This window comes from Neomonachus schauinslandi, chromosome 1 (assembly GCF_002201575.2).
Source record: "Neomonachus schauinslandi chromosome 1, ASM220157v2, whole genome shotgun sequence".
Taxonomy (NCBI): domain Eukaryota; kingdom Metazoa; phylum Chordata; class Mammalia; order Carnivora; family Phocidae; genus Neomonachus; species Neomonachus schauinslandi.
The window spans coordinates 58,230,239-58,360,457 of record NC_058403.1 but is presented as its reverse complement, the minus strand read 5'-3'; the positions used below and the strand labels follow the sequence as shown (position 1 = coordinate 58,360,457).

The window sequence follows — 130,219 nt, the reverse complement described above, 5'->3', positions numbered from 1 at the left end:
AACAATGTACTTACCTTAATTTTTTATTGCTAAAAAGGCTAACCATCATCTGAGCTTTCAGGGAGTCATAATCTTTTTGCTGGTAGAAGGTCTTGCCGCGATGTTACTGACTGCTGACTGATTAGGATGGTGGTTGCTGAAGGTTGAGGTGGCTACAGCAGTTTCTTTAAAAAGACAACAATAAAGTTGACTGCACCAATTGACTCTTCCTTTCACAAACAATTTCTCTGTAGCATATGATACTGTTTGGTAGCATTTTACCCACAGTAGAACTTCTAAAATTGGGAGTCAATCCTCTCATCCCCTGTTGCTGCTTTATCAACTAAGTTTATGTAATATTCTAAATCCTTTGTTGTCATTTCAACAATCTTCACCAGGAGTAGATCCCATCTCAAGAAACCACTTTCTTTGCTCAGCCATAAGAAGCAACATTCGTCCATTAAAGTTGTATCACGAGATTGCAGCAGTTCAGTCCCATCTTCAGGCTCCACTTCTAATTCTAGTTCTCTTGCTGTTTCCCCTACATCTGCACTTACTTCCTCCATTCCAGTCTGGAACCCCTCAACCCATGAGGGCTGGAATTGACTTCTTCTACACTCCTGTGAATGTTGGTATTTTGACCTCTTCCCGTGAATCATGAATGTTCTTAATGACATCTAGAATGGTGAATCCTTTCCAGAAGGTTTTCAATTTACTTTGCCCAGATGCATCAGAAGAATCACTATATAGAGAGGTATAGCCCTAAGAAATGTATTTCTTAAATGATAAAGGCTTGAAAGTCAAAATGACTCCTTGATCCATGGGCTGCGGAATAGATGTTGTGCTAGCAGGCATGCAAACAGTCTCCTTGTCCATCTCCATCAGAGCTCCTAGGTGACCAAGTGCATAGTCAGCAGTCCTATTTTGCAAGGAATCTTTTTTTTTTTTCTGAGCAATAGGTCTCAACAGTGAGCTTAAGATAGTAAACCATGTTGTAAACAAATGTGCTGTCATCCAGGCTTTATTGTCCCATTTATAGAGCACAGGCAGAGTGGATTTAGCAGAATTCTTAAGGGCCCTGATTTTTGGAATGGTCAGGGAGCACTGGCTTCAACTTCAAGTCACCAGCTGCCTTCGCCCCTAACAAGAGAGTCAGACTGTCCTTTGAAGCTTTGAAGCCAGGCACTGACTTCTAAGAAAGTCTTAGATGGCATCATCTTCCACAATAAGACTGTTTCATCTACAGTGAAAACCTGTTGTTCAGTGCAGCCACCATCATGAATTATCTTGGCTGGATCTTCTGGAGAACCTGCTGCTTCCCCTTCACTTTTATGTTACGGAGATGGTTATTTCCTTAAACCTCATGAACCACCTCTGCTAGCTTCCAACTTTTCTGCAGCTGCTTCATCTCTCAGCCTTCCTAGAATTGAGAGTTAGGGCCTTGCTCTGGATTAGGCTTTGGCTGAAGAGAATGTCATTGCTGGTTTGATCTTTCCAGACTATTCAGACTTTCTCCATATCGGCAATAAGGCTGTTTTGCTTTCTTAGTATTTGTGTGTTCACTGGACTAGCACTTTTAATTTCCTTCAGGAACTTTTCCTTTGCATTCACAGTTTGGCCTTTTGGCAAAAGATGCCTAGCTTTTGGCCTGTCTTAGCTTTTGACATGCCTTCCTCACTAAGCTTAATCATTCCTAGCTTTTGATTTAAAGTGAGAGACATGTGACTCTTCCTTTCACTTGAACACACGGAAGCCAGTGCAGGGTTATTAACTCACCTCATTTCAGTATCATTGTGTCTCAGGGAATACAGAGGCCTGAGGAGAGGGAGAGAGATGGAATGGCTAGTCAAGCAGTCAGAACACACACATTTATCAGTTAAGTTTGCTGTCTCCTATGGGCGTGGTTCGTCACTGATCCCAGATCACCATAACAAATACCATGATAATGAGAATGTTTGAAATATTGTGAGAATTACCAAAATGCAACGTGGAAACACGAAGTAAGCAGACACTATTGGGAAAAGTGGTGCCGACAGACTCGCTCAGTGCAGGGTTGCTGCACACCTTCAGTTTATAAAACAGGCAGTATCTGCGAAGTGCACTACAATGAGGTCGGTCTGGACATCCAAGTACCTGGGCCTCAGTGCCTGTAACTGTGGTGCTCCATTTGCTTCTCCAACATCTTTGCCTTGAGGGCTTTGGTCCACTGGTCCTGTCTTGAGCACAAGACGCAGGCTGTGATCAGATCACCTGGGGATGTCTCATGGCCTGCGTGTTCAGAGGCCCCTGGGTGCTCTGCCCAAATGTCACCTCACGGAGGGTTTCCCTGATCGCCTGATGGAAAAGAAAAATGACCTATCAGTCCCTCCATCCTGTTTCGCCGCTGTTATTTTCTTCATTAGCATTTCTCACTGTCCCATTTCCAGTTTTGATCTCCGTATCTTTTAACACTGTATTCAAAGAATTCTTCTTCTACAGTTTTTAATGTACTTCAGATGGAAAGTCAGCTTTTCCATCGTGTTTAACTTTTCCTCCTTTTCTGTTTAAAGGAGGACTCTCTGGATCACATTTGAGACATGGAAGAAGTCTGTAAAATTTATGAAAGAGGAAAAAATAAAAGAAGAAAGGCGAGAGCAACTCCGCCGGAAGGTGGCTGAAATTCTCCCAGACTTCCAGCCATTCGCGCTGCGCTGAGCCCCGGGCCCGGGTGCGGCGGTGGCGGACACCGGCGCTGAGAGAGTGGGTGCCGTGTGCGGGCCGGGCATCCGCACGCTCACGCAGACACCTGCTCTGTGGCCCGCCGGGCACTTCTTGGATCAAAGGGCCTCTCTGGGGAATTTTTACTTCCTTCTTTGATTTCTGTTGGATTGCTAATTAGTTCACTAAAGCATTTATCACAGCAGGATCATTCAAAGAACAGTGTAAAGCTCAACTATTCAAATGCATCCTATATATTTTTAGCATCAGAAACTTTAAAGAGGCAAGTGTTTGCTTGCCTGAGTCTCTGAAAGAAAATGTGTCCCTATAGTTTAACATGAGTTGTTGACAAATGTAACGTAATAGAAATTAAAGGCAGTGAGTATGCAGAAAAGGAGTCACAGGTGGTCCGTGACCTAGTACCGTAGTGTTGGCAAGAGGCCCTCTGCCAGACGCCCTCCTTTGTGCCCACCCTGCTGGGAAGCCGCATCCCAAATGGGACCCAGTGCAGCTGCTGCAAAGGGCAGCGACTGTCTCACTGAGGGGCAACTATGGCACCAAAGATCCTTCTCTTCAGTGCATGCTGACAGGCATGAAGGGAATTCCAGAAGCTAATGACTCTCTCAGGGGCAGTCCAATTCGTTAAAACATCTGTGCATGCTTCCAAATGCAGCTTCTAAATAATACACTCCGTCTCTCTTCTAGTCCTCCGCTCGGTTTGATCCACATATCGAGATGAATTCAAAGAACGAGTTCATCTTCAAGGTGCAGATGACTATAGAGACTGACAAATGCTCCTCTGTGAATTGTCTGAATTACCTGCTAGAAAAAACATTTTCATTACAAAGTACATGTTCGTTATAACAAATCTAAGTAATAGACAAGTACATCGGTAGAACAAGAAAGCCCCTTGCAGCCGAGGTAACTGCTAGTAGTTGCTAGGTTGAAAATTCGAGTTGGTAAGATAAAGTTGAATATGTGTTCAATAAATTGTTGTTGTCCTTACTTCCTAGAAGGGATATCCAGCTCCATCACCTGCACAATGACTTACATCCTTTTTCTGTGGAACATGTGTGAGGATTTACTCAGAAATGACAAAACACCCTAAATTGAACTTTATTCCTTCTACAGTGTCCCTGTCCCGTCTTTTCCTTTAATATGATTATACAGTTGTCATCTAAAAACTTTTTAAGACTAATCCACTTAGTCTTAAATCCCATAAAGCTTAAGTTTCCTCTCTTAAGCTTTCCTTTATTTTTACTTCACCTCAAGCATCAATTAGCCATTGAGTTGTTGGCAGCCCATATTCTGACTGGGCCAGTGAGGACTTTTTACCTACTTATGGAACCTCCTAAAGACCCACAGGAAAATCCCTTAGTAAATGATCTGTAGTTCTTGCTGGGCTATCCTAAAGACATGATTAGAAATAGTACTGCTAACAAAATGCCCAAAGCAGCAGTATCCCTGGCCTATAAAACTAGACAAAGTAACCACCAGGAAACGGAGTGTTTAGGGCCAGGGATAACCTAGGTCCACAGGACAGGGACACCTGGGTAGCCAGTGGAGCGGCCCAGCTCTAACACACACAAGCTTCTCTTAAGGCAAAAGAGTTCAGGAGAAGACACACCAATAAACACCATTTCCCTTAAAGAAAGCACTTTATTTTCCATTTAAAGCAACTTGGTCACAGTACATTATTTTACATAAATGGCAGTTTTTTAAATCTCCATTTAAAAGGCCTTGTGTCTGAGTCTGAGGTGATAAAAGGGTATGAATACACGTATAAAAAACAGTGCAAAACGTCTGGCCCGCAGCCTCCAGAGTTGGCGTCAGGAATCCCCTTTAATGTTGCTGGGACAGTTGCATTAAATAGCGAACATTAAATATTCCTGGATTTCCTTTAGCCTAACATCAGACCCAGAAATGTAATCAGGTGAAAAGGTTCAAAAGTCCTAACAACGCAAATCATCGAATCCACCCAGACCACAGGATCAGAGCAGACTGAGCTTCCCAGTTCTAGAACATGGCATCGTGTCAGTGGTGCCATGGGAAGAAATACAGGGTGTGTGCTGCATCGGTAACTGGAATCGACTGGCTCTGGTTTTAAAGCTTTGCCTTTGAAGTATGAATTTTCTAGGAGAGAAGGTGCCACCAGGAAGGCTAGAGTAGCAGTAAGTCAAAGCCCAACTCAGAAAGAGCTGGAATTAGCTGCAGCCTCTGAGAGATCTGTCTCCATGAACCACTCAGTCTGTGGCTACTGCCGCCATTATAGAGAAGCACGGGGTGCCGACGCAAGTGGGCTAACAGCCCATTAGCAACAAGATTACACGTAGCTGATTCCGCAGAAAGTTTCCGTTAATCACAGCAAACACCCACAGGAACCCAGGGGACTTTATTAGAGTTAAGCATAGCTCTCCTCCTTCCCCTGCATCACACCTTGGTAGTGCTTAACATAAAACGCCATACTTGCCCCGCTGCTGCTGAGAAAACCAGATTCCACACAGGTGCCCCAACGAAAGGCTCTATCCTCCCTTACTTGTTTGAGGAAATTTTCTTTTTTCAAATGCAGGGTACCTACATATGGCTAAAATGAAGTCCTATAAACCCACTTAACCTCGTTTAAAGAGACCCTTAAATTTCACAAAACACTGTTAAACATCCTGGTTAAAACTGTGCTTCTAGAGGTCATATTTTTGCTTATGGAAGTTGAGTTTTGTAATAAAAAGCTAATGTCCTACCCAAAGGAAATACAGTCTACGAAGCAGATGGGTCAGTATTCTAGTGAACCTTACTGGTCTTGTGTTTTCTGGCAGTGGAAGATTCTAGTATAGAAAATTTTCTCTTACTAAAAATATTAGAAGTACCAAGGACTATTGCATAAGAAAGTCCGTAGCAGTCTTTCTGCTAGGCAGGTGGCACAGTGGATGACAACAATTACTTCATTCAGCAAAGGACAACACTACTTGAATGTATCCTAAGCAGACACAGAGGTGGCTGAGGTGAGATGATCAACAGTGTCCCTAAAACTCACTTAAGGCTTGTTCACGGTCAGTTCATTTCAGGTGGGCCCAGCTAGAACCACGAAGTACTCTTTGGGTATCATTAAAAAAGCATTTTAAATACTAAAGGACGTTTCTCCTTTCATGCAGTCCTGATCCTTAACTATTTTTCCCTTAAATCTTGCGAATGGGCCCATTTCCCTTCCCCAGGAATAGCACACGATGGCATGACCATAATGTAAGTGGTCAGAATATAGTAGATGGTTTGCTAAAGCTCCATATCAGTATGTTTATTAACAGGCTGAGGATGGAGGGGCAGGGGCGGGAGGGGGGTGGAGAAAAGGGAGTTGTGCTGGGGGAGGACTTGCCTCTCTGGCCAACAAACTGCTGGTTTATAGGGCTGCAGAGCAATTCTCCCATGGCCGCCGCCGCCACCACAGGTTTCTCTGGGACTCATTCGTTCCTAGAGGCCTTGTCCTTTAAAAGGACAAAATCCCTCAAATAGTTCCAGGTCATAAAAAGGTGTAAGAATCTAGGAGCGTAGACTTAAGACTTAGGGTGTCCCGGGGCCTACAGAAACCCTGCTCACAAAGAGCCCCTTGTTTGCTGCTCCTTGTGGTACAAATACTTCAGTAGGCTTTTATCCCCATAAAACCACAGAACTTTTTCAAAAGTTTGAGCTTTCGCCTGTAAAATGCCAATCATGATCTCAAGGAACTTAAAACAAGCAACTTCATCCCAACCAGCCGGAGTAATATTCAAGGAGTCCTTATGCAGGTGAGGGAACCTGAGAGGCCCCATGTAGAGAAACCATTAGGGCTGTGCTATTATAAAAATGGCAATCGTTCCTAATTCTCCCACGTGACTGCGGTCTCGGGTACTACTCATCTTTATCATGTCATATTTTGATGGTTGTTAAAGATTTGGCAAGAGGCTAAAATTACTGACTGTACTATTGTTTCTATGAATTCTATTATCAACTGTTAGACGATTAGAGTTGGCTATACATCTGGCATTCAAGAGACTACAACTAGAGAGCTCTGGCCGCATGTGCTGTCCTTGACCTTATTCCTCTCTCTTATCTCAAACCTAGCAGGAAGGAATTAGTTCTCTCAGATCCAATGTTAATTCCAAATGAATGCTTGACTCTGGGCCAGAGCCAGGGCATCACTGTAGAAACCACAGACTGCTAACACCCCAGACTTGCTCTTTGGCTCATCCCAGTGGAATACGGAGCCTCTCACTGGTTTAACAATCCATCTCTGGGGAGAGCAGCGACAAGCCTGTATAAAGAGGTGCTGACTGTCTTGAGGACAGCTTTGTTTCCTGGCAGGACTAGGGATGGTGCTAGCTGCAGAGGGCAGAGTCGCAGGAAGTACCAGTATTTCCTCTCAACATTTATGAACTTCTTACGACAACAGCATGCACAGACTGAAAAAACTGGCAATATTTCCCCGATATTAAGCTATAAACCAAAGCAAACTTAAGGACTCATGAATTTTCTTTGGGACTGCAAAATAAGCACATGTAAAAAACTAAATATTTCAAGAGGGTGTTTTCCCCCATCCGAAATTGCCTCATCCTAACTCCTTGGCAGAACAGACCCATTCTCTATATTTAATCTTTTATACATTTTCAGTTTCAAGATATGATAAAAAAGATAAGATTTTAGGAAGAGCTAGGGAAGAACCATAATCCATTAATTAGTGGAAACCATAAATACCCTGTTTTTTCTCTCCAAGTGAGATACTTTGTCTAGGGCAAGGTGAATGAGAAGTAATGTGCAAGTAGGAAGATGTCCATCAACTCCTCAGAGCTCATGCCAGAATATAAATGCCAGAAAACTGGTTTTTGCAACCGAGTACTGTAACTGACAGTGTTTGCATTACTTAAATGAAAAAAAAAAAATCGAGCCCTTGATATTGACCAGCCACCCTACCCAGGAAAGGGTGTAAACTGTTCCCCCACAGGAGTGTCTGTTCTCCTCTTCCAGCCTCATCAAAAGTGTGCTAGCACCTTCCCAGGTGAAACATGGAAAGAGGAAAAAAACAGTAATGCCTGTTAGAGTCTGGAGTTATTCAGAGTAAATCCAAACAATAAATACAGAAGAAATGAGATAAATAGGACTCACCACCTAAACTCACTGACCACTGTATCTTACACTACCGATAAATAGAACTATTATTGACTTCAGGATCAGATGACACTGTGAATCCATCCGATCATCTTCTGTTTGAGTAGCTAATGTCTAATACTTCAGAAAGAGAAATTACCATAACTGTACAATGTGGTACAATGTGGTATTTCAGGATCTTTCTTTCACTCTGAAATGCTGAAAATGGATTCCTCGGATAGTTTTGGCTTCCATATTCTGACCTGCAAACATTTTTCTCGGACTTCGAGTTTTCCTAATAATACTTCATCCCTCTTGGGTGCTTCCGTCATTTTCCAGTGCTTTCCACACGCCTGGTCCCTCGCACGACCCTCACGACCGTGAGGTAGCCAGGGCAGGCGGCGGCACCTCACTTTACGAATGAACCTGAGACTCGGGGAAGTGACTCAACGAAGGGTCACATGGCTATCAGGAATTGAAAGAGGGACTGGAAACGATCCTAATCCAAACTCTTTCTCCCCTGCTAATGGATGGGAATGGCTTCTATCAAGCTGTGCATTAGCAATCTGCATCCCCTCCCGCTCCTGGTGACTGAGTTAGTGAACAAGGTGACTGGAAAAGAATGACTCTACTTTTACTGCTTCGATATAAAAATCTCTTAAGGTGAAGTCAGAAAAAATCATTTCTTCCCAGTCCTGTGTCTAAACCTGAGCATGGCCCTAGACAGCCTTTAAGAAACGGGGGATAAAAGCGAACATCCTGCACGGACGCCGACGGGTACACTGGGAGGGCACAGAGGGGAGAGCCACCCCTCACAGAGCCACACAGAAGGCACTTCAGACAATGTCCTCGGCGGGGTGGTGGCAGGGGGCGGTGCCCAGGGTGGAGAACTGGTGCCAGTTCCGCAGGAAGCCCCGGTTGTACTGACCCGTGTCCACGATGAGCCCGCAAAGGAGCCGGCGCCCCGTCTTCTGACGCAGGGCCTGCTGGACTTCCCGCTCGGTGACGTTGTAACTGATGTTGATCAGCTGGATGAGGAAGATGTACGCCATGCCCGCCGTGATGATCACGGAGTACCACACGCAGGTGAAGGACAGGGCGGAGCTGGGAGGACAAAGGGCGGGTCAGGATGCCGACCGTTTCAGCCACAAAGCCGGCACCATCCTCACGTCTGACACACACAGCACCCATCACCAAGGACTCTGGTGCCTTCCCCAACTCTCCCAATTGGAAGATGCTTTTCTACCCTCAGAACACCAAAATGCTTAACCTGTGACTACTCATGTCCTGTTTTATGCTGTCATTCTTGCTGCCTCTTTTCCTAGGATGTTATATTAGAATAGCAAGGACATTTTTGCACTCGGTATCCCCCACACAACACAGCGCCTGACATAACAGCATTCAAAAGCTATCAGATGAATGAACAATTCCTAAATAATTCTTAACCGAGGGGAAAACGAAGGCACCATGACGTGCTATAAACGTCCCCCAGGAAGCTGGAACGGTGCTAAAGCTGTTCGTCTCCACTCTTTTCAGTACAACGTTGGTGAACACAAGGGAGACGCGAGTCCTTTACTTCTATGTAGGAGCACCGTCACATTTCCGGTCCAGCTTCTTCCAGCCAAACCGAATCACACAGGACAAGAAAGCTCCTTTCAGCTCCTGACGAAGACAGGAGGAGAGGCTGACTAATGTCCGCCAAATGATTATTTTCAAACATTTGCAAATGAGTTAGCTGGAAATGAACCCATCCTGAATCTTCATTTGTTAAGCTGAAAGGGACTCAGAGATGATTACCCCACCATAAAGATGAGGAACACCAGGGCTCAACAGGGTGACGTGAAGCACCTATACAGACGGTGGGTACCAATGGCGGACTGTGTTCCTCATTCCACATCAGTGGCCCACAGAAAGTCCACAAAATTCATGCTTAGTGACATACAGACGTGCTCTGCTGTTAGGACATTTATCATGCGCAGTGTGACTGCAGAATTTCACAACCTACTAACACTCTGAATATAGAAAAATAAAAGGAACTTACCCCGAGGAGGAGGAGGACCAGTGTGTTCTAATAATGCCCACAAATATCTAGATCTATAATGGCAATGGAAGATCTGTCCACAGACTAATAAGCAAATACCTTCACAGGGGCGCTGGGTGGGTAAAGCAGGGATTGTTCTGAGAACAGAGTGAGAAGAAAAAAAAGGACCCTGGGGGCAGCGCTGTCCTAGCTCAGACTGGGGGAGTGGGGGAGGGGTTGGCCAGAGATACCGAACAGCATCCGCATCAGAGGAAAAGGAGAGGAGGAGGGCACAAAGAAACCAGGCAGGGGGCCCGCAGCAATCTGGGGAGGGGCTCGCTGGGCCCAAAGCTGCAAAACCCCAGCTTCTGACAAGGCATGGAGATCTTCACAATATATAAATGTGCCCCAACCTAACAAAGGAAATTTTGACCTAGATACCACAGTAATCATGAGTGGTGATTTTTTTAAAAAGTAGAACAGGACAAACCAGTGGAAGTTAAAAAGTAAATGTTATAGAAATTGTGAGAGCTCCACAAAAGGGTCAGAAGCAATAAATCAAGATAGGGCTAAAGAGCACGAGAAAGCCGCAATCAAGTGACTTGCCATGATCATTTACGACAAAACAGACCCCACATATCCCCTGGGACTCTCAGTTTACAGCTCTTGGTTCACCACTGCTAACCGGGGGGCATGCCAGTGGTCATGCGAGTGACCCGGGCCTATTTGCAGGGTACTAGTTCCTCACTCTGTAAGGGTCAAGGATCCTTTTGCCATCACCCTAGAAAAACACACAATTTTGTTGGCCATTTCAAAGATACCCAGCATCCAATAACCTGTCCTATGTTTTGGTTGAAAACTCCTAACCTAGCAGCAAAGCATGGCCCCTTGCATTAATAGCAATGCCCACTCCCTCGTCTCTGGGCCTCGGTGCTCTGGTAGTCACATCTCACCTGTAATCTGCATAAACTCCAGGACAATAGAAGAGAGCTGTGAAGACACTTCTATCTCTACAAATGGTGTCCAAAGTCAATGTTATCCCGTACACCGAGGTGAGCAAGAAGATCGAAAGGGCAAGTATAAATGCTTGATGATTTGATTCTCCAACACAGCTATTTATCCTCAAAACAGCAGAGGGGGAAGAAAAAGCAAATATTTTTTAAAGTTCTTCATACAGACGGGAGCTAAATTTATCATGCTGATGATCAATGCATAATGAATATAAACGCTGAACGACTGTGCTGTGCACCTGAACCTAATATAACATTGTAGATCCACTATAGTTCAATGAAAAAGGAAAAAAACATTCTCCGTACAACTCACATAATAAACACAAAAGTTTCAAAACAGAGATCATGTGAATTTCAGTTATTAAAAAGTAAGTTCTCTTATTTTTCAACTTTAGGGAATTAAAAACTTGCCCATTGAGAGGTGTAGTCTTATATTTTCCACTCCTTCCAAAGTGAAATCGTATCATTAGGAAAAGCTAAGTAAAAAGCAGAACCCAGCTAACAAATCTTTCTCAATCGTAACGAGTCTATTACCCAACCATGAAGAGGGTTAATATTGTAACTACCACAATAAGGAAAGGCTGGTATCAGTTAGGAAAACTTAAAAAACCGAAAGTATTACACACTATGGGAAAATATATGTTAAATACATATATTAATACAAAGATCCCAAGAGGTTAGAAATGTGTTGTGGGGTGGAGAACAACTCGATAATACGCAGACTACTTGTCAGGGAGAAAGCTCTGTCTCGTGGCCATTTGTCAGGCGGAATGTACAGGCATCTCTCCAGCCCACCGCACACCAAGAGGCCCCAGTGGGCAGAGAGCTTTTTATTCAGAGCTATCAGGCCCTCTGCAAACCAACTCTTGTAAATGGGCCACCACATACACACACACATGCACACGCACACGCACGCACACAAGAATACATGATGCAGAGTCTCAGAAGTTAAAATCTAAAAGTGAAAATACCTGTTTATTCCTAAAGAAAGCTCCAGAAAAGAGGTATCCCTGTGCTTGAGGTCCACTCCAAGGCCCTCCTGGCCTCCTGCACCCTCTCTGTCCCCTACGTCCCCTCCCATGTGGGGAAGAAGGTATGCTACATGACCGGAATCCTAGCCATAAAAAGCATACTTCACTCACCACAAGTGCCTTGAGAGCGAAGAGCTAGAGAGTAGGAAACATGCTACTTACAGCATTCACATCTGAATAAACGCTACCCCCTTTTAGATTTACTCCGTGAAGCAGCAACATTATCTTTCAAAGTTGCGTTTCACATGGCAGGGGCCTTCTGTGTCCTCATTAGGCACTGGCCAGGTGGCAGGCACTAAAAAAGCCCATTTCTCTGCGAATAGCAAATAACAAAATAGGGAGTTACCTGGCAGGGCGTTACCTCAACAATGTAGGCTAGGAGAAATCAAAATGATGAAGGGTGTACGGCAAGGGGACAAAGTCACCTACAAGTATGGGAACACTTTCTTGAGCTCCGTGTTCAAAAGGCACCGCCCAGGGAAATATACCTAGATTGGTTCTGATCCAATTCTTTTTTAAAAAACGTCACTCACCTGCAAATACTTCTCTTTTACAAAGGAGAAAGTCACTGAGGGGCGGCTCGGAAGAGAACAGCAAAATAGCAACAACAACAACAACAACAACAACAACAAAGCCCTTCGGGAAATGACTGAAGGAACTACATCTGTGGAACTGGGAAAGCAGATGACTAAGTGGGAACATCATACCAGCCCACGAATATCTGCAAGGTGTAAAGCTGGGAAGGAGTGAAATTTTAGGATGGCACAAAGGAAGATCAAACAGGGCCAGGGTCTTAGGGGACTTCACACTTTGCAAGCCTCCAAATCTTTCCAGCATACCAGACACAGTGATGATCCATTCTCCGGACGCAGACGCCGCAGAGCCGGCAATGCCACGCCCGGGCCGGCCGCACCAGCTCACACTTGGCACACCAGTCCTCCTTCGCCTTGGCAGGGCTTCCGGCCAACACCCTGCAAGAGCCCTTAAGATCGTCCTTCGGGGTGCGGTTGCTTAGACTGCCCGACGATCCCGCGCCGGGGAGCCCTCTGGTCTTCTCCAGCCCGTCTCTGCTCAGGCCTTCAACTTGGCTACTGCTGACAGATTTGTCCTTGCTTGCTGGATTTCTGAGGTAGCCTGGATTCTTCTTGGCTCTGTACAGGGCTAAGAGTATCAGAAATAACCCGCAGGTAAGGAGAGCCAGCTGAGTGGGCCCCACGCGCCCTCTGGGGACCACTTCCTGCAGGAACACATAGTACATGTAGCCCAGAGAGAAGAGTCCGAGGCTCAGGAAAAACAGAGTGTGTCCTTTCCTCCTGTGGGTGAGGTAGTAGTACCAGAGCAGCAGCCCGGGAAGGGAGCTCAAAACCAGCCCCCCCAGGAGGAAGTGCCAGGAAGCCACGCGGAGGAAGACGGGCAGGAGGATGAGCGGGGGGACGATGCTAATGTTAACTTTTTTGGCTCCCCTAAGCCAAGGAATTCGGAGGCGATCAGAAATAGTATCCATGATTCTTTCGCAAGTCTCTGGCTGCATGGATTTACATGTCATCCATCTAGTCAGAAGAGCACAAAGAGAAGGCACTTCACACGGGTTTGCTAAATTCAAAACCATGGACCACTGTAGGCTAAACAGCAGGAGAAATGATAAAAGAGGCTAAATGCCAAGTACTCTACTTCTGTACCACTAAACACGAGCTCTTTGGATCACACAGCATTTACTTGATACGAAAGAGAAGACAATGTTTAGAAATCTAACAGTTAACACTATTTCTCCACGAAGCAAACACAGGAATACACACACATACTCTGTACAAGTACTGTTTAGACTTGGGTGAGTATAGAGACTTAAGATCCTCAAAAAAAATTTCATAATCTAGTTATGAAGACAACATGGGAATTCGGGAAGGATCAGAGAAGAGACAAAGCAGCAAAATCGCCCGGTGAACTATTGTGGCCAAACTCCGTAAGGTGTGCTCAAAGGGGAGTGGACACTGCCGGGTGGAGTCGTGAGAGGGATCGCTGTGAAAAAGGTGGCATCTGCGCCCCACCTCGACGGCAGGCCAGCATGTGGGGGGTGGGGGGAGGCAGGGAGGCGTTCCAGTGGAGCGGCACGTGCACAGCACAAACCCGTCCTGTGCCCGGGGAGTCACCAGTCTAGCAGGGCCAGGCAGTTTGCTCTCCACTCTTCCTCATGCAGGAAGAGTGGAGAGCAAACTAGTCAGAGCGAAATGACTGAGCTTCGTGGACGCACAGTATTTGTTGACATGTTTGCACACTTAGGCTAGCACGACAAGGAACAGTAACTCTTGATTGTAGACAAACAATTTAGAAAAGGCAACAACTTGGACATGAGAGGAGGTAAGTACATGGGAGTCACACAGAGCAGCAGGATAGAGGGGAGACTGGGAGCCTATCTCCAGGGAAGGGTATGGCAGGAGCAGGCGAGAGAGCTCAGGGACGGCCCAGGTCTCAAGGGCTAGCAGACAGAAAGAGTTAGAAGGTTAATGGAAGAGCTGTGGTCTCGAGTGATGGAGGTTATGGAAACAGCATCATTTTTCCATTCATTAAAGCAGAGTGCTCCATTTTCTCCGTATGGATTTTAGACTAAGTCCATTTAAAAATACCTGTAAAAAAGACTAAAGACACTATCAAGGAAGAATTACAAAAGGTCTATAGGGCCTTCAGGGCTCTGGTAGTAAACTACAGTGGTCCCAAGACACTCTTCACATCTAGATGAATGCACCAAGCTCTAAGTCAGCAACGTGCCACTACAGTGACTTTTTTTAACCGGAAGTAATCATTAATGGGATAAGCAAGTTTCCAACATTCTTATTCTCCTCCCACATTGTGCTTTCCATAGGGCAACAATTTTAAGTATATAATTATTTAGAAAATGGATTAAAACCTCGTTATTACTGTTTGGTACAAAATTTTTTCTCTGATGTTAAAAATCATCTTTTTGGATAGTAGTTTCCAAGACTTGGGATAACGGTGAAAATAAAAGCCAAATACGATGATTATCAGTCAAGACAGTGTTGCTGCCCATGCTGAAAACAGCCAGTCCAGCGCAGGGACATGCCCCCTGGCTGGATTTCCTCCCCAGGGACAAGGGGTGAGACTAATGCCAACAGCAAGAACATGACCTTTCAACCCTTTGTGGCCAGGTGCAGTCCAGCCTCAAGTAGTCGATCTCTAGATACTGAGAACACTGAGAATGTAGGAATGTCCTGGTACCAATGTGTTCACTTTAAAAGTACAGATTCTGCTGGTCTGCACTTTATTTTTTATACATTTAACTTGCCACTATCCCTTTATTTGCCTGTTCTCTCCATCATCTTCTCCCTTGAAGTGAAAAATAATAATGCCCTACTAAACTGAGAGGAATAGATAGCTGCGCAGTTGTGCACTGAGTAATTACCTTCATAAAATCCTCACACCTGACACAGAAGACAACTCATAATTTTAGATCCTTGGGAATAGCATCAAGAGCAAATTCTAGTGTTCTGGATGGCTAAGCTTAAAGTAAGCATGGTAGTTCTCAAGAGAGCCAGTGGGGTCAACTTCAAGAAAGGCTCTGCCCTTACCTATCACACCCTTCATCGAGATCCTGGCAATCACACAAACAAGCGGCCACGTGGTTCTTTTCCCCATTTCGATCGATGTACTCGCAGCAGCACAGGGGCTCCAATTCAGGTTCTTCCGCTTTGTTCTTCTTCACTGGCTTCATACTGCCCTTCTGTGTCACGATTTCCACCTGTCACCACGAGGTGTAGGAAGCACTCAGTAGGTAAAGGTGAAAACACGACTCACATCTTGTAAACACATCCACGCCTCTGATTATCCGCCAACGCCTGAGAAATCAAACAGGAGAGGAAAGAGGGGGAGGGGGAGTCTCATTTTCATCAGGCTTTTCTTGCTCGGCTCGGCCAGACACGGAGCTCTAGGGGCTCCCAGCCGCCTTCACAGCCCCTTCCCACCAGGGCTGGCGCCGTCTGGGTACCAGCGGTTCCCATGGTGACAGCCGACCACACGGGCCTAGACAGCCGGGGCGCGGGCGGCTGCGCTCACCTGCCGGTGCAGGATGGGGAGGGCCGAGCGGTCCCTGCCCAAAGCCCGTGTGCAGGTGGAAACTCACCCTCTGGGCTGCGGGCGGAGAAAAGCGTGTGCCGCCGGGGCCGGCGCCCGCACCCGGTTCTGGTGAGACCACCAGACGCCGGTGCAGCGCTCGGGGTCGCCGTCCAGCCCCGCGTCTCCAGCTCCGCGCAGGGCGCACCTCTCCCGCCCCCGCCGACCGTGAGGACGTGGGCGGGCCGCGAGCGCCGCCCCGCCCAAAGAATGACCTTGGAAGGGAAGTTACCTGCGCTCCGGGGCCGAGGTGCGGCTGCAGGCAAAGAGGCCCAGGTGGAGGGGAGAAGGGTAGATTCGGCCCGAGGCGCGGACGCGTCTTCCGAGCTCTGCTCCGCTGGGCTCTCTGTATGACGGCTGGAGTCCCGGAGACCCCGGCTCCGCTCTGCCGCGCCTCCGCCGCCGCCCACCTGTGAGCATAGGCGGCCGCAGCCCGGGCAGCGCGCCCGCCTCCCCGCCGCTCTCCTGCCCGCCGGCTCGGCGTGGCAAGTCCGCGCGCGCTTCCGGGTGCCCCGCCCCCGGCGCCGGGAATCCCAGCCCGCCCGCACGTGCACCGCCCGGCGCCCGGTGGAGCCCGCCGGTCAGGCCCCACCCCCGGCCCGAGGCCCTGGCGCCGGGAGAAAGCGAGGACCTGAGGACCGGCACCTGGGAGTGGGTGCCGGCGGCGGGGCCTAGGGCTGGGCCGGCACCTCCGCCCCGCCCGGCCCCGGTGCGGCCCCGCCGGTGGCTGCGGGCGGTACGTGGGCGGGGCAACCCCAGAGCCCTGGGCCGGAGGGAGGTGCCGATGGAAAGACGGGAAACCCGGCAACTCGGAGTATTTCCTAAGCACCGGAGACCCGTGGGTCGGCCAGTCTTCATTCGGACGCCGGCCACAAGCTTAGGTGGAGATCTCCACCGCAAATTGTTACCGAGGTACCGCCCCCAAATTCTCCAGCCTTCCCTTAAAGGCCCATCGCTGTCCCTGATCTGTTCATTTATAAAGCTTGTTCATTTTCATGATTTCTGGCGAGCAGATTCTACATTCGACCGGCAGGCCGACTAGTACTTTTGTTCCAACAGTCTGCATATTCGAAATGAAATGAGTCCTCTTTGAGTTTTATTTTTGCACAAAATTTTTTAAAGAGTGTAGGCCCATATACACGTTTTCACTATAGCAGGTTTCTAGTTATTTGCGTTTTTTTGGGTTTTTTTAACAGAAAAAAAAAAACTACAACTCAAGACATTTTGGGTTTTATTGATACTCAATTTACGTAACGGGCTCAAATGCAATTAATTAAGTTCTGCATACATACATGTTTAGTCTTAATCTATAAAGCAACTTTGGTAATTTTCTTTGAGGTATATTTATGAAGTACAAGTTTTACAGAAACACCACAAAAATATTGTTTGCGACTGATCTTTTTTGTGAATTTAACAGAGAACAAAGTCTTCAAGTTTATAATCCAGTGACTCACTCACAGCCACACTTCATAAATCAAAAAACCCCCAGGTAAGTACACTGGTACCCCCAAGGTAGGTTTGTTGGGAATCACCCAGAGAAATCCATTTTCCCTGTACTTATTCTCAAAAATGACTTTAGCTATCTCCTGTGGCTCTGGGGAAAGAAAGAAACATTTAACTAAAGGCAAGCATTGTCCAAACAGTAAGAATATATACCAATTATTAAGCACTGTCTTTCTCTTGTTCCAAAGACATCACTTGTATTGAGACATATATGCCTAAAAACTTTTCATGAAAGAGCCAAAGCTTCTGTCTGATTTCAAACTTCAGTCAGTGCCCTAGTATTGGGACATAGTGCCCCCAAAAGTTTTTATTGAAGAGCGAAAGTTTGTGTCTGGTTATAACTTACCAGCTGAAACAAGCCGCACACATGAATGAATAAATGAAGACATATGTAGCTACTGAAAAGTAATCCACAAATTATTTTCAACCAGGTGTTTCACTTCCACCATAAAAGAGTGCTAAGCTGAAGCCAAGCTTAGTTCAAGTATTCATCTGATCTGTCACTAAATGTCCAGATTTTAACATAACCCTCTGGTTCTTAAAATCAGAGCATGGTTCTTCATTTTGAGTGTTGGTATCCTATGTTTCCTTTTCCAGAACTGACTCTTCTGTCATTTGATACATGAAGGGGCAAGATAATCTCACCTCTGATAGCTACCTGAAGAAGAAACAACCATTTCTTCAGAAAAATACAACATGGCTCAAGAACGTTTCAGATAATAATTACCAACTTGCAGACTCAAAAGGTTGGACTATTGAATTTGCATGCTAAATAAGTGAAGAAATTGTAATATTTACAGTACACAAACTTAGAAATGTTATATGCCTGAAAATTGGTCCTTCAAAAGTAGTAATGATAAAGAGGTTTATTCTTCTATTGTCTTCTTTAGCCTCTTGAATGTATCTCAACTGGGAAAGCAGCCTATGGGACACCTACTGATTCTGTGCTAACAGATAAAGCATCAAACTTCAAACCTCACTGTAAAAATCAGTTCAGAGTGTCTCATTTTCTTTTTGTATCAGAAATTCAAATCCACAACATATTTCATGCTTCACTAGAGAAATTCACTGCTTAGAATTATGTATAAGAAGTGAAAGAATGGATTGTAAGGCCATCAGAAACTAGTTATCAAATTAATGTTATTAAAAAGAATGTTCATATTAGAAGTACCAATAATGAGAAAATGTGGAAATGTTCCTGTGACAATTAAAATCCTTCATCCTCTGGTTTTCTTTAAGATGTTTTCTTTTAGTTCCAAGTGTCTCTACATTTTCAGACCTTGAGATCACTAGCTTTCGACAGTCATGCCAGTCTTGTTCTTATTTAGTAGATCAAAAGTTCTCTGAAGCATAATGAGTGAGCTCTTTAACTGCAAACAAAATTAATTTTCAAAATCAGTTTGTTTACATTTTTTCTTATTTTTATGCCAAAAGTTTATATTCAATATAGTTTTGTTTATACTGATGCCCAAATAAGACTGAATTTATATAACACATGGCTGCTCAGGGTTCGTGTCGGTATGACTGCTAAGGAGCTCTTCCTGTCCACTGTGGTGCTGCTCTTCTCCCCACTCTCCTGCTGTGCATTCTGCCTCCCAGCAGGTGGTTTTCTTAAATGGTTTCTCAAGTTGCACTGGCCTCTCCACTATCCCCTAAACAACTCAAGTTCTCCCTCCAGGCCTCTGCTTGCTATTATGCTCACGCCTGTCTTCAGCCATTTAAAACTTACTCATCCCCACCCTCTCCGTGTCACCTTCCCTAATCATCCTGCCTTTAAACTCCCAAAGTATTACTACTTACTTGACACTTTATACTTTTTTATAGTTTTTAACAATACACATGGACATCTGATTTCTCTAATAAAATTATAGGCAACTTGAGAGCAAGAATTATGTTTTATGCTTTTTTATATTCATTCATTTGTTCATTCATTCAGTAAATGTTAATTGTTTATCTATTACATGCTGGGTCTGTACTAAGCTAAGCACTGGGTATACACAATGGTAAACCAAACAGGCACTATCCCTGCCTTCATGGAGCTTACAGATTAGTGAGGGATACAGAACTAAAACAAGTCATCACATATATAAATATATACTTCCACAAGGCATTAAGTTATTGACTGGAGGATGACAGTGTCATTTTCTGAAATACGTCAGCTAGAGGAGAATCAGTCTGGCTCAGGATGAAAACTGAATTCTGTCTTGGACATGATCAATTAGTAGTGGCCTCTTAGCATCCAGGTGAATATGCCAAGTCAGCAGGTGACTGCGTGGGCCTGGAGCTCAGGGAAGAGGTCCGGTAAGAGAGATGGGTTTGGGAATCAATGACATGTGTAGCACAAGTAAGGGGAGTGGATGAGACCACCTAAAGGGAAGTAGAGGAGAAAGCCTGGAGTTCTAGCCAGGGAGAGGAGATGGTTTTAACCAGCAAAAAGCAGTTTTACTTTATGCTAGGTACAAGTCACAAAGACCATATAGTATATAATTCCATTTATATGAAATGTCCAGAATGGGCAAACCTATAGAAATAAAAAGTAGATTAGTGATTGTAGGAGCTGAGAGACTGCTAATGGGAACAGGGTTTCAATTGGGGGTGATAAAAATGCTCTAGATTTAGGCAGTGGTGATGGTTGTACAACTTTGTGAATATGCTAGGAATTCTTTCAAAGGTGAATTTTATAGTATGTCATTTATATCACAATAAGGCTGGGTTTTTTATGGTTTTAAAGAAGGAAAGATTAGATACGCTTCAAGAAAGGAGTGGTCAGCTCTTGTCAAATGCTCACACTGTAAGATGTAAACTAAAAAAAGGTATATTAATTTTAAAGCCAGAGGTCACTGGGGACCTTAGCTTGAGCAATATCATTGGAAGATATGAGGGAAGAAAACAAGGCAGGAGTGAGGTGAAGAGCAAATAAGTGGCTTAAATATAGGCATCTAATTTTGCTCCCTCCTGAAACCCCACTAAAAGCACAATAAAGGGATTTTTTAAGGCATAAATCCAGGAGGACAGGGAGAACAGAAACAGCAAAAGCAGCAACACAACATCGGAAACTAGAAAGCAGATGGATGACTTAGCAGACCAAAAAAAGTGGAATCCTAAACTAACTGTGGAGAAAGCTGAGAACCAACCACATTTACCCTGAAGAATCCTCAAAAGCCTCAGGAATTGACAGGAATCTCTGGAAGTCGGAATAAAGAGAAAGGGACTAAAAATGAGGATTATACAAAAAAGTGTTGAGACCATCCCTCTATGCCCTGCCCTCCTCCATCCCTCTACTTTCACTCTGCTTCTAAAATGCTGGCAGGCAGCCCTTAATCCTTCAGCTGCTCCTCTATGGGAACTGACCAATCTAAGAGGAAAGACCTAAAGATAGTGATATCAGGATTTCTCAACCAATAGCCCTGCCAGATCTACAGAGAAGTTCAGGGTACACCAACCCAACCCACATTAAGAGCTTAGGAGCTTCTGATCCACACAAGCTGACAACCAAGGACTACAGACATCTAATGAAATCCTCTTACTCTAAGGATAAAAATCAAAACAGGGAAAGGATCTTGATGGAAAGTGAGTAGGCAAGAAGGGGAAAAATTTTAACCATCAGTAATATGATCAGAGAGATGAAGATACATAGTCATTTTAAAAGATCACAGTGCCATTAAAAAAAAAATTCAAAAAAGTAATAGGTCTTTGAAATTAAAAACTTGTTAGCAAAAATTGAAAGACATAAGAATGTGAAGATTAAGTTGAGGAACTCTGAGGAAGCAGAACAAAAAGGCAAAGACATGGAAGCTGGAAAGAAAAAATAAGATTAGACAGCCTGTCCAAAAGAAGGCGGACATCTGAATTACAGGAGCCGTAGAAAGTCAGAAGAGAGAGAGTGGAGGGGAGGAGATCATCAACTGTGTAACTCAGTATTTCCCAGAACTAAAAGGCATGAGTTTCCAGACTGAAGAATGAAGGATGCTAACAGCCTCAGAATTCTTAATAGCAACACTGGAAGCTGAAAAACAATGGAGAAATGCTCTGAAGGAATATTGTTTCCAAGCTAGAATTCTACCCCCAGCCAAACTATTAATCAAGGGGAAGGACAGAATAAAAACTTTTCACACTAGTGAAGTCTTAAAATATTACATCCACGTTCTCTTTCTTAGGAAGCTACTAAAGGATATGTTTCATTCAAAGAAAGGAGTAAACCATTCTGGATATAGGAAACAGAGGAGGTATTCAACAGGAATCCCCGGGACCAGAGCTGTGCACCTGCAGAGAGGGCCCCTGGGCCTGACTGGAGCCAGTCAGAAGGCTCCACTCATAGTAGACCTGAGGTGAACAAAGGTTAGGAGAGGAGACGCCTACAACAGAGCTTTAGGAGATGAGATACTTATAAATAATACAATAAACTAATTAACTGTCATAAGACAATTTCAGGGATAAGAAAAAGCACAGAAAAGAAAAAGTAATCATGGTTTATTCCATGGCTCAGCTCAGAATAGCAAACTTAGTCAAAACAAAGCAAACACTGGATACTGAACTAACCAAAACTGTAACTTCCTTGGGAGGATGGGGGAATCAGAAAAGAGGACAAGAAAGAAAAGAAAACCTTTGTCTTCCATAATAGGAGGTCGAAAGATCTGTCTAAAACTGAAAAATCAAGAGGTATCAATACATGCTTGTTGTTTATAAATATGAGGTAAACACAAAAAGAAACTAAAAGAGTTAAAGATTGTTGTGTTTGGCAAAGTATATAGTGGGACTGCTGTTTTTCTGAACAAACCTTGTAGAAAAGTTAACCATGTGAAGGAGTCACTTTGGTGAAAATAAAACCTTTAAAAAGTGAATGGCTTATGAAGGACAAAGTAGTGACAGCCACAGCAGACAACTCTGAAAGAGCCAGACCGTGAAAGGAAGCAAGAGAGATGGGCAGACAGAGAAGGATGTGGATGGTGTGGGTGTTTTAATGTAGGAGAGACTAGAGCAGGGCTATGTGCAGATGGGAAAGATCCAGCTGACTGAGGGAGACTGAAAGCAGATGCTGGAGGGTGACGGATGGAATCTCCCACTAACACCTGCTGGGACTCTCCTGACAGGCAGAGCAATGCTCTGACAGGCATGGACAAGAGGACGGGGTGCAGCGATTGGAGATCTGTAGATTTGGTTATAGAAGGAGAGGAAAACTCTCTTTTCTCCTTGAGAGAAATAGGAGGCTGAGGAGGAAAAGTGCAAATATGACCCACTCTTGCGGGGGGGGGGGGGGGGGGGTGGAGAATGTCACCAGGAGCTGTAGATACTGTGCAACTGAAAAATGCCTAGTTGAAGGTAGGTAGTTTAATGCCCCACATGATATCCTGAGAAATGCTCAATAAATGGATCTTCTAAAAAACAAACCAATGCATAGCAGAAAAGGATGGGAGGAAACAAAATATTAACAGTGACTGCCTGAATGCTAGAACTATAGGTTTTCTTCTCTTCTACCACTCGCTAGTTTTCAATCTCGAAAATTATGCATATACTGTATCATAATGGAAATAGTAATCTTTATTTTTCAAAGGGAATTCTAAGTTTTGGTTCATGGAACTGAGCAGCACATGTTGATGATACTGTGTTCAAGAGATAAATGTTTATAGCAAAACATCAAAATAACCTAAATGTTCATTCTTCAGTGGAGAACTGGTAAAATAATTATACCACATTTATACAGCTGAATTCTATGCAGTCGTTAAAAGAAAAGGAAGTCCTTTATATACTAATATGGAAGCATCTCCAAGATATTGGTTAATAGATAAAATAACCAACAGTGTATACAGTATCTACCATTTCTATAAAAAGAGTTAATATTAAGCATAAATTTTTATATAGGAGTATCAATAAAAAGAATGAGGTAGATGTATACAGTTGACCTTTGAACAACATGGCTTTGAACGGCATGGGACCCCTTGTACACAGATTTTTTACAGGACAGCACTGTACATGTGTTTTCTCTTATGATTTTCTTAACACTTCCTCTTCTCTAGCTTAACTTTACTGTAAAAATATAGTATATAATACATATAACATACAAAATATGTGTTACTTGACTGTGTTATCAGTAAGGCTTCTGCTCAACAGTCAGCTATTTGTAGTTAAGTTCCTGGGGAGTCAAAAGTTATATACAATTTTCGACTGTGCAGGGGTCAGCAGCCCTAACCCCACCATTATTCAAGAGTCAAATGTACATGCTGATAACGAAACATCTTCAAAATATATTACTACTTATAAAATGAGGATATGGAACAGTGTATGCTTTCATTCTGAAAAAAAGTACAAGTGACTATACACATAAAAAGCATGATACAAAAACTGGCAAGGGTAGTTGCCTCTAGGAGGGGAGTTTCTTCAAATAATGGTATCGTGAATATTCTCACACAACCAGAAGAGCAACTGGTTCATACTGCTATGAAAGTACTGAGTCCTATGGTACAGAGTTGCCTACCTGTTCAAGCATCACGATGGAGTCTTGGAGCACTCCTTTTAGACTATGGGCCTGATCCTTTTTCTTTTGAATATTTTCCACTCTTGACACCATATCAGAGGCTAAACTGAAAGAAAAAAAAAATCTTAAAAATCAGGGGAATAGCTTCTAATCTTTCATTTCTAAAAATCATTCATGTCCTATAAATTTGCAAACGAAACAAAAAATTAAACAAAAAAAGTTTATGACTACAGAACAGTTAGCAGATCCAAATCTCTAAACTAGAATAAGTTTTCTACAACTAAAGAATTATTGAAATAATAACAGGTTAGGGGAGAGACTTACTGTAAAGATTTCTCTTCTTGGAGGTGGAGACGGTAAAAGGACTGAGCAGCATATTCTATCTTTGACAGCTTCAGAAACAGCATCACATTCAACAGAACTAGCAACAGCAAACTAGGTAGAGCAAATCATACCTGTTAATCCACTCTTATCCAGGCCCAAAGCACAGCTCATGTAGAACATACACGCAAAAACTCTAAAAATGTATGTTGTCTAGACTAGTTTCCAACTGTTATTATTTAAATCAGTTACTCCTATTTTATTGTATGAAATAATTACATTTAGGTATTAAATAGACAGGAAAAAGTTGAAAGGTAACTAGAGTGACAGTAATGTCCTCAAAGCCGGTTGGGATTGTCCCTGATATCTTTACTCTCTGGGAGGAATCCCAGCCAGTGCTGATGTGTGACCACCAGCTTAGAAATCTACCAGGTAAGCTTTCAAGATCTATTTTTGGGTGCCTTCAGCTTAAGCAATTATACACCCCATAATGCTGCACTTCAAAAAGGAAATGAAGATCAATATGGACTTGATCTTACATAGATGAACAGGCACCTTACTCCCATGGAAAGCCAAAACAAATTTTTTAAATTACTATTCAGAAAAATTTCTTCTAGTTCAATGTAGACAAAGGAAGTATAAAATCCCAAATATACATGAATGGTATCATATATAAAATGTTACATGCTAAATGGACTTACTCTATTGGTTCTCATAGCAGCCTTTCAATTGAATGGATATACTTCTTATTACACATATATGCAAATATATAGGTGGCATCATATCTCTCTTATTTTTTCTGTTAAAATATTGGCTTGCCCTTAAAAATATGCAGTATTCATCTTTACCTGCCCAGAAGAGGATTTTTTTAAAAAAATGAAAACTAAGGTAGGAGCAAGAAAATCAAATCTATGATATAATTGTGGCACTAAAATGGTATTTAGATCAACATTTCAACATCTGACTATAAATTTTTTGCATAGTACATAGTACTATAAAAGATCACTGATAATATTTAATATTCAAAATTGTCGTAGCAAACCAACTTAAGCAGAATATGAAAATCTTTTGTAAAACTCAAAGGTATATCAAACATTTTCTACATTCTGAAATCCATAATTAGAAAAAGTAGCTGATATGAGAACTTCCTTCCAAAAAATATTCACCAAGAGTGTATCACCCAGTCAGAACCAATTCAATTAAATCTAATTGACTACCTCAATACTCAAATACAGCCACATAGATAATAGTCGTCTAAATATGTCTGCCTGAGTAGATTCCTATAGAATACTCTGAGGTTCTTGATCCCTGCTCAAGACCTACTGACTCAATCTCTGGGTCTGGGGCCTAGAAATCTGCATTTTAGAAAGTGATCCTAAAGGGTAAAGATCACTGGTCTAATCAGATAGAGCAAAATAACACTATTGGGAATTTCATCAGCCTACATAGATAAATATTCTCTTTTTTTTTTTTTTTAAGATTATTTATTTATTTATTTGACACAGAGAGACACAGTGAGAGAAGGAACACAAGCAGGGGGAGTGGGAGAGGGAGAAGCAGCCTTCCCGCCGAGCAGGGAGCCCGACACGGGGCCCGATCCCAGGATCCTGGGATCATGACCTGAGCCAAAAGCAGACGCCCAGCGACTGAGCCACCCAGGCGCCCCTAGATAAATATTCTCTTTAAATTTAGGGAACTTCCAATAAAAACCTGTAATGGTAGAAATAAGTCAGATTAATTTAACAAATAAAACATTTAGGGGCGCCTAGGTGGCTCAGCAGTTAAGCGTCTGATGCTTGATCTCAGCTCAGGTCTTGATCTCAGCGTCATTAGTTCAAATCTTGTGTTGGGCTCCATGTGTGAAGCCTACTTAATTAATTAATGAAAAAACATTTATTGGGCGCCTGGGTGGCTCAGTTGGTTAAGCGACTGCCTTCGGCTCAGGTCATGATCCTGGAGTCCCGGGATCGAGTCCCACATCGGGCTCCCTGCTCGGCAGGGCGTCTGCTTCTCCCTCTGACCCTCCCCCCTCTCATGTGCTTTCTCTCATTCGCTCTCTCTCAAATAAATAAATAAAATCTTTAAAAAAAAAAAAGAAAAAACATTTATTGAATGTGTACTTGGCATTCCCTCAAATTTAATAATTCTCCTGAAAACCAAAAACTATCATACGGAAGCATATAAAATTGTTTTTGTAGACCAAAATTAGTCAAATAGTGGCAATTTCTACACAACATACAAATGCATCCAAATCCTTTTGGAACTTATTAAAAGATAAGTGAAGACACAAGCAAAATAAGCATTCAAAACAAATACTTACAAAATACTCATCACCACAATAAGGGCAATGTTATAGCTTTCCATTTCCTTTTTCTTTCCTGCAGATCACACACACACAAATATATTAGAACAGGACTGTGATTAACAAACACTGGTTAAAATTTAATTCCACTTGAACTGGAGAAGAAAATTTTTACATGTTGTAAAGACAACTTGATGTAGGGTAAATTCCCTGCACCCATTTTGGTTTCTAATATCTGGACTAATTAGAAACAAATCTACAAAAAGAAAACCTGTACCAGTCCTGCAAATTCGGCCTACATTGCAATTTAATTTACTCTAAAATAAGCAATTCAATGCATCATGTATGATCTCTAGCTAAGTTCCATCTCTGCAAATAATATTTGAGCTGGGTTTATGTACAGCGATTCTCTCCTTAAAAAAATTTTTTTAGGGGCGCCTGGGTGGCTCAGTCATTAAGCATCTGCCTTCGGCTCAGGTCATGATGCCAGGGTCCTGGGATGGAGCCCTACATCGGGCTCCCTGCTCTGCGGGAAGCCTGCTTCTCCCTCTCCCACTCCCCCTGCTGTGTTCCCTCTCTCACTGTGTCTCTCTCTGTCAAATAAATAAAAAATCTTAAAAAAAAAATTTTTTTTTCATTATCCTCACCTGTTCTCTGCTGCCCAAACTTTTAAATTCCAAAACTAAAGCATTATTAAGCTTACATCACAGATAAACATTCACACTAAGATATAAGCCTTAGAAGAGGATTTGATAATGTAGAGGGATGAGAAGGAAGACAGTTTTATAGTTCTGAGAGGGAAGGAGTAACAGTAGAGGCAAGGTGTCTTCAAAATTGAGAGTGTGGATAGTAAAAGTCAAATTCTTCTTTGCAAGTTGTTGGGCTGGACCTGAGAGTACATAAGGATTAAAAGCATATAATCAGTTTAGTACTTTCAAGGATAGAAACCAAATGTCTATAAATGCGAGGTCAGAAATTCATGAGTGAAGCATCCAGCAGCCGGGGACAGTGGTAGGGACTGGTGACTTGGGGAGCACATGTTCTGTCTATTGGAGTAGCTACTACTAAGCTCTGACTGATTGTTGCTGTGAAGGGATTTGAGTCCAAAGCTGTCAGATCGGAGTTTTTATATAAAAATGTCCAATTTTTAAAATATTACGTGGGCCCAATAAAATACATCAACTGGCCATACGCCTGCCATTTTGTGACTGCTTCTTTACACTTATACATTAGTTATTTTTAAGGAACTCAGAGTTTGATAAACATTATCAGAAAAGGAGAGGAAAAAGGGAGACCTCCTAACTGATGTGTCCATAAATAAGACACATATTCTGCTTCATGTAAGTAAACTAAAATCTTCCATCTCTGTTTACCAGATAACAGCTACCTGAAATATCCCCTTTGGCATCTAAGCCCCCATCTCCAGAAGAACGCTGAGAGGAAAGTTTAGGAACTGTTTCTGCTGTTCGGTTGAATGTTCGCCTTCTCCTTCGCAAGCTGCTAAGTTTTCCTGTGTCCTCAATGGACTGATTTAACATAGATTCTTCCATTAACAAGTCTGATTCTAAGAAGGAAAAAAAAATCTTTAGATAGTGGAGAAACTTCAATTATAAGATATAGGGGCAGGAGGGGTTTTGTTTTTAGGTTGTTTTTGTTTTTGTTTAAGCCTTGGTAACTTTCTTTAACTATTACTTAGGTTCTTATGGCCTAGATTCAAACCTTACTCTTAAAAAGTTTTGGACGGCAAAGTGATCATATAATGAGGCTTCACTATTCTAGGAAGAATTATCTGTATTAATAAATGATGGGATCATCAGAGCAAATTCACCATGTGCTATATTAAATATTAACATAAAGATTTCAGTTATGAAAACAACAGGCTAGCCACTTATATTGATCATTAGAAAGATTTCCAAGATAGATTGTGGTAGTTGACTGTCAATATCAAAGGAAGTAGCAGCATATAATAGTTCTACTTTTCAATAAGGGTTTGCAAAAAAGTAAGTATTGGTAAGGAAAATCTGCAAACAACCTAAAAACCTCATTTTTGTCATTTGTTTCAACCTTTCCTTCACCAGATTTTTTATTAGAAGCTCATTATCCAGTGGCCAAACTAATTTTTGAATTTCATTTTCTTTGCTCCTGATTAGGAGTTTAATAAAGAATAGCCAAGAGAGAAGAGCAAGGAAAATAGTCAACAAATTAGATGAAGACTTAATTTACCCTGAGCTTTTAACCAGAATTAATTATATTCATGTATATATATATTTTTTCTCATGTTTTATTTTAAGGAATATTCAAACAGAACAACTACATCACTTCCCCAGTCTAGTACCCACTGTCACCAAATCCATACACGTACATGATATCTACCATTGCTAAGTGGGCCTGCATAAACCCAGGGAAGCTGCATTCATAAGGATTGCAGGAGAAGGGGGGTGCACCAAGGAGCACAAGTGTGTATTTGTGATCAAGTTAAGCAGTCTCTCACTGCAGTCAGATTCCTTGGCTCTTTGAAGAGGCTGTGATAGCTCCTAACTGTGTGATTTGGACAAGTCACTTAACTTCTCTCTCTCTTTCAATATTTATTCTTTAGTAAAATGGAAAAAAAAATAATACCTACTCCACAGGGTTGTTAGGGGCTAATATTTATAAAGCACACAGGACACATCTGGCATATAATAAACATAAGTGTTTGTTAGACCAATGAAAATTAAGTTTTCTGGGGTGCCTGGGTGGCTCAGTTGTTAAGCGTCTGCCTTCAGCTCAGGTCATGATCCCAGGGTCCTGGGATCGAGCCCTGCATCGGGCTCCCTGCTCAGTGGGAAGCCTGCTTCTTCCTCTCCCACTCCCCCTGCTTGTGTTCCCTCTCTCGCTGTCTCTCTCTCTCTGTCTTTAAAAAAAAAATTAGACGTTTTCAAATTCCTAGGGGGGTATAGTTAGAACCATTCAGTGGGAGTCAATCCAATATCATCTACTAGTTCCAGCTATGAATCCAAATAAAGAATCAATCTGTTTTGTTAATAAATACTATCTTTACAAAAATAGATAAATCAAGAAATTTACAAACCAAGCTGTTTGAAATAGTCCTCCAAGGAACTCCAGGAATTCTTTTCAATTAGAGATTTGATAATGGCCCATGGTTGTTTTCTGTATTTCAAATCTGTGGAAACTCTAATAAAATAAGGAGGAAAGAAGAATATTTATTTAAAGGAAAGAATTTAGCTCTATTAACATTGCAATTAAGTGTAAGATTATATTCAGTGGAAAGCCAAAAAGACTCAAAGTCATTAGATTATAAAAGAAAATTTGTTCACTAATGATGATTTCTTAAAAAATTGCTGTATGCTGCTAATAACTTCATGAAATTTTCCTTCTAAGTACTTGGCATTTTATTCTTTTCTTTCTCTAGCCCTGAATTTTCTTTACTTAAATAGCAATAAAGGCTCAAAATAAATTCTAAATTTTCTAAATGCCTTTTATTAAAAAATCCCTAGTGGTCAAAAATTAGGTGAAAGTAACTATATTCGCTAAGACCAGGCAAAGCACGTGGTGGCCCATCACTATCTTTGATGCACCACCATTTCTTATTTCCCATTGCAGCAATGTGTTCACCATGTGCTCCTCAAGAACTCACAGCCGCCTTGACATTAAATAGAGTCCTGTGACTAGTTCTGGTCACTGGACTGTGAACACAGTTCTATAACTCTCCCTTCTTCCTGTAGCAACTGAAATGACACATATTCTGGATTGGGTTGCTCCAGGATATCAAAGCACCCATCAGCAATGGGCCTTGCGTGAGGAACCCCATCCCTCTGCTGATCATTGGTGGATGTGTAAACTGAGCAAGGAATAAGGCTTGGTTGTGTAAGGCTACTAAGATTTTAGGATTGCTGTGTTCCAGAATATAATCTCACCTAGGCTGACTAAAACACTCATTTATCATAGCTCACCTCAGCCGGCATTTCTGTTTTGAGCATCGGATGATATGGTATCTGTTCAGGGTATAGAAGTACTCATGGTAGGGAACATCATGTGTCAGTACTTCTGAATCTACCAAATAAAATTGTGCTTCCCGACTTTCTTTATAGAGTGTCTGCCAAAATAAGATTAAAAATTTTTTTGCAGGTACAAGTTTAATATATCAAATTCATTGCCAATTTAGAATATATATAACTAGAATTCCTTCTCAAAAATTATAAAAGACATGAGAAGCCTACATACAAACCAGAAGAGCCTCCACGTTGGCTGTGCCATCTATGAATTGAGAAGATGGGACCTACAGAAATAGTATTTGCTGCCTCTCTGTCATTTCATTGTACAATTATTTTTTTCTTTCTTTTAGGTTTGAGGAGGAGAGAGAAACCATATAGTCTCTTGTGTATGTGATTAGTTTATAAAGAATTTTAAATGTTGCTGATAGGGGAACAATTCAATATCCAATTGAACGAAGCAAGGATCCACCCCAAAATTCTTAAAAATTTAACAATCACCCTTCACCAAAAAAGTGAAGGAAAAGGACAACCAAAGAAAACACTGCTTTCCCTAAACAGGATTTGGAGTGGTTGCTGGCCAATCCTTCCTCATTTTAACCGTATCTTTTCAAGGTTATCAAAGACCCCAATATCAAAATACCAAACTTTTCTTAAATGTTTGAAAATCTTTTGAAGGGGTGTCTGGGTGGCTCAGTTGTTAAGCGTCTGCCTTTGGCTCAGGTCATGATCCTGGGGTCCTGGGATCAAGCCCCGCGTCGGGCTCCCTGCTCAGCGGGAAGCCTGCTTCTCTCTCTCCCACTCCCCCTGCTTGTGTTCCCTCTCTCGCAGTCTCTCTCTATCAAATAAATAAATAAAATCTTAAAAAAAAAAGAAAAAATCTTTTGAAAAAAATTTAAGTCCTTTTAATACTGGACAAAAGCCACAATCACATAACTAGTTCAGACATTAAGATATTTTCTTTTTTCTTTTTTTAAAGATTTTATTTATTTATTTGAGAGAGAGCACAAGCAGGGGGAGGGGCAGAAGGAGAGGGAGAAGCAGGCTCCCGAATGAGCAGGGAGCCCAACGTGGGGCTCAATCCCAGGACCCTGAGATCATGACCTCAGCTGAAGACAGACGCTTAACCAACTGAGCCACCAGAACAGATACACTCTACTTCAATACAATTTGGTCAAACACAAACTCCACTATAAAGACAGTGCCATGCTGGCCACTGAGTAGAGCACTATCTTATAATCTCTTCCCATACATCACTGCAGCCCTCTAGTTATTTGGCCCTAACTCTTGACATGATCCTGTATATAGATTCTAGTAGTGTTCTATTTTAACCATTTATTATGAAAAAATTCAAACACACACAAGAGTAGAAATGAAGTCTAGCGAACCCTCATAAACTCATCAACTGGCTTCAACAACATTAACTCTTGCTCAGTCCTGCTTCATCTGTACCCCATCCCCACATTCCCTCCCTCCACCACCATGCTCTGCCTGGCTAGATTAACTTTAAAGGATAACCCAGACATCAGTATGATTTTATTCATAAATATGCCAGTGTATCTCTTTGTAATTTCTTTATTGTATCTCTTTAAAAGATACTCATTTCTTTAAAATATAGCTACAATACCATTATTACATGTAAAAGTTAGTAATTCCTTAAATCTCATAAATACATTTTTAGTTGGTTTGAATTAGGATTGTGTTGATTTGGTTGATATGCCTCTTAAATCTCTTTTTAATCTGACAGTTTCTCCTCCCTTTGTTTTTCTTGCCGCTTGTTTCTTAAAATTGTCTTGTAAACTGGTGACTATGACAAGCATCCTCTCTTTTCCCACACATATGATTATTTTGGAATACTGGCAGGGTAGACATACCTGCTTTTCCGTGGCAGCAGTGCACTTTCCAGTAAGTGGATTATTAAGGACTATAGTGTAGGTCATGGTTCTCAGTTGATCACCTCCAGGTTCCACTTTCCAAGGGGTGGACACTACATCTACTCACAGCAAACATAAAAAGAGAGTTGGTTCTAAAAATCTGAAGAGTACAACTTAAAATGGAACCAGAGGTATTTTTTTTTAAGTATAATTAACATACAGTGTTATATTAGTTTCAGGTGTACAATATAATGATTCAACAATTCTATACTTTACCTATGATAAATGTACCTCTTTATACATTTGTATATGTATATGTATACATGTAAATGTATTTTGCCCATCCCCCCACCCACCTTCCCTCTGGCAACCACCAGCTTGTTCTCTGTATTTAGGTCTGGTTTTTGTCTCTTTTGTTCTTTTTCTTTTGTTTTCTTAAATTCCGCATATGAGTGAAATCATATGGTATTTGTTTTTCTCTGTCTTATTTTACTTTGCATTATACCCCTCCTTGTCCATCCATGTTGTTGGAAATGGCAAAATCTCATTCCTTTTTTATGGCTGGGTAATATTCCATTATATATATCTGTACACACACACACATACCATTCTTTATCCATTCATCAATTGATGGACACCTGGGTTGCTTCCAAATCTTTGCTATTGTAAATGATGCTGCAACATGGGGGTGCATATATCTTTTTGAATTAGTGTTTTCATTTTCTTTGGGTAAATATCCAGTAATGGAAATACTGGATCATATGGTAATTCTATTTTTAATTTTTTTCAGGAAACTCCATACTGTTATCCACAGTGACTGCACTGATTTGCATTCCCACCAACAGTGTACAAAGGTTCCTTTTTCTCCACACCCTTGCCAACACTTGTTATTTCCTGTGTTTCTGATTCTAGCCATTCTGACAGGGGTGGGGTGATATCTCATTGTGGTTTTGATTTGCATTTTCCTGATGATTAATGGAAAGAAGTAGTTTTTAATTATTTAAATTTTCTTTTTGGCCAGTCCTAACTTCATTATGACTGTGTTAACACTAAAGGAAAATAAAATTAAACGTAAGGCACTATTCTTGTATGTGACATATTCCCCATCTTTGATCCATTTACTTCTAATTGTGGACTAGAAATACACTTTTTTTCTTTAGAAAAGAAAATTAAAAGTTGTTTCATCTCTAGTCTTCATTTTGAAGTTCCCAATACCTGGGAAGAGAAGTAATGGCACCTGCCTTATCAAACACAAACAAAACAACACTTTAACATTCCCATTATTGAGGACAAAACCTTGAAAGACATTTGCCATTATGCAAAAATAAGCCCTTGATCCTAACTTGTGGAAAAATCACATTAATAAGAAATCATGTAATGAGAAATCATGTGTTAATGGCTTATCTGAAAAAATCTTTAATCAAGGAGGGGGCTATGGAATATAAATAACTATATAACATTTCTATAATTAAGAAAGCTATAAGAAAATCTCTTTGTATTTATGGCAAGATCTTGGTTAAAATCCTCTTATTTGCTTAATAATAACACAGTGAGGGGTGCCTGAGTGGCTCAGTTGGTTAAGCATTTGCCTTTGGCTCAGGTCATGATCTCAGGGGCCTGGGATCAGCTCATGCTCAGCAGGGAGTCTGCTTCTTCTCCCTCTCCCTCTGCCCCCCCCCCACTTGTGCTCACTCTCTCTAATAAATAAAATCTTTATTTAAAAAAACAATAATAACACAGGGAGTAAAAACATACTTTGAACATATATATATTTTTAGGACACAGCACCATACAGCGAAGATCATTTAGCAAGCCAAAGACTAGGAATATATAGGTAACAGCATCGTGAACTCTTTTTAAAGATCTGACTAAATCACCTAATGCTGTTAGCACTCATGGACTTAGGCAATTAGTATGTCTGACTGCTATTTGTCAGCATCCTAAAATATAGAAGTCTTTATCTAACCCATTACCCATCATCAAAAAAAATGAAGCAAGCTTTATGATATAGCCAATTTTACTCAACTTCTTTCATACAGCTAGGTCTCCAGATTTTTTGTGGGACCCCAAAGCTGCCTTTTGAATATCTAGAAAAATCTTTAAACTAAAAAGGCAGCATCACACACTATAGAATCTACCATGCAAAATTTTGTAATATATATATTATTTTACTTATTTATTTATTTATTTATTTATTTATGACCTCTACACCCAACATGGGGCTTGAACTCATGACCCCAAGATCAAGAGTTGCATGCTCTTCTGACTGAGCAGCCAGGTACCCCTACCATACAGAATTTGCTGTAAAAAATCATTTTTTTAGTTGTATATGAAAGAAGATACAAAACTTACTTTAAAATAATTTTCAAAAAATTGTTTGATCATATGTCAGTCTGTTTCAAAAAATTATAAATTATACAAATAATCCATTATTAATTAGCAACAGAATTTTAAGATATCATTGAATTCTATTGTTAAAACTGCGTACTGTTTAACAAAGCAACTATTAACAAGGATAAAAGTATGTCTTCCACTTGTATTGTCACCAATGTTGCCAACAATCCTACTGAATACCATAACATCATATAATTAACAATATTTTAGAATAATCAAGCCCCCTAATACCTAAGTAAAGCTCATCATGATAGAAAAAATTGGGGATGAAAATATAAGAAAAAATGGCAACAATATACAAAGGACACATGTGCCATTTTGATACACTGAGTTAAGGTAATAAAAAGGCAGGAATTGCAGAATATTCTGCGAATCCTTTAATGTAATAAAGTTTTTAAATTAGTGAGTCTTCACACCCATTAAGATGGCTGTTATTACAAAGACTGAAAATCACAAGTGCTGGCGAGGATGTGGAGTAATTATACATTGCTGGGCAGAATGTAAAATGATGCAGCCACTATGGGAAACAGTATGGCCGTTCCTCAAAAAGCTAACCATGGAATTACCTATGATCCAGTAATTCCACTTCTAGGTATATACCCAAAGGAATTGAAAGCAGAGACACAAACAGAGATTTGTATATCAGTGTTCACAGCAGCATTATTCACAATAACTAAAAAGTAGAAACAACTGAAAACTCCAACAATGTATGAATGGATAAGCAAAATGTGCAATATACATGCAATTGAATAGTATTCAGCCTTAAAAAGGAATGAAATTCTGATACATGCTACAACATAGATAAACCTTAAAGACATGCTAAGTGAAATAAGCCAGACACGGACGCCTGGGTGGCCCAGTTGGTTAAGCGGCTGCCTTTGGCTCAGGTCATGATCCCAGAATTCTGGGATCAAGCCCCGCTTTGGGCTCCCTGCTCAGTAGGGAGTCTGCTTCTCCCTCCCCCTCTGCCCCTGTTTGTGCTCTCTCTCTCACTTTCTCTCAAATAAATAAATAAAATCTTAAAAAAAAAAAAAATAGAAAGAAGCCAGACACAAAGGGACAAATATTGTGTGGTTCCACTTATATGAGGTATCTAAAGCACTCAAATTCATAAAGACACAAAGTAGAATGGTGATCATCAGCAGTTGGGAGTAGGGGGAATGGAGAATTATGATTTAATAGGTAGAGCTGCAGTTTGGGAAGATGAAACAGTTCTGGAGATGGATGGTGGTGATGGCTGCACAACAGGAATGTTCTTAATGCCACTGAATTGAACACTTAAAAATGGTTCAAATGGTATATTTTATGTTATGTACATTTTGCCACAAAAAATATTGGTGAATCTTGGGAATGTCATATGGGTTTTATTATACTACTCATGCAACTTTTCTGAAGGTTTACAATTTTCAAAATTAAAAAGTTGAATAGGAAGACTTAACACTTAGTTTTGAATTATAAAAGTAGAATCATACATCTGGAAACAAAAATTTAAATGAATACCTATTTAAAAGCTCTGTAATTAAAAAAAAAATCCAATAGTACCATCTTCGTGCTGAAATTAGATTAAATCCACAAACAATTGACTATACACAAATCTTTCTGTTAAAAAGAAATATTTCTTAATATTATTAAAAAGAAGACTTTGTGGGGTACCTATGTGGCTCATTTGGTTAACTGTCTGCCTTTGGCTCAGGTCAATCCCAGGGTCCTAGGATTGAGCCCCATATTGGACTCCCTGTTCACCAGGGAACCTGCTTCTCCCTCTCCCTCTGCTGCTGCCCCTGCTTGTGCTCTCTCTCTCCCTTGCTCAAATAAATAAATAATCTTTTAAAAAAATAAAAATAATAAAAAGAAGCCTTGGAAACCCATTCTCAAGAAACTGAACTTTGATTACCAGGTAGCAAGTTCAGAAGATAGCAGAATGGTGTGTAATCATAAACAGATTATCTCTTTGGGAGCAAACCTTCTGACTAATTCTAGGTCTAAATAGCAACATTCCTATTACTGCTTATACTTGTAATTAGCCAGAAGCCTTTGCTTCCAAAAGCCACTTATAACATCAGATAGCAAATATAGTCACCCATATTGAAGCTAGATATGATATCAGACGCCTAATACAGTTGTGAGTCAAAGAATAAACTTCAGGGGCGCCTGAGTGGCTCCTACTCTTAATTTCAGCTCAGGTCATGATCTCAGGGTCCTGGGATCAAGCACCAAGTTGGGCTCTGTGCTCAGTGTGGAGTCTGCTTAAGATTCTCTCTCTCCCTTCCCCTTTGCCCCTCCCCTTGCTCTCCCTCTCTCTCAAATAAATAAATAAAATCTATTTAAAAAAAAAAAAAACTTAATTTCGTACCAGCATGGAATACCATGCTAGTCCCTCACAGGCCTTTTCAGCCATAACAATGGCAGTGTAATATCAACAGGCATCATCTTAGAAAATTAAGAAAAATAACATATTCAACTCTTCTGAAATATCAAGTTCTCCAGATAGACACGAATAGCAAGAAAATAAAAAATAGATTCAGAAGAGATATAGTTAAACATAAGCTACTGAGGGAAGAGGAAAATTTATATCCCTCAGATATTCCACATTCTTAAAACTAGAAGAACAGAAAAAATGATTTTTTTAAACATAAAGTTCTTAACATAATCACAGGACTCAATAGCTATCAATGAGAAATCACTTTGCTATACTCTCTGAATACTAAGAAAAAAATATTTTTTGTACCTAGAATCTGTATCAATGATATATTCTATGAATATGTAGTTATGTTTACATAGAAGTTTCACATAAAGCAATAATATTTAATGGTTAATAAAGTGGCTCAATTATGAACTATATTTAAATTGACTGTAGATGGCGCCTGGGTGGCTCAGTCGATACGTGTCTGCCTTCGGCTCGGGTCATGATCCCAGGGTCCTGGGATCGAGTCCCACATCGGGCGCCCGGCTCAGCAGGAAGCCTGCTTCTCCCACTCCCCCTGCTTGCATTCCCTCTCTCACTGTCTCTCTGTCTCTGTCGAAAAATAAAAATAAAATCTTAAAAAAAAATTAAAAATAAAAATAATAAATTGACTGTAGAATAACCTTCTCTTTGACTGTATCAAATGACTCAACTTACATGAATCTCTGCTGCTACTGTTTGCTATATAAAATTATAGCAAGCTAAACCATGTGCTCCCAAAGTTTATAAAATATATTGGAATATTTAGGATAAATTCAGTTTCAAACGAACTATAAGCTTATTTGAGATGTTTACCAAAATAGAACTTTCAGCACAGAATCAATGAAATCCTTTTTATGAGTATAACTAATTTCCTAACTGGAATCTTTTTTTTTTTTTTTGTATTTTCATTGAGATATACCATAGATACTGCAATCTGAAGTGTATAGCTCCATGAGTTTACACAAAGAAAACACACATGTGTACCACTACCGAGATCAAGATAGACTTTACCAACATCCCAGAAGTTCCCTCCCACTCTTTACCCACCCAACTCTCCACACAGTAAATACTATGCTGATTCTGTGTCCATAAATTAGTTTTGCCTGTTTTGAACTTTATATCAAGAAATCATAGTATGTACTCTTTTGTGTCTGCCTTCTTTTGCTTAACATTAAATCTGTGAGATTTACTGATATTGTTATAAGTAACAGCAATTTGCTTTTTTTCATTGCTATATAGTATTCTTTTGTGTGAACATACACAATTTGTTTATCCATTCTAGTAACTGGTGGATATTTGGGCTGTTTTGTTTGGGGACCATTATAAATATGCTGCCATGAACACTATAATACATGTCATTAGAGTACACATGTATCCATTTCTGAAGGATACATACCTACTAGTAGAATTGCTGAATCAGAGAGAATTTTTATGTTCAGCTTACTGCGAAACCATTTTGCAAAGTGACTGTATCAATTTATACCCTACTAGAATCCAATTGTTCCACAATGGAATCCTTTTAAATAAGGTTCAACCCAACTGAACTGCTACATTAATAAATAAATGGAGTTTTAGTTTCAAAGAGTTTGAACTTAATTGTAGGTAGGATCTGACTAACTGAACAATTAGTCAATGTTTACATGTAAATTTAACCAAAATGCTTAGATACCAGTTTACATATCACCAAAATAAAATCAAAGATTAATTTTCCCCCTGACAACATAAATCAATTTATACAGGCTCAGCTCTTAAAAATAAAATTCTCCCATATTTATCATTAGATAAACACAAGACCAACCGATTATATTTCTAGAATTGGCAAATCTCTGCATAAAGCGTGAACTGGTGAAGAGCAATTCAAACATTCTCTCAGCACTGATATGAAAAACACGGTTGATATAAAGTCTTCCATGAAGATCTTTCTCAGGAATATTTTCTGGGGAAACAAACAAACAAACCACAGGACTGAAAGGGAAGAAACCAAGGAATGGTAATTTCAAGATTTTGTTTTGTTTGTTTTGGCACAAAATGGTTTTTAAATGTGATTACAATTATCAGCACATTCCAAAACACTATTAAAACTCTAAATTGGCATTATATACATAGGTACTGTATGTAAGTATACATAATATATATCTAATTAAACTATATATGATCAATATTTCAGTCATCAAAACCCAAAAGATACAAAAATATCTAACTTAAATGATATTAAACTTCCACAATATATCTCTCAAGAGTATTTCATAAGTGACAAGGTTAATACTGGGACACATAGGAGTGTATCTACCACAGCAATTACCAGGTCCTATTTCTGAATGCTCATACATTCAGTAAATATTAAATAATGAACGGCTCTAACATCTGCTGCACTAACTCAGTCGGCTGAATAATGCTTCCAGCCTGATTTAAAGCTGACTGCCCCAAGATAAGTATCATCGTATTCACAACCTATTCTCAATACTACACAAAAGAACTAAGAAATCCTTCTGAAAAGTATTCTTCAAAGCTAAATAATGGAATATCACATTTTTCTGGGAACCTGATAATGATAATGATGTTGAAAACTACTGGTAGCAAATAAAGAAACAATATCTGCTCACCTCTCCTCATGTTCCCTGGAAACATTATATAAAATAGCCCATGCTTATAGGGTACTTACTGTAAGTCAGGCATTATACTAAGCATCTTACAAGTATCCATTCATCTTATCCTCACAGCAATCCGGGGAGATGGGTGGTATCATCATCATCTCATCGTATAGATGAGGAAAACTGAGGAACAGAATTGCCAAAGCTCCATAACTAGTGAGTGACTGAAATGGAACTTGAATTCACTGCAGCTATAGGGCACACAAACTTAACCTCTATTTTATACTGCCAGGAGTTTAATTTAGAAGAATGGAATGGAATGGGAATGGAAGGGAAAGGGAAAGAGAAAGGGAAAGGGAAAGGGAAAGGGAAAGGGAAGGAAAGGAAATGAAAGGAAAAGGTTAAAAAAGAGAAGAGAAGGAAAAAGACAGCCAGGAATAAGAGCCTGGTAAAGGAAATAGAGTAAAGCAATCCAATATGAAATTTTAATGATTTCAGGACTGGGATTATTTATTATCTCCAAGATTATGCTCCATCAATACAGAATAAAAACTGTGACAAAAGCTCCCCATATTACAGATGTTATGCTCTAAGAATTATCTGTGTAGAGCATCTTGTCAATATTAAGCCATTGGGAAGCAGTCTGGTCAAGTAAAGGCAGTAGTCTAAGAATCAGAAAAATTCTTCTAGCTCTGCCTTCATCCCAACTACTGATTTTTCTCCCTCATTAAATGATTTGTGTCTATTTTGCTACAGGTGCAAAAAACTTAGGGCTATCAGGCAGATATTGATTTACCTTTTCCCTGCAACAATACTATATGTAGGCAAAAGCTAGGCATGGCAATTTCAAATAATGGCTCCTTTGGTATAGAAATAAATCACTGAAACTAGGTAATGTGCTAAGGTTTTGTGAGATAACTTCCCAATTAGGCTTGAGAAATAGCTTTTTCTGAAATAGAATATATGTTCATTGTAAAAATAATTCATATATTCACAAAGAAAGCAGACAAGTATAGGTGATTCTATTGATCCTGCTCATTTCCCTCACAGATCTTATCTCTATTTGTAATTATATCTTTATTGGCTTATTGACTTGTTTATTGCCTCTCTCCTGCATAAGAGTCCAAGTTCCATGTGAGTAGAGACCATGTTAATTTTTTTTTTATTTTTTATTTTTTAAAGATTTTATTTATTTGACAGAGAGGCACAGCAAGAGAGAGGGAACACAAGCAGGGGGAGTGGGAGAGGGAGAAGCAGGCTTCCCGCGGAGCAGGGAGCCCGACGCGGGGCTCGATCCCAGGACCCTGGGATCATGACCTGAGCCAAAGGCAGTCGCTTAACGACTGAGCCACCCAGGCGCCCCGAGACCATGTCAATTTTAAACACCTGTATACATTATGTACTTGGCATGCAAGTGTTAAATAACTATTTTTGAATAACTACTGAAGATGCTAAAAGAAGTATATTAGGATCAATTTTTATTTATAGGACTTTCATTGTACAACCATATTTTTTAGCTTTTTATTTTGGAATAATTTTTAATTTATAATTAATGAAGCTGGGTGTTATTCCCACTCTTTCCCAGTAATGTGCTTTTTCTGTACAAGGATCCAATCCAAAATGCCACATTGCATTTAGTTGTTTATCTCCCTCGTCTCCTCCAATTATAACAGTCCCTCATTCTTTCCTTGTTTTTTAATGGCCTTACACACTTGAAGAACACTGGTCAGGTATTTTGTAAAATGTCCCTCAATTTGGGTTTGTCTGTTTTTTTCACCATTAGACTGGGGTTGTGGATTTGGGGAAGAATGCCTGCAAAGGTGAAGTGCCCTTCTCATCAGACTCAGGGGATCTGGGCTATCAACGTGATTTATGATAATGGTAACCATGATCACTTGGTTAAGGTGGCGTCTGGCAGGTTCTTCCACTGTAAACATTACCATGTTCATCTTTCCATGTTCTGTTTGTTAGAAATGAGTCACTAAGTTCAGCCCACACTCAAGGGAAGGAGAATTAAGCTCCACCTCCTGGAAGGGGGAGTATCTATGTATATTATTTGAAACTTGTGCTTTCTCCCCCATTTACGTATTTATTTGATCATTTATATCAGTATGGACTCATGAATAGTTATTTTATACTTTAGGTTATAATCCAGTGCTATCATTATTTATTTTGTTGATCAAATTTTTTTACTTTGGCCATTAGGAGCTCTTTCAGGTTGACTCCTATGCCCTTTTGATATTCCTTTTTTTTTTTTTTTTAAGCATTTCTTTATTTCTGGCCCTACAAAATACTCCAGCTTCATTTTGTGTATTCCCCACCTCAGCCCTAGAAGCAGTCATTTCTCTAAGGAGTTCTCGAACTGTAATTCTTCAAAAGTAAGTTTCTTGTTCACATTTATGAAGGAAAGAAAATTACACTCATATAAACATTTTAATATATTTTCACATTTCACTTAAACTCCATTATTAAATTTTTCTGTATTATGACTGATAGAATAGAATTCATGGCACTACCATTGGAAATTATTAGTACCTTTTGTATGTAAATTAATTCAAAGAAGTAAGGACATGAAATAAACTATTTCTACCTGGGATTATTTATTTATGACATTCACAGTACTCTAAAGCCTCCTGTACAGGTAACATCACCAATAATATTGCTGTAACATATGAAGCTAGCAAGTGGTATTTCAAGTGGGGAAAGGAACACCACTCAACCTGGTAGCAGGTTACTATTTCCAATAAAGAAGAAATATTTCTTGAATTGAAAATATTCAAATCTATTAGTTTTTGGCCAGTGGAAATGATGGGAAAAGTGAGACAGATAAATAAATATGAGAAAGACATGGGCATGAAGGAATAAAACATATGTTGACAGTGTTTTGAGGGTTCACGAAAAATGTACTAGGTAGGTATGCAAGAACAGCAGATGATTGGAGTTTGACTAACTAAGGACACACAATTTGTTATATCTTCTATCTTCCAAAAACTGGTGACCTGCTATCTTCTTGAATCAGACTGAGGGTTTTCTTTGCATCTGAAAAACCAAGTTCAAATGAGAGTGTTGTTCAAAAACCTGACTCAGGTAACTATGTCAGGGTTACCTGGTTTAGTCTCATGACTGCTTCCCTGATGTGCTAGACATGGCTTTTGCTAAGCTTTCTCAAGAGGTCTACTTGTCCTCACCTTTAGTAATTAATAAGCATCACCTGATATTTGATTCTTGTTTTTCTTTGCTTGGCTTTCCCATTCATCTTGTTCTGTCAGCTATAGGTCACGGATTTCAATTTTGCTAATCTTATGTGCCCCTCCTCCAGCCTAATCTTTGCCTGACTTAGCTTCCATTCTCAACATAAGTGACTTTGGTTAGGGAATCCTGCCACACGTTCTAATCCCAGCTATATAAAATTAAATTTAACTCTGTCATGACACAGCCCAGGTGTGTCATGCCATCAGACAGTTTGTCAGTTTCCACTCAAGGCTCTACCTCCTGGGGAAGAGGTTTCACAGACTATCCATGACATGATAGAGCAGGGCAGGTGAAAGAAGTAAATCCTAACGGCAAGAGAAATATTATTGTGGCCGAAAACATGGCCATAATTTCCTTATACTTGTAGATGTGAATACACTGTGTCAACTCATCTTCATCTGCCAGGAAACGCCTAGCACCTTCTCATATGCTCTGAACTCCTCCCCAAAACTGGGCATGTAGTTAATAAGCTGAAGAAAGCTTGTCAGCAACAACACTGTAGATAAACAAGGTTCTACAGCTTATTCTGTGAAGTATTACATATCAAATTTTTAAGTTCGTACATGGTTTAACAGATTAAAACACAATGCTCAGCATTTTGTTCAGGAGCTGGCGGCCCAGAACCCATTTCTGGAAGTACAGAAATATCCCCAAAGAGGCACCCTTCAATCTTGATGGGTTCTAAACTGCCTACCAAAGAATAAGAACATTAAAAAAAGAAGCCAGTCAAAGCAGATTCTAGGCTAACTTTCCCTACACAGGCTTCAGTTAAACTCCGCATCAAAGGGACTGAACTAGCTGCTTCCGGTCCCTCTGTGAGATATTTCATGATACGCTGCTTTGCTGATTCCTCTCAGGGATACACGAGTCTAGAGGGAGTCTCTACTTCAAAATGGTCCAGTGCCCCCCCTCCCAAAGATTACAATCTATAGGTGGCAGAAAAGAGGAAAAAAGAAAATCCTCTCATTTTCTCACTGAGTGCTCACAATGGTAGATCAAAATACTATCATTTTAAATAAAATGATGTTGGGTTTAAAATAATCTGCCACCTACCTAACACCCTCTAAATCCACACACAAATTTCCTGGGATGGTTTGCTTCTTTTGACCTTTCTTATTTTCCCCAGTTCACTGACTTCAATGTCTTCACAACCTCACAACTTCCAAAAACTAAAAAATAGATTCATTAATTCAATGCACATAATAGGTCTGATAAGCCTGAGATTTTGAAATCTGCTTAGCGAAAGCAATGGAAGTACTTGATTTGTTATGTAATGATAATCTAATAAGAAAAAAGTCATCCCGTGCACCTTAAAGGAAACCTCCACAAAAGAAGGCTGGATACTGTATGTAAGGTCTTAATGCCGTAAAGCCAGTCTTTAAGGGACACCAGCAAGGGAGGAAATAGGATCAGGGCTCCCATGCAATACAGCAACTACACTACTGCTATTCTTTATTTCTAGATATGAATGCAGCTCACATGAGATTTAATATTACCCTTTATGAAGCTTATCATTAATGTTAATTTGATAGGATCAATAAGGAAACTTCTTAAGAACCATTCTTATAAAAAAGAGCAGGTAAGAAAGAGGAGGAAAAGAAATCCTTGTTTTGGCGTCACTTACCTGTGTGGCCACTGGGTGCCAGAGCAGACCTTCCTAAAGTCAGAGGTTCAGCCAGGCAAGATTACTAATTCATACTGCTGCATACCAAAGCATGAATGGTAAGGACACTAAGAAAGTCTAGTCATTCATGGAGCTCAATCCTTTTAAAAGAACTTACTCTCAACTATCTTTTCAAAAGAATTCAACAACTGTCTTCTTAGTGCATTCTGTGATTTTTAGGAACTACTGAATTTTTATTTATGTATTCAAGAGCAATGGATTTAGTTTTCATTAAAGATACTTGCTACAGTGTTCCCAAACCAAAGTTGATTTAGATTTGGTTTTCATAGATTTGGTCTTGGTTTGCTTTTAGATTTGTTTTTTTTTGTTTTGTTTTGTTTTGTTTTTAATTTATTTATTCATGAGAGACAGAGAGAGAGAGAGAGGCAGAGGGAGAAGCAGGCTCCCAAGGAGCAGAGAGCCCGATGCGGGACTCGATCCCAGGACCCTGGGATCAAGTCCCACATCGGGCTCCCAGCTCAGCAGGGAGTCTGCTTCTCCCTCTGACCCTCTCCCCTCTCATGCTGTTTCTCTCTCTCTCTCGCTCTCTAATAAATAAATAAATAAAATCTTTAAAAAAAAAAAAAAGCCTTCGGGGCTCCCACACCAGGTCTAATCTGAACAGTAACTGGACTAGCGAATACAATCATATCCCACAGACCCAAATCACTATAATGTCCCCATTGCTAATATCATGAGCATTGCTGGACAGAAAGCACAAAGAGCAAAATCCACTGGCATTGCTCCCTTTCCTGAAATTGGAAAGTAGTCACTCTTCCGTATCTTTCCTACACAGGTTTCAGTTAAATTAGTGTCCCCAGACATGTCTCCCCACTTCACTGTTTCAGATGTCAACAATCTTACAGTTAAAAAAAAAAAAAGATTCCTTAAAATGCCCATTTAATAAGTATGACAAGCCCCAGGTATTAACTTAGAGAAGGTAGAGAGAACATGATTTCTTATAAAGTTTCCTTTAAGCAATTTCCTACTTTCGTATCTCTCTCTCTCTCTCTTTTTTCCTTCCTTTTTTCTTTCTTTCTTTTTCTTTTTTTTGGTAGTTAAAAGAAAGTAAATTATGGGGTCTATAACACTATTAAGATTTTTATTCAGATTTGCCTTTCCATTCATGGAGATCTTCAAATTCCAAGCTTCTGAAAAGTGGAGATGGGTTAGACCTAGCAGCTTCTTTCTGCTATTTTTTATTAACTTCCACCTTTCTTTTCGTTCTTTATAGAGTGAGAATGTGTCTAATGCAACTAAATTCTCAATCTGCATTCACCCAATACAAAGATAAACATTAAAAAACACAACTGAAATCTTATTAAAATTTATAAGAAATTCTTTACCTTCATCAACAGAATCTGAGGTGCTGCTTTTGTCCAGAGAAAGATACTCATTTTTATTCAAGTCCAGTGATTTTGATGGCATTCTACTTAACCTCTTTTCTGAAGTTAGTAAAGGACTCTTTTTCATCTGTTTTTCACTTTGGGGTTCCTCTTTCCCTGACCCCTAAAAGGCAAACAATCCAGTTAAAAAAACATATTATTGGCTTAGATTTTAAGGAGGGATCTTTAATAATAAAGATGGTTTGAGGGGCGCCTGGGTGGCTCAGTCGTTAAGCGTCTGCCTTCGGCTCAGGTCATGATCCCAGAGTCCTGGGATCGAGCCCCGCATCAGGCTCCCTGCTCGGCGGGAAGCCTGCTTCTCCCTCTCCCACTCCCCCTGCTTGTGTTCCCTCTCTCGCTGTGTCTCTCTCTGTCAAATAAATAAATAAAATCTTTAAAAAAAAAAAAAAAGATGGTTTGAAATACAGCTCTTTGAAAAATATGTTTGTTACGTTTACATCACATTTCTAATACAGTCCATAAAATATTGATAGATAATAATATATTATCTTACAATAAATTCTAAAGTCATCTTCTTACACAGTAATGAACAATAAATTTATGAAGAACATCATATAAAAAGACCTCACAGTTAGCATCATGTGAATCGCTTTAGCAGAAGGGAAAGGGGAGCAGAGGACAAAAATAATGGAACAGCAGGTTCTTTGGGGTGGGAAAGGGAGAGGAATCAAACCCGGTTAGTGTCCCCAGACAATACCTGCCCCATCATCTCAAGGAAGAGAACTCCCCCATTCTCAAGACCAGTAACTACAGGGGAAAGGGAAAGAAAATAGATAAGAGTCACATAAGAGTACAGTAGAAGAGACTGGATTAACAGGAAACATTAATTTCTTTTTTTTTTTTTAAAGATTTTATTTATTTATTTGAGAGAGAATGAGAGACAGAGAGCACGAGAGTGAAGAGGGCAGAGGGAGAAGCAGACCCCCTGCTGAGCAGGGAGCCCGATGTGGGACTCGATCCCAGGACTCCAGGAACATGACCTGAGCCGAAGGCAGTCACTTAACCAACTGAGCCACCCAGGCGCCCGCAGGAAACATTAATTTCATAGCAAACTTATAAGAACACAGTTGGCCTTGCTGTTAAGGGACTAAGAAATTGGGCATTAAAAGATATTCAATATATCATTCTATCCATACTTTTGGGGGATGATTTAATCAAGATACGTCATTTCTATAATAAGTTTAATGTTAGGCATTAAAGTATGAATGCTATTGCTATGTTAGTATTCAAGTAGAACTGTATTATAATTAGGTTTCATAGAACAGTGTAAAAATATAAACAATACAGCAAAGTACCTTCTTGCATTATCTGTCTGTAAGCAGATGAAAGAGCATATTTCTAATTCTTATTTTCCTACCCTGTGAGATCTTTGAGCAGCACTGAAGGGCAGAAGCTCCAAGGAGGAGACAGGTTTCTATTGGCCACTCAGAAAGCAGAATAACAACTGGGACCCAAGACACAATTTATGAAAGGATTATACTACCCTAGTCAGAGGACTGATTCTTCAAGCAAAGATTACTGCTAAAATTGAGATTTGATTTATTTTGGAGTTTCACACTACAAAGCAACATGATTACTTAGCTGACTCAGAACCTCTTTAGCAAATGCTAAGTAGAGTAAGTTTCCACACATATTTCTCCTATTGTTTATAATTAAGATATGGTTCCTATTATAAAGAATAGGGACAGATACTTTTAGGAAAAGTAACAGTCACTATCTTTGAGTGGTTGGCATCTGGACAACTTTTATTTCTTTGCATTCTTTTCTATATTTCCTGAATTTTTCCAAAGAATATTAATTTTATAACTAAGAAAGTTATAATTCCATTTTAAAATGTTTTTAAAAATGTTATTTTTCACTTTTTGTTATTTCCAACTTTCTTGGAAGTAAAAATGAAACAAAGTAAGTGACATATGATATTTGTTGACATCTGAGAACCTCACTATACTGTTCTTGAATGCAAAAAAAAAAGGAGTGAACTTCTATATTACTTGTATTCCATAACCCGAAAACCTCTATACTAAACATCAATGAACGTATGATCACTCTTAAAACATTAAAGTCTTCCTCTATATTCCATTTCCTTTCCCTAAAGGAAATATGACATCCTTTAGGGATAAAACTAGAAGCAAGAACCAATGGATTAACTATTGTAAGAGCAGGTACAGAAGATGATGTCGGGGCGGTAGTAAGAAAGACTCAAGATTAGTAGTTTTGAGAATCCAGTCCTCAAAGTCAGGCTTTTGTAAAAGGATCAGGAAATTGCAAGAGATCTCCTGTCCTGGTACCTCCCTAAAATTGAGTGGTTTGGTTTTCTCCATGAGAACATATACAGAGATTGGCATCCAGAATCACCTCCCTTGTACCAATAGTAAGTTCCTAAGGGTCTCTAGATGAATAGTTTCGTAAGAAATCCACAATACAAAATCAGACTGGGATAGATGTATGACAGTTGCCTGAAACAAGTTGATAACTTGGTGGCCTTTACATATTCTGTTTCAGTGTTTTCCCAACACTTATCACAGATGCTGGGAGCTCCATGGGAGAAGGTAGAAAAGGTCCCTTGCTAGCTATATGCAGATTCACCTTCAATTGTAATAGCTTATGGTTATTGAATACTTAATGTGTGTTAGGGATCGTTCAAAGCACTTTCACATATATTAATTCATTTAATCCTTATTTAAAACCCCTATGGGGTATTACTGTCTTCATCTTATAGCTGAGAAAACGAAAGCATAGAAATGTTAAGTAATTAGGTTAACTTCTTTAAGGGCATTCAGGCAGCAAGTGGCAGAGGTAGGATCTGAAAGCAATGCTCTGCTTTAAACCAAGAAATTCAGCTGTGACCCAGACTTGCATCCCCAATCAGCAGAATGAAAGCTCTATAGTAGGTGCCCTCTCAGGACTCAGAATGCGGTCTCCAAATGCCATTCTTCACTAAGAACTATGGCCCATTAGGAAAATGGCTGATACTAAGTCTGGGACAGTTAAGTGTACAAAGTGTGCCTGGGACACATAGTTGTGCTAGAAAGAAAGGAAGCCATCAAAGATTATTGATCATTTCTAAAAAACAAAGAAGCCAACCTGAAGTGGCTCCTGTTGACAGAGGAGACAAACCGAGTATTTAAAAAAATAAATATAGGGGTGCCTGGGTGGCTCAGTTGGTTAAGGGACTGCCTTCGGCTCAGGTCATGATCCTGGAGTCCCGGGATCGAGTCCCGCATCGGGCTCCCTACTCGGCAGGAAGTCTGCTTCTCCCTCTGACCCTCTTCCCTCTCATGCTCTCTGTCTCTCATTCTCTCTCTCTCAAATAAATAAATAAAATCTTTTAAAATAAATAAATAAATAAATAAATAAATAAATATAATGACTCAGATGATAAAAACTCATTGAAATTAAAAAAAAAAAAGCAATGGGCTTATAATGATACTTGAAAAAATAAAGGAAGAAACTAAGTAACTATGAATTAACCGGATGTGCCCGCTTTCATAGTCAACTTAAGAAGCACCCGTTGTTACTCAAGCATGCAGCGCAGGGTTCTCATCTCCCCGTTCAAAACAGATTCTTTCTACCACACATACCACTTAATCTGAGAAAAATTCTGCTAACTATGAATTCCTCTATATTATTATATCTTTAATGACGTCCAACCCCCTTATAGACTAATGCTCAGGAAACTGTCTGGTAGTTCTGCTCCATATCCAGGTCTGAACAAAACCACATATTATTCCCATATAACCTCTGCTACTTACAGACTTAAAATCTTTCTCCTAAGATAAAGGGGCAGCCTGACATCTTAAATTTTTAAACATTTTGTACAGTGTATTTTTATTTGATCTTGCATTATGATTAACACATAGCAGCATCAGATATATTTTAAAAGGGATACCATGCACTAACCCCTTTTGGTGGATTTCCATCAATTGACTCTGCTTCTGAAACCCGATTAACTGATTCTCGGGTAAAACTGATGGACTTGGAAAATTTTTCATCTCTCTCCCCACAGTCATCCAAGCTACTTCTTCCTGGACTTCTGTAAGAAACACATCATTATAAAAATATAATCAAGGTCAATTCCATACCAATGAGTGATTTAGTCTCCCCACTGAGGTCCTTTGCTATTATAAAGCATTTTGACAACAAACGGGTTTTTGTAATGTAACAAATAAGCCCTACTTATAACAAGGCCATCTTCTTAAATCACATGCAAGTTGACTTCATTTCAGAAAACAAAATATGCTCACATGAGATTTTATAAATTTTAGAAACCATTAAAAAATTAACCATGTACAAGTGGCTGTAACAACTAATACAATGAATATTATAGTTTGTTTAAATTTCAGTTATAGACCACCACACAGCTTTGAAAGGTGCAGGGTAGATGTTTGTTGGATGCCAGTCAGTACCAGAAGGCAGTTTCAGATCTCCTTCCTTCTGATTCAGTTCCGGCTGAGGTGGTGAGTCCCTCCCAGGAGAGGGAGCTCCTGATATCTGAGCACAGACCCCATCAATCAGTCCATGCCCGCCTTTTTGCTCTTCTCCTTCCTAAGAACAAAGTTTAAGGAACAGCTTTCATATGGTCATAGGAACATGACTACAACAAATGTCCTGAGACCTACTTTTCCTCTCTCAGGGAGGAACATAAAGAAAGGAAAATCTATGAAAAATAAAAGGAGTACAACTGATCTAATGTCCAGGTCTCAAACTTACTAAGCAATTATTCCTATGTAATCTTTGCTACATAGAGACTTAAAGCTTTTTAAAAATAATGTAGCAGGCTATCATCTTTAGCCATGTTATCCTAAGGAAGGAACACCCCTATTCTACCCCACCCAAATAATACTTAGGTCTGCCACCAAGTCACTCTTGGCCAGGCAGAATGGCAGGGCTAAGGGGACCCAACAAGAAAAATGGCCTTGAGACTAGCTCAGCAGCTGAGTGTCTGCATGTGAGGATTTTAAGGATGGGGGTGAGCTGTGGAGAAATACGGAAAGGAAAAAGGAGGAGGGAGAGAGTGATGGAGAGATGAAAATGAAGACAAAGAAGATGGGAAGAGCTGAGGAATTAAAGGTTTGAGACATACGCTTCTTTCGGTAATGGGGAAAAAAGAGGAAAGGAAGAGAGGGAATGAGGATCTGGCCACATATTCTCTGAGAAAGCACTCAATCACCAGAAGAAAACAGCAGCTTCTCTGGTGACTTCAAAAAGCTGGACCTTAGAGTATACAAAGCAACTCGTCAAAAATATTCATTCCCTTCTTCTTCAAAGACTAGAAACGCCTCGAGGTGGGCGTTTCTCCAAGGGACCTTGGAGCTCATCTCATTTCAGAGATGAGAAAAGTGAGGATCAGAAAGGCTAAGAGATTTGCTTGAGGTTGTGCAGTTACTTGGTGGCCAAGTCCAGACTAGTATCCAGATCTTCTCCACCGTAATCCAAGGCTCTCTGCATTATGTCAATTGCTTTTCTACCCAGCTCCAATACCTAAGAGAGACTAGGAAACTTTACAAGAAGAGCAGTACAATGGAAATTTTTAACTTCACAGAAAACTAATAAAATATGTATGTGTAACCACATAAAAAAGACTAAAATGTTGATGCTGAGTATAAAGAGGATCAGCATAACTAGAAGGCTACCTAAATAAAGGAAAAATTATGTACACAGTGAGACTTCTGAAAGATTTCTATTTTAAGATTTATTTGCTATAGAATTTTTAAGTAAGAGTTTTATTAAGATATAATTCACATACCATAAAATTCACCCCAATACAGTGTACAATACAGTGGTTATAGAGTTGCACAGTCATGATCACCACTACATAGTTTTAGAACACGTTCATCCCCAAAAAGAAATCCTGTACCCATTAGCAATCATTCCCCATTCTCCCTTCCTCCCAGCCTCTGGCCACTACTAATCTACCTTCTGTCTCTATGGATACACTCATTCTGGATTCCATTTCATATAAATGGAATCATACAATATGTGGTCTTCAGGGACTTGCTCCTTTCACTTGCTTCTTTCACTTGTAATGTCTACTATAGAATTTGATGTATTATCCCTAATTGTTCTTATTGCTATGACCTCAATTACCGTTGGACAAAATGCACTTTTACTTGTACAGGTTAATAAAAATGTCCATTCTTCCCAATGAATCACAATCAGTCAAAAACGATCTCTCACCTCTGAATCTCTTTATTACATTATCTATTGCTCCTTTTGGCCTTTATCATTTTCAACCTTATATTATAATTATTTGCATTCCCCATAGTACTATCAGTTCCTTTCATTAATGCATTCGATATTCGAGTGCCAACTACATGTCAAGCACTACTTTAGGGTTTCCTCGAGGAAACATCATATTATCTTTGTATTCTTCAAAATAACTACCAGCTAATTTATTTTATTGTTATCCATACGATCAGAGATGTCACTAGGTACTTCTCCAGATCCTTAAAAAAAGCTTTACTAAAACCACACTTTAAGCAAATCCTAGATAGCACAGTTACAAAACTAACATTTCCTTATATGTCCTGTATTTGTTTACCAATTTAGCAAACTACTCACTGTCCTCACCTTTCACTGCATTCCACTACAGCGAACAAAGAGGCAAATTCCACCCAAGGATGAATTAATAGAAATTCTAAATTAGTAAAGTCTAAAATAATTCTGCTTGAATTAATGATTAAATCGTGAAATTTCAAAACATTTTGCTCTACCTTGGCTGCACATTATCCTCGATGGACAGAGACAAGTTTTCCATCTCTTCAGCATTTAAGCCTAGCTCACTGCCATAGTTCTGCTGGAGCAGCTGCCAGAATTCCTGTCTGGTCAAGCTCTAAAATGACAGAAAAATTACACCAAGTATTGGAAAATATAGGATAGGATAACAAAGTGATTCAAAACATGAATTCTGAAGTCAAAATGACCTGTTGTGCAGATTCTAAATGTGTAACTTTGGTCGTTGTTTGACCTTTCTAGATGTCAGTTTTCTGTATCTGTAAAAAACGGGTCCACAAAACTTATCTGACCGGGTTGATAGGGGGAGTAGATAAAATGCTGATTTTAATAATAACTACTGTAAATGGGAAGTAAGATGTTTAAAATGGTCTTTGCGTACAATAGTTTGTTCACGGTATCTGGCAATCACCAATCTGCAATTTAAATTCTACAATCCAACCAGTCTATTATGACCACTGGATCAACATTCAGAGTTCTAATCATCAATTCAGAACCATCCTCTTAATTCATGATTTATCTGACTATTTCAACCATTTTAAAAACCTTATATATCAGGGGCACCTGGGTGGCTCAGTCGTTAAGCGTCTGCCTTCGGCTCGGGTCATGATCCCAGGGTCCTGGGATCGAGCCCCGCATCAGGCTCCCTGCTCAGCGGGAGGCCTGCTTCTCCCTCTCCCACTCCCCCTGCTTGTGTTCCCTCTCTCGCTGTCTCTCTGTCAAATAAATAAATAAATCTTAAAAAAAAAAAAATCAAAAATATCCAAACAGTTACCTACAATAAAGTTATTCAAACTAAGTAAAATGTCAGGGCTCTTTGGGTCTGAATTACATTAGCCTAGAATAGTTATCTAAGGCTGATAAGAAACTCTCATTGTAAATAATGTGTGTCTAATGAACAATAATGTTCTAACATTTTATTTTTTAGTATACACCACTTGTTTGGTGGGCAAAGTCTTGAGGATTAGTGTTCATAAAAGAAAAATAAAAAGGATCACTAGTGGCAGAGAAAGTTAAGGAGCCACTGTCCTTGATCCTAAAGGTACCCCCACACATTTCTTTTCTGACTCCCACACCAAAAAAGACATTTGTGAATAGCAATTAGCTCATACTAATAACTCAATCTTTCAAAGACACTAGCTTTGAAATACTTTTAGTGTCATAAATGGACTGTTAACTTTATAAAGAGAAACAAGAAATATTTCAATATACTTGTGGAAGATTAACCTTTTATAAAAACTTCTCTGGAATAATAAATATCAAAGTATTCCAAAAACAGACTAAAGGAAGTGGATAAACCAATGATAAATATTCAGACAGCTTCCTAAGAGTGAAAGATATGAAACTTAGACATAAAATATTAACAACAAAAACACAATTTTATTTGACTACATAAATAAATGTTTAAAATATATTATCAAATACTATCAGGAAGTTAACAGTAAATAGAGTAATATACTTTTTTATCTATTAGTTTATACATATATGAACTCATATATAAAGTATATATTTATATATACAAATATAAAAATATAAAAGTATATATAGTATTTTATATAAAAGGTATAAAGTATGTACATATATATAAATTAATGGAAAACAAAATAGAACTCATTTAGTTCACTATCTTTTTTTTTACCATCTTTTTTTAAATTCACCATCTTACAGATCTACTAATTTGTTAAAAATAACTTTACAAAGTTGGTCAGAAGTCACAAAAAATGTGGTTATTTGTAGTCATACTGAATATTTAAACATTAAAACATATACCCAGACTGATATTCATGATTCTCTGAATAATAATTCTCTGTGGTTTTTTTTGTTTTTTTTTTTTTCAAAGATTTTATTTATTTATTTGACAGAGAGAGACACAGCGAGAGAGGGAACACAAGCAGGGGGAGTGGGAGAGGGAGAAGCAGGCTCCCCACAGAGCAGGGAGCCCGATGTGGGACTCGATCCCAGGACCCTGGGATCATGACCTGAGCCGAAGGCAGTCGCTCAACCGACTGAGCCACCCAGGCACCCATAATAATTCTCTGAATTAGGTTGTTTTAGAAAACAACCTCAATTTTCAACAAAGGCTGACCACCTACCTGCAAACAATGGAGGGTCTCCCAGGTTCAGCCTGTAGAGAGTACTTTTACAAAATAAAGATGAACCAAGTAGCAATCAGATAAGACTCAAAAGTCAGAAGATCAATTTCTGGCCCAGAAAGCTTTGTATCCTAAGTATTCTGCAGTCTTTATCTGCATCAGAGTTCCAAATACTTAATGACAACTATGTGAAATCACTGCTTTAATCTTCTCATTTCGTTATGAGAGGCTTTTCCTTATGAAAGACATGTTCTACTGAGTTTAAAGCACATTATTTGTCACTTCCTGGTCTGTAGAATCAGCACTCTTTCCAAGGTTGCAGGTCAGAATGCAGAAGTGGTAGTTACACCTCACTCTACAGGTTCCTAAGCCACTCCTACTAAAAGAAGATAGGTAAACAGGATTTTATTAAAGGGACAGTTCTCAATTTCTTCTTTTCCACACAAGATTAGGAACAATAAAATGTCAATGAAAATATCTGCTTGTGCTCAATTATGTAAGATGCCTATCGCAATATTATTCCAATCTCATTTTAGAGATTAAATATATTAAGGGTTAAATTTTTTCTCCATGCTAACACTTTCTATTCAACTCTGACGATGTCATTATTACTTCTTCATATGCCACTTCTTCAGTATGGATGTAGCAGACCCATCAGACTTGTGTATTAACCCTTTACAACTATCAAAGATTGTTATCTCTTGAGTATTATAAATGGAACGCCAGGAAATAACAGGAAGAGCAAGCTATTCAGTTTGAGCAATTCCAATAAGCACTCAGCACATCATTCATCACTGAAAAGTTTGTGTCTTCATTACTCAATAGTTCTTTCCTTTAAAAATATTTCTTACTTTCTTCAGAATAATTTCCTGGCAGGGACCTGGACTGTAATAAACACTACAGAGAGTCTCATCTACCAATTCCAATTTATTTCCCTGAAGAAAAATTTTCTTCTAAATGAAAAATCACAGCTTGCCCCAATTTCTACCTAGTTATTCCATTTAATTTAGTAAGATGTGTGGACAACATCAAATGCTACTCAATGAACTGCGACGATATCCTTTGGTGGGGGTTGTTAAAACCTAATTATTGTATGCAATAGCAGAATGAAGGACCAGAGCGACAATGGAGAATACTACTCCCTCAAACTGTAGAGAGCACACATGGGGGCTAGAGTCCACTGTCTAAAAATTAGTGCTTTTGACATATTATGGTAGTTCTCACAGGCTGAAACTGTAGATAGATATCCTTACTCTACTATGGTAACCAAATTGCTATGAGAAAAATATACATTAGCTATACTGGAAGTGATTTTATATACCTTTGCTAAATACAAAAATCCCTATAGCAAACCATGAGTATATAGTAAATTTAGTAGGCTTAAGGGGGAAAAGAGAACCTAAGACTTAGCCCCAAAAAAGCCTGGTACACAAAGGCTGAGTAGAAGAGGAATGGCCAACAAAAAAAAAAAAAAAAGAGGAAAATACCAGGGAGGTAAGAGGGAAGTCCAGAAGGAACGCTGTCATGGAAATCAAGGGAAGAAGGTGCTCAAAATGGAGGGAGTATATAGTGGTTGCTGACAGATCAAGTACAAGGACCACATACATTGCAAGTACAAATGTGCCAAGGAGTGAAACAGCCTGGCAAACCAGTTCACCATGACTAGCATTGGTGGTGGGGAAAGAAGGGGAAGGGAGAAGGAAAAGAGTCAGTGGGAAGGGGGAAGCAGCCAGAGCATGAGGAGCCTTGTATGCCATGCTGAAGAATATGGGGTCTACACTGTTAAAATATAAAAAGTCACCTACTAGTTTCACATAGAAAAGTAAAAAGTTCAAAAGTGTGTTTTTGAAAGATACTCTTTTAAAACTATTATCGCTTTGGTAACAATCTAAAGGACAGATTACAGTGTTAAAAAGAGATCATTAGGAGACTTTTGTAATGGTTCAAGCTAGACACGATGAGGGCCTTCATGAAAAACACGACATGGTTGGAAAAGAAGAGGTAAGGAACAAGGATACATCCAGGTTTCTGGCTTAGGGGACCAGGTAGAAGGAGGCACACTTCACTGACCAAGGGAAAAGAGGTGGAGGAGTTCTACTAATCAAAAAGGTAAAAAAGAGGGAACAGTATAAGAATACAAATACTTCTCCATTACCAGGCTATTATATAGAAAATGTGACTAAAATAGTTAGCAATTTTACATTTATTTTTTCCCAGGTAGGTTTGAATGTTGCCCTTACTAGATTTATAGCACTACTAGAAAACTTCTAGATTTCCAAGTAATTCCAAAAGAAGTGATCATTGGGGAGAGGCCCAAGAAAGAATAAGGGGATTTGATAAGGCTGAGGAGTCTGCAGAAGACGGGATGCCACTGTTCCAAAAGGTTTCAGAATTTGACATTAACTTCATAAACTGACCACTTTTTGGAGAATGGCCTCAGCATTGTCAGCGCCCTGGAGATGCACTCAGAGTGGCTGACTTTAACAAGCCACACTCCCAGACCTCATATACTCACTCAGTGGTAAATATGCTAATGCACAATAGGGGAACAGGCCTTTCTAATCATCCAAAATCTTTCCTTCTGCCACACAGGGTGCCTCAACACGTTGGCAGTCAGGTATTAGTAATCAGAAATTTGCATGATAAGCATGGAATCAGAGCAAAGGTGGACAGTTTTCAAGGACCAACTGTGATGTTGGTGTGGCCTGATGACTCATCTCTGTACATTGTCTAATGATAACAGTCTGCCTCTGTGACTCTACCTTTCTGTCCTAAGTCCTAAGTTCTTGGCCTAAATTCAGCCAAACCCCCTTCAGACTGACATATTCCTTCTTTATATATACTAACACATTCAATCAACTGTTTTTAAACCGTTTTTCCCCCAATGCACCTGAGGAACAGGACCCCTTTTTGTCATTCTCCTATTAGCTATTCCCAAAATAGAAGCTGGAATGACAGATATCATAATTTGGAGAGGGAGGCGTCTGTACACATCTGAAGAGTGCCTCTCATCACCTCATCCCTAATTCTGACACATGCATCTCCTTCTGCCCTTAGGGACTAAGTCTGAAAGCCATTCTGTCTCTTTAACCCTCACAATTTAAAATGTGTGCAGATTTCTGCTCTCAGAGGCCCTGGATTTAAATAGTCACTCTCTCGGGGCACCTGGGTGGCTTAGTTAAGGTCCAACTCTTGATTTTGATTCAGGTCTTGATCTCAGAGATTGAGTCCCACTTCGGACTCCATTCTGGCAGAGTCCCACTTCGGACTCCATTCTGAACACGGAGCCTGCTTGGGATTCTCTCTCTCCCTCTCCCTCTGGCCCTCTCCCTACTCGCTCTCCCTCTCCCTCTCTCTCAAGAAAAAAATAATAATAATCACTCTCAAATGTACTCTTCAATTTGCATGAAGAGCTAGCTTCATAGCAGCCCCTATGTACTGGCAAGAGAGACCACTATTATCTAACTGAGAAAAACAGTGCAAAAAGAACATTTTGATTCATCCTGCCTGTATTGTATCAAAAATCCTAAATCCAATTATATGATAATATCACGAGGAACATGAAAGGATTAATATTAAGATTTGAGCTTTAAACAAAAGTCTTTTAAGTTTTCAGCCGGTTAAAAGTAATAACCTTATATATACACATCTTGTTTTCTTTTTTCTCTTTAAGATTTTATTTATTCATCAGAGAGAGAGAGAGAGAGAGAACACAAGCAGGGGGAGGGGCAGGCAGAGGGAGAAGCAGGCTCCCTGCTGAGCAAGGAGCCCAATGGGGCACTGGATCCCAGGACCCTAGGACCCCAGGATTATGACCTGAGCCGAAGGCAGACGCTTAACAAACTGAGCCACCCAGGCGTCCCTACATCTTGTTTTCTTAATAACTCAAGTATACAGAAAATAACATTCTTTTGGCAGTTGAGGATTCTTTAGTGTTTCAAGATAATCATTTGTTCTCATGGCACAAAGAGGTTTAAGAAATTGAGTTAAATGAACATTCAACTTAGGGCATACCTTGAATGTTGTTTCTGTAACTAAATGCCTGTGTTTTCTCCCCATCATTTGCCTTTTCCTTGAGCAGAGAAGTGAAAAAGTGTTGTTACTTAAATGTAATGATTATCTTGAGTCTAAATCATTGAGGCTTTACTAAATTGAGTCAAAAGGTATTTACTGAGCATCAGCTATTTATAATACAACCCTATAAATTACTGTCCACTTTTGAGAATAAAGGGCACTATTGACAGAGTGCTAGATGATAGTGGGTAAATCAAGATGTATGCCAAACCAGCTATATAGTAAACACTGCACTTGTCACTGGACATAAAACAATGAACAAGACAGACATCGTCCTTATCTTCAAGATGTTTATAGTCAAGCGAGGAGAACAGAAATAAAACAAGAATTACAAGTGTAATGAATGTTACAAAGGAAAAGTGCAAGATGTTACAGAAAGGTGAAGGAATGGATCTGACTTAGTTTTATTAATGAGTATCACTTCAAACTAAGGGGTGGGAAAGAAGCAGGCACAAAGACCATGTCTGAAGATCTAGTGCAGGGGGGAAAAAAATGCAGAACATTTAAGAACAGGGAAGATGTACTGAGATGAAGCTGGAGTGGTGGGCTGCCACCAGATCATGCAGTCCTTATAAAAAATTTTAGATTTTTATTCCAAGGGAAATGGGTATGAAGCAGGAAGCTAATATTAGTAGGTACACATTTTTTAAAAAGATAAATTTGGCTGTAGTATTGTTCAGAGGTCAAAAACTTTCTGTGGAAGGCCATACAGCAAATACTTTAGGCTTTGCGGACAAATCGGTCTCTGTTGGGACTACTCAACTCTGCTGCTGCAGTGTGAAAGCAGCCCTATAATAAACAAACAAGCATGGCTATGTGTCGGTCAAATTATATTAATGAACAGTGAAATCTGAATTTGTCATGAAATACTATTCTGTCAGGAAATATTCCTTTTATTTTTTGAAAAACCATTTAAAAATGTAAAGCCAGTGGCCCTGGGTGGCTCAGCCCATTAAGTGTCTAACTCTTGAGTTCAGCTCAGGCCATAATCTCAGGGTCGTGAGAGCAAGCCCCACATTGGGCTCTGCGCTGGGAACGGGGCCTGCTTAAGATTTTCTCTCCCTCTACCTCTGCTCCTCACTCCCCTAAAAAAATAATAATAATAAATAAAAATAAAATAAAAAATAAAACCATTCCTACTTTGTGGACCTTACAAAAACAGTTGGCAGGAATGCTTGGCTCTGATATAGAGCGTGGAAGGGGTAAGAGCTTTAAACTAAACAAAATAGCTGAGGGTGGGGAAGGGCCTCTATAGAGTCTTTACAATTATTTACAAAAGACAGAAACCATCAATTATTTGTATCAAAGAATGCGGTGGCCACCATCGCACAAATCCCAGATACTCAATGAGCTATCTAGAAAAAGGGTGCTAAGCTCAAAGGTTGTGAACTAAGCTGAAATGATATAAATTACTGCACGAATAAGCATACTGACAGTTTAAACACATGTCTAAACATTGAGGATTTATGTTAAACTAAGCCAAACATCTGAAATAAACTGTTCTTCCTGAAGCCATGCATCAGAGGAACCTTATGAATGAAAAAGATGTACTTTTATTTTTTGAAAAAGATTTTATTTATTCATTTGAGAGAGAGAGAGAGAGAGAGAACATGACAGGGTGGTGGCAGAGGGAGAGTGAGAAGCAGACTCCCTGCTGAGCAGGGAACCCCACTCAGGCTTGATTCCAGGACCCCAGGACAATGACCCAAGCCAAAGGCAGACACTTAACTGAATGAGCCACCCAGACACCCTGAAAAAAAATGTACTTTTAAAAGCATTCCTGGGGAGCCTGGGTGTCTCAGTCGGTTAAGCGTCTGCCTTCGGCTCAGGTCATGATCTCAGGGTCCTGGGGTCAAGCCCCACTTCAGGCTCCCTGCTTTGTGGGGAACCTGCTTCTCCCTCTCCCTCTGCCACTCCCCTGCTTGTGAGTTCTCCCTCTCTCTCTGTCAAATAAATAATCTTAAGAAAAAATAAAAATAAAAGCATTCTTTCTTGGGGCACCCTGGGTGGCTCAGTTGGGTTAAATGTCTGCCTCGGCTCAGGTCATGATCCCAGGGTCCTGGGATGGAGTCCCGCATTGGGCTCCTTGCTCAGCATGGAGTCTGCTTCTCCCTCTCTCTGCTCATGCTCTCTCTCTTTCTCAAATAAATAAATAAAATCTTTAAAAAAAAATTGTTCTTTTTCAAAGGCACCATATTTGTCTCCGTTTTTTTTTCCCTTTTTGTGGATTTTTTTGTATTGGAGAAATCAATAAAACACACATACACATACACACAATTTTAAAATCACTTTGTTATATATACCTTAATCTTTTTTCTAGATTAATGTGCTTTGTTTTTAAGGCCTTCTCATGTAAGAAGTAAGCTAAGTAAGACATATTTACTCTTACTCTCAGATTCCCAATTACAAGTGAACATGAATATTAACTTAAATTCTCTTAAAATATTTTTAATATATATAAGATATATTTTTCAAATGACTTGTGTTGTTTTATAGAACTCTGTAGTTACGTTGTGTATTTTATAGATTTTGCCTTTTTTTTAATAGTATTACAACAAATCAGGAAATCTAACCAATGTGGCTTTATCACTTTAAAAAATTAGAAGGTTGGGGCACCTGGGTGGCTCAGTCGGTTAAGCACCTGTCTTCAGTTCTGGTCATGGTCCTGGGGTCCTGGCATCAAGCCCCACATCCAGCCCCACATCAGGCTCCCTGCTCAGCAGGAAGCCTGCTTCTCCCTCTCCCTCTGCCCCTCCCCCCTGTTCATGCAAGTGCTCTCTCTCTCTCTCTAATAAATAAATAAATAAAACCTTTAAAAAAACCAAAGAGCTTTTTAAATATTTTCGTTAAAGTTCAGATCTCAGTTTCTTCCTTGGCTCATCGGTAAACCTGAACTTTGTCACTTCCCTGGAGTTACTTGTTTTCATAAGGATGTATACCAACTTTCTCACCTGTGATAAGCGCAAATGGGATTTGGGGAGGACACTCAGATCAGGTGCATAACCAAACGCAGTAGCCCAATAGCCGTCTTTGGCTCCTTGTTAGAATGAGGGAATGCACCTGGGGGATTTCCAGAGCACTCAAAAAACTTGGCTTTGAAGGGTAGCATTAACTAGGTCCCTAGGGCAACACTGGAGTTTCCAGCCCATGCCAGTAAGAGCAGCCCACTGCAACTGTAACAATGCATCTGAACATGGGGCTCTGAGGAGCCAGGGTGCCCAAATACCAAGAAAGGCTCATGAGAGTAGAACAAGCTTGGACATGGTGCTTCACTGCCAGCCTTGTCTATTCCCTTATGGAGGGAGGAGGGGCTAGGCTTAGCAAACTCCCCCACCCCCACCTCTCTCCTCCATCTGGGGACTTCCAGGCCACTTCTTGTCCCCAGCACTCGGGGAAGTGAAAGCATCCCAGTGGGGCACTGTTTGGAAGTCCCTGACCACAGCAGCTGCCCTAAGGTTGGAAAACCATTCAACCCTAAGAGCCACAGAGGCCACAATTTGTCCACTCCAGTGAGGGTCTTAGCTGGAGAGTGGGGAGGAGAGGAGGTAAAGTTCTGGCCTGCCATGTTTGCGCTCCAGCAGCAAAGGAGCCTTTATTATCAGCCGGAAATCTGTACTCCACCCCCCCCAACCATTTGTTTTTTAAATAACAGATTTAATAGGTTTATTGAGCTATAATTCACATACTACAAAATTCACTTTAAGTGTACAATTCAGAAGTTTTTCGCATATCCTAAGGTGTACAACTATCACAAGTTTTAGAACATTTCATCCGCCCAAAAGATACCCAAATCCATTAGCTGTCAACTTTTCATTCCTCCCTCCTCCTGGAAACAAATTTGCTTTCTACTTCTATGAATTTGCCTATTCTGGACATTTCATAAAAGCAGAATCATATAATATATGTTCTTTGGGGATGGGCTTTTTTCACATACCATAATGCTTCAAGGTTAATCTATGTTGTAACATGTATTGGTACTTCACTCCTTTTTATTGATGAATAATACTCCATTGTGTGAATACACGTTTTGCTCATCAATCAACAGTTGATGAACATTTAGGATGTTTCCACTTTTTGGCTTTATGAATAATGCTAAGAACCTTCAAGTGCAAGTTTCTGTGTGAACATACACTTTAAATTCTCCTGCATAAAAACCTAGGAGTGGAATTGCCGGGTCATGCAGTAACTATGTTTAACATTTTGAGAAACTGACAAACTGTTCTTCAAAGTTTTCAAAATTTTACAATCCCACCAGAATGTATGAGAGATCCAGTTACTCCATATCCTCAACATTTGTTAATGTCTTTTTTATTTCAGCCATCCCAGGGGATGTGAAGTGGTATCTCGTTATGGTTTTATGTTTCCCTAATGGCTAATGACATTGCACATCTTTGCATGCACTTATTGGTCATTTGTATATCTTCTTTGGAGAAAGGACTATTTGAATCCTTTGTGTATTTTCTTAATGGGTTATTTGTCTTTTTCTTGTTGAGTTGTAAGAGTTCTTTATATGTTCTGGATATAAATACCTGATGAGATATAGAACTTGCAAATATTTTTCCCAGTCCATGAGTTGTCTTTTCATTTTCTTGATGGACACCTTCAAGTATAAAAGTTTTTAATTTTGATAAGTCCAATTTATCTGTTTTTTTTCTTTTGTCATTTGAGCTTTTGGTGTCATATCTAAGAAACCACTGTCTAATCCAAAAGTCATGAAGATTTATAACTACAGTTTCTTCTGAGAGTTTTATACTTTAAGGTCTTACATTTAGGTCTATGATCCATCTTGAATTAATTTCTGTATATGGTCTGAAGTAGGAATCAAAATTCATTCTTTTGTATGTGTTATCTATTTATTCCAGTGCCATTTGGTGAAAAGACTTCTTTCCCTGTGGAACTGTTTTGGCACTCTTGTCAAAAATCAAATTAGGGCTGATAAGTGTAAGATTTTATTTCTGGACTCTCAGTTCTATTCCATTAATGTATATGTCTAGACACACCAGTAAACCTACTGCCTTGATTATTGCACCTTTGTTGTAAACATCAAAACAAAAAGTGCAAGTTCTCCAATGTTATGGAATGAATTGCATCCCCCTAAAGTTGATAGGTGAAGCCCTAAACCCCCAATGTGACTATAATTGGATATAGGAAACTTAAGGAGAAAATTAAGGTTAATGAGGTTGCTACGGACTGAACTGTGTCCCCTCAAAATTCATATGTTGAAACTCTAACTCCAAAAAAAAGAAAGACAGAAAGAAACCCTAACTCCCAATGTGATGGTGTTTGGAGATGGGTTCTTTGGGAGGTAATTAGCTTTAGATGAGGTAAATGCGGGTGGGACTCTCATAATGGGATTAATGCCCTTATAAGAAGACACCAGAGTCTGCTTGCTCTGGCTCTGGCTCTCTCCTTCCTTCCCGGCTGTGTCAGAACACAATGAGAAGGCCAGGAAGTGTTCTCACCAGAACCCAACCAAAGCTGCCATCCCCATCGCAAACTTCCAGCCTCTAGAACTATGAGGAAATAAATTTCTGTAGTTTAAGCCTCCCAGTCTTCAGCATTTTGTTTTTGCAGCCTGAGTTAAGACAGAGTTGTGAGGGTGGAGCCCTACCCTAATAGGACTGGTATTCATATAAGAGGAAGAGTTAACAAGAGTGTGCATGAACAGAGGGAAAGCCATGTGAGGACACAGTGAAAAGGCTGCAAGCCAACAAGAGGGGGTCTCACCAGATACTCACCCTGCCTATTCCATGATCTGGAACTTCCAGCCTCCAGAAGCATGAGAAAATAAATTTATGTTGTTTAAGCCATCCAGTCTCTAGTATTTTGTTATGGCAGCCCTAACAGACTAATTAATCCAATTTTGTTCTTCTTTTTCAAGACTGTTTTGACTATTCTGGGTACCTTGCATTTCCACATGAATTTTAGGATCTGCTTTTCAATTTCTTAAAAAAAAAAAAAATTCCAGTTGGGATTTTGATAGGGATCCGCAGATCAATCTGGGGAGTATTGCCATCTTAACAATATCAAGTCTTCTGATCCATGAGCATGAGATTTTTTTTCACTTGTCTTCTTTAATTTCTTTTAACAATATTTAGTAGCTTTCAGTGTTCATCTTAAAGTTCCTTTGTTAAATTTATTCCCAAGTATTTTATTATTTTTGATGTTATTATAAGTGAACTATTTAATTTTTGGATTGTTCATTTTGAGTGTATAAAATATAATTGATTTTTGTATTTTGATCATATATTCTGCAACTTGCTGAACTTATTAGTTCTAATGGGTTTCTACAGACTTTCTTAGAATTTTACATATATAAAACCATATCACCTGCCAGTGGAGATAGTTATATTTCTTCGTTTTTAATCTGGATGTCTTTTACTTCTTTTTCTTGCCTATTTTCCCCAGCTAGAACCTTCAATACAATATTGAATAGAAATGGCAAGAAAGGACATCCTTGTCTTGTTCCCGACCTAAGGTGGGGAAGCATTAGTCTCTTGCCATTATGTTAGCTGTGAGCTTTATCAAGTCAAAGAAATTCCCTGGTAGTCCCACTTTTTGTTTTTGTTTTTATCATGAAAGGATGTTGGATATTGTCACATGTTTTTTCTGCATTGACTGAGATGATCATGTGGTTTTTGTCCTTTATTCTACTGATATAGTGTATTACATTGACTGATTTTCATATGTTCAATCAACCTTGTATAAATCCTACCTAGTCATGGCATATAATTGTTTTTATATGTTGCTGGATTTGATTTGCTAAATTGGTTTGGTTTTGTTGAGGACTTTTATGTCTATATTCATAAACAAAATGAACACAGACACAGTGAACATAAATATTGTCCTGTAGGTTTCTTGTGATGTTCTTTGTCTGGACTTGGTTATCAAAGTAATACTGGCCTCATAGACTGAGTTGCAAAGTGTTCTCTCCTCTTCTATTTTTTGAAATACTTTGTGAAGGATTGATGTTAATTCTACAGTAAACACTTGGCAGAATTCACCAATGAAGCCATCTGGGCCTGAGTTTTTCTTTGTGGATAGATTTTTTATTGCTAATTCAATCTCTTTCCTTGTTATAGGTTTATTCAGATTTTTTATTCCTACTTGAGCAGTTGCAATGGTTTATGACTTTTTAGTCACAATTGTCCATTTCACTTAACTAATTTGTTGGCATACGATGTCCATAGTATGAATCCTTTTCATTTTGTAAGGTCAGTAGTAATGTTGTTAGTTTCACTTCTGAATTTAATAATTTTAAGCTTTTTTTCCTGGTCAGTCTAGTTAAACTTTATTGATCTTTTCAAAGAAAGAACTTTTTGTTCTGTTGCTTGTCTTTCTATTCTCTGTTTCATTCATTCTCTTCCAATCTTTAGCATATCCTTGTTCCGCTTTAAGTTTAGTTTGTTTCCCTTGCCCTAATTTCTTAAGGTGGAAAGTTAGGTTATTGATTTGAGATCATTCCTTTTCTTAATATGGGGATTTATAGTTATACAATCCCCTCTAAGCATTGCTTTAACTGCACCTCATGAGTTTTGGTATGTTGTGTTTCTGTTTTCATTTAACTCGAAGTATGTTCTAACTTCTCTTGTGATTTCTTCTTTCACTCATTGGTTATTTAGGAATGTTTTGTTTAATATCCACTTTTTATGAATTTCCCAAATTTCTGTTACTGATTTCTAATGTCATTCACTGTAGTCCATTGTATTATTTCAATCCTCTTGAATTTATTAAGGTTTCTTTTATGACCTAGCATATGGTCTGTCTGGAGATTGTTCCATGTGTACTTGAGAAAGATGTATATTCTGCTTTGGGTGTCCCATAGATGTCTTTTAGTTCTAGTTTATAGTTTTGTTCAAACCTTCTATCTCCTTGTTGATCTCTGTGGTTGTTCCATCCATCATTGAAAGTGGGGTATTGAAATCTCCAACTGTTATTGTTGAATTATCTATTTCCCCCTTCAGTTCTGCTAGTTTTGTTTCATGTAATTTAGGGCTCTGTTATTAGGTGCATATATGTTTATAATTGTTATAAATTCCAGATGGATTGACCCTTTTATTATTATAAAATATCATTCCTTGCCTCTATTAACCTTTGTCTTAAAGTCTATTTTGTCTGACACTACTGCAGTCACTTCAGCTGTCTTTTGGTTACTATTTGTATGGTATACTTTTTTCCATCTGTTTGTATCTTTAAATCTAACCTGTTTCATATAGACAGCATATAGTCGGATCATGTGTTTTTGTTTTTTTTCATTCTTTCTGCCTACTCTGCCTTCTGATTGAAGTGCTTAATCTATTTATGTTTAATGATTTAATGTAATGTCTGCCATTTTGCTATTTGTTTTCTATGTATCTACATCTTCCATTACTGCCTTCTTATATGTTAAATAGATAGTTCTAGTGTAACATTTTAACTTCCTTGATGTTTCTTTTACCATATTTTTAAAGTTATCTTCTTGGTGGTTACCCTGGGAATTGCAGTAGTCCCCCCTTATCCATAGGTTCACTTTCCCCAGTTTCAGTTCCCACAGTCAACTACAGTCAGGAAGCAGACTGTCCTCCTTCTGACATACCACCAGAATGTCGGTAAGTAGCCTAACAATATGTCACAATGGCTGTCATTCACCTCACTTCATTTCATCATGCAGTCATTTTACCATCTCATATCATCACAAGAAGAAGATGAGTATAGTACAATAAGATATTTTGAGAGAGAGATATACCATGTTCACATAAGTTTTATTAGAGTATATTGTCATAATTATTCTATTTTATTATTGGTTATTTTTATTAATCTTTTACTGTGCCTCATTTATAAATTAAATTTTATCATAGGTATGGATGTATAGGAAAAAACATAGCATCTATATTGAGTTCAGTACTATTTGCAGTTTCAGGCATCCACTATGGGTCTTGGACCATATTCCCTGCAGATAAAGGGGTCGAGACTTACTGTAAAATTAACATCTTAACATAACTATGGATTCTGTTTTGCTTCAAGTTTCATCTTAGAATTTGAATAATCTAGTCAAAATTAACTGCAGAGAAAAAAAAAAACTCCAGAAAAATTCAACTCACAAACACTGGGAGGTTGATATTATAAGAAGCACCTGCCTCTGCTATGAACACTTACCTTTTCTAATAGTACATTCTGCCACAACCTAAAGATACTGAGGTAACTTCTATCTCTGGCACCAAAAGATGTAAAGAAAAACTGCAAAGAAAAATAGTAAGATAATTTTAGTGTCATTAAAAAAAAAGTCGGGGTGGGGGAGAGTATCTATGATCTGTTGGCACTTGCTATGGTTAAAGCAAACTAGTAGGACACCATTCCCTACTTCATATATTATTTTTGTTTCGCTCTTTGCTACAATAAAAGAAAAACAGGTAATTGGTGCATGAACAAGGTGTCTTTAAAAACTATCTTACAGGGGCACCTGGGTGGCTCAGCCTGTTAAGTCTGATCTCAGGGTTGTGAGATAGAACCCCACATTGTGGAGCCTGCTTAGATTCTCTCCTTCTCCCTCCGCCCCCCTCAACATACACTCACATGCTCTCTCTCTCTCAAATAAAATAAATAAATAAAATCTTTAAAAACTTTATCTTACAGCAAATACAGTTTTATCAATATTTACTCAGAAAAGAAGCTTGAATAGGTAAATATTTATGTGCATATAATTTATTGCAATCATCTTAAAAACTTATGAAAAAAATTAAAATTTTATTTATTCTGAACTTTCCAAAGAGACTTGATTTGGTGACCATCTGAGCCAAGTATACATAAAGAATAAAAAAAATATAAGCGGGGCCACCTAGGTGGCTCAGTCACTTAAATGACCGACTCTTGGTTTGGGCTCAGGTCATGATCTCATGGGTCATGAGATGGAGCCCACTTAGGGCTCCGTGCTCAGCAGGGAGTCTGCTTGAATATTCTTTCTGACCCTCCCCCTACTCACGCACGCACTCTCTCTCTAAAAATAAATAAATGAATAAATCTTTAAAAAATTCAAGTGGATTTCAGAGATCAATTTATTTTAAGGATCTTAATTTCAAATCATATCATCTTTCATAGTCTTCTAAAAAATCCAGAAATGCTTAATTTCTACTAATTATAGATATAAAACACCCATGTTAAAATTTAACTTTGCTTTGAATGCTATGGAAAAAAAATATCTTGTTTCAATCTATAATTCTATGTTTGCTTTTAGCCCTATCTCTTCCACTGCATTTAACTGATTTTGCAAAGTCACATTTTAAAATAGGCTTTTATGAGAAAATCTGACAAGTGACAGCACTAAATACAGTCTCTCAGTGTATCATCTATTCCGACCCCATAGTTAGTGACTTTTCATGATTGAGTAGTTATTTTTAGGGATGAGAAAGCTCAGTTATATGTTTGATTTGCTAAATAAAATGTCAAACAAATATTATTTTGGATATTTACGCTTTTCATAGAAAGATTTTAAAGTGCTATTTTCCAATTAATAAATTGAAATGTTGCTATGTAATACTCTCCATAAAGCAAAACTTTTCATAACAAGGATATATCAAAGAGATTTTCCAAATGGAATTATATATATAACATGTGGCCTAATGATGACTAATTACTATCCTCCATTTCCTTTTCTTAGACCAAACTGTTTTGCTTTCTTGTATTATAATAATCTTACAACCTTTCATTCAGATATATAGGTAAGTAAAATCTCCTAGTCTATCTAGTCCCCACTTCTTAAACTAAATCACTTATCAATTCTATCCACTCTTGTATACAATCTACCACTTAGTTCTACAACTTTGGGTCACTTTTCTTTTCCTTAGTTTCCTCATCTGAGAAAAACGGGAATAATTATAGTAACAAATTTTTGTGAGAATTAAATGAGAAAATATCTATAAAGAACTTAAAACAGTGTTAGAACAAGTATGTTCAGCAAATGTTAAGTTGTTGTTATCATTATTAAAATTAAAATGCTTGACCCTGAAATGTCACTATATACGTGAGAAACAGTCACACATTGGGCTTAAGAAGGCATGGTCAGGCTGTTCACTGCAGCAGTGTTAATAATAACAAAATATTGGAAATGAACCATGGTAAATTCATTCGATGAAATATTATACAGCATATGAATAAACAGAAATAGCTCCATCTAGATGTGCTAAGCTGTGACTTCAAGAGATATTAAGTTCTTTTTTTTATTAAAGATTTTTATTTATTTTTTGACAAAGAAAGAGACAGTGAGAGAGGGAACACAAGCAGGGGGAGTGGGAGAGGGAAAAGCAGGCTTCCTGCGGAGCAGGGAGCCCGATGCAGGGCTCGATCCCAGGACCCTGGGATCATGACCTGAGCCGAAGGCAGATGCTTAACGACTGAGCCACCCAGGCACCCCTATTAAGTTCTTCTTAAGAAAAAACTGAAAAACAACATGTATAAAATAGCATTTACTTCAAAAACAAATCAAAACTATATGTGTGTGTGTATATATATATATACACACGTGTATGTGTATACACACATATACGTGTGTCTATATACACATATGTATATGTCTATATGTATATAGACACACAAACATATATATATGTTTGTGTGTCTATATACATATCATATATATAAACACACAAAGGAAAAAGTCTGAAAAGATACATACCAAACTGATAATAGTGTTTGCGTCTAGAAAAGCAATGGGATTAGGGATTATAGGCATGGAAGGAAGATGTTAGTTTAAGAATTGTTTGATGATTTTGTTACGGAATGCAGTATATTCATGTATTGATTGTAAAATTAAGAATATGATTTTTAGCTTTTCTTCCCTTCCTGAACAGTTCAGCCATAAAGCTGTTGGTGGAACAGAGAAAGTAGGCATCCACACTAGAGGTGAGGGTAGGGAGAAGGAGCTGCAGTAGCCCAAAACAACGTCAAAACCAGAAAAGTCGAGCAGGTTGTCACGTAGGATTAATCTATGTGGAGTGTCAGATCCCAAGTAGGTAAGAAGGGCCTCCATGGAACACGGTGTTAGAACAAGAACAGGGTGAGGGGCATGAGTCAGAGCTTACAGAGGGTGACAGTGTAAAGGGGTAGCCTGGCATGGGTATCAGAACCCAAGCATGATGAAGAATGTGATCACAAATGGTGGCAGCCTACAAAAGCATGTCAGAGCTAGAGCGGGTGAGGGTGACATAGTGTGATGGAGTCCATGAGGGTGATTTTGTGCTGGGGAGTCAAAGCCTGAAAGGGTGAGGGGGGCAACCACACACAGTGACAAACTGTCATAGAATATTAAGCACAAGCAGGGAATGGAGGACATCCTTTTAGATGAGTGACCTGGCACAGGGTAAAGTAAAGGCAGGAAAGGTGTTTAGTATGGGATATCAGCTTAAGCAGAGTGAGGAAAGCTTTCACATGGTGAGAGCATCTGTGTCGTGACGGGATGGGCAGCAGCCTGACATGAAGTGTCAGAAACCAAGTCAGGTAAAAGGGCATCCATAAGGGGGGGGTGGGGCGCCTCGGGGGCACAGCTGACTGAGCATCTGACTCTTGGTTTCAGCTCAGGTCATGATGTCAAGGTCATGAGATCAAGTCCCATGTCAGGCTCTGTGCTCAGCACAGAGTCTACTTAAGACTCTCTCTCTTTCTCAAATAAATAAATAAATCTTTTTTTAAGGAAAGGGGGGGCATCCATGTGGGGAAGGAGTGGCAAAGGAGAGGAAGATTGGTTACGTAGAGGCCAACTGATCTAGTAGGTAAATATACTGAGGATAATGGGAGCCTGGTTTCTCACAGTCAGGGAAGGGAGTTACAAATAGGAAAGGGAGAAAACAAAAATGAACTCTGTGGTCTTTGATAGGAATTAGAGATATTAGGGTAAATTCATGGTTTATGACAGATAAGTAGACAGACATTGATGTGCAAGTGGGTATGTATGTGTATGTATTATATAATTATATATGTATTACATATACCCTTATTCTGACCACTTAGAGGGCTTGGAAATAGTGACACCCCAATAGCAATGAACACACTGGCTTCTAATATCAGTCTCCCCTTAAAAGAAATCAGAACTCTTTGGAGAAATGACTGATTCCAGGGCTGACGCAGGGAAAGCCTGTAATATGCCAAAAATCAAGGAAATGCTCAAATAATGCTGAGAATAGTCAGAAGGACACTGACAGCCTCACACTGGCCAAATTTGGGACAATTTGAGCATCAAAATAAATAATGATAGGGACGCCTGGGTGACTCAGTCAGTTAAGCGTCTGCCTTCAGCTTAAGTCATGATCCTGGAGTCCTAAGATCAAGCCCTGCATCAAGTCCCACATCGGGCTCCTTGCAAGGAGCCTGCTTGTGCACAAATGTGCTCTCTCTCTCTGACAAATAAATAAATAAAATCTTTAAAATAAATAAATAAATATATAAATAAATAATGATAGTAATGGATTAGAACTCATTGAATAAAACAAGAAACTATGAGGGCATACTGATTTAAGTAAGTGAATGCATAAATTTAAAGTCTGATAAGTAATCATATATTTACATAGTTTCAAAGTAGCTTGCCACAAAGTATTATCACAAAGAAAAATGAACTAACTTTACAGTAAAGTCTTGCAGACATCATCTTAATCAGGTGATCCAAGTGAATATCACCAGTAATGGTAGAAATTGAAATCATGGGTCATCTGATGGGATGCAATGGAAAGAACAGAGCATCACTTTCATGTCATTTCTGCCAAAATTGCATAACCCAAGTTTAATTACAAGGAAATATCAGACAAACACAACTGAGGGATATCTTACAAAATAACCTACCCGTAATCTTTAAAAATGTCAAGGGCACAAAAGTCAAAAAAAGACTAAGGGACTATTCCAGAATAAGGAAATTAAAGAGCATGACAACTAAATGTAATTATGTATTTCTAAACTATGTCTATTTGCTATAAAGGATATTATTGGAATAACTGGGGAAATTGAGGAAGGTCTGAGGACTGAACTGTGGTAATGATCGATGTTAACTTCTTGATTTTGATGGTTAGGTTGTGCTTATGCAGGAGAATGTCTTTGTTGGAAATACACACTAGAATATCTGGAGCGATATCTGGAGTGATGAGGCTTCAGAGTGACAACTTACTCTCAAATAGTTCAGAGGAGAAAGTTTTTTGTACTGTACTGGGAAGCATTCTGTAAGGATAAGATTATTTAAAACTAAAAATAAAATGTAAAGTACATTTGAAAGAAACTACAAGATTTAAAAGTATCATTACAATGATTCAATGTTATAATAATGTTTCTCTCCCCTGCTTCTTTTTCCTTTCTCCTTTTCTTTCATTGCTTCCCTTCATTCCTTCTGTGCTTCCTATCTCCTTCCTCCTTCCCTCTCATTCCCTTCCATACTTGCCTTCTTTTCCTTCCTTCTTTCCTTTTCTTTGTCAGCATTATGCTTCTAATGTCACACACACAGAGCCCTAATCAATCTTCCAGGTGGGTTCAGAAAGATTCTTCATATATCCCCACTAAAAAATGGCAGATATTGTAGTAACTGCCATCCTAAAAAAAAGGTATTATAGTGATAATATGTTTACTTATATGCTGTCCAAATCTCTGTTCACCAGAACCATTTGTTTTTATTAGTTGCTACTGTGCAAGTATCATTGACTAAACAATATCATGGGTTTATTAGGGTATTCAGAAATAATGATGTTTTACCAAAGCTTACCCTACCTACCTCTTACAGAAGAAGTGAAAAATATGGGAGAAAGTTCTCTGTGACTATAAAGCACAAAAAATGTTAGCAGATTTAATTTAAAAAAAAAAACAGATTACATGATTACATGTTAAAAAAAAGTTAGCAGTCATTTAATTAGAAATAAGTATTTATACAGAAATCTAGTATTAAATACAATATATCTCTGTTACAAATTCCTAACTCCAAGAAGAATTACCAACACTGATGAATCAGTATGATGCAGATTTTCTCCACATTATATAACAAAGCAAAGGTAGAAAAGTCTTTCACCTTTTCACCCTCTGTAACAATCTGGATAGCATTTGGGATGAGTCGAGCAGTTTTCTCCTTAGTCATGAAGGTTATGTTCTTTAATGCAATACAAATCTAAGCACACAAAAGAGTGAAAAATTATTAAATGGATTTTTCAGAAACATGTACAGCACAAAATACCAAGTATTACATCAATCTAATCCAGAATATTCCGTTGAAAAACCTGAAGGAATTAATAATAATAAGCAAATGCTTATTAAAAATAATAAGCAAATAATAAGCAAATAAAAAGCAAATAAGAATAAGCAAATTCTCTGAGAAAAACAGGGTAAGCAGTCAGACATTCTCCCCCGTCAATAATTTCCTCCACAGCTCTTATCTCTAAGTTTAGGATAGAGTGTGAAAAGACATGTGCGTGTTCGTGTTCCATATTAACACATACACACACAAACAAAATTCAGACAGTCTGTCACATAAGACATGATTTTGGCAGTCAAATGGATGTATGTTCAAGCTTTTTTCAACCTGAAATCTCTTTCTCCAACTGTATTAAATATGTACAAATGGAGCTCGATGTATTAAGAAAATAGATCACACACTTCTACAATATACATATTGTATATATATCGATTACATGTATATACAAGTATTATATACAAATATACATAAATTTACTTTGGAATCTAAAGTATACTGTTTTTAGGAGGACTGTATATATTTCTATCTACGCAATTATTTGTATCAACAAATCAAATCCAAATACGTCTTACTGTAGTTTCCCATCTGAAGATGTTGCTATAGAAACACAGCCAGTTTTCTGAAAGATAGAGACGTCCCTGAAGCAAAATGTCCCTCTGAAGAGCACAAGCATAATCTAGATACACAAGAATAAGGAACAACTTATTCACAAAAATCTGGCAACTTTATAATCTTATCCTACTTTAACACATGAAAAGTCATCGCTCTTTGTTCATTAGTTTGTTCATTCAATCACTCACTCATTCAGATACTTTGAGCACCATACACCAGATATTTTGCTGGAAACTAGCGTTACCAAACATGGACCTTGCCCTCATAGAACATTCTAGAAGGGAAGGAATACAATAAACAAATACAAAAATAAGTATAATGATCAAAGTGTAGAGAAAGTCTGAGAGACTATAACAAAGAGGACATAGGTATGAGGGGACTGGGCAGGGAAAGAGTATATCAGAAAAAGTTCTCCAGAAAAAGTAGTCTTTAAACTGAGAACTAAAGGTCAATAAATGGTCAGCTGGACCATGAGGAAAGAGCATGTGCAAAGCCCCGTGGTAGAAAAAAAAGCACGTTTAAGCAACTATACAAAGAACTCTGGGCTAGAGAAGCTGGAGAAACTAGATATGTAAGGTTCACAGGCTATGGTAGACTGTGAACTTTACAAGAAGCCATTGATGAGTTGTTTTGTTTTATTTTGTTTGCCATTGATGAGTTTTAAGTGGAAGGAGCATGATCAGATGTATATATATATATATATATTTTTTTTTTTAAGATTTTATTCATTTATTTGACAGAGAGACCCAGCCAGAGAGGGAACACAAGCAGGGGGAGTGGGAGAGGGAGAAGCAGGCTTCCTGCGGAGCAGGGAGCCCGATGCGGGGCTCGATCCCAGGACCCTGGGTTCATGACCTGAGCCGACGGCAGATGCTTAATGACTGAGCCACCCAGGTGCCCCCAGATGTATATTATTAAAGACTACTTTTTTCACACTGCGAGAATGGATTCATATAAATGAATTGGAAGTCCAGGGGAAAACTGATGGTGGCTCAGACCAAGAAATGACAGTATTAAGGGAAAGAAGTAGTTAGATTCAGAGATATTTAAGAGGTAGCATTGATGGGAGACTGGTGATTAGGTAGACATTGGAAAAGGGTGAGGAAAGGGACAATAATTACTCCAAAAATTTTACACATTTTAAGTTAGTTTCAAAGTTGATCCTCTCTGCCTCAGCACTAAAATCCAGTTCTGGTAAATGCCACTAACCACCAGTAAGTTAATACCATGATTTAGATTTGGCTCTTTGGCTAATGTAAATAGTATGGCTAAATTATCAATAATTCAAGATATAAAGGGCTACTGTTGATGGGGTTTGGGAATATAGGTGAGGTTCGGTGGGGTGAGTTCTAGAGCCCACAACCAAGAAAGAATTCTTGAGACATCTTTGGTACAAAATGGTGGTTTATTAAAGCACAGGGACAAGACCCAGTGGGAAGAAAGAGCTGCTGTACTGGGGTTGTCAGGGGTGGCTGATTATATACTCAGGAGTTGGGGGAAGTAAGGAAAAGGGAGGTTTCAAAAGAACTTTCATATGCTAAAGAGGACCGATCTACAAGATACCTACAAGATACCAGAGGCCATCACATTGTCAAGTTAAGGTTGTTTTCCCTTCTAGCAAGATATTAACATTAAGACAGTTGGGACAGCCGGGAGCCTGCTTCTCCCTCTGCTGCTCCCCCTGCTTGTGCTTTTTCTCTCTCTATCTGTCAAATAAATAATAAAATCTTTAAAAAAAAAAAAAAAAAAAAAGAAAGTGGGGGGAATCCGGGAAAAATTTAACAAATGTTCCCCCCCGGGGGGGGGGGGGGGGGGGGTTTTTTGGGAAAAAAATTAAAATTTTTTTTAAAAAAAAAAAAAAAAAAAAAGACAGTTGGGAGAATCCTGGAAAAATGTCACACATGTTCCACCCAGGAGTGGGGGGAGGAGGGAGGTTGCAGGGTGTCAGCTTATGCTTTGTCTTCAGCTTGCCTTATGCTCGCTGTGAGGAGATTTAGTTTAACTGATATATTTAAAAACTATATAAAGTGATTAGCAATTTAGGAAAACATCGTTGAGGTATAAACCTAAAAATATTTAAATTTAATCATGTTAAATTTGTAAGCAAATACTAAAAATTGAGCAAAGTAATTCAGTCTTTCAAAATGTTTCCTTCAGCAAAACAAAACTGAGATGCCCCCAAACAAAAATCCTAGTAAATAATTAAGTAGATTAAGTTACTCATTACTAGTATGCATCTCTAAAACAGGGATTGGGCTCAAGGTCACCTTGGGATGTCCTGAAATTTTTATCTAAGCCACTGAAACATTTTATTAATTTAGTGCTTCTCGCATTTCAGATCAGAAATACTTGGCAGTGGTTGGTTAAGCGAGTGCCTTCGGCTCAGGTCATGATCCTGGAGTCCCAGGATCGAGTCCCGCATCGGGCTCCCTGCTCAGCAGGGAGACTCCTTCTCCCTCTGACCCTCCCCCACCTCATGTGCTCTCTCTCTCTCTCAAATAAATAAATAAAATCTTTAAAAAAAAAAAAAGAAATACTTCGCAGACTTATTAAAACACAGATTTCTAGGCCCCTCCCAGAGTTTCTGATTAAACAAGTCTGGAGCAGAGTAGAGAGTTTCAAGTCTAACATGATCCCAGGTAACACCAACATCGCTAGCCTGTGGACTGCACCATGAGAACTAGGGCACTATTTTACATTAAACTATGTTCAAAGCCATAGCAACCAACCAGATTATTTTAATTGAAGGCTATTTGATATAGATTGACGGACTTTTTTCAGTGGTTTAAAAAAGGGCTTCCCTGGGGCACCTGGCTGGCTCAGTCAGTTAAGCGGCTGACTCTTGATTTCGGCTCAGGTCATAGTCTCAGGGTGGTGGGATGGAACCCCATGTCCTGCTCCACACTCAGCAAGAAGATTCTCTCTCTCCCTCTTCCTCTGCTCCTCGCCCTCACCTCTAGGATGGATAAATAATTTTTTTTTTCAAAGGGGGGGTTGGAGTCCCAAAACAGATATACTTTATTGGAATAAACTTATACCTCAATAAATTTTTTTTATAAAATGGCTTTCTAGCAATATGGTCCATGCAGGAAATGAAAAAAAATTTTTAAGCCAGATTTTCCATTTTTTTTTTACTCCCAATTTCTCTACTGTTAAGTAAACATGTAATTATCATTTCAGAAGGCAATATTCTACCTAATTTGAGTCAAATAACAATCTGATTCCTCTAGAATGGAATAAGGAAATGTTTATCAAAAATTGTTTTATGGATTTTATAACTTTATAATTAGTGACTAGAAAGTTAGAATAAAATTAAGTAAATTAACCAAGCAATATAGATCACTTTGATGTGTGTGTTAACATCAACTAACTAGCTATTACATAATCAATTTTGAAACAATTACTCAATTGTTTCAATTCTAATTCTTAAAGATTTATTTTATTAACTATAACATAACAAAGGTTACAGTGGAAGTATGTTATGGAAATACAGATGGAGTGAATCAGCACCATATACTTCTAGAGTAAGACTGCACAATAAATAAACAAGATGTCCTATTTACAGTTTTATCAAAGAATTTAGACATCATCTATCCATAAAGGAAATAACAGTGAATTAAAAGAATGGGTTTTTAAACAATCATGTCAGGAAACACACATCCCAAAGTATTCTTTTCTAGCAGCAATCATCTTTGGGAGCCCAATAATGTTAACATTGCTTTAAAAAATACTCTCCGGAACAACATTTTCAGGATTGCTTTCAGATTTAATATTTAAGTTATAAAAGAAACCATTCTCCTTATTTATTTTTTTTATTTTTTAGAGAGAGAGCAAGCGGGGAGAGGCAGAGGGAGAAGAAAGAGAATCTCCACACTGGGTGTGGAGCCTGAGGTGGGGCTTGATCCCACAACCCCGAGACCATGACCTGAGCTGAAATCAAGAGTTGGACACCCAACCAACTGAGCCACCCAGTTCCCCAACCATTCTCCTTTTTTATACTTCACATTTTTTGTGTTGTTTGCTTTTTATTTGAGACAACTGTAAAGGTAAATACAAATTGAAAAAGAAAAAAATTAATTTTCCCTGGTGCAAAATGGGAAAAAAAAAACTCCCTCTTCACTTCTCTTTATTTTCTGTAGAAAATTTGTAAATTCTTTTCTTCTTGCTCCTTTGAGAAATACATGAATCTTTTTATTTTTTATTTTTATTTATTTATTTTTTTAAAGATTTTATTTATTTGACAGAGAGAGACACAGGGAGAGAGGGAACACAAGCAGGGGGAGCAGGAGAGGGAGAAGCAGGCTTCCTGCCAAGCAGGGAGCCTGATGCGGGACTCGATCCCAGGACCCTGGGATTGTGACCTGAGCCGAAGGCAGACGCTTAACGACTGAGCCACCCAGGTGCCCCTATGTGAATCTTTTTAAAAGCAAAATAAGCCCTTGCCAGTTTTAGAACCCAGGAATGTTTTCTCAAGGACCAAGTAGCCATCTCTTTGAAATGTAAACATCAAGAGAGATAATACCCTTATCTCCCAGTTTCTGTGATAGGGTAGGAGCTCACCTTCGGCCAGCATCTTGATACAAGTTGCAAAGCTAACTCCTGTCATAAAGATATGAGTTTATTTTTCCTTTGCATAAAGTCAGTTAGCTAACACAGAGAGTAGCCCCAATTATCAGGTGAATTTATGATGAAATGTGTGTGATAAATAGTACTATCAAGTCCTCTTACTTGAGGACTAGTTATCATTTATCTCTAGAACATGTGTAAAGGGTTGCATCTGTTTGGTTATTTAAAAGGGCGAGATTTCTTTCCGTCTTTCTTCACAATCTCTTTTACAGATTACCCATAATGCATATCCCATTCCAGTTGAATGCTTATTTAATAATAAAAACTGTTTTCTTTCTTTTCTACTTTTGTGGAGTTTTCAGGATGGGTAGGATATTTTCTTTTTAATTATATTTCCCCAACATAACATTTTCTTTGGCCAAGATTAAGCAAGAAAAAAAGAAGGCACAAATGAATATTAGAAGTGAAAAGGCAGACTCCAGATAAAGCAGATGTTTAGAAATATTCTAGGGATAGTAGGTTGTCCTAATCAGGAATTCACCCCTGGGATAGGTCAGCTAACAATTTAATTAGGACTACACTCCTTCAGGGGCTACTATAAGCCCTTCTGTTACCTTTATTACTGTTTAACAACAAATGTTTGGCTAATCAGCATAGACACATTAGAAAAGGGTTCTCATTAGTGAAATTAGTGGCTTGTTTATCAGTATATTGGATGCTACACATGGGGTCACACTGGTGAAATCACTTGTATAAATATACATGGATTGGTTAAAATCTTTTAGAGATCCTCTTCATCATCATTATTATATGCACAGAGAGTAAGAACCTATTAAGCCTTCAAGCATTTATATCAATATAGACTCATGGATATTTATTTTATTCTTCAGGTTATAATCCGATATTGTCATTATTTTATTGCTCAAATTATTCTGTCTTTGACCACTGGGAGTTCTTTCAAGTTGGCTCCTTTTTTTTTTTTTAAGCACTTCGTTACTTTCTGGCACCGTAAGACTGTATGATACTCCACAGTCACTCATCTTGTATTTCATAGCCCCAGAGCTCTCATTCCTTTCATTGGGGAATGGTATTTAGAGACCAATATCTGGGTCCTGGACATGCTCACTGATACTGGGATATCACTGTTTCTAGTCCCTAGCAACAGACACAGGTAGGGAATAGATGTATATATGCTAATCCACCCTTGAGTGCAATTATGTCACTCATTTGTAATACAGTTAGATTCTTTTTTTACCAATGGCATTGCAACCTGGGATCTCCTGATATCCTGGTTGATTTAATTTTTATACAATAAAGTTACCTCTGTAAAGATTTAACATGCAACTATGTAACCACCACCACAGTACCATATAGAATCACTGTAAAAATTCCCTTGTGAAACCACTCTCCCCTCCCAGTGCCCAGAGATCTGTCTTCCATCCTTATATATTTGCATTTTTAGAATGTCATATAAATGGAATCATAAAATATGTAACCTTTGGAGTTTTGCTTTTTTCAATCACTGACCTCTACCTCAGAAACCAATAATACATTATATGTTAATTAATTGAATTTAAATTTTAAAAAATGAAAAAAATAAATGAAAGGGGCCATCATTACAGATCCAATAAAAAGTAAAAGGATAATAAAGGAATCATATGGACAAAAAAAAAAAGAAAAATGTATTGAAGATTCATCCATGTTGCTGTGCATATTAATAGCTTGTTCCTTCTTACCGCTAAATAGTATACCATTGTATAGATGTACCATAGTTTGTTTATTCATTCACCAGTTGAATGACATCTTGGTTATTCCCAATTGTTAATAAAGATGTTACAAACAATCATGTACAGGACTTTTGTGAACATAAGTTTACAGTTCACTTTAGAAAATAACTAGGATTAGTAGGTCATATGATTAAGTGTATGTTTGACTTTACAAGAAACTGCCAACTTGCCATCCAAAGCAGCTGCACCAGTTTGCATTCCCACCACTAATGGATGAGCGTCCTATAGCTTTGTATCTCATCATCATTTGGTGTTGTCAGTTGTTTTGTTGTTGTTTTTAATTTTAGCAATTCTCATTAGCATGTAGTTTACTTGTACTTTAAGGTGCATTTCCCTATAATAATTGATGTTGAGCATTTTTTATATGCTTATTTGTCATCCATATATATCTTTGGTAAAGTGCCTATTTACCTGTTTTTTAAAGTGGGTTGTATTTTTAATATTGACTTTCAAGAATAGCTTTATTCTGGGCACCTGGGTGGCTAAGTCGGTTAAGCGACTGCCTTCGGCTCAGATCATGATCCCAGGGTCCTGGAATCGAGTCCCGCATCGGGCTCCCTGTTCTGCGGGGAGCTTGCTTCTCCCTCTCCCACTCCCCCTGCTTGTGTTCCCTCTCTCGCTGTGTCTCTCTCTGTCAAATAAATAAATAAAATCTTAAAAAAAAAAAAAAAAGAATAGCTTTATTCTAAAGACAAGGGTTTTTTTAAAATCAGATATGGGATTATCAACTATTTTCTCTCAGTCTGTAGCTTGGTAAAATTATACATGGTTTTAGTTTTTTACTTTGTAAAAATCTGCATTTTCCAAATTTTATACAATGAACAGGTTTATTATATCAGTGAGAGAAAACTATAAAATGTAAATTTTTGAAAGCGAATTTACACACTGAAAAATACCTAGAAAGTTATCCAAACAATTTTAACCAAAATTATATGTAGGTGTTAGGATTACTGATAATTTTCAATTTTTTTCTTTATATTTTTCTGTATAGCTTTAATGTTTTATAATGAGTATATATCACTGTATCATCAGATTCTTTCAAGATGGCAATGACAAGTATGATAAATTTTATAAAGGTTTCCATGAAAAGTATTTAATTTCAAGTGACAAACTGGCAAGAAACATTTGCAACACACATGAAAAAAGATCTAATTTTTTAAACATCTAACAAGCTACTACAAATTAAGAAAAAGACAAACAACCACCAGAAAAATGGGCAAAGTTTTTGAAGAGAAACGTTCACAGGAAAAGAAATACAAATGGTTTATAGACATATGAATAGATGTTCAATCTCCTTTATAATTAAAGAAATGCATATTTAAACAATGATTAAGTACCATTTCTACCTACCAAATTTTACTAAAGCAAAGGTCCTGAGGTGTGGCAAAACAGGTACTTACATACACTGTAAATGAAAATGCAAATTGGTACAGCCTTTTTGGAGGGTAACTTGGCAATAATAAACTTTTTAAATGCTCATTACCTTTTTGCCACAATTCCACTTCATAAAATTTTTTATCCTACAATATGTGTGCACATATGTGCCAAAACAAATGTAAAAGTTTCAGTGCAACATCATCAGAAATAGTAAAAGACAAGAAGCAATCAAAATGTCCATCAATAAAGGATTTGTTAAATAAATTATGGTACAAAGTTCATTTAATTGAATACCAGGCAGGCATTAAAAGAATGAAGTGGATCCTTAAGTAATGCTAATAAAAAGAGCTCAAAACAAGGTTCAAAGAGGGTGCCTGGGTGGCTCAGTTGGTTGGGCAACTGCCTTCGGCTCAGGTCATGATCCTGGAGTCCCGGGATCGAGTCCCGCATCGGGCTCCCTGCTTGGCAGGGAGCCTGCTTCTCCCTCTGACCCTTCCCCCTCTCATGTGCTCTCTGTCTCTCTCATTCTCTCTGTCTCAAATAAATAAATAAAATCTTAAAAAAAAAAAAAAAAAAAACAAGGTTCAAAGAGTAAGCACAGTATGTTCCCATTTAAATTCTGTTAGGAATATACGTATATGCCTCTTGAAATACCTACAGAAAATTTCTGGAAATATACGTAAGAAATCACTAAAAGTGGTTATATAGCCCAGGAAGAACGTTGCAGTGGTCTTGGTCAGAAGGACCACTCACTTCTCATTATATGCCGTTATACAGTGTTTGAATATTTTGTCATGAGAATGCATTACTTTCAAATGTTCTTAGAAATTGTTTTAATTCATTATAATGATATTTTGGTACTGAGCTGAACTACTAGAAATTCAGTTACATTTTATTGTATATTGCCCAACAGTACCAGAAATCAGAAATTTCTATGAATAAATGGTTTAAATGAAATATACACTAAAACTAAAATTGAGTTCTATATTTTGATTACAAAGAATCTATATTAAGCTTATATCAAAAATTAAGCACTTTTATAAGGAAAATGGCTAAATTTTTCCTCTTAAAGTCTATTGCAAACAAAATCTATCTGAGAGATTACATGAGGGGTACCTGGCCGGCTGAGGTGGAAGAGCATGTGACTCTTGATCTCAAGGTCATGAATTCAAGCTCCACACTGGGTATAGAGATTACGAAAAGAATAAATAAATAAACTTTTAAAGAAATGAAAGATTACACGAAAATAACATAGCCCTAGAAAATTTTATAAAACTGCTCTATAATCTGTTAAGGAGTACCTTTTTCCAGGGAAAGGTAATATATATTGAACATCAAATTTAAAATTTTTCCTACAAAACCATATAAAACAAGCACCAGAAGAAATTGTGACAATAATTTTCTTTTAGTTCCATTTTCTTAGCTAGTACTTAATTTTTTTTTTTTTTTTTGGTGCAAAATGGTGGTTTTTATTAAAGTACAGGGACAGGACCCATGGGAGTACTTAATATTTTTATCTCAGAAATCACTCCTCCCGGGGCGCCTGGGTGGCTCAGTCGGTTAAGCGGCTGCCTTCGGCTCCGGTCATGATCCCAGGGTCCTGGGATCGAGCCCCACATTGGGCTCCCTGCTCCACGGAAAGCCTGCTTCTCCCTCTCCCACTCCCCTGCTTGTGTTCTTGCTCTCGCTCTCTCTCTCTCTGTCAAATAAATATATAAAATCTTTAAAAAAAAAAAAAAGAGAGAAAGAAAGAAGTCACTCCACCCCAAATTACAACTTGGTTTTACATTATCTAATATGAAGCTTACCTTGAAAAATATTTTCTGTCTAGCACAAAGGCTTAAATTTTCTACAAATATTGTCACTCGTCAGTTCTGTTTTGATAATGAGGTAGTAAAATGGTTTTTTACAACTTCCTGTCTTTTTTACCTGCTATCAGCTTCTCTGTATCAGGTAAATGAGTGAACTGTCTTTTGTATTCCTCATTCCTGTCTTTATAGGTGGAACTTGAAATCTGCAACAATAAAAAGATTAAATTTCCATTTAATTATAATCTTCATTAGATTAAGTGAAATGTAGTGTCTTAGAAAATAAATTTAAAATGGGCTGTAAAATAACATGCTTTTTATGCAATATTTTGTATGTTTTTATAAGAAAAACCACATACATAAACATTTCAAAAACCACCAAAAGGAAGCAAAGGAAGCTCCCAGCATACTGGAGTAAGGAGTTCAGCAAATTCTCTCTGCAAAAACAAATATACAGCTGGGAAAAAAAAACCTCAAAAACATCATCTCAAATTACTGGAAACTGACCAAAGGTATACAATAAACTGAGAAGTATTTGTTCATGAAAATCTACTGAACTTAGGAGCAGCAGAAGTCTGTGGCAGTTTCCTTGGCCAGCTCTCATTACTCTTCCTCCCCCATCGATTAAGTCAACATGACAGTTCTACAGGCCATGAAAACTAGTAGCTATGCTGACAGAGGTGGCTGAGTTGATTCAGCGTGGAGAGCAGAAAAGCTACGCCCAGCAGTAAAAGGGAAAATTCTGAAGTTATCCACGAGAGTGTGAGGTTGCAGTCTCAACTGGGGCAAGAAACAAGCACACTGGCAGATTAGCAGGGGACTTAACAAAGAGATCTTGGAGGAGAGATAGCCATAAATGGGCCTGATAAACTTCCCACGTATTCCTGGCTAAACAGAAGCTGCATGCATGTGTAGCAGAGACTAGAGAATTCCCAAACTATCCACAGATTCCTGGCTAGAGACATAAGAAGTTTCCTGAGGGAAAACATAAAAATTGAGACAAACTTGAAAATGTCCTGAACATTGAATGCATTCCCCAACCTATACACAGATCTCTCAGAAGGGAAAAATGGCACTGGCACTATGCACTCGAGGACAATTTCTGACCAATCACTGGCTAACATAAGGGGTGACCACTGGGAAGTCAGCCTTAAAAATAAAAACAATGACAACAACAACAACAATAAGCTGAGCAGAGACCAGACAAATAGATTTCACAGATTTACTCTAGGCACGTTACTAAACAAACAAAAATCATCAATGACAAGCTTTAGGGGTAGAAAGGATGTGACCAGAATCCATAGTTGCTACAATACATCATCTAAATTGTACAATTCTTAACAAAAATTATGAGACATGCAAAGAAAAAGAAAAATGTGACTCATACTAAAAAAAGAGAAGCAGGCAATAGAGTCTTTCAAGGTCCCCAGATACTAGATTGAGCAGACAAAAACATCAAAGCAGTTAATAAATATATTAAACAACTGAAGAGAACCATGCTTAAAGAATTAAAGGAAGGGGCACCTGGGTGGCACAGTTGGTTAAGCATGCAACTCTTGGTTTCGGCTCAGGTCATGATCTCAGGGTCCTGGGATCAAGCCCCACATCAGGCTCATGCTCAGCACGGAGTCTGCTTGGGATTCTCTCTCTCCCTCTCCCTCTGCCCCTCCTGCTCATGCTGTCTCTCTCTCTCAAATAAACAAATAAAATCTTAAAAAAAAAAAGAATTAAAGGAAAATATGACAATAATGATTCAACAAGTAGAGAATCTCAACAAATACATTTTTTAAACCTTTTAAGGAAAAAAAGGACATTCTGGAGTTGAAAACTACATTCCACTGAAATAAAAAATTCACAGAGGGGCTCAACAAAAAATTCAATATGGCAGGGAAAGAATCAGTGAACTTAAAGATAGATTAGCAAAAATTATCTAATTTGAAGAATAGAGATAAAAAAAGACTAGAAAATGAACAGACTCAGAAACCTGTGAGACAACATTAATTGATTCAAATACAAGAAATGGGAATAACAGAAGGAAAAGGGAGGCAGAAAAACATTTAAAGAAACAATGGTTAAAACTTTCAAAATCTGAGGAAAAACATTAATCAATAGATCAAAGAAGCTCAATTAACCAAGTAAGATAAAGGAAAGAGATTCTAGGGTGCCTGTGTGTCTCAGTTGGTTACGTGTCTGACTCCTGATTTCAGTTCAGGTCATGATCTCAGGGTTGTGAGATGGAGCCCCGAGTTGGGCTCTGCACTCAGCAGGGAGTCTGCTTGAAATTCTCTCTCTCTCCCTGTGCCCCTACCCAACTCATGCATGCTCTCTCTCTCTCTCTCTAAAATAAATAAATCTTAAAACATATACATGTATAATAAAAAATAGATAAAAATTAAAAATAATAAAAATTAAAAAAATTTTTTTAATTAAAAAAATTAAAGAACTATATCATAGTTAAATTATTGAAAGACAAAGGAGAATAAGAAAACAGCAGGAGAATAATGACTCATACATACAGGTAAAAAACCAGTACAATTAATGGCTGACACCTCATCATAAACAATGCAGACAGCAGACCTGCTTTAAAGAAATTCAAAGGGAAGTCCTTCAGGCTGCAAAGAAATGTTACAGTATGGTAACTCAAATCCACAAGAAGAAATAAAGAGCACCAGAAGTGGAAATATCAAAAGGAATTAAAATGGTATCCTAAAAAACATCTGACACAAGATTATTCTAAAATTTACATGGAAGGGCTCCTTTCATGATAAAAACACTCAGCAAGGCGGCAAGAATATGGAGAAACTGGATCACCCATACATTGTGGTGGGAACATAAAATGGTACAGCCACTCTGGAAAACAGATTGGCGATTTCTTAAAAACTAAATATGCAACTATCAATGACCCAGCAATTGTATTCCTGGGCATTTACCCCTAGAGATGAAAACTTATATTCACACAAAAACCTGTACATGAATATCTACAGCAGTTTTATTCACCATAACCCCAGACTGGAGGTAGCCCAGATAGTCTTCAATGGATATACGGTTAAAACTGTGGTGCTTCCATACCTTGGAATACTACTGAATACTACTCAGCATTAAAAAGGAATGAACTGGGGTGCTGGGTGGCTCAGTCAGAAAAATGTGTGACTCGTGATCTCTGGGTCATGAGTTCAAGCCCCACACTGGGTATAGAGACTACTTTAAAAAAATATATAATATATATATATATATACACACACACACACATATATACATTCATACATAAACTTTAAAAAGGAATGAACTCTTGGTACACAAAACAAAATAGATGGATTGCCAGGGAATTATGAGTGAAAATTGAAAAGGTTACATACTGTATGATACCATTTATATAATATTCTTAAAATGACATAATTATAAAAATGGAGAACAGGGGCGCCTGGGTGGCTCAGTTGGTTGAGCAACTGCCTTCAGCTCAGGTCATGATCCTGGAGTCCCGGGATCGAGTCCCACATCGGGCTCCCTGCTCGGTGGGGGGTCTGCTTCTCCCTCTGACCCTCTCCCCTCTCGTGCTCTCTGTCTCTCATTCTCTCTCTCAAATAAATAAATAAAATCTTTAAAAAAAAAAATGGAGAACAGATTAGTGGTTGACAAGGGTTGAGTAGGGGGAAGGGGCACTATAAAAAGGCTGTGTCTATAAAAAGGATTCTTGCTGTGATGAAAATGTTCCTTATCAATGTGATATTAATGTGTGTCAATGTGATATTGTACTATACTTTTGTAAGATGTTATCATTGGGGGAAAGTTGTTTAAAGAGTAAAGGTTATCTGTATCATGTCTTTTTTTAAAAAAGATTTTATTTATTTGAGAGAGAGAGAACAAGCACAACCAGTGGGAGGGGCAGAGGGAGAGAAAGAGGCAGGCTCCCCACTGAGCAGGGAGCTGGAACACACGGGGCTCAGTCCCAGGACTCTGGGATCATGACCTGAGCCAAAGGCAAAAGCTTAACCAACTGAGCCACTCAGGTGGCCTTATCTGTATCATTTCTTACAACGGCATGTGAGTCTAAAATTATCTCAAACTAAAAGTAGGAAAAAAAATAAAAAGAGAAAGTCTGTAGGGTTAGAATAAATGTGTTAATTCTACATAGGAGGCAGAAATGGTTGAAGTGCTTTTAATGCTGATTCAGAGGTCATTCTCCACATTCTTTTTTAATTTTTTAAATTTAAATTCAATTAATTAACATATAGTATATCATTAGTTTGAGAAGTAGAGTTCAGTAATTCATCAGTCTTACATAATATCCAATGCTCATTACATCACATGCCCTTCTTAATGTCCGTCACCCAGTTACCCCATCCCCCCACCCCCTCTTCTCAGCAACCCTGTTTGATTAAGAGTCTCTTATGGTTTGTCTCCCTCTCTGACTTCATCTTGTTTTATTTTTTCCTCCCTTCCCCTATGATCCTGTTTTGTTCCTTAAATTCCACATATGAGTGAGATCATATAATTGTCTTTCTCTGATTGACTTATTTCACTTAGCATAATACCCTCTAGTTCCATCCACATTGTTGCAAATGGCAAGATTTCAATTTTTTGCTGGCTGAGTATTATTCCATTGTATATATATATACCACATCTTCTTTATCCATTCATCTGTCGATGGACATCTTGGCTCTTTCCATAGTTTGGCTATTGTGGACATTGCTGCTATAAACATCGGAGTGCAGTTGCCCCTTTGGGTCACTACATTTGTATCTCTGAGGTAAGTACCTAGTACTGTAATGCTCATGGGGGTAGCTCTATTTTCAACTTTTTGAGGAACCTCCATACCGTTTTCCAGAGTGGCTGCGCTGCTTGCATTCCCACCAACAGTGTAGGAGTTTTCCCCTTTCTCCACATCCTCGCCAACATCTCTCATTTCCTGACTTGTTAATTTTAGCAATTCTGACTGGTGTGAGGTATCTCATTGCAATTTTGATTTGAATTTCCCTGATGCTGAGTAATGTTGAGCATTTTTTCATGCGTCTGTTGGCCATTTGTATCTTCACATTCTTCTTTGTTCTCCCTCCAACTACCTATCTTTAGGTTATTTTACCACTCCTTGTCAATAACATCATCACCAGAGAAATAACACAAGTAAAATTATTTAATTATTGAGCAAAATGTGACTAATGTAATAGAAACTCACTCTTGGATGTGGCTCATAGGAACAATGTCATGGCTTTTAAATTCACATCTCATATCTAATAAACGTTTTTTTAGAAAGGCAGATAGAGAATGCTGAGCTAGAATTTTTGTATTATTTTAGATTTGGTTTGTATGTGCTACTTAAAATTTCTCATCGTTGGGGAGCCTAGCTGGCTCAGTCGGTTGAGTGTCTGCCTTCAGCTCAGGTCATGATCTCGGGGTCCTGGCATTGAGCCCCCAGTCAGGCTCCCTGCTCAGTGGGGAGCCTGCTTCTCCCTCTCCCTCTGCCCCTCACCCCCCACTTGTGCTCTCTCTCTCTCTCAAATAAATAAATAAAATCTTTAAAATTTCTCATTATCCTAGATAATAGAAAGCATATACTTAAGATGAAGTCTTAATTAATAACCCAATAACACTATTACTATTTCAGTTATTTTCCATATTCTCTATGTCATTTATTAAATGTTAATTTATTGATAATTTCTTAGTAGTCATGTTACTTTTCCAAAATATTTTTCCATGTTGATGTTGTCATCGTTAAAGAAGTATACATGTTTAAAGATTTTATTTATTTATTTGACAGAGAGAGAGAGAGAGGAGGGGAGGGGCAGAGGGGAAGGGCAGAGGGAGAAAGAGAAGCAGACTGCCCACTGGGCAGGGAGACTGACCCAGGACTCCATCCCAGGACCCTGGGATCATGGCCTGACTCGAACGCAGATGCTTAACCGACTGAGCTACCCAGGTGCCCCCAAACTATACTTTTGAATGTCACTAGTAGCTTTTACTTTGCAAATCCAATAGTCAATTTTCAGGCCTCACCTTACTCTATCACAATAGGTCACTCTGTCCATGCCACACTTCCTAAGATTTTATCTCATTAGCCAAATCTCAGTTTCTTTCGCCAGTTCCTGCTCTACCACCTAAACATTGGAGAGAGGTTCTAAACATTGGAGAGTCCACTTCTTTTCTTTATCCATACTTTTTCCCTAGATGATCTCATCCAATCTTTATAAATCTGTCTTTAAATACCATCCATACTCAAAGTCTCCCAAATTTACTCCCCACTTCAATCTCTCTCCTGAGATTCAAGTCATAAATCCAATAGCCTACTAGACTTTTCTACTTGCATATCAAATATGCATCCCACTTGATTTCCCCAACCCCCAAAACTACTTCTCTCCTGTCTTTCTCTTCCCCTAAGTGATGTTTCCATGCACCTAGTCGCACTGATCAGAAACCTAGGAATCATTATCCTTGACCTTTTTCTTCTTCCTCACTCACCACATCTGACCCCATCAGTAAGCTGTCAAACAGGCCAATCTTATTCCTGCCTCTTGCCTTTCCACAGAACACCACTCCCCTTTCCCCTTCCTCACGTGATTCATCTGTGTTCTTTCCTTGTCCCCGATATAGGGCTCTCTCAAATGCCACCTCCTCAGAAAAGCTTTTCCACACCATCCTAACTGAAAATGCTACTCCCTTCCATGTGACTCTCTATACCCTACATTCCTCTATTGTCTTCTATCATTACCTGACATAATATTACACATTTGCAAGAACAAAGAAAGAGAGAGGGAGGCAAACCATAAGAGACTATTAGCTATATAAACTAAAGAGAATAAACTGAAGGTTGCTGGAGGGGAGGTGGGCAGTGGATGGGCTAAGTGGGTGATAGGTATTAAGGAGGGCACTTGTTGTGATGAGCACTGGGTGTTGTATGTAAGTGATGAATCACTAAATTACCCTGAAAGCAATACTATACTCTATGTTAACTAGAATTTAAATAAAAACTTGAAACAAAAAAAAATATATTACACATTTGCTTATGTGTATACTATTCATCTCCCAATCAGCTCTAGAATGGCAGAGACATTTAGAACAGCCTGGTGCACAGAAGACACTCTAACGAATTACTAAATTACTATTCCTGGGGCACCCAGCTGGCTCAGTCAGAAGAGCATGTGACTCTCAGAGTCGTGAGTTCAAGCCCCATGCTGGGCGTAGAAATTACTAAAAAAATAAATAAACTTTTTTTAAAAAGCTATTACTATCTTAATTCATGTATATCTACCTTTGCCACTTGTTTGATAATAATGTCTCTGCTCATATATTCTTTTCATTTATCCTGTGAGAGACTCACTGTACTTCCTGATTCTGGTCTTTCATCAAGAGTAGAAAATTTTCAGGCATATCTTTTTGAATATTGCCTTTATTCTCATCTTCTGAAACTTCTATTAGATTCATATTGGACTCCTCTTCTTTTCTTCTTATCACTTAAGCCATTCTCTTTCAAATTTTTCTATTGTCACCTCTCAGTGGCACAGTGTAACAATTTCCTCATATACTAGTTTACTGATTTTTCTCTTTAGCTGCTATATCCCATGTCCACTGAATTTTTAAATTATTATTTCAATGACCATATTTTTTATCTAGAAACTGTATTTGGTTGTTTCCCAAATCTGCCTGGTGTCTTTAAGAATGTCTTATCCAGGGGTGCCTGCGTGGCTCAGTCAGTTAAGTGTCTGACTCTTGGTTTCAGATTAGGTCATGAGATCAAATCCCACATTGGGCTCTGTGTGCAGCACAGAATCTGCTTGAGAGTCTCTCCCTCTGCCCCTCCCCCTGCTCATTCTTTCTCCCTAAATTAAAAAAAGAAAAAAGAATGTCTTATCCATTTATCACGTGCTTAATTCCTTCTAATAAGTCTTTAATAATATCAAATGATAGTTGTATAGTTTTTTTTAAAGATTTTATTTATTTGGCAGAGAGAGAGAGAGAGTACAACCAGGGGGAGTGGCAGAGGGAGAAGCAGGCTCCCCGCTGAGCAGGGAGCCTGACGTGGGGCTCGATCCCAGGACCCTGAGATCATAACCCAAACCGAAGGCAGATGCCCAACCAACTGAGCCACCCAGGTGCCCCAGTTTTATAGTTTTTATCTGGTAGTTTTATCTGAAGTTTTGAGGGTCTAATATGCTATTTATTGAATCTCCTTCTGCTCACTCATAAAGTATTAAATTCAGGTCCCAAAACATCATGAGAGATTGACAGAGTTGTGTACTCTCAGGAAGATTTCCCTCCTCCACTACTCCAAGCACAAGTTAGGCAGGTAAGCTTCCTTGTCTTCAAATGAGCAGGTGTAGGTGAATTTCTTTCCTAGTCTACCTTTCACAGAATGTCTAACTCTTCAAGAGTCATGGCTTTATAAGGAGTTCCTTATAAAGTAAGGAAGCTGTCAAACCGACCAATCTTATTCCTACAAGTCCAAGGCATCATCTCCGATCCCAGTGTGGCCATTAAAGCTTTCGTTACTGAGACAAATAAACTCCTCAGGGCTGCCTCAGCATTGGCTCCTGGGCTTACAACTCTGGTAATCAGTTCCCTCTTCTTTTTTAGCCCTTAGGTATTTCCCTTGCTATTTTGTGAGCCCAGACATTCATTTTAAAAACATGTTTGTAACATTTCATCCAGCATTTCCAGGTACTTTGTAGCGGCAGAGCTTTTAAGTTAAACGGTCCGCGTTCCATATTGCCAGAAATGCTAGCTCCTATTCCCTTATAACTAAACCTAAAAGTATTAAGATATCTAGGTTTTCAAACAAAATCTATCTATAATTAAATTTTAATTGGATAAAATATGATTTTCAAATCCAACAAAAATTGGAAAATAAATTTATTCTTTTCTCTCAGTTACCAAAGTCTAGAATAACCTTTTTAGCTTGAATAAATCCAAGATACATTGGGGAAGACTAATATGTGATTACAGAAAACACCTCTTCAAAGTTGCCAAAGTATGTTACAAACATACTAATTAATCCTCTTGGGTTTTTGTTTTTATTGTTATTTAACAGTGCAACATTAATTAATCCTCATGACGTACCTACCTCTAAATCAGGTTTGTGACAAGTTTTATCCCCCACTTATAAGTAGAAAAGCTTACTTGTGAATAACATGACTATGATCATGCTATAAGTCAACGATAAAGTACAGAGTCAATACTTCTGATTTCTTTATAATTAGAAAAAACTTGATTATGATCTAGAAAAATTCAATTCTAAATATTTTTCTAACAAAACATAAGTATAGTATTTATTATTTGTACATATACAATGGTTCAAAATCTAGACTTGTTTTATTCTTGTTTTAGAACAGGGGCACCTGGGGGGCTTAGTCAGGCATCTGCCTTTGGCTCAAGTCATGAGTCCCATATTGGGCTCCCTGCTCAGCAGGGAGTCTGCTTCTCCCTCTCCCTTTGCTCCTCACTCCCCCCACCATGCACTCTCTCTCTCAAATAAATAAATAAAATCTTTAAAAAAATGTTTTAGAACAAAAATATTTTTTATTTTTATTTTATTTTTTGAGAGAGTGTGCAAGTAGAAGGGTGGGAGGGGGGACAGAGGGAAAGGGAGAGAGAGACTCTTATCCAGGCTCCATGTCGAGTGCGGAGCCCAATGTGGGGCTTGACCGCACAATCTGAGATCATGACCTGAGCTGAAATCAAGAGTCAGGTGCTTAAACAACTGAGCCACCCAGGCACCCCAGTATGTCATTTTCTAAACATAGGCAACAGAAAATCTCAAAGGCTTTTTTCTACTCTCAATAGTTACTAGCCCTACATCACTAAGAGAAGTTACATTAAATCAATGTGTCTGCTGCAAATCTCTATATGTTTTTCCTGTGGGACAGTAATCCACCTGGAATATACCATTATTTTAGTCAGGAAAAAAAAAAGAGGTTTTGTTTTGTGGGTTTTTTGGGGTTTGGTTTTGTTGTTAGTCGCTTCTGCTATGTATTTTTACTAACAGTTAAGGACCAAAAAAGCATAAATATTTATTTGCCATTAAGTTTATTTCAAGTTTTTTTTTCCCTTCACATAATTTTTGCTACACTGGGACTTAAAAGTTACTAATAAAACTCATTTCCCACATACTAGGATTAAATATTTTAATTTTTAAATAAAAAAGAAAACAAATGTAACAATTAAGATTCCTATTTCTATATTACAGGATTGAAATAGAAAATCCGCTGCTGTTGGTCTCACTATCAGGTCTATGGTGATTTAATCAAACTCCTTTTTTAAGATTTTATTTATTTATTTGACAGAGAGAGAGAGCCCGCACAAGCAGGGGGAGCAGCAGACAGGGAGAGGCAGACTCCCCACTGATCAGGGAGCCCAATGCGGGGCTCGATCCCAGGCCCCTGGGATCATGACCTGAGCCGAAGGCAGACGCTTAACCGACTGAGCCACCCAAGCGCTCTAATCAAACTCCTTTAAATTAAAAGTCCTACTGTCAGCTGTTAACTGCCCAGGAATTAAATAAATAAATAGAACTTAAAAAACTAAGTCCTACTGTTAGAAAGACACTCACTAGCCAATCTGTTAAGCAGCACAAGATTAAATGGATAACGTCTAAAAAGATACCAACCTCAACAACAACAAAAAACTTTTAGTGAACTCTGTTTCACTGTCTTGTATCCTTTTGTCCAGTTTTCACAATTTTTTTATTTATGGGGAATCATCAAAATATATTTTCCAATATTACAAGTAGGAGGTCCTCTTATCCAGCACTTTTCAACCCTTTTTACCACTCTTAAGGAAAGGTGTTCCCCATGTAACATACTCCCACTGTATTTGCCCAGAGTTTTTTATGACTGATACGCAGCTACCAGGAATGTAAATTATGAGCACTTGCTAGCCAAACACCCCCTCCACCTTTTTTCTCATATTGATTCAAGACACACCAGTGTTGCAATACTATGGCCCAATCTCTCATTTTATAAGTGAGGCACCTGACAGGTTAAACAACATACTCAAGAGCACCACACAGTGAAATTACCAGGGACAGAGTGTACACTCTATGCCAGATTTTCTTTTTTTTTTTTAAGATTTTATTTATTTATTTGACAGAGAGAGACACAGTGAGAGAGGGAACACAAGCAGGGCGAGTGGGAGAGGGAGAAGCAGGCTTCCCGTGGAGCAGGGAGCCTGATGCGGGGCTCAATCTCAGGACCCCGGGATCATGACCTGAACCAAAGGCAGATGCTTAATGACTGAGCCACCCAGGTGCCCCTATGCCAGATTTTCTGTTCCCAATCTCCAATTCATTCAATGATCTCATGCTGCCCTCTAAATTCACTACTGTGGAACAACTGAGTTATTAGCCAAGCCAGAATATATGAGTTATTCTACACCAGTGAGTTTTTCAGGTCCTTGGAGCTTAACTCTTTAAATACCAAAACTTTAAAAAGTTATCAATTCCTTTTGGCAGAAACCTTCCGTAAGCGTGAAGGCACAAATCCAGATTCCTTGGGTATTCCAGTGAAATGTCTCTGATGCTTTTTCAATTCTTTGCTTAACTACCAGGTCATGGGCCTCACGAATATTTTCCTGCTTTGGTACTGGTCTTTCTTGTGTTGATCTTGGATCCCTCAGCGAATACAGCCATCTTACTACACTCATTCAATTCATTTACTGCCAGGAGAATGTGAAAACACGCAGATGGAGACTTCTGCTTCTGAAGCAGACTTCTTCACCATCACTTCTACCAATAACTGTATTATATTAGAACCAACTAATCTGCATAGACCTTTGGCCTCCACATTAAGAGGTCCACGTTGCTACACTTTTTGACCTTCTGATGTCATTTCTTCCTATTGTCCATGTGTTATCACCAAGTAATTCCCCTATCTCCAATACCCTATTCAATGACAAAATGGGAACCAACTAATTTAGGCTTATGAAAAATATGTCAAAAATATATTAAAGATATTCCAAATGAGTAATTGAGGAATTCTCCTCCACAAGATACATCAGCATGACCTTTGATTTAGCTATTCAGGCTCTTTTTGTTTTTGTTTTCTTCTCAGTTCTGATAGTGCAGTTTCTGGGTAAGTGACCTCTGAAAAAGTCAGTAAAACTTTTAAGATGTTGTATTTGTCTTTAAATCTATTCCATGTGGGGGCACCTGGGTGGCTCAGTCGTTAAGCGTCTGCCTTCGGCTCAGGTCATGATCCCAGGGTCCTGCGATCGAGGGTGCTGGGATGGAGCCCCGCACCGGGCTCCCCGCTCAGCGGGAAGCCTGCTTCTCCTTCTCCCACTCCCCCTGCTTGTGTTCCTGCTCTTGCTAGCTCTCTCTCTCTTCTGTCAAATAAATAAATAAAATCTTTTAAAAAATATTAATAAATAAATCTATTCAATGTGAATTCATATAAAAATTCCTCAAAAAAAAAAAATTCCTCAAAATAAAGTGCTTATAATCAGCACAGAGACCTAAACTGAGCCAAAGTAGACCTTCAACGGTCGAAACAAGTGCTTCTCAAACTTGAATGCACATACAAATCTCCTGGAATTCTTGTGAAATAAAAATTCTAATTCAGTAGGTCCGAGGTTGGGCCCAAGACTCTGCATTTCTTTTTTTTTTTTTAAGATTTTATTTATTTATTTGAGAGAGAGAGAATGAGAGAGAGCACATGAGAGGGGGGAGGGTCAGAGGGAGAAGCAGACTCCCTGCCGAGCAGGGAGCCGATGCGGGACTCCATCCAGGGACTCCAGGATCATGACCTGAGCCGAAGGCAGTCGCTTAACCAATTGAGCCACCCAGGCGCCCCAAGACTCTGCATTTCTAATCAGCTGACAGGTGATGCCAAGTCTGTTGGTCCCACATTCTACACTTTGGTGAGTAGCAAAGCTCTAGAACACATACCTCTTTTTTTCCTCTCTCCTATTACTAAATCCTCATTCCCCTGCTTGTTCCTTTTCTTGTTTTACCCTTCTTCTTGCTTTAAGTCTGCCAAGAATAAAAAAGTCACTGTGGAGTGACTTTTTAGCCCTGTAGATAGCTCTTGGAACTATAAAGGTTTTCCAATCTATAAAAAAGCTACAAAAATCATAGTGCAGAAGGGCCAAACACTATAATAGTCATAAACTTTCTCTGAATGTAACCAAAAATAATATAATCAATATAGATGACATAATTTTCAGGATGTGTAGTTATTTGGTATATTTCTTAGCAATTAAACATTTTCCTCAGGATATGGTTTTTAAAAACTTATGTTGAGTTTCTTAATAGGAATTAAGAAACTGTTATTCATGTTAAGATTCAATAATATTCAAAAACTGAGCTACTAATTATAAACAGAATAGTAGTACTTGTACTAATCTTTATAACCATTAATATCATGTCTTTTTTAAGCTACTCTAAAATTATAAGAAATTCTACTACCAAGTATACCTAATCATCAAGAGATCAGCTTTCTAATAAATTAATATTGGAACTATAAATGCCTTATAATCTTATATCAATTTCACTTATAGTTGCATTTTACCAGATTCTGTCAAATATCTCCTAACTCTCATAGGAACTGCTAGATTTAAAACAAGCCCTTTAAGATAATAAATGCTAGCATTCATATAGCAATAGAAATGCTGTTCTTACCAAAAGACTCTGTGCACCTAATCAACAAGCAGGAGTCTCATTTTACAGTGGGGGAAACCTGAACCATATTCAGGTTATGCAACCAAGTAAGTACAGTGCAAACAGAATGTGAAACTCTTAACTTTAAAACCTATCTCATAATTATTATACACTACAGGTCAAACATTGTTAAACTTCCTTTTAGGTACCGAAACTAATTCTTTAAATAAAAATTATGTAAAATAGCTGATTTCTCAGTAATATTTAGAAATATAGTTTCTGCATAACGTTAGTCTTGCCAATACAGTGAACAACAGTGTAAGTGGAATCCAATTCTGTGGTGTAGTTTTTCTCCCAGGGAAACTGAAGCAGACAATTCCACTCCAACAAACCAGACAACAGTGCATTCTAGTGGCCAAAGGAGAGCATAATCAGAAATGTCCTGGACTATGGACTAAAACTTAAATATCTGAAATCTAGAAGCGAATAAGACAATATTATAAATATTATATAAATTGCTATAAACTTAAAGAAACTTTGCATTTAAGATTAAAATGAAGTTATAAGAAAGGAAAAATATTACCCAAAAGCTCCAGTCACTACTCCAGTTATGTAAATTTGGCCCCTGTTTTTTTGCTGAAACTATATTATTCTCATCCACAACTGGACTGGGAGTCTCCTCTAACTCTTCCTGTGGCTCAGTGGCAAAGCTTGACTCCCCTTCATTTATTACCTGGAAACAAGTATCAATAATTTAAATTACTTACTGGGAAATGCTCATTTTAAAATGAAAAGAGTTAATGTTCAAGTTAAATAAATTAACTTGAAAACAATATTTAAGCTTTTAGAAAACAGTAATTTATGTTTTTTCTTCTACAGTTCATATATTTACACATGTGACAAATATTCTCCAACTACTACTACTTGTTAGGTAGTTTAATTGGCACTGGGTATTAAAAACTGAATAAAACAAAGTCCTTAGCCTCCAGAAGTTCATAGCCAGCTAGAGGAACATTAAACAGCAAAAAATACCATGTAATGGGAGTGACAATTAGTTCCACCTCTTTGGAGAGTAATCTTTATACCCTAAAATGGGTATAAAGTAAAACCCTGTGTACATGGAGTCAACAATGTTTGCAATACTAAGAGAGTGGAAGCAACCTTACTAACCACTTGTGGGAAGTTGGTAAATTCACTCTGATTTATACGAACAATGGAGTTAAAAATAAATGAATCAGGCATTGACCCCCAATCTATGGAGCATTCGGGGAAAGAGTATACCCTGTGCAAGATATGGGCCCAGTGGGTGGTCACTCATGAAAGAGTCATTATGGAGTTTTAAAAAAAGAGAGAAACGAGTCGGGAGGAGGGAAGGGAGCAGCCATTGTGAGAACAATGAGCTCGCCGGGCCCCTTAAATACCTCTGCTGTTCCTGCTTGCCCTGTTGCGGCTGCCCTCTATGCCTCTGTGGTAACAAAAATGCTAATCCTCCGGGGTTACAGAGAAAACCACCCAGCGCACCCATGTGGCACAGCGAAGGGATAATTCAAACTCAACTTGAGCTCAGGGTTTTTATTTTATTTTTTTTAAAGACACAGAGAGAGGGGCGCCTGGGTGGCTCAGTTGTTAAGCGTCTGCCTTCAGCTCAGGTCATGATCCCAGGATCCTGGGATCGAGCCCCGCATCGGGTTCCCTGCTCAGCGGGAAGCCTGCTTCTCCCTCTCCCGCTCCCCCTGCTTGTGTTCCCTCTCTCGCTGTGTCTCTCTCTGTCAAATAAATAAAATCTCAAAAAATAGAAAAATAAAAAAATAAAGACACAGAGAGAGAGCATGAGCAGGGGGAGGGGCAGAGAGAAAGGGAGAAGCAGGCTCCCTGCTGAGCAGGGAGCCCCAGCAGGACTCAATCCCAGGACCCTGAGATCATGACCCGAGCTTACAAATGGCCTTTTAAAAAGCGGGACCCCATGGACTACCCCCGAACCCCTAGGTAAAATAGTAAATACAACTCAATATAACATAAAACAGGGCCTTCGAGGATTGGGATTTGTTATATAAGACCTAATTAGTGAAAGAGTGATTATCCCTACTGCTTCTCCATTTAACAGCCTAGTGTGGCCTGTTAAAGTTGGAGAAATGAATGGTGCCTCCCAGTTGACTACTGGGCCCTTGATGCTGTGCTCCTACCCATGAAGGCCCCTGTCCCCAATACTATGGAAATTATTGACTCTATCCAATCAGAAACTGGTAAATACTTGATATTCTAAATTTGGCTAATATTCTATTCAATGTCTCTTTCAATAACCTCTCAGTCACATTTTTCCTTCACCTCTAGTGGGACACGATATACCTTTACCTATCTATTCACAGGATACCTCAAAGGCTTGCCATCATATGCAAACTTTACAGGCAATATCAAAATTGTATCCATTTTTCTCCAGGAGCACAGGTATGACATTACATTGATTACATCATCCTCTGAAGACATTCTTCTGACATACCCAGTCAGAACATACAAAATATGCACAAAGGAGTTCACGAAAAGGGGATGGACCATTGCCCAAACACAGCGTAAGGACTGCTACCTTAGTTAAATTCCTGAAAATTATTTGGTAAACCAGGGGCCTCTCCACCCCTAACAATGTCAAGAAAACCCTCTCAGCACCCACAACATTAAAACAAGCTCAACATTTATTAGGCATTTTGGGGGTCTAGAGAAATATATTCCTCGTTTACAAATTTCACTTCAGCCTATCTACACTGTTACTTGCAAATGAGTCATGCTAAATGAGGACCCCTCCCAAAAATGATTCTAAAATTTGTCAAAACTGTAATATAACAGACACTCCCATTAGTGCTATTCCCCTCCCGCCACCCCACCCCACCCCACCCCAAACACACACACACATACACACAAAGAATTCTTCACCATAGAGACTTTAGCAGCTTCTTTCCATGACTCCTGGAGTCTCTGGACCACCCATAGTGTCTGTAAGTTGTCCATAGGCTTCTGATGCAAGAAACTAACTCCCTAGTCCCACACTCTATGCCATTAGAGCGGCAGCTCCTGACAGCATAATGGACTCTCCTGGAAATAGAGGATCTACAAGCCCTGTGCCTGTGATCCTCCATATCCAGCTGTTCATGCTAGAAGCAACACCTTGCAGCTCAGCATAACTACCAAGGCCTTGCTACAGGATAAAACCAAATCTGGGCCCCATGGCATATCTCACTTGCAGGAGGACATGCTCTCCCCTGTCCTCATTCTTTTGTCAGATGTCATGGTGCTGGAAGAGGTCACCACTCTTCTGAATCCCTTGAAAACCTGAGGAGTAATTTGAGTTCAACTGAGTGAACTGCAATCAGAGTTTGTACACTTCAAACTCCCATTTGAAGTTCAATGTACAAACTTTCTATTCAGTGGACAGCATCACCACCATTACACACAATGGAGCTCACCGGATATCTGCTGCTTTTCACCAAGATGTCCTTGATAAAGGTAAGGACCCAAAGGTCAGCACAACTGGCTGAACTTCCCACAGTCATCTTACTGGATGCTTGGGCCTACAATTGGTTTCATCTGCACGTTCTTACAGACTCTTGGGGCACTAAGAGCTGTACCCTTTGGGGTAAAGAACTCTGGAAATCTCTTGTTTCACAGATACTCAAAATATAAATCAAGATCACACATGTCTGTACATACACGAAAGCCATAATAAAAGGCCTCACCAAGACACTCCTATCCCTGTTAGAGTTCCAGACATTACTGAGAGTGACCAAGGCACTCATTTTATTTCTCAAAATACACCGAGGGGCTCTTGAACAAGGCATTCAATGTAACTTTCATCTTCCTACTAGGTGCAGGCTGCAGGCCTCATAGACAGCCATGATGGCTTACTTAGAAAAGTTCAAAAACTAAATGAGAAATAGTACATTTCAGTCATTAACCGAACATGCAGGTTGAATTATAGTACGGAGTTTGCTTCAATTTTTTTACGTTTGCCTGCTGACAGCTATTAAGCCCCTCCTCTTCCTCTTCTGTCCCTCAAATGGGGAAACTGGTAAGAAAGCCTGGGCGATCTTACCTTTGGTGTGGGTGAGTCAAACCAAGCAAGCCCCAGCCCACACACAGGAACCCTCTCCCTGACCCCAATTTCAACCTCAATAAAAACCCAGATCTAGCTTCCTTTCCTTGCCCTTTTAAGTCATTTAGGGTCTGCTTGAGAAGCCTGTCCTGCTCTTCCCTTTTCATTATGTAGGTATTTAATAAGACATTATACAGAAGTAATAAGCCTTTTCATACACTCATGGTGTGTGTGTGTGTGTGTGTGTGTGTGTGTGTGTGTGGCATCATTCTATACCCAAATCAAATTCTTTGGGGGGAGGTTCATTCTGGCATTCTCGCCTGCAACAGAATCCTACCTCTTTAACTTATTAATTGTGTGATCTTGGCAGGCATCCTCTCTAAATCTATTTTCTTCACTCTGCAGTTGGGGTAATAACTCTCTCTGGTCTAGACTATAAACTCATTGAGAGCAGGGATTATGTCTCTGTTGCTCACCATCTCATCTCAACACCCAGTGCCAGGGACAGGGGTGAAAAAAATAACTCACTGGGTTCATTAATATCTATCACGCCTATTTCATTGTAATGTTTTAAGAATCAATTGAAATAGTACATTAATTTGTTCATTCAACAATTATTTGAATGCCTCTGCCACTTTGTAAACTGTAAAATGCCTCTCAAATAAAAGGTATCGCACTGACTGCAATTCTCTAAAAGTAAAATCTATACACACAACCAATGTAAAAGTAAAGAGTATCGTGTTCAGAAATGCAGGTACTCCTGCAACAAAAGTAGGCTTTCACCCTGAAGATTAATCAGCAAGTTCTTCCTTTTATCAAATAAGGCAGTAAACAAATAACAAAACTGGTTGAAACCAAAAGCTTGGTTGACAGCACAGTGATTTAAACTCGAGTTCTGGGTCCTTTATTCAAGAGCTGATAGTTAGGGGAAGCGGGTGAGACTGAATCGACGTGATGTCGGGTCAGAATCGCGACCAAGGGGCCTGAGTCAGTGGGGCCTGAGGCTGAGACATCTGGACTAGGACTTTTCGGGACCAAATTCCAGCTCTCCACGCCCACAGAGAAGCAGACGTTCCACCGTCGCCCACAGGGGAAGGCTCGCAAGAAGCACAGGAAACCGTTTCCTCGGTAACAACTTTCCAAATTACTCCAAAGAGCACCAAGACAAGAGAAGGGACGAATTAATTATCATAACCTGAGAGGGTTCAAACGACTATCGTGAAGAAAACTGCCGGTCCAGCCACCGCTAGGGAAGCTGCCCCAAGCGAGGCGCCGCTTACCTGGCGGACAGTCAAAGCGCCCTCCATCGCGGCTCCCTCCGCCGCCGCGGAACCGCGCACGCGCGCCCCGCGCGGGGAGGGGGCTGCCCGGCGCGCGCCCCGCGCCCACCACCCGCACCACCCCCCCTCCCCGGCGCGCGCTCGGGACTCTGGGCCCTGCGCGCCCCCGCCGCCAGACCGCTGAGGGCCACCTGGGGTCCTGCCGGCGCGCCTTGCGCCCTCTGGCGGCAGTTACCTTTGGCTAACTCGTAAGGATGTAATGTTAATTTGTTAGCCTGGAGGCCAGCCTTTACTGGGGATCAAGATGAGCCCGAGTCCTTCCCTACCTCCCAACCTCAAACTCCTGTGCCTGTGGTGAAATGGCTTCCGGGCACAAGTCACTCCTCATAAAGCATCCCCTCACCCTCTCTTTCTCACAATACGTACTCTGCTCCAATGTGAAAAAAAGTGAATTGCGTGGCAGTCTTGTTCCTTCAAATAAGGGCTTGAAGTTACTGATTAAAAGCTATTGAGTGGGGGCGCCTGGGTGGCTCAGTTGGTTAAGCGACTGCCTTCGGCTCAGGTCATGATCCTGGAGTCCCGGGATCGAGTCCCGCATCGGGCTCCCTGCTCAGCAGGGAGTCTGCTTCTCCCTCTGACCCTCCCCCCTCTCATGTGCTCTCTCTCATTCTCTCTCTCTCAAATAAATAAATAAAATCTTTAAAAAAAAAAAAAAAAGCTATTGAGTGTTGCAGATCCTGGTTCCCTCCCTCCCAAAAAACAGCTATGAAAGACATTCTGGAGCAATTGAGGAAGCTTGAATATGAAATATATATGAAAGTTAGTGTTATGGAAGAAGTAACAATTTGTGGATAAAGTTATTGATATTCATTATGAATAATTAATACTTTGTGGTTATGTTGGAGAACGTCTTTATTACCAGAAAATTCGTGCTCAGGTATTTAGGAGTGACATGTCATGATGCCTGCAACTTGATTTCAAATCCTTCAACAAATATAGATGCCATAGGCTGAATGTGTCCTCCTCAGATTCATATGTTGACACATAATCCCCTTCCACCATATGTGGACACTGTAAGAATACTGCAGTCTATGAACAGGATGTGGGTTCTCACCAGACACAGAATCTGCAGGTGTCTCAAGCCTGGACTTCCCAGACTCCGGAACTGTGAGAAATGTTTGTTGTTTCGGCCACCTAACTTATGGTATTTTTTGTTCTAACAGCCTAATTAAACTAAGACAATAGATAAGGAGAAAGAGCGAGCAAAAGAGCAAAATGTTAACAATTATTCCATCTATGTGGAGGGTATACCACTATTCGGTTATTCTTTTTCTATTTCTGTATGTTTGAAAATAATCATAAAAGTTGAAGAGAGAGAAAGAGTCAAATCCACTTTCACAAGAAGTCAGATACTGCATATATTTTTTTAAATGTATTACATGTTAAAGAATAATTACCTAATAAGATAATCAAGAAGGGATATACTCTTGTCTTTGTCCTGCAAAACTTAGCATAAGTTGTTTTCCTTCAATGTTGTATATAAGAATAGACTGAATCAAAAAATACCTATTTTTCGAATTGAAGTCATGTCAAGAACTCTACTTTGGATTGAAAGAATTTAATATTGCCAATATTTTTTAATGATACAAGATGAATGTGGTTATATGTAAAGTATTTTAAAACTATTTAAATTTTTTAAAATTTTGAAACAATTTCACATGTACAGAAAAGTTGCAAATACGTTACAATAACTTTTCCCTGAGCAATTTGAAAGTAAGCTATCAGGGCGCCTGGGTGGCTCAGTCGTTGAGGGTCTGCCTTCGGCTTGGCTCATGGTCCCGGGGTCCTGGGATTGAGCCCCGTGTCGGGCTCCCTGCTCGGCGGGAGGCCTGCTTCTCCCTCTCCCTCTCCCCCTGCTTGTGTTCTCTCTCTCGCTGTCTCTGTCAAATAGGTAATAAAATCTTAAAAAAAAAAAAAAAAGAAAGAAAGTAAACTATCAACAGTGTGCCTTATCAACTCTGAATACTTAGGTGAATATTTCTTCCCAACGATCATAATGTGACCAACAAAATTGGGAAATTAACATTATATTACTACCTTCTAATTCTCACACCATATTAAAATTCCACCAATTGTCCCAATAATATCCTTTGTCATAAAAGAATCTAGCCCCAAATCACATGCTACCATTTGTTGCCATATCTCCTTCAATGTGCAATATTAAATACCCCCCTGCACAGACTCCCTCTTCATCCATCCCACCCTAACACCCCTTGCCCTGGCATCGTGGTCACTGCATTCTGCATGTACACCCTGCTTACCCTGCTCAGATTTTAAAACCCTTCACAGTGCCACCCCACTAAATGGTTTAAAATATTTGTAAAGGAGGAAAATAATGAAAATCTAATAACGATCCTGAGGTTGGGCTAGGTGAATCACTATTTAGGTTTTAGATCCAATTTTAAAAGGATGACATAATTTTTTTTTTAAGATTTTATTTATTTATTTGACACAGAGAGAGAGAGAGAGCATAAGCAGGGGGAGCGGCATGCAGAGGGAGAGGGAGAAGCAGGCTTCCCGCTGAGCAGGGAGCCTGATGCCAGACTCAATCCCAGGACTCTGGGATCATGACCTGAGCCAAAGGGCAGACACATAACCAACTGAGCCACCCACGCACCCAAGGATGACATAGTTTTATTTTTTTTTATTTTTTATTTTTTTAAAGATTTTATTTATTTATTTGACAGAGAGAGACACAGCGAGAGAGGGAACACAAGCAGGGGGAATGGGAGAGGGAGAAGCAGGCTCCCCGCAGAGCAGGGAGCCCGATGCGGGACTCGATCCCAGGACCCCGGGATCATGACCTGAGCTGAAGGCAGTCGCCCAACCAACTGAGCCACCCAGGCGCCCAGGATGACATAGTTTTAAAATAGAGATTTAGAAGTTGAGAAGATAAAGAGGAAACAGCAAAGACTCTGAGAAGGAATAGCCAGTGACATAAAAGACCTCACCCTGATGCCAAATAAAGTATTTCAAGGAGGATGAAAAAATCAAAGATGTCGGATATTGCTAACAGGTCAAGTAGGATGACAACGGAGAATAGTTCTGTATCACTGTCTATTTAGCAATCTGGAGATCATTAGTGACCTTAACAAGAACAGCTTTGGATTGAGAGCAGATTCAAGAGAAAAGGGAAGGGAGTAGAAGGCAGTATGTATAAAAACTACTTGGAAGAGTCTTGCTCTAAATGAGGCAGTGAAATTGGGTGGTAGCAGAGGGGAGATTTAGGGTCAAAGGAGGGTTTTTTTCTTTTGCGTCGTTTTCAAATTTTTATTTGTTTTTTCTACGATGGGAACAATAACAGTATATTTGAATACTCATGGGAATGATCCAACAGAGAGGTAAAATTTCTGATGCTGGAGAGGTAGAGAGGGCTGCTGGAGGGAAGACCTTGACTGGGAAAGGGGTAGGATCTACGATGCAAGTGGATGGGCTGGCCTAGCATAGGAACGTGGACTCATCATCCTCAGTATCATGAAAGAATATATGGGTACCAGTGCAGGCCAGTGAATAGATGCGAAGAGTTGAGTCTGTGCAAGTTTTTTGGGATTGCTTCCCGGCAGTCCCTGACCGCCAGGAGATGGCAGGGTACTCCTAGCAGGCCACAGTGGTCTGTGGAACATAAAAAATTACACACAACACCCGTGTTTTAAAAGAGCTACTCTGCGACCATGACTGAGCAAGACCAAAACAAGTCCAGTCCATAGTCATGTCAACAGAGATAAAAATGTGGACATGGCTCAAACCACAAAAAGGACCAACTATCCACCTATGCTGGCTAATGGGAGTCACGGCTGCTTCTCTGTCAATCAGTTTTTGCTGCACTTTGTTCCTCCCACCTTCTACATATGATTTATTAAGGCACCTAACCATAGAAAGGACAGGAGTGCCTGGGTGGTTCAAATGGTTAAGCGGTTAAGGGTCCGACTCTTCATTTTGCCTCAAGTCCTGATCTCAGGGTTGTGAGATCAAGCCCCTCTTTGGGCTCTGTGCTGGGCATGGAGCCTGCTTAAGATTCGTTCTCTTCTCTCCCTCTGCTCTTCCCCCTGCCTCTCCCCCTCTCACAAAAAAACAAAAACAAAAACAAAACAAAACAAAAACCAGCTGAGTCTCAGTAAGAGAGCTCTGTGCCATTTTATTCTACTCTGGTACCATCCCCCACTCCACAAGAGCCCACATTCCCGGTTCAAGTTCCTAGCCTTAGAAGGGGTAGCACAGAACTTATTAAAGAATTGGGGTTGCTTGCTTTGACCTGCCGGATGGCTCCCTGAAGGACAGCTCAATGATTTGCCTTTATTTCAGCTAACTCACAACTCTCCCAGGGGTGGGACAGATACTTAAAAGTGGAGGGCTGGGGCGCCTGGGTGGCTTAGTCATTAAGTGTCTGCCTTCTGCTCAGGTCATGGTCCCAGAGTCCTGGGATCAAGCCCCGCATCAGGCTCCCGGCTCCGCGGGAAGCCTGCTTCTCCCTCTCCCACTCCCCCTGCTTGTGTTCCCTCTCTCGCTGTGTCTCTCTCTGTCCAATAAATAAATCTTTAAAAAAAAAAAAAAAAGGCGGGGGAGGGCTGGTAGCAAACATTTGCAGGCAAATGAATTAGCCCCTGCAACTTAGAGCAAAGGAAAACAGTTGAGGCAAACAGTGGGCTATCTGAAAAGTTTGGGAGGAAAGGCTAGGGAATAAGGGCTTTGAAAAGCTCCTCCAAATTCCAGGAGATCTAGAAAGTCACCCATATGCACAGAAGCATGCACAGAAACGACCTCAGAAGGCCCTAAACTCTTGCCTTGAGGCTCTGCACAGCATGAAGGCAAAGCAAAGGCAGAGTTGTAAACTGCCAGAATGAATGTTGTAGGCATGACCAAACATGGCCTGCAAAGACTATGGATCTTTCTTTTCTTTCTTTCTTTCTTTCTTTCTTTCTTTTTCTTTCTTTCTTTCTTCTTGCTTTCTTTCCTTCTTTCTCTTTATTCCTTCCTTCCTTTCTTTTTCTTTCTCTTTCTTCCTTTCTCTTTTCTTTCTTTCTTCGTCATTTCTTTATTTCTTTCTTTTTTCTTTCTTCCTTTCTTTCCTTCTTTCTCTTTCTCTCTTTCTCTTTCTTTCTCTCTTTATTCCTTTCTTTCTCTTTCTTTATTCCTTTCTCTCTTTTCTTCCTTTCTTTTCTTTCTTCCTCATTTCTTTCCTTCTTTCTCTTTCTCTCTTTCTTTCTCTTTCTCTTTCTTTGTCTCTTTCTCTTTCTTTCTTTCTTTCCTTCCTTCCTTCCTTCCTTTGGTTTTTGGAGTTTAAAAATCTCTGTCAAATCACTAGCTGTTGGGCGCCTGGGTGGCTCAGTCGTTAAGCGGCTGCCTTCAGCTCAGGTCATGATCCCAGGGTCCTGGGATCGAGCCCCGCGTCAGGCTCCCTGCTCAGCGGGAAGCCTGCTTCTCCCTCTCCCACTCCCCCTGCTTGTGTTCCTGCTCTCGCTGTCTCTGTCAAATAAATAAATAAAATCTTTAAAAAAAAAAATCACTAGCTGATCACTAAGCTAACAGAATAGATTTCTATGGCCACACATAACAAAGAGCATAAATTTACAAAATTAGTTCAACTTATGAGTAGTCAAATTCATAGAGCCAGAAAGTAGAATGGTGGTTTCAAATGGCTGGAAGAAGGGCAGAATGGGGAGCTATTGTTTAAGGGGTATGGAGTTTCAGTTTGGGAAGATGAGGAAGTTCTGAAGGGGGACAGTGGTGATGACTACACAGCAGCATGAATGGACTTACTGCCACTTAAAATGGATAAACGGTAAACTTTATCTTATGTATATTTTACCACAATAAAAAAAAAAACAAGAAGTACTAGGACAAGCAACAACAACAAACTCTGGGGAGGGGGGACAATCTGATTTCCCAGAGTTGCCACATTATAATATTCAAAATGTCCAGTTCTCGACAAAAAATTACAAGACTTTTGTAAGAAGAAACAAGAAAGCAAGGCCCATATATAGGAAAAGTTCATTAAAACTGTCCCTAATAAAGCCCAGACACTGAACAGACAAAACTTTAAATCAACTATTTTATATATGCTCAAAGAGCTAAAGGAAACCATGTACAAACATGGAAACTATGAGAATGATGTTTCACCCAATAGAGACTATCAATAAAGAAATTATAAAAGGGACCACATAGGACATCTGGAGTTGAAAAGTACAATCACAGAAATGAAAAATTCACTAGAGGGATTCAGTAGCAGATTTGAGCCAACAGAAGAAAAAGTCAGCAAACTTAAAGACAGGTCAATTGAAGTTATCAATTCTGAGGAGCAGAAAGAGAAAAAAAAGACTGAAGAAAAAATGAGCAGAATCTAAGAGATCTGTGGCACCATCAAATGGACCAACATACCCATAATGAAAGTCTCAGAAGGAGAGGAGAGAGAGAAAGAGACAGAATATTTGAGGAAATAATGGCCAAAAAAAAAAGAGTAAGGAAATTCCTTAAGTACTGATTATGGAAAGATCTACAAAATATATTGTTAAAGAACAAAAGCAAGGTACAAAACTACATATGGTATCAAAAATGCATGCTATGAATCTAATCAGGAGAAAACATCAGACAAATTTAAATTGAGGGATATTCTACAAATAATTGACTTGAATTCCTCAGAAATATCAAGCTCCTAAAAGCCATAGAAAGATTGTACTATTGCTCCATATTAAAGAAGATGAAAGACATGTGGCAACTAACTGCAGTGTATGATCTTGGATTGGATCCTGAACCAGAATTTTTTTTCTTTCTTTCTTTCTTTCTTTTTTTTTTTTTTTTGCTATAAAAGACATTATTGGGACAACTGGAAAACTTTGAATAAAGTCTACAGATTAGGTGATAGTATTTGTTCAATATTAATTTCCATTTTTGATAATTATACTACGGTGAGAATGTCCTTGTTTGCAGGAATATACTGCTATATACTTATTTATGTTTAAGTCATGTATTTAGGTTTAACTCACTCTCAAATATTCAGAAAAAAAATTATGCACAGAGAGAGAGAGGTTAATCAAACAAAGCAAACACAGAAATGTTAATAATTGGGGAATGTGAGTCAAGGGTATATGGGAAGTTTTTATACTATTTTTCAACTTTCCTTATTTCATAAAATTAAAAACTATTATAACCTGTCAATATAAAGTGAAACCAGCCTGCACAGGTGTGCGTTTTTCTGCAGTTGTACTAGGGCAAGCACAGAAAGGGCTGAGCTGGATTTAATTAGAGTGGACTTTTACCAGGTGAATATGCTAAAGCAAGAGGGGAGCAAGGGAAATGAGTGTTCGTGCGTGTGTGGCAGTAATGATTGTCCTTGGAATCCCAACTAGGTAAGAGGTAACGTAAGGTTATAGGACTGTGAAAGAAAAGTGAATAATACCAGGATTAAAAGCTGGTAAATCTAGTTGGGGTTGAAGGATGGCTGGTAATAGCTACAATTAAGAGTTGTCAGCTCTATGTAAACAATGTGACAAGAAGAAGCTCATTCTGTTTCTCACCTGGCAAAATTCATAAAAATTTGGGTAAGTACATTAATTTTTTTAAGTTTTTATCTAAATTCCAGTTAGTTAACATACAGTGTAATATTAGTTTCAAGTGTACAATATGGTGATTCAACACTTCATACAACACCCGATACTCCTCACAATGGATAAGAACAGTCATTTTTTGTAAAGATTTTATTTATTTATTTGAGACAGAGAGAGAGAGAGAGCACGTGCACAAGCGGGGGTGAGGGGCAGAAGGAGAAGCAAACTCCCTGCTGAGCAGGGAGCTGATTAGGGATCTGAGCAGGGATCCCGATGCGGGGCTGGATCCCAGGACCCTGAGATCATGACCTGAGCCAAAGGCAGACGCTTAACCGACTGAGCCACCCAGATGCCCCAGAACATTATTTTTTTTTTAAAGAAAATAATCAGAGGTGATGAGTTGGAAAAATAAGATATGGTGCTTGTAATTGAGGTTATGGACAAGCTGCGGTTATAATGGTAAGTTCTCTGATATGAGCCTGAGTGGGTGGCTGCCTAGAGTAGACAAAATGATGGGGGTGAGGTCAAGGAATTAAAAAAACAGGGATTGGAGATATAATCTTAGTGGATATTGAAATCACAAAGTGCTATGGTCTGAATGTGTCCCCCCAAAATTTGTATGTTGAATCAATCCTAACCCCCAAAGGCGTTGGTAGCAGGAGGTGGGACCTTTGGGAGGTGGGGTATTTGGGAGGCTCTGCTCTCATGAATGGAATTAGTGCTCTTATAAAAGAGACTCCAGAGAGCTCCTTGCCCCTCCTACGCGTAAGGACACAGAGAGAAGGTGCCAGCTAAGAACCAGGAAGAGGGTGTCACCAAAGCACGACTCTGCTGGCACCTTGATCCTGGACGTCCCAGCCTCCAGAACTGTGAGAAGTGAACTTCTCTTCTGTTGTTTATAAGCCACCCGGTCTATGGTATTTTGTTATAACAACCCAAATGGACTAAAACACCAAGTATAAAAACAGCTGCATAGAGGAAAGTGACCATAAGCAAGGGACAAAAATCTTCAATAAAAAAAGGAACATGAATGAGTTGGTCCACAATTATAATAAAGACAGGTAGTCTGGGGCATTGTTTTCCTGTTTCTTTTTTTAAGATTTTATTTATTTATTTATTTATTGAAAATTTTATTTATTTGAGAGAGAGAGAGCATGAGAGGGGGGAGGGTCAGAGCGAGAAGCAGACTCCCTGCCGAGGGGGAGCAGACACCCCACAGGACTCCAGGACCACGACCTGAGCTGAAGGCAGTCGCCCAACCAACTGACCCACCCAGGTGCCCCAATTTTATTTATTTATTTGACAGAGAGAGGGAGTGAGAGCACAAGCAGGAGGAGTGGCAGGTGGAGGGAGAGGGAGAAGCAGGATCCCCTCTGATCAAGGAGCCCGATGCGGGACTCAATCCCAGGCCCCTGAGCTGAAGGCAGATGTTCAACTGACTGAGCCACCCAGGTGCCCCATGGGGCATTGTTTTCTCACACGAAATTCAAAGCTAGGGTTTTAGGGAAGAGTGAAGGAGAGGAGTCTGGAAGTAACAGGAGAAAAGGCAATCGCTTTCTCTGGGCCCAGACATGTTCCAGTTACTTACTATGCTGCAGGACACATCACCTAAAACCCAAGTAGCCGAAAACAGCAATAATCATTCATTATTTCTCATGGTTTCTGTGGGTCAAGGATTTGGGAGCAGCTCAGTTGGGCAGTTCAATCTCTCATGAGGTTGCCCTCATTAGCCATGTGGGGCCCCAGTCATCAAAAGGTCTGGTTGAAACTGGAGGATCCACTCTCAAGGTGTCTCATTTACATGACCAGCAACCCGGTGCTGACTGTTGCTTTGGGGCCTCAGTTCCTCTTCGCATGGGCCTCTCCAAGAGGCTGCTTTGAGCCCTCATAGTACGGCGGTGCCTTTCCTCAGAGCATGTTGATGCAAAAGACCAAGCCGAAAGTTGCAGTAGGAGTTACACACTGTCACATACACCACCTCCCATTGGGTTAAAGCTCCCACCAGTGGTGTGACAGTGTGGGAGAAAAAACAACTGCCACTTGAGAGGACTGCAGGGAAAGCAGTGTCCTCAGGGGAAAGCTACGTTTCAGTCACAGCAAAGTGAAGAGAAGTTCTAGAGGATTTTCGGGGAGTGGGTGGAAAAAACCTCTGAGAATTTAGAATATAGGGGATTTTGTTAATGTTTGATCTTGAATTCCACAGCACACCAATAAGGAATTTGAGAGTTGGAGATGCAGGGGATGGGGGAGAGGGCAAGAGGATGGATAGAGCTGCATGGTGATGAGAGTTTGGGGGTAGAGGGAGCTGGAAGCCTTGGATGTCTTGTACTGACTGACATAAATAAAATTATAGGGCATAACCAGGTTAGTCTTGATGGCTGTATCAATCTCCAGAGAAACAGAATCTATTTTATATATATACATAACCAACTACACAATCTGCTTTCTGCGGGCTGGAGATCCAGGAAAGTTGGCAGTACAGTTCTGAGACTATGAGAGCCAACAGAATCATCCCAGTCCAAGAGCAGAAGACTGGTATCTCAGCTCAAGCATTCCAGCAGAGAAAGCAAATTTTCCCTTCCTCTGACTTTTGTTCTATTCGGACCCTCAACAGATTGGATGCTGCCCACCCACATTAAGGAGGGCAAACTGCTTTACTCAGTATACAGATTCAAATGCTAGTCTCATTCTCAAACATCCTCACACAGACACACCCAGAAGTAATGTTTTGCCAGATATCTGGGCACCTTGTGATCCAGTCATATTGACACATAAAATTAACCATCACGATGTCTTTGAGGCAGATAGTTGTAGTGAAGATACGAGTGTTACCGAGATAGCTATGGGTATTGCCAGGAGCACATAGGGTCCTGGGACCACCTCTTCATTCCTTCTCATTGAGCTCCGTTGGCCAGGCCAAAAACAAAGTGAAAAAAGAAAGTACACTAGTTTTTGCCCCTTTATAAGTGAAATTTTCCTGAATTACAACTCTCTCCCTTAGATTTTATTATTAGAATTTTAAGAAGTTTACAAATTTCACTCTTTCAATTTTTTTTAAATGTTTAGTATGACTGACTTTAGCACAGATCCTTGGAAAAGACTGCTCTTATTTATTTTTTTTGAATTCAAGGTTTATTTCTATATATCAAGGGCTCATTACCCTGTGGCTATAAGATTGGTATTATTTACCATTATAAATTTGGTTTATCAAAAAGCCAAAAAAGTTTTTTTTAATTCTTTTTTTTAAATTCTATTTTATTATGTTATGTTAATCCCCATATATTACATCATTAGTTTTTGATGTAGTGTTCCATGATTCATTGTTTGCGTATAACACCCAGTGCTCCATTCAGTACGTGCCCTCCTTAATACCCACCACCAGGCGAACCCATCCCCCCGCCCCCCCTCCCCTCTAGGACCCTCAGTTTGTTTCTCAGAGTCCATAGTCCCTCATAAGACCATTCTTAATTTTTATCATTTTTTTTCTAGAGCTGCTAACCCATAAATGGTGAGTCAATGTATCTTGTACATATATATCTAATTGTGTTCCTTCCTGAAACCCAGCAAAACCCCAATAAGAGGAATTGTGGATAGGGAGAACAGGAGAGGACAAGAGCAAGGAAACTTCATAAGCTAGAAAGCAGTGGAACAAGGGGTAACTGATTTATAAAACTGAGAAAGCCAAGTCCTCCACTGATATTGGGGAAAACTGAGGACCAACCTAACTTATACCTCAGAATCCTGAAAAGGCTTGGAAATTGGCAACACCAGAGTACCCCAGGAACTGGTGATAAATAAGAAGGGGAGGAGGAGTAGAATGGTCGCTAAGATAAGGAAGACTACTGTCAAGGTTGTTTGAGAAGCAGTTATGTTTCTAGGTCGTCTCTGCACCTCCAGACTGCTGGCAACTGTGTGATTTTAAGATGTAGAATGTGTCAAAGCATTTACCACCCTACCTGAGAAAGAAGCTCCTGGAGAAACTGCACACTGAGAAACCAGTAAAGACAAAATGTGGGATACAAAAAAACGGGAAATGGAACCAGAAGAAGGGTAAAGAGAATCCCCAAGAGAAGCCTGAAGGCAGATCCCAGGATGGCAGCTGTTGAGCAGAGGTGGAAGGCAACCAGTTTCTCCTGGGGCAGTGTAGCTCGAGACAAACCGGTGGGCCCTGGCATCCCTAGGATCCTTATTGTCATCGGCCACCGCCTTCCTCCTCCTCCTTTTCTCTTTCTCCTTCGCCTGTAGCTGAGGACAGAATCCCCCCCACAGGCCATGCTCAGATTCTTTCCTGTACTTAGTTTGTAAAGTAGCTATTCTGCCTCCATGCTCGGCTGCTTCACTTTACAGGTTTCTGCTTTGACTTTCTCTTGAGGGCTGCAAGTAGCCAGGGGAGGTTTGGAAGCAGAAAACAGAGCCCTCCACTCTCTCTAGCCATGCTTTTTCTTCTTTTTTTAAAGATTTTATTCACTTATTTGGAGAGAGAGAGTGTGTGAGAGAGAGAGCACAAGCGGGGGCAAGGGAGGGGGAGAAGCAGACTCCCCATTGAGCAGGGAGCCCAACGCGGGGCTTGATCCCAGGACCCTGGGATCATGACCCGAGCCGAAGCCAGCTGAGCCACGCAGGAGCCCCTCTCTAGCCATACTTTTGCTAAATGTCTAGTATCTGGTCCAAGGGCCCAAACTATGGTGAACCTTATGCTTGCCAGGATGCTGGGAGGCCCTTGCCCACTGACCTCCCTAGAAAGGATTTCTATAAATGCTCAGGGAACCTGACGCCAAGTCATGACCCATAGGCTCTGTTGAGTCGATTTTCTCCTAGAACCGTTATCTGATAGTATCAGTGTCACCCTTCCTCCTACAGAAAGATTGCTGCTTGCTACTCACTTGCTGCTCAGCTGTTCTTTCCTTTTTTTTTTTTTTTAACTAAGGAATATATTATTTAGAGATACATATGTAGGTGGCAAATCTATAAAATTTTTAGAAGACTTCATTTATTTATTTGAGAGAGAGAGAGAAATTGAAAGAATGAGTGGGAGGAGAGGCAGAGGGAGAAGCAGGCTTCCTGCAGAGCAGGGAGCCCAACTCAGTACTCATTCCCCGGACCCCAGGATCATGACCTGAGCCAACGGCAGATGCCTAACTGACTGAGCCACCCAGGTGCCCAGCAAATCTATAAATTAAAAGAGGGCACTGATTAACACAAATGTCAGGGTAATGTTTATCTTTAAGGGAAGGGAGATGGATGCAATTGATGGAAGGACATGGAGGGTTTCTATGTTACTTAAATGTTCTATTTCTTAATCTGAGTGATGGATACATACATATTTATATTGTTAAATTGTCCATGTAAATATTACATGTTCTTCTGTATGCATGATTTATTTCATGGGATTTTTAAGTAACTAAAAATTAACAAAAATAAGGATCCTTTTATTTAAGTGTTGCTTATTGAATGTTAGATGGACAGAAAGTATTTGTTTTGATTTGAATGGTTTTTGTAAGATGCAAGTGGCTGGAATATATTTTTAACCAAATAGGGAAAAGCCAATAGAGAAGTTTAACAGAGAGCCAAAAGAAGTTTAAAGACCAAGAAAGGATAACATTTCCTGGGATAGTAGGAAGAGATCCACTGGATGAACAACTTTAGAGACTGGTCAAAGTGAAGAATACATGTGAAGTGGAAGCTAGTGTTGGGGTAAAAGAGAGAAGTGCAAACTGAGAGACTGGCTACGTCATTTGCTAAAGGTATTGGGTCTCTAGATTGCATTTCATTAAACTGTGAATTATTTAAATCCACCTGGAGCCACTTTCTGAAATGGGATGCCTTATATTAATTATCTAATGTAGCACTATAACTTACGATGTTAAATAAATAAACATACCTGAATTTGACCTGCCATCCCTCTCACCCTCTCCTATCCCTGTACCTTAACCACATCTACAACTTTGCAACCTTAGCATTGCTATTTTACATAGGAACACTTTGCTTTTACAAAGATATAAGCAAATGTTTTACACTATTGATAGTGTAATTAAATTTAGAGATCATCAAACATATTGAGACAATGTTTTCTTTCATATAACATTCTTCCTGAAAATTAGATGTATTTAGAAACTACATTATCCATTTTATTGAATCTAACAGGCCACAGGAGTATCATTTTTTAAAAATCTCTAGTGAGATCATTTGCAATTTAGCAGTTATAATTCATGACTAAGTGTTAATCCTGCCTACTAAAGATAAGAATAGAAACTGTGCTCATTGTGACTAGAACTTAATGATAAATGCATACAAATTGTAAAATAGGTAGTATTTTTTGTGTAGCTATGTTTTTTGGAAGCAGAGACTACTAATACCAGTGGGTAACTTACCTTGGAACACACAATGGTGCGTTTAAAAGTAAGTACAATCCCTTTGAAAATGGCATCTATGTGTGAGTCAGATCCTAGAACAGAAGAAAGACATAGCAGAAAAAGATGTGGACTTGAATTCTCAATTCCCTTGAAATGAAGGCTACAATATCTTTTTTTAAAAAAAGATTTTATTTATTTATTTGAGAGACAGAGGGAGAGTAAGAGTGAGAGGGAGAAGCAGACTCCCCCACTGAGCAGAGAGCCCGATGTGGGACTCCATCCAGGACCCTGAGATCATGACCTGAGCCAAAGGCAGATGCTTAACTGACTGAGCCCCAAAGGCTACAATTTCAAGACCTTCTTTTAGTGAAAACTTCTCAGAACAAGATGCTTGTCTGACCATATTCAACATGGCTGGAAAAATCAGAGTACATAGTCATTTCCACTCAGTGAGAATTCCTATGGAAGAGAAAATGGGGCAGAAGGAGGAAATGGAAGGTAATGTATTGAGTTCAGTTCCCCGGAAGTCCAAGTGTGAGAAGAATCATGTGAATGATTTCCTGAGGGGAGTGCTGCTCTGAAGAAATGCGTAAGGGAGTGAGGAAAGCAGGAAAGAAGAGGAGACACTGATGAGAGATGTTTAGCCTGATCCCACAGGGAGCTCTAGAGAATGCATGTTATCACAGACTTGTGTCTCCTTGAGGCAAGAGGATTGGTCTTTGATACCCTCATATTGGCTTGTGACCACCGGGTGTGGGGGCCCGGGGAGCACAGATACAGAGTCCTTAACCTTCTAGACATTGCCAGATGTGCTACCTCCTGTTGGTTGAGGGCAAGTTTCAGTACAAATGTGCTGTGAGTTCTTGGCTGCCAACCCTCAGTTGGTCTGGTAAAGGAACTAGGGCCAGTTTACCAGCTGGGACAACTACAAATAATATTTTTATTTGTGCTCTTTTTTCTTTCATCCTAACACCTCACCATTTACTTCAGGTACATATTTTAACTCTAGAACTTTTTTGGTAGTAGCCATTAATATGTTAAAAATAAAACTGGATTTTAATATTTAAACACCTTTTTATTTAGCATCTGGGTTCATTGTTATCTAATACTTTAAAAAAGCAAAATTAAAAAGTTAAATTACTTTTCATAAAAGCCACTGAAAGTCTTCAATCTAAATAACCAATCTAGATAACCAATCTAAATAAGTAGTTGGGTGTTTAAAGGAAAAGGTTTGAGTAAAATAAAAGTGGATTTAAATTCCGGCTCCAATGTCCACTAGCTGTGTGATTGTGTGCAAGTTTCTTCTATGCGCCTCATCTGCTTACCTGGGAAAAAAAGAGGAATAATAGTAACTCCTTAGAGTTGTTGTGAGGTTTAAAGAATACACGATAGAGTTCCATTTCTAGTTTTGGAAATAGGGTGGACCACATCATTGGACAAAGCTTCCCACTAGAAATAACTAAAAATACTTTGTAAAATATTTTCAGAAGTCTTCTGTAAATCATCAGAGATCTGACAAGATAGAGTTATCAGACCAATGTCTAAGGAACACAGAAAAATGAGTCAAGTAATGAAGATGCTTTTGCCCTGAACCTGGCCAAACTCTAAGGTTTCGTTTCCAAGGCCCAGTGAGGAGAATGACAGAAGACAAAATCCCAGTGTGGAGATTCTAATGGGAACCATCTTCCCACAAAGCAGGGAGTGAACTTGAAGAAAACCCATCCCATATTCTCACCTACAAGAAATTAGAAGGTAGTTGGGGAGCACATACCTGAAAGTTTGTAATTATAAACCAACCATTATTCTGCTTTGCAGACCATATGCACGCTCGTGAATATAAAACTTCAAGCTGTGAATTTAATATAAAGCCATCCTGGATGTCCTTTTTTCTAGAAGAATCTCAGCTAACAAGTATAGAAGGGATGATAAAATTGGATACCACAAGAATGAAATAATGAACCTAAACTTGTACTCTCCAATATAGTAACCACTGACCACAATTTGCTATTTAAAGATTCTATTTATTTACTTGAGAGAGAGAATGAGATAGAGAATGAGGGGGGGGGGGCAGAGGGAGAAGCAGACCCCCCGCCGAGCAGGGAGCCCGACGCGGGACTCGATCCCCGGACTCCAGGATCACGACCTGAGCCGAAGGCAGTCGCTTAACCGACTGAGCCACCCAGGCGCCCCACAATTTGCTATTTAAATTTAAATTAACTAAGGGGTGCCTGGTGGCTCAGTCCGTTAAGCATCTGACTCCTGATTTTGGCTCAGGTCATGATCTCAGGGTCATGGGATTGAGCCCCAAATCAGGCTCTGAGCTCAGCACAGAGCCTCCTTGAGATCCTCTCTCTCCCTCTCCCTTTGCTCCTCCCCCTGCTTACGCTCTCTAAATAAATAAATAAATAAAATCTTAAAAATAAATAAATTTAAATTAATTGATATTAGAATCAATTCCTCAGTCACACTATTACATTTCAATGCTCAATTGATCAACTATCATACTGACAGCACAGATTTAGAACATTTCTGTTAACTGAAAGTTCTACTGGGCAGTCTCAATCAAGGCAATAATCATCAATGGCTGCTAAGATCATTAGGTGAAATATAAGAATGCTAAAGTCAAGACTGGCTGACAACATGTAAACCCATGATCAGTTTTAATACACACTCACTCACACACACAGGATTTGTTTCAACACATATAGTCATCATAGGACTTGCATCCACAACCTAAAACAACTACAAGTCAGTAAGAAAAAGCAAGACAACTCAATTTTAAATAGGTAAAATATTTGAACAGGTATTTCATATATCCAGTAAACATAGGAATTGCCCTCAATCTCATTAAACATAAGAAAAAGACAAATTAAAACAATAAGATGCCACCACCCACCCACAGATGGATTAGATTACAGAGATTGACAATACCAAGTGTTGATGGAATGTAGAGAACTAGAATTCTCATTTGCTGTTAGGAGAGTATATTGGTAGAATCACTTGGAGAACTGTCAATATCTACTGAAGTTTTAATATAAGCATACCCTATGTCATAGGGCTTTCACTCCTTGGGCTATGCCCAAAATGTGTGTTCAAATGTATACCAATAGACATATAAAATAATACTCACAGCAATATTATTTGCAGTAGCCCCCAAATTGGACCAACTCAAATATTTATCATCAGCAAAACTGATAAATAATGGTATAGCAACACAATTGAATATATAGATGGATGAAAAGAAAATAACAACAAAATAATTGCTACCTGCAAAAACACGGATGCTTCTCACAAATAGAATTCAGAATGAAAGAAATCAGATAAAAGGGAAACATTCTAATAATTCCATTCATAAAAAATTCAAATGTAGGGCGCCTGGGTGGCTCAGATGGTTAAGCGTCTGCCTTCGGCTCAGGTCATGATCCCAGGGTCCTGGGATCGAGTCCCGCGTCGGGCTCTCTTCTCCTTGGGAGCCTGCTTCTCCCTCTGCCTCTCTCTCTCTCTGTCTCTCATGAATAAATAAATAAAATCTTTAAAAAAAAAATTCAAATGTAGGTGCCGTGTCTTTAGACCTCAGTATTGTGGTTACCTCCGAGGTGGGTTGGTGGCTTGGATGGTCTTGTGGGTGCCCCTAATGATCTAATTGTATGTCTGGTTGTTATTTACTTATGAATGGTCATTTGGTGAAAACTCAAGCTGTACTTTTCTGTTTGTATACTTTAATAAAAGAAGTTTATTTAAAAAGATACCATATATACTGACATGCATAAAGGAAGTGGATGAAGGAAGAAAATAAACGAATCCATGAGGAAGCAATTAGATCCAGAATTTGGGGTCAAGACAAATCAATGACATGAATAAAAAGGAGGTCCACTCTAAATTTAAAAAACTTAAGAGGCATAAGAACCAAATGTGATGTGTCAATCTTATCTGTATTCTGATTTGAAAAAAAAAATCCTAAGAATTTATTTAAAAACAATTGGGGAAATGTAAATACCATCTGTGTATTAGCTAATATTAAGAAATTATTTTTGTTAAGCATGATAATTGTGGTTATAGGGTTATGTAATTGTCAGTTATTATGGTTATGTAAAAAAAAAAGAAGAAGAAGAAGAAGAAAGAAAAGCCCTTACGTTTTGGAGATGGATTTTGAAATATTTAGCGGAGAAATTTCATGACAGGTATGGTTTGTTTCAAAATAGTTCAGCAAAAATAATAAATAAAATGTGGCAAAATATAAATAATTGTTCAACCTAGTTAACTGGCATCTTGAGTCTTTTTGTTGTTGTTGTTGTTTTTAACTTTATTTTTTTGTAATCTCCATCCCCAACATGGGGCTCGAACTCATGACCGTGAGATCCAGTGTTCTACTACCTGAGCCAGCCAGGCACCCCTGAGGTTTATTATACCATTATCTCCACTTTTCTGTATATTTGAAATTTTTCATGATAAAAATTTTGTAAGAATTAAGTCTTGTGGTTATATGGGGTTAGGGATGAGTTGGAGAGCAAAGGGATGGTAGGAGGGAAGGAGGTGTGGTTACAAAATGTCAATAGCAGGAATCCTTGTAGTGTTGGAACTCTTCATATCTTGACTAGTGGTAGATACCCGAACCTACATATGTGATCAAATTGCAGAGAACTAAATACACACACACACACACACACACCCAAAAAAAGCAACCTGGGGAAATCTGAATGAGACTGCTGAATTGTATCAATGCTATTATCCTGCTTATGATATTATACTACAGTTTTGCAAGATGTTACCACTGGAGGGGAACTGAATAAAGGGTACATGTTATTTCTGCATTATTTCTTACAAGTGCATGTAAATCTACAATTATCTAAAAGAAAGTTTAACTTAAAATTAAAATAAGAAATAAGTAAAAAAAAACAAAACAAAACAATGACATAGCCATGCAACATAACATTACCTGGCCTTTATAAACAATGACATACATAGAAGTTTATGCAGACAAATGGTTAGCTCTCCAACATGTATTATTAAGTAAAAAAGAAACCAGATATATAATAACATGTGTCTTACCCTTCTGAGGGTTTTTAAGTATGTATTTGTGTATATGGGAAATTTCCAGAAGTATAAACAAAAAAAATAGTTGCTTTTGTGAAGTATACCTATGCTAGGGTTTGGGTTTTTTTTGTTTGTTTGGTTTTTGTTTTTTTCATTTTTAAAATTTTGTTGTGGTAGGGTGCCTGGGTGGCTCAGTTGGTTAAGTGACTGCCTTCGGCTCAGGTCATGATCCCAGGGTCCTGGGATCGAGTCCCACATCAGGCTCCCCCTGCTCTGTGGGGAGCCTGCTTCTCCCTCTGCCTTGGCCTGCCACTCCCCCTGCTTGTGCTCTCTCTGTCAAATAAATAAATAAAATCTTAAAAAAAAAAATTTTGTTGTGGTAAAATACACATAACATAAAACTTAACATTTTAGCTATTTTTTTTACTTTTTGTTTTTAATGTAAGCTCTACACCCAGAATGGGACTGAACTCACAACCCTGAGATCAAGAGTCAGATATTCTACCAAATGAGCCAGCCAGATACCCCTTAACATTTTAACTATTTTTATTTTTTATTTTTTTATTAGTACTATTTCTAAATATACAATTTAGTGGCATTAAGTACATTCACATTGTTGTAATTAATTATGGTTATTAATATTTGTATGTCTTCTTTGGAGAAATGTCTGTTCATGTCTTCTGCCCATTTCTTGATTGGACTATTCTTTGGGTGTTGAGTTTGATAAGTTCTTCATAGATTTTAGATACTAGTCCTTTATCTGATATGTCATTTGCAAATATCTTCTCCCATTCTGTCGGTTGTCTTTTGGTTTCCTTTGCTGTGCAGCTTTTTATCTTGATGAAGTCCCAATAGTTCATTTCTGCCCTTGCTTCCCTTGCCTTTGGAGATGTGTCTAGCAAGAAGTTGCTGCGGCGGAGGTCGAAGACGTCGCTGCCTGTGTTTTCCTCTAGGATTTTTTTTTTTTAAGATTTTATTTATTTATTTGACAGAGAGAGAGAGAGAGAGCAGGAACACAAGCGGGGGTGTGGGAGAGAGAGTAGGCTTCCCGTGGAACGGGGAGCCCGGTGCGGGGGCTCGATCCCAGGACGCCGCGATCATGACCTGAGCCGAAGGCAAACGCTTACCGACTGAGCCACCCAGGCGCCCCTCTCCTCTAGGATTTTGATGGATTCCTGTCTCACATTTAGGTCTTTCATCCATTCTGAGTCTATTTTTGTATATGGTGTAAGGAAATGGTCTAATTTCATTCTTCTGCCTGTGGCTCTCTAATTTTCCCAACACCATTTGTTTAAGAGACTGTCTTTTTTCCATTGGATATTCTTTCCTGCTTTGTCGGAAGATTTACATACCATGTTTTATTTATCCATTCATCCAATGGACACTTGAGCTACTTCCCGCTTTTGGGGATTGTGAATAATGGTGCTATGAACATAGGTATATAAATAAATATTTGTTCAAGTCCCTGTTCCTTATGTCTGTCTGAAAAAAAAATATTTTTAAAGAGCTAAATACATGCATTGCCTGTATAAATATTAAATGCTTAAGAATAAATTTAACAAGAATTGTACTAGACTTTAAAAAAAATTTTTAAGTAGCTATTAAGAAACTTTAAAGAAAAAATAAATGGGATGATGTAGCATGTTCATAAATTGGAATATTCAATATTTTAAAATATCAAATATCCCTCAAATTTAGATTAAATATAGGGGCTCCTGGGTGGCTCAGTCCGTTAAGAGTCCGACTCTTGGTTTTGGCTCAGGTCATGATGTCAGGGTCCTGAGATTGAGGCCCGCGTTGGGCTCCCATGCTCCCTGCAGAGTCTTCTTGTTCCTCTCCCTCCCCCTCTGCTCCTCCCCCCACTTGCGCTGTCACTCTCTCAAATAAATAAAATCTTTTTTAAAAATTTAGAATAAATGTAAGTCTAATTAAAATTACAATCTTGTTCTAGAATTGCAAAGAACAGCCAAAATAAGAATGGCAAAGTGGTAAGATTTGTCCTATTATATATCAAAATTTATTATAAAACTGCAGTAATAAAAACAGAGTAGTAATGGTACAAAGATAGACAAATACAAGCAATGAAAAATGATAGGCAACCCAGAAATTCCTCACTTATGTGAGCTCTTGATTTATGACGGAGGTGATACTGCATAGCCATGGGAAAGGACGGGCTTTACAGTAACTGGTTCTGCAAACATAGAACATTCATGTGGAAAAATGAAATTGGATTCTTCTACCGTCCACCACATCTAAACGTGAAAGACAAGTAATTTAACTTCCAGAAGATAATATTAGAGAGTATCTTCATGAATGCCAGGATTTTCAAAACAAGACACAAAAAAGTACCAATCGTGGAGAATGAATTTGATATTAAAATTCAGAACTTTTATTAATATAGGAACAGATAATTATAAACAAGTGCTTAACCTATGTGAATGTCTGCTGGAATATGTGAGATTCATGCAGGAGACAGGGTGACTTTGCACTCCTTCACATTTCAAAACATCTAGTGTCTTTGGTCCTGCCCACTAAATGTCACTGGCAAAGAAGTCCCCATTCAAAACATGTGCGCACTCACACACATGTACACACATGGGCGCCCACGCACACACACACGCACATGTACACACACGGGCGCTCACACACTCACATGTACACATGGGCGCGCACACACACACACATGTACACACACCGGTGCGTGCACTAGCACGTGTATACACGGGTGCGCGCGCATACTCACGCACATGCACACACAGGGGCGCGCGCACACACACGCACATATACACACGGGCGCGCACGCACACACATGTACACACAAGCGCGCATGCACACGCACATGTACACATGGGCGCGCACACACATGCACATGTACACACAGGTGCGTGCACTCACACGCATGTGTACGCACAGGTGCGTGCACACACACGTACACACAGGCGCACGTGCACACACATGTACACACAGGTGCGCGCACACGTACATGTACACACGGGCGCACACACACGTACACACAGGCGTGGCACGCACACTAGCACATGTACACACACAGGTGCGTGCGCTCATGTGTACACACGGGTACACACACGGGCACGCGCGCACACACGCACATGTACACACAGGCGTGCGTGCACATACACGTACACACAGGTGCGCATACATGCACATGTACACACAGGCGTGTGCGCGCACACACTAGCACATGTACCCACACAGGTGCGCACACACACGCACGTGTACACACGGGTGCACACACACGCACGTGTAACACACAGGCACGCACACACATGCACATGTACACAGGCGCGTGCACACACACATGCACATGTACACACACGGGCGCACGCGCACCCACGCGCACATGTACACACACGGGCGCTTGTACAGACACACACATGTACACACAGGCGCGCGCACACGCACGCACGTGTACACACAGGGTGCGCGCACATACACACACGCACATGTACACACACAGGCGCGCGCACACACACGCTCACTGTGACAAATTTTAAGATCTTCATAAATTTCCCAAACATCCCTAGGGATGATGCATCCATCATTGAGAAACACTGATCTTTGAGATCATGATGAGATCACCATCATGAGAAACACATGATCTTGGTTCACGGCTTCCTGAAATTAAGGTTACGTCTCCCAATTTGTTTTGCAGATAGATATGGCCTTGTAACTAAGTACGGACCAGTTATGTGTCGAAATGCCCTTAAGGAAAAGGATATGTTTTTCTTATTCCTGATGGATGGAATATGCTTTGTAGTCTTCCGCAGGAGCTGGAGCGGCCATCTTGGGCTTGAGGATGAAAGACATGTATTGAGGATGGAGAAGAACAAACTTGGGTACCTGAAGGTCATCATCCATTTGACCAGTCCTGGGATGCTTACATTTATGTAAAAGAAATAAGTTTGACCTTATTTTAACCACATTATTTTGGATTTCTGTTACTCGAGTTAAACCTAATCCTAACTAAAACAGGTAGATATTTTTATCATCCCCATTTTACAGATGAGAAAACTGAGAGGTTAATTGTCCAAGGTTGCACAGCTAGTATGTAGCCGAGTTGGGATTTGAAACCGTACAGTCTAACTTGAGATCTTATGCTCTCACTGGCTATGATATTTTGCACCTGCTATTAGACAAAAGGGAAGGAGTCTACTGGAACAGGAGCAATTGATAATGGGGATGATATTGAGAACAGCTGTGTTTGAAAGCGCTAGTGAGAAATGTATATATATATACATTTAGTTAAACATATTATTGTCACTGTGGTTCAGGAATTCTTTCTTCAAAAAAGCAAGCCCATTGTTCCTGTCATGTGTGTGGAGTAAATTATTTTAATGAAGCATAATTTAATCTTCAGTTCATAACATTTAAAGTGATATCACTTATACTTCAACCCAATTTGCTGTAAAGTCAAGGTGCATCTCTCCCTTTCTGCTCAATATTTATACTGTATAGCCTGTGTTTGTGTTTACAAAGTTCCGAGGGATTAGTTTAATCTTCTCTTGAACTATGTTTTGAGGATATGGTAAAGTGACATAGGTCATTAAAAAAAAAAAATTATTCAAGTTAATTAACATACAGCATTATATTAGTTTCAGGTATACAATTTAATGATTTTAAATAGGCCTTTTTTTTTTTATGGGCAAAGAATTGTAGCTAAAGTTATAATCTAATCAGTGGGGGTCCAAGTAAATTGATCACTGAATTTGGGATAAAATACAGGCAACGTGGCGCACACAAAATTCCCATTGGGAAGTCCAAAAAGACACCTCAAAGAAACAAAGCAGCTTTAGAAGTACGTTGCGCTATTTCTTCCTTGAGCAGCTCTGTAAATAACAGGGACTTATTTAATTACGGTTATTAAAAAGAGCATAGTAAGAGTGAACTCTCAAGCTTCCCTGGAAGTAGTTTAAACAAGGTAGTATCACTAGGTGCTGCTACAGGAAAAAAATATATTTGAAATGGTGTCTTGTTCAGTTATTCTATTTCATTTAATTTTTAATTTTAATTTTTTGAGTAGGTTAACAGTCACATGATTCAAACGTTGAAAAATATGTTTTATTATTTTAGAATGTCACCTCCTGAAGAGTTTTGCATTTGATGATGAGTTTCTATGTGGAATCAAGCCAACATTTAGGCTCCTTTTTAAAAGTATTTGGCAAGCACATATTTTAACAGGCACTAAAACAATCAGTTTGGCTTTTTTTTTTAACTTACAGTTTTGCTGCAGTTTCTACTTTGAAGACCACCTTCACGATTTTTGTTGTGTCTATAACTTTCTATACTTCATATTTTTCTTTAACAATAGCTCACTTTTAATATTTACTATTTGGCTTCCTCCCTAAGCAAATCCTTGAAATCTTGGATATGAAGTACTAAAAGTTCACCTCTATACATTAAAATGTATACTATTCATGTCTTTCTCTGAAAACCATCTCATGGACACAGAGCTGTGCTGTGCAGATCTCCCTTCAAGGAAAGACATGCATGCAACGTGTTGGCCCAGCTGCCTGGAGTGTTCGGCAGACAGCCTTCTGCTGTTAGCTCCTTCCGGGTCAGGTCTGCAGATGCCACCTCACCTGGGGTCATGTCCTCACAGGGCAGCCTCAACCTGGAGTCCAAGGGAGGCAGGAGTAATAAGGGCTGGCCATTCCAGCCAGATGCATGTCAACTGTGATTGGCAATATTTGCTCCAATAGCTTCCTCACAGGAGTGGCCAAGTCTTTGTCAGGCCTGCTTTGTATTTTGATTTCCACTATGCACACCCTGTTTGGCCCCTTCTTTGCTCGTCGATTCCGAAGGAACAACTTGCACCCCCATCTCCATCTCAGCATGTTTCCAGAGAGTCTAACCTGCAATGCCACACTTGAGAAGATACTGTCCCTAAATTGTGTTTTCAGGACAAGTGTCAAAGGTCTTCATAATGGCTTTAAATTAAGCATGAAATTTAAAAATAAAGGCCATGAATATGATTTTATATGATTGAAGGCAATTTGGCTTTTACACAGGGTATCCAAAACTTTTAGTGCAATTTTAAGTCATCTAGTAAATGCTAGATGTTATTAGCTATTTTGGAAGTTATAATAGTATAAGAGCTATTCAGATGATGATTGAAAAATCAAACTAAAAAATTATCTTAATGGATTTTTAAAAAAAGAACTTGAATCCCAAGACAAATGCTGTTTTTAAAAAATGGAACTAAATTACACTTTTATAATTATATTCACAAACTAAGCCTGTGTATGACAAAATTCAAATATGTCACACAATTTTGATTCCTTTTTGAATTCACCTGCATATAAAGAAATGGGCAGAAGAGAAACTGCTGGTCCATTCAGTAAATACTGTAACAATCCTGCTTGAAATCCATACATAAAGCAATTACTACTGTTCAAATGTCATGATTTCAGAATATTTTGTCCTACTGTCAGACCATTCTGAATCTAAATCAGTCAGAATACATGTAAATCAGCACAGCAGTGTTCAAGGTCAGTAACAAGGGATGTCTTAAATAGGATACATGGTTCGGTAAAATTTTCTAACTCTGAGATTGTGGCACAACTAGTTAACATTCTGAGAATACTTAAGTCTTCCTTGTTACCTTTCATGTCTAAGCATTGAATAGATACTTGTTTCACAAAACTTGCCCCATGCTAAGAATTACCTGGGATGTTTGTTAAACTGACTCCTATACCCTCTCCCTAGAATATATTTTAATTCAGTCCATTTAGGGTGGGCCTGAGAATCTCTACCATAAATACAGCCCCATATGTTTCTTATGTTCAGAGAGGTTTCAGAAACAGCTAATCAAGACACATATACTTATTTAAAACATCAAACCTTCTTTATATAGTCATCCGTTGCTGCTTGGAGGACTGTGATACGTATTCCTGGACGTCTGAATACATACTTGTTTGTGACTGGCTATGTAGCATGTCTGTGTGGTCTCATTAGCTTCACTCTTCTAAGAATGGACTATTCCCCAAATCCTGGTCAACTGTTTGACAAACCAAATTACTGGTTGCAAAGAGAACTGAGAGTTCCTGAATTGAAAAATTCAAATCTATCACCACTTAAAAATCAAACAAAAACATGATTTTATTATTAGGTAGAACTTAAAAGCATTTCAAAGCCACCACTAAACATTTCTTAGTGAAAAACCACTTTATTTTTTTTTATTATTATTATTTTTAAGTAGGCTCCACACCCAGTATAGAGCTCAACAAAGCTACTTTAAATAAATAGAAATCCTTTGGTGTAACCTTTTTTCTTTTGGTAAACTTATTAAGTATGGCCTATGTACAGAAAAGTGCTTGAATCCTGTGTGTGAATTCTTACAAAATGAACACACCCATGTAAGCAGGACCCACAAGAATCAGAGCATCATCAACACCCCAGAATTCCCCCATAGGCTAGCCTCCTGTTGTTGTTGTTTTTTTTTAAGATTTTATTTATTTGTGAGAGAGAATGAGAGACAGAGAGCACGAGAGGGAGGAGGGTCAGAGGGAGAAGCAGACTCCCTGCCGAGCAGGGAGCCCGATGCGGGACTTGATCCCGGGACTCCAGGATCATGACCTGAGCCGAAGGCAGTCGCTTAACCGACTGAGCCACCCAGGCGCCCTAGCCTCCTGTTGTAATATCACCTTCCCCACCATGTGTGACTGCTATCCTGACTTCAAACACCATGTATTAGTGTTATAGTTTTGAATTCTGTATCGATGGAATCATATAGTTTGTATTCTTTTGTTTGGCTTCTTTAACCACTGTATTTGTGAGAGTCATGCATGTTGTTGCCTTAACTCCCATTTCTATATACTATTTCATTGTGTGAACAGGCAATTTGC

General features: G+C 39.2%; 2 protein-coding genes across 3 annotated transcripts; both read right to left on the bottom strand.

The window, feature by feature from the left end:
- Positions 1 to 8,624: 8,624 nt before the first annotated feature.
- ZDHHC23 (zinc finger DHHC-type palmitoyltransferase 23) lies at positions 8,625 to 15,647 on the bottom strand. 2 transcript variants are annotated; one of them, XM_021692410.2, is made up of 4 exons: positions 15,431 to 15,647; positions 12,689 to 13,399; positions 10,762 to 10,929; positions 8,625 to 8,892 (listed from the first exon to the last, which is right to left on the bottom strand). In XM_021692410.2, exons 1-4 carry the CDS (start codon positions 15,571 to 15,573, stop codon positions 8,625 to 8,627), a joined length of 1,290 nt encoding a protein of 429 aa, XP_021548085.1. In that variant the 5' UTR covers positions 15,574 to 15,647. The 2 variants fall into 2 exon arrangements, with proteins under 2 accessions (XP_021548085.1, XP_021548086.1); XM_021692411.2 differs by having other exon boundaries at positions 10,762 to 10,920.
- Positions 15,648 to 17,185: 1,538 nt separating this feature from the next.
- GRAMD1C (GRAM domain containing 1C) lies at positions 17,186 to 103,393 on the bottom strand. The gene is made up of 18 exons (XM_044914156.1): positions 103,367 to 103,393; positions 98,589 to 98,738; positions 84,545 to 84,629; positions 74,846 to 74,949; positions 74,094 to 74,189; positions 68,222 to 68,302; positions 52,901 to 53,019; positions 50,088 to 50,220; positions 46,128 to 46,290; positions 39,074 to 39,211; positions 32,436 to 32,554; positions 30,523 to 30,665; positions 29,640 to 29,743; positions 27,957 to 28,133; positions 26,588 to 26,645; positions 24,271 to 24,381; positions 23,947 to 24,052; positions 17,186 to 18,844 (listed from the first exon to the last, which is right to left on the bottom strand). Exons 1-18 carry the CDS (start codon positions 103,391 to 103,393, stop codon positions 18,764 to 18,766), a joined length of 1,995 nt encoding a protein of 664 aa, XP_044770091.1. The 3' UTR covers positions 17,186 to 18,763.
- Positions 103,394 to 130,219: the final 26,826 nt, after the last annotated feature.

Coding starts and splice junctions, on each gene's coding strand:
- GRAMD1C (XM_044914156.1), bottom strand. CDS start 103,393: ATGGAGGGCGCTTTGACTGTCCGCCAG. Junction 30,666..32,435: donor CTGCTGCCACGGAAAAGCAG/GTATGTCTACCC, acceptor TTATTTTGGCAG/ACACTCTATAAAGAAAGTCG. Junction 18,845..23,946: donor CCATCGTGATGCTTGAACAG/GTAGGCAACTCT, acceptor TTTTGTTTGCAG/TTAAAGAGCTCACTCATTAT.
- ZDHHC23 (XM_021692410.2), bottom strand. CDS start 15,573: ATGAAGCCAGTGAAGAAGAACAAAGCGGAAGAACCTGAATTGGAGCCC. Junction 13,400..15,430: donor CTCGATGAAGGGTGTGATAG/GTAAGGGCAGAG, acceptor TCTTCTGACTAG/ATGGATGACATGTAAATCCA. Junction 10,930..12,688: donor ATGGATCATCACTGTGTCTG/GTATGCTGGAAA, acceptor TGCTGTTTTGAG/GATAAATAGCTGTGTTGGAG.